Raw genomic sequence first — 105,426 nt, forward strand, 5'->3', positions numbered from 1 at the left:
TCAACATTGGGCAACCTATCATGATACAATAGAGCAAGCCATAGCACTGCCTCGAGATATGCCACTCCTCTGCTTGTAATCTTTTTCCAACAGAGTGTGAAATAACAACCAGCTTCAAGCTACAAGACTGTAAATTAATTTAGATACAAGATACGTGAGAAGATAACAAGCAAGTTCCACACTGAAGATACCAACCTCCTAGCCATCATTTGTCAGGCAGTGTTTCCAGAATCAGCCTTGCATCTCCTGATGAGAGTTTTAATAATTTTTTTCTGTAAATCTGTAAAACATTACAGGAACTAGATAGCATCACAGAAAAAGAGCAGGAGCATGAGGAATAGAACAGTCTTCAGATTTTAACAAAGTCTTATCTAAACACAAAATATTTTGATTTTTTGTTTAAATCAAAGATGAATTCTCTGAATTTTGGAATGATTTTTCTCTTTCTGAAAGAACCTTACAGAAGAGGGTTCATCTTCCAGCTATTTGTTTAACTCTCTGGCCTTTTTTCAGTTTTTAATAACAACGGATTTTCCTTTGTTCTTATAGCACATAATGCCAGCTATATATAATATAGTAAAATTAGTGCATTAGACACAATGAAAAAGTGTGCAAGTCTGAAAGAAAATGTTTTAAATTAACATGTCTTGTGTCTTTGTAGACCTAAAAATAGGAAAAGTGAACTGGCAATCCAAACTAAATAAAGCTGCACACCACACCTCTGATTACAGCAGCACAGAACTCATCTTGAGGAGAGGACAGCCCTTCAACATCTCTCTGAACCTCAAAAGAACAGCACAATCTTGGGACAACCTCACCTTTATTGCAAGCACAGGTAATCTCCCCATGGCAGTCATCTCATATCCAGGCTATTCCAGCTCCAAAATAGTTGTGCCTTACAGGTCTACATGGCCCATTCTTGAAACATTAAGGTTTGTCCTGTTTCACTCAGGATTCCTTGTCCTTTTAGGCTCAGGAGTTCCAATTTTAAAGTTTAATCTACACCTTAAGGCAAGAGACAGTAAATAATTCAAAGGAAGGCAGGATCTATCCTCATTTCAAAACCAAGGCTCCATCTCTGCTCCTAAGGCCATCCCTGCAACAATACATTTTATCCTCATAACATAATTCACTCCTGCCTCTCACAAACCACTTTCCCTCTGGCAGGACCATCTCCAGCAGAATCCCAGCAGACCAAGGCCATATTTTCCCTTTCTGAGGAGGGTTCCAGTGGCTGGAGTGCAACCCAGGAGCCCAGTGAGCCTCGCTGCCTGAACTTCACCATCCTCAGCCCAGCCGATGCCGTCATCGGCCGATACAAACTGCAGCTCCAGGTCCTTGCTGGGAACAAGGTCTCTTCCAAAGTCCTGGGCCAGTTTGTGCTACTCTTCAATCCCTGGTGTCCAGGTATGCTCTGATGTGTCACCTCCTTCAAATAGCTCATTGTCTCAGCCAGGAAACCTGGGTGTCACAGGAAAGTCGGTACCTGACAGTCACAGCTACAGAAAGTTGTTTTTTTTTGCTTGACATCAAGGATCAGGCTTTTGTCACTTCTTCAGTGTTGCAAGGCATCAGAGACTAGACTCTTGCTTGTAGGATAAGAAATCAAAGGCAGTAAATATCCCAAATATTAATTCTAGAATTTTTTTCCTCTGTTATTTCCTGTGATTCTTGCATTCAGTTGTAAAACAAGTAACAAGTCCCAGTAAGATACATACTGTGCTTACTGAAGGGACAGGAACACAGTCAGTTCTGAAAGGAATTTTATGCTTATTTTACTCACTCTCTAAATGGCTACAGAGGTGTACCAGGCAGTCCTAAGCCTGGATGCATGGGCAGTCTCACCTGATCCCTAGGACTGCCCTCTATTTGAGATTTTCAGTTAGAGCAGAGCAATTTCCTTCCAGCCATCATGTCTCATTCTGCTTGTAGATGATGATGTCTACATGGCTAATGAAAAGGAGCGCCAGGAGTACGTCCTGAATGACAGTGGAATCATATTTCAGGGATTGGAGAAAGATATTCAAGAAGAAGCTTGGAACTATGGACAGGTAAACAGCATCACCTCTTCCAGAACTTTCCAAATAAGAGTAGTGGGTAAATAGGGTCTTGAGGAGAAAAAGATCATTCTCTCATAGTATAAGAGTTCAATATTCCTCACTTCAGATTTTCTTACAAATATGTATCTCATTTATCATTACATTACATAGAGCAGCTCAGGATCATTTCCCCTGTATGGCATGTACTCATACATAAATAAAAGAAACAAAGCAAAATTTTAGTCAAATTTTTGACCCTTGTAGAGAGCAAAGAAAGCCACTGGATATTGCAAAGCCAGTGCATGTAAATATTTATGCAACCTGTTCAGTAATGGGGCAGAAGACCCTAAAAGGATTCCCCAAATGTACTCAAGTGAAACAACTCGTGCTGGAATTTTGAAGAGCAGTTTAGCCCTCCAAGTGTAACCACCGCAAACACAGTCAGAACTACAGCCCTATTTTTGTGGGTTTCCTTCAGTTCAGATCACCTGATAGAGGTGGAGGCAACCCATGAGAGTAAAGCTTTCATAACAGACAGGTGCCTGAAGGGGCACAGCAGGATGTGGGAGGGTGTGAACCCTGCTGAGCCCAACCCACAGTGCTCTTGTCTTTGCCACCAGGTCACGTAATGTCCTCGTGAATGCCAGTGGCCACAGCCCCACATTGTGCTCACAGACATCCTTAAAATACTATGGAGAGTTGGAAGATTAATGGTTTTCTTCTTGGCCCAATTTTCTCTAACAGTACAGAAAACTCATCTATTCCCAACATCTTCCTCCCATGCTCGGAGAAGGAAACTAGGTGGGGAATTTATCCTTAAGTTTATTTATGAAATCAGCCTTAATATATTGCTTGTTTTGATTCCAGTTTGAAGAGGACATCCTTGATATCTCTCTGGCTGTTCTGGACCGGAGCCTGAACCACCGTGAGGACCCAGCTGTGGATGTCTCCAAGAGGAACAGCCCTGTCTATGTGAGCAGGGTTATCAGTGCCATGGTAAAGTGATCCAGCACTTACAGCTGGAAATGCACCTACCAACAAAACCCCAACCCACACTCATGCTTCAGCGTGAATTCCTCAATGTTTTGTAGATGTGGCCAAGCAAAAAATAGCAAAAAAGAGGTAAAATGGAGATTTAGTCTTCTTCCCAAAAGTTTGCTCATGACTGAAGGAATGTTTCCAAGAACTTCTGAGGAACATTGAACCTCACATGTATTTTCCTGACAGATTTTTAGTCCATTAGATCTTTTCACTAATTTGGAAACCTTTGTCTATTCTGAAATCACTTGCTAAGTTTTTCAAACATCAAGAGAAACACAAAATATTTTGGAAAACGAGTGCTGGTTCACCTGCAGTAGATGACTGAATTTAGCATTCTTTACTTAAGGGATATTTGTTTGGTGAGGTTTTTAGCATTTCCTGCAACAGATAGTTACAACTCCTCAGCACACACCTATCCTCACAAACACATAAACGCACAACTAGACAGATGAAAAGTTTTCTGGTTTATAAATAATATATGCCTCACCACATTTCTTAGCAGATTCCTCCTTTAGAACTGATATTTTTCAGCCTTTTGGACAGCACTCACTTTAGGCATTCTCAGCTTCAACATAAATAACTCTACTCAGATGTACAAAACTACTATAACTAAAAATAATTAAGAAAAAAATACTAAAAATAACTTACTGCATCCTGTACCACTACACTTGATACTTGAACAGGGCTCTACAATGGATGTTTACAAATACATGCAACCACATCTAACAAGTCTGGGCAAGCAGTAAGTACTGTCTGCACACTTGCAACAAATGCAAAGAAGAGAAAAGAAGGATTTCTCAAGGCTTCCATAAATCACTTGAGAATGTGAAGCATCATGAATGCACAGTCTAGCAGAGTAATGACATACAAGGAGGTGAGATCAACGCATGAAACAGAGAAAACATAAACAGGTGTCAGTCAGTACATTTGGGACCACTTGTACTGAAAACAAGGCAGTTTTGAATCACCAGATTCTACAGTCTGGTCTGGGTTTGGTTCAATTGTGGCCTTTGAGCAGACAAAATTTTTTCTAAAATTCAAATATTCTGTCCCACCACCCCATCGACGAGAGCAGTGCTACCCACACAGCATCACTTCTAACTATTTCCCTCTCTCTTTTCCTGTAAATACTTCCATTCTCTCATGAGAAGGACTCTTTCAGGTTAACAGCAACGATGAGAAGGGGGTAGTGGAAGGGAAGTGGAGCGGGAAGTTCCGCTCGGGAACAAACCCCCTGCGCTGGAGCGGGAGCGTGGCCATCCTGCGGAGGTGGTACCGGGCCAGGTACAGACCCGTCCGCTACGGCCAGTGCTGGGTCTTTGCAGGAGTCTCATGCACAGGTACCCTGGGAGAGGTGGGACTGAACCACAGAGGCAGCTCGCTGCGAGTTCTGCAGCCTGAGCTTTGTGACAATTCTGCTCGAGCTCTTTCAGCTTCGACAGGCAGAGTGAGGAACCTCTGCTCTCCGTGTGTGAAGGGTTAATCCTTCACGTTGTATAATAACTCATGTCAGCTTTGTGGGTAAACGCAAAGCTTTGTGAGTAAACAAAAACCAAAGGGGTTTTCCAGGCTGGGTTTCCTGTTTCAAAGCTAGGATTCAAAGAAAACCAGTATTCTTTTAAGTCCATCTTCTCACACTGCCAGTTTTCTACTGATGTATCTTACCTGCTGGTGAGACAAGAGTAAGTCACAATTCTGAGGACCTGTAAAGGGAGCTGCAAGTCAGGAAAATTATTTCATCCTAGCAGTATCCAGTCAAAGATGTTCTGAGACACCAGAATATCTTTGGGGAAAATACAAAGGAAAATTGCGATTTTAAATTCCTCTTATCTCTGTAAGTGGAAAAAGAAACAAAGAACAGAGGGAAAATGAGAAAGAGAAAAGGATGAAAATCAAAGATTAAAATAAATGGGTGAACCAAACTATTATTAAAAAGGACATGACAGCTAAGAATGTCATGTCAGTGGAAGTGTCTTTTAAGCAATCTTGCACAATGACTGTGACTTGCATCATAGCTGAAGGGAAATTTCTGAGGGCTTGTTTCACCACTGAAAACATACACTAAACTGTGTGATCAACAAAAAAACTTTCTATATGTCTGCAAAATAGGTTTACAGAGCTTTTATGGCATTCTATATTGCAGTTCTGAGATGCTTGGGAATACCTACTCGTGTTATTACAAACTTCAACTCTGCCCATGACAAGAACCTAAATCTGAGTGTTGATAAGTACATTGATGTGTCTGGAAACAACTTGCACTTGAGTGAAGACAGTGTGTGGTAAATATACATATTTCTTTAATATTTCTTCCACTAGATTCCCCCCTAATTAAAAGATCTGGAATCATGCTCCTGAAAAACCACCCCGACCTCATGCTCCCAGATATAAAACTCCACTCCAGACCTTTGGCTTTTTGTTCAGGAATGTCCAATATTGAATTAGTGACACTGAAAATAAGTATTTTTCTTTTACTATTTCTTTTGCATAATATCCCAACATTTCTCAGAGGTATAATACAAAAAGCTGACAAAAAAGGGAAAGGAGGTACTCATGTAAGGAGTACAGCAGCTGCTCTCTCCACAGAGTTTTCATTCACTCAATTAGGATTATTTCTTGCATTGTACAAATCTGATATTCTGCATACTGCCTCCTTTGCAGGAATTTCCATGTCTGGAATGAAAGCTGGTTCATTAGAAGAGACCTTGGCTCTTTTTATGATGGATGGCAGGTTTTGGATGCAACACCCCAGGAAAAAAGCAAAGGTAACACAGTTGTGTTAGTTGTAAATATTAAAACCTGTAGATAGTGTTACTCCTAAAGATTACCAGGACTAAAAAATTGAAATTACCAAAAACCTCAGGACAATTCTCTTCTATATATTTCCTGTAGATGTAGCATTAATTTGGGTGCACAAGAAAAGCAACACCCACATCAATCTCCAGTAAGGAGCTTTACTGTCAGCCTCTGGATTGCTGACCAGCATAACAATTCTTTCTTTTTAAATTTCAATTTTCTGCCTCCACAAAAGCGAGTACATCTTATGTTCACTCATCTCACCCTTACTTGTCTTAGCTCCTCACATAACACAATCCCATTCTTCACTACCAGGTTTAACAAATTCAGTTTTCTGGCTCTTCTCAATGCACACCCAGCACTGTTGATTCCCATCTCTTAGGTCTGACTGTACTTCTGACTCCTCTCCTTTCCCCTGACAGCTTTGCATGCAGCCTTGCAGCCTTTGGTGGGTGAGAACATCTCATGGCACACATCACCAGAAGCTTTAGCTCTCCCTGCCAGCCTCCTCTGCAGCCCCACCTTCTGATGCAAAGTGCATGTGGAATCTCTGAGCATGCTGTTACCACATTACACAGACATAAAAACAGTGTACTTGACCCAAATGTGTCTTTGGAGTGGCTGCCTCTCCCTCTTGCTGTCAGCATGGGGATTTATGTTGTTTTATTTCTCCCAAATGTGTCTTTAGAGTGGCTGCCTCTCCCTCTTGCTGTCAGCATGAGGATTTATGTTGTTCAACTTCTCCCTCTCTAATACAGGCATTTATCAGTGCGGTCCTGCCTCCACCAGAGCCATTAAGGAAGGGGATGTGAACCTGGATTACGACAGCCCATTTGTGTTTGCAGCAGTGAATGCTGACTGTGTTACTTGGATTCGCTATAGCAAGAAAAGAAAAGAGAGAATTTATTCTGATACCAGGAAGATTGGAAAATTTATCAGCACCAAAGCAGTGGGCACCAACTCCCGTGTGGATGTCACTGCTAATTACAAATATCCAGAAGGTAAATTCTTTATTACAATAGTTTTGCCACTGATGATCAGATGTGAAAAGAATTAAGGTCTTTGTTGGACTGAGTACTGACAATTTCTTTACTTCTAGAGCCAAGAAATAGAGAATTTTCAAAGTCTTAGGGCTCCTTATCTGTTGATATTGATTCAGTTCAATTCTCCAGCCATTCTGTAGAACTGTTTTGGGAGAATTTCTGCAAAAAGGTTTTTCATCCTTCTCAGTTTCAGAGGAGATGGCAATTGTCCCATCTTATGAACTGAACTCTCCCAGAATTATCCTTCTACTGCCCACAGCTTCTAAGAGGTACCCACAAACAGCCACCTGGAGCTGATGGGCACATTTTACTTTCCAGCCTTCGTGGCCATGTACATTCATTTGCTTTTGTGCCAAAATTCACATTAGGGTTAGACCTCATTTTCTCCTCTTGAGTATCTTTGCCGTTCTCAGCTTCCCGAAATGTCTGAGATCAGCCATGGCTCCACTGCACTATACCCAGTAGCTACATGAGATCTCTGAGCATGGTATTTCCAATGCAGGATCCGTGAAAGAAAGGCAGGTGTACAACAAGGCACTGAAGCTGCTTGGTGTGAGAAGGCCTGGGAAAAGAAGCAGAATTCCAAGATCCAGAAGAGGATTTTCAAGGGCACAGCCTGCAGAAACCCCCAGCGTCTCGGGGAAGCTGCTCCTTGATGCATCTCCTGTGGTTGGCCAGGACATCCCCCTCACTTTGACACTCAGAAACTTGACCTCGGATTTTAACACCGTCAAGGTTAAACTGAAGGCTTCAGCCATTCTCTACACCAGAAGGCCCAAGGCAGAGATTTTGCAGTTGCATAGGTCTGTTAAACTTGGATCTGAAGAAGGTAATTTTAATTACAGCTTTTATTACGGGACAAGACATAGTTTTGGGTTGTGGTCAGATCACATGAAAATAAAGAATGGCTGATGACGTGTACGACCTGCAAACAGTTGGAGGTCAAGGCTATTCAGGGGAAAAGAAACACACATATTTTCCCTGTCTTAAGAATTTGCTTTCAGGCACTGACAAAAAAGAGACTGAGCAGGGTGACCTTTTGTCTGACCCAGCATAGCCACCGTTGGTGCTACATTATGACCTTTTCTGCTAACAGAGAACAACTAAGAGACATAGACTGGGGATTAGTGAGCTGCTGGTTCCCCACAAGCAAAGCAAAAAGACAGATTAAAGGGGGAAAGACAAGCCTACAACTTTCACAGCAGCACAACAGCAACCACCAACTGCAGGAAGAGCTGCGCCACCTGCAGAGAGTGGTCTCTGCCCTGCTTTTAGAGGGACAGTGCTGAAAAATGAGGGGCAGCACAGATGAACAGAACTACCCTCTCAAGCTAATACATAGCACATTAGAACTCATTCCACAGTTCCAGCAGAACTCTTCTTCTCACTATACTGAGTTCCATTGCCTTCCTCACTGGCACAGAAACTCTGATTGTGCAAGGCAGAGGCTGAACAGCTGTATCTGCAAGAGCATTAAACCAACCCACCTTCTGACCTCTGCCCTCTTTGAAAAGGAAGGAGCAATAAATCCCAGCTTCAGATAAATGAAAAAAAACACCAGCAGGTATTGCCACATCCATCCATCCTCAGATCTGTCCAGGTACCAAACTGTACCTGATCATTTAGTGCTTTATGTAAATGTAAGCAGGAATCACCCATGAGCATCATTCCTGTCTGTTGGTGTCAACACTCACAAATGTGCAACCCCAGGGTAAAAAGAGTATCACTCCTTAAAACACAGGTATCTTACAGATAGCTGATACTCAGAAAAAAATAAGAGAGGGAAATTTTGTTTCTGTTTCCATTACAGTGAAAGAGATTTCTTTCAAGATCTCCTACTCCCAGTACAAAAACTCTCTGATGGATGACAGGAAGATCCTAGTGACTGCTGTGTGCCAGATCAAACGGGGAGCCTCACTTCTAGTTGAGAAGGATATTGTACTCCAGGATCCTTTTCTCACCATCAAGGTAAAAGCCAGCCACCTCTGTGACCCTTGAGAGATGTGCTGAGAAGCACCAACTGCAATTCCTACTCCATCTATTTCTCATGGGAAGGAGCATGGGAAGTGAAATCATGTCTGAGGGTGATCAGATCTCATTGCTGTAGTAATAGGCCATAGGATACAAATGAATTGAAATACACTAAAAAAAAGGAAAATCTTTCCATGGCATAGTTGTGCTGGAATATTCTTGCCAGTGCTTGGTAATGTGGCACTGATAAAGTTCTCAGTGTTACAGTTTACAGGGTAAGTTTACCTAAGGATGGACAGGCAGAATACAGACAAAGAAATCTCATCCATATTTAGACCTTTTGTTAGAAAAGTCTGATCAGTATCTTCCAGTTTATTTAGGAAGACTGGTTTTTACCAAAGCCACCTTCCTTGACCATCTGATAATGCCTGGGGCTGTGAGTCGCTTTATTACCAACATTCAGAGAAAGTTCTTTAACTGTATCATGCTAAGTGTCACTTTTCACCTTCTGCAACACCTCCCAAGTGATTAATTAGAACTGGAGGCTTTCTCTTTCTTCCACTTTTAACAGACTTTTGACAAATGTACAATGAATAAAAAGCAGTTCTTAGCCTACAGGAAAGATCCTGCACTATGTTTGCCCAGTCCTGGCTTTGCATGGCCCATCACATCCACATAAACGAGCTGAACTGGTTTTGGACAGCAGATTTAAATGCTGCATAACTCATGGGATCAAATGCTATCTGCTCATCTTACTGTAAATAACATAGAGGGAATATGGTAATGTGCGGAGCCTTTCAAGGCCTCCAGACTAGATTAGCTGTCCCAACCCACTCGTCAGTAGCATACAAGAAAAGCAAGGTCACACACAGGAGTAAAAAAGTGTGGTTTTTTGCAGGTTTGGCGATTTCTGAATACCAAGTTCTAGTGAGACTTTGTAAAAAGTCTCTGTGCTGTGCCATTCAAATAACAGAGCTAGTTTATGTAGGGCAGGCACCTGGATAAAATTACTTAAATTCAGTGATTAAGTTTTAAGAAGCATTTATGTTTCTGTTGACTGAGTCTTCCGTATAAACATGGAGACAGTAATAGAGAAATGCAATTGGGCTGATGGACCTCTCAATCATGTTACCTAATATTAAATTATTTACAAATATATACCAGATATACCAATTCTACACTATCTCAGCCAAAATAAGGCAATGAATATGTTTATTTGCTAATTTGCATTCTTTTCCCTGAGACACCAAAATTTACCTCTGTCTCACACCTCCCATGTTCTCCAATCCCAAACCTTTCATTTAGCCTAGTTAAAGCTAATTTAAGGTGCCTCCAGTCGTTAATCATATATGCCAATACTTGTATGCTCATTCTGTTCTCACTCTGATGAGTATCATGTTATACATGAAACCTTGCACTGACCTAGTTATAAAAGGGACTAAATGGTAGATTCTACAGCAGTTTGCTGATTCTTAGCCACACTGGATGGCTCATTCAAGGCTGAACTCTGTTGCCCAAAACTATTCCTGGCTCCTTTCTGCCCAGGTGACCCTAAGAGGGTAAGTGGTTTGCAACGGGAATGAAAGGAGAGAAGCATTATGGACTGGTGCTGTGGCTGAGCAGAACGTTTTCTCTCTGCAGGTCCTTGGTCCAGCTGTGGTACACAAGCCTGTCAGTGTGGAGGTGACATTCACCAACCCTCTGTGTGATGAGGTGACAGACTGTGTCCTGAGAGCTGAAGGCAGTGGCCTGCTCAAAGAGCAACTCCGGATCCGGTACGTGAATGCTTCTGGCTGGGCACTGTTCACTCTGCTGGGAAATCTGGAGTACCAGTGGGTATTTTAAAATGATTCTGTCAACCTCATGACTTTCATCTGCACCAGCCTTGAACAAAATGCCACCATGTCAGTACTCTCCATACAGCAGATGGAGTTTTTTGCATCACTTTTGCCAAGATTTGAATTACGGGATGCTCAGGGAGTAGAGAGGATACAGCCTTAAACTTGGGTACTCAGAAGAATACATAGCAAGAAATTTTCAGCTGCTTTAATTTACAAATGCATTCTCTCTTTTAGTGTGGAAAGAATGGCCCCCATGGAGACTTCAACAGTGAAATTTGAAATCATTCCCTACAGGAGTGGCACCAGGCAGCTTCAGGTGGACTTGGTTTGTACCCACTTTTCAGACATTAAGGGATTTGTGATGCTTCAGGTGGCTCCTGCTCAGTGATATAACCTGCACAACAGTTCAGCTTTGCCTGTTTATGAGGCTGGTGCAGTGTTCATGCATTCTTATGTCTGGAAGTACAGAAATGCAGATTACTCAGCGAAAATAAAGTGATGTAATATGAACGGAAACTAATAAAAACGTACCAGAGATTATACTGTAAAGACAGTGTCACCTTTTTCATTCTCTAGCCTGTTTTATGGGCCTTCACACATACAATTACTAGTGGGAATCATTATATAATTAAACCTGAAGGAGAGGATCAAGTGTGATGGTTTCCAGCACTAGAGCCTGTAGCAATAATAGCAGCTGGATTTCCAAGGAATCTAATTTAAAATCACAAGTTTTATAAGCTTCATGGAATGAAATTTAATTATCACAGAATAATAAAATGGTTTGAGTTAGAAGGAGTCTTAGAGCTTATCTTGTTTCAGCTGCCTGCCATGGGCGACACCTTCCACTATCCCAGGCTGCTCAGAGCCCCATCCAACCTGGCCTTGGACACTTCCAGGGCTGGGGCAGCCCCAGCTTCTCAGGGCACCCTCTGCCAGGGCCTCACCCTCTCAGGGAAGAATTTCTTCCTAATATCCAGTCTAAACCTACCTTCCTCCAGCTTAAGGCCAGTCCCTCATGTCCAATCTCCCTACATCCTTGTGAGAAGTCCCCCTCCAGCCTCCTTGTGCTTTTAAGCACTGGAAGGAACTATGAGGTGTCCTTTAAACCTTCACTTCTCCAGGCTAACATCCACGAAATACATTTTATTCAGTACTAGCCAAAGTACTATCCAGGTAGCTGACATAATTAAATTCTAGAATTAAATTTATAATTTAATCTTATTGTTAGAAGGAAAACACAGCAATAAGATATGGCAATGATACAACAGAACTCTCTTCTTATGACTGGAAAAATGAGAAGCCACAAAAAGTAGAGAAGTAGAAAAAGAATGACATCAGAAAGATGTACAAAAACTCACAATTAACAGTCACTCTTCCTCATGCCACAAAGCTGTTTATAGCAGATCATCATTCACAAGGGAGCCATTGTGCCACCCATATCTAAATCCCTAATGTGTCCAATCACTCCTTGCAAAGTTAACAAGCCAATAAACCAAAGATCTGAATGCTCCTAAGAGACAATTTGACTTTTTCTCCTGACAGTCAGTATTGTCCAGCAATGCATTCCCCCAGAATCTCCCATGCACACAAACTGACCCTGTGACACAAATTAAACTGAGGACTCATTTAAATATTTCTTTGATTTAAAGCTAATGAAATCTTCAAAACATGTAAAGTCCTATTTTATTACATCAATTACAATATTTTGTCACCCACACATATACTTAGAATGGATGTAGAAGCTTGGTAAAACTAGTCAGCCCAGAGTGACTGGAATGAAGGTTGAAAAGGACACACACACACACACACACACATACACACAGGAATTCAGATTTCTCCAGGCAAAGGAGAGGAGAATAGGTAGCTTTGCACCTATCAATTAAGTCTTGCAGGATCTTGGAGAGTCAGGGTATACCAATCCACCACTAGCTTCAGAAAAGGCCTTGAGGTAGTCATGGTATTTCAGAAAATCTCATTAAATTTTCCAAGAATGCAGACTGACATTACATTTAACACACAGTACAGCCAAAACATTCAAATTCCTTCAGTATTCCTTCTTAAACACAATCCAGGCAATTATTTCAGACAGTATTTGTCACACGAGCTTGGAATGACCTCATCCTAATTAAGTACCTGTAGAGGAAGGCTGCAGTTCAAAGGGAAACCAGCGCTGCAGAGCCTGTGCCAAGTGCCAAGCTTTGCAACACTGGCTGGGTTTTCACAGCCTCAGCATTTCCCTCTGCCCTCAGCAACCACACCCAGCTCACTTTGAGTGTGAAAATGCAGATCTGGCCAGTGCCACGCAGGAGAAACACGTTCTTCCTACATGAGCCATGAGACAACTGTTCAATTAGGCTAATGATTATTACAGAGAAAAACATGTAAGGGCCCGAGGAAGGATTTAAATTGCTTTTCTCAAACCTGCAATCTTTACACAGCCCTTGGTCAGAAGTCAGTGGGAGTCAGTGGAGTAAAATATGGCTAATTGTCAGTATTTTTCTTTATAAATATGCAGTTTAAATAAGATCATGCCCACGAGGCTGACCCAGCCAGCCCTCATTCCAGTCTAATAACTCAAAAAAAAAAAAAAATCCAGTGAGCACTCACTGATATGGCACGTTCATAGCCATGAATTGGTCTTGAAACACTGAAATCAGCCTCCAGGGTAGTGAATGCTTCTCCTTATCATTCTGTTCTTCTAAGTTTCTAGATCCACATTAAAAAAGAAAAAAAAATCAATAGTCAAAGCTGCTGGTTTCAAATCACATTGATCTGCCACCAAAGCCTCACTGCTTTACCTCTTGGTCTGTCGCTCTCCTGTGCTGAATGTGGAGGGCACTGGTCACTGTAAAAGACAAAACCAAAGGCACACCATAAGTATTTCTGGTTGCTCTAAAGCAACAAGAAATTCCCCTCAAAATAAAAATTCATATCTAATTCATGCTTATCCCACATCAAAGCTGGAAATGTAGACACAATAAAAGGGTGTATATAATTTTTGGTCACTACATTCAGAGAGAGACACAGATATTAAAGATGCTCACAAAACTCTTTAAGCTTCTATTTTTAAAGGAAATAAAGTTTTTATGGATTTATGCTTGCACCTGTGAAACAAGTATCAGGGATGCAGTGGATAGAGAAGTGACAAAACCAAGTTTAACAAAGGCAAGTGCTGGATTCTGCACCTGGGATGGGGCAGCTCTGGATGTAGGGGCAGCCTGGGGACAGGGGGCCCATTCTCACCAGATGGAATGCCAGTACAAACACTTGACTACTACATGCAGAAGTCTCTTTTGGGTGTTAACCTTCTCCGTGGGCTTTTTTAGCCCATTTTAGTGTCAAGAAAGACACAAAGGGACGATAAGGTCTCTTTTCAGAGTTGAAGTGCAGGAAATCCTATGCAGGAAATCCTACTTGCAGTTGCCAATTTGACCAAGAGATGGTACTGTGTGTACACACAGCCATTACAAGGCAGTGATGGTGGGATAAATATTTCCTTGTAACTAAACCACTCTGATTTAGAGGTTCAAAATTCATACATATACTGCAAAGGTGCATTAAACAATATTGATCATGCAAAGAAAGTCAGAAGTTTGAGCACAATCACTTGGTTTAAAATTTGCTTAGACTGAAAGAGCACGAATCAGCCATCACATACTGTGCTTAGCTCCTTATATAAAAAACAAGTTCAAGACATATACAAAATTCACATATAATTGACATTGAGCAATGTATGTTGACAAAAAATACAGAATTTTCTTGAAGATTTTCGCAATGTTTTGCTTAATGTTGCCGATTTCTGCAAATCTGGTGACCACCAGGCTTTGTAATAAAGCCAGAGCAGTCAAAGCTCACACAAGGCAGGAGTGTGTCCATGTCACGAAAAAGGAAATAACATCCTGGGCTGCCTCAGGTAAAGAACTGCCAGCAGGTCAGGGCAGGTGGTTCCTGCCTTTATGCAGCACTGGTGAGGCCACACCTGCAGTGCTGTGCCAGAGTTGGGCTCGTCACTGCAAGAGGTGAGCAGCAGCTCTTGGTGACCGTGCTCGAGCAGGGATGGGACAAGATGAACCTCTGAGGTCCCTTCCGACCTCAACCACTCTGCAATTATTCTGTGAAAGTGAATCTATCAATTAAGGCTATGCTGTAAAAGCCTAAAACCCAAAAGAGTTTGTTTCTAGCTTAAATTACACATATAAAACATTTGTATATAAAACAATTGTAAAGTTTAATACAGAAATACTAAGAAGACCACCAAACTCACTGGACTATATTATGTAATCCACTTCTCAAATTATTTTTGAGTTTTTTGGAGATCATAGGTTTCTGCAAAACTATTGATAACTCACTCCAGAGTGAAAGCTGTTAATTTCTGATATCTTATTTCTTGTCTTTTGACCAAGTATTATCAATCCAGTGACATTCCTTTTATATTACAGCAACTGTAGGAATGTACTTAGTCCAAGTCTCCAGCACAGTATTTTTAAATAATCTGAATTAAGATACACAAATTTAGCTGTTCCTTTTAACAAATTTTCTCATTTTTAAGTGGTTTTACTTTTCTGAATTAGGCACAAGAGCAATAGATGCACTGACTATATTTTTAAACTCCTTGAAGGGTTTAGGATCTAAGCAGCTTGGGGTCAATGTTGGAGAGCAGCTCTCCAACACATACACTGGAAGTGCATCTGTGCATTGCTTAGAGCCATATGAAGATTTGCATTTCCTACTCTGGGGTCCTCAGTGCACAGCTCCTTGAAAGAATTGTCACTGGCTGTCTCTAAATGCTCCACATCCCACTGTGGAACTTCACCTCATCTGTAGCCTGTCTTCAGTGTGGTCTGAGAGATAAAAGGGTCCTCAACATCTGCACAGCAGATAAGCTGGAAAGGTGGCAACTCCACGTCCCACCCTGTACAAAGAAATCAAGCAAACAACTTTGCAAGAGGACAGTTTTTAAGACAGCTGCAAGAAGGAGCCACTGCCCACCAGAGCAAGCAGAAGCTGAATATTTTCATGGTACCCAGAACCAGCCATGGGCCAAGGTAAGCAAAAATCATTTTGGTTAGTTCCAAGCACTAGCCAGCTGTGTCAGGAAGAGACAACCGTTCTTGCTCCGAGACAGTGTTCATGAGGCTTGTGGAAGAGCTGAGCTTGCAGGGCAGGAGCCAAGTGCTCCAAAGGCTTAGGGAGCTCAGTTTGCATGGCAGACTGCACAAAAAGGCACAGCAATCAAAAGCTGGTATTGATGCCTGAGAGGAGTCTGAGAAGCAGCAAGAAGCAGCTAAGGCAGACAGGTGAGGGCCTGGAAGCAAAGGTAAGTGAATCCTCAGCATAGGGAATGAGGGGGTGGAAGGAATTAAGGAGACTACACAACTGAAACAGAGAGATGACAAAGTTTTTGAGCCCCTGGAGCAGGGACAGTCCAGGTTCCAGGCAAACTTGAAAAAAGTGACAATAAGATCCATGAAAAGTCATCTGATGGAGAGGGAGCCAGACTCCACATCACTCACTCTTCTACAAGACAGACAGAATAGACATCTTCATCACAGAGGAGAAAACAGATGAGGTCAGAGCTGGCTCCATAAGGCCTGAACTGGTGCAGGGCTTTGAACTGGGACAGCCATGATGGGATTTGAAAGCTGGACCAGAATCTTTCACTGAAAACATCACATGTAGAAAAATGGGGAAAAGAGAAACAAAGCACACAATCCAGCAAGAGTCCCCAATAGAGAAGGGACAACCACAATGGGAGAAGGTATCAATGCAGAGGACAAGACAGGACAAGACATCAGGAGAGAGCAGAACGGTGAAATCTGCAAAGAGAGAAGTTATGGCTTTAGCACAGGAGCAATCAATTTAGATAGCAGAGAAATGCCCTGTGGATTTCAATTTTTTTAGCTGTAAGAGAGGGAGGAGCATGGGTCAGCAAGGGGAGGTAGGTGACAGCATGTGTCACATAAAGGGAAACAGTTACAGCCACAGGGGCAAGGACCTTAGTGATGAGCTACCAGCCAATGGGGTAAATAAGGTCAGGATGATCCCTGAGATAAAGGCTGAGATAAAACAGGGAGTAACTGGGTGCTTGAAACTGTGACAATGTTTTTCTGTCTCCTGGTGCTGGACAGAAGCACATATGATGTGTATAAAGCCTGCGTAGGAGACAGGAGGAGGAGGAGAAGGAGGATCTTGCCTGTCACCTGCATGGCTTTGTCAACTAATGTGGTAAAAAGTAGGAAAACTGATGTTTGACCACCTGTGCATTTGAACCAGCAGCAAAGTTTGCACCAGTGCACTTAATGATGTCAGGTATAAGCAAAGGCAGCTCAACAGTCGCTCAACACCAGAACAACCAAGCTCAGAGTGAAGGTCCCTACCATTACTGGATAGAAAATCTCAAAGGCAGGGGGAAAATATCTGGGTGGAGAAACACCTCATCAGGTGTTTGTGTCCCAGAATGTGGCTCAGGGCCTGACTGCAGGCAGCTCACAGCCCCAAACTCATTCTCTATCTTCTCATACTACAGGTCTGAGCATCCAAAAATGTGATTTCATGATCCCAGAGAATAACAAAAGCCACCACACAGAAGAAATCAGCACTAAAAGGCTCATAGTGAGGCGGGGACAGCCATTCACCATCACTGTGAGCTTCTCAGTTCCAATACACAACTACCTGAAGCAGATGAAGAGAACCTTCCTCGTTGTACAGACAGGTAATGCCATTACAAACCTACCAGAGCTCTGCTCCTTCACCCACCTGAAGAACAGAGCTAGGGGCAAAAGCCATCTCCAGAGCTGGGCAGGGTTGCCAAATTTAGATGTGAGACCAGTGAACTGTTTATGGAAGGCAAAGAAGAGTCTCCAGCTGCTGCAGGGCCACAGCCAGATCCCTTCCAGAAGGGACACTGCACACAATAACCAATACAGCTTCACTATTCCATGATTGCAAAATACTCATGGGGTCTCTTCTGGCTTTTGGGGTTAGGAATGTTCAAACCTGGCTGGCTTGTCACAGGTTTTTCTGTTAGAGTGTTTTCTAGTGAGACCCCTGAGAAAGGCAGCAGCTTTCAGCCCCAGCTTGTTTTACCATATTGTGAGCACTGGGCTGTGACTTTGGTTACAAGTCAATAAATTCCACAGGAACAGCAGGGCTGCACCATTCTGGCCATTCTTGGTTTCTACAAATTTATGGAAAGCGCATCTCAATTTCAAGCATGGAGACCTGAGTGCATTACTGACCTTAGCAATGTTCAATGGGCATTAAGCTGCTAAAGGGTCAAGACCCTCTCACAGGAGAGCTATGGCTCCAGAGATAGACAAGGTCCCTGCAGTCTGCACAGGTGAGGAATTAACACAAGGTTTGGAATAAATACAACCAGATTTATTTGTCTGCAGGGTCACATTCTTCCAAAGCAGATGAAATCCAGGCTGAATTTCCCATCTCCAGCCTGGGAGACCAGAAGCAGTGGAGCGCAGCAGTGGAGGAACAGGACCCAAACTTCTGGACCCTGTGTGTGAACACACCTGCCAATGCCCCCATTGGCCAGTACACTCTGCTTTTTCGTGCCTCCAAATCCCCTCAGCTCCTGGGCAGCTTCATCCTCCTCTTTAATCCCTGGTGCCAAGGTAGGTGGTCAGAAACAGGAAGGCAGGCTGGGATCAGTCACTTCACACAAACAACCTTGGAGTTGTGGCACTGCTTCCATGGAGGAAGGCTGGGGCTGACTCACCCAGTGCTCCTTCCAGTAACTCAGGAGAGAGGTAGGGGCTCATAAATCTCAAAGTTTTCTGCCTCAGCACTTTTGTCTCTTCCCTGGAGTACTCCACTGCAAGAGCCCTGTCCTTCTGCTTAGGGAAAAAGACTGATTTAGTGTTTCCTATAATAGAGATATTAGGATAAGTCAAGATTGTAATTGGTGTGGTTAAGGCCACTGTATCTTTCTTAGTATTAGAACTTACCAGCCAGGAGAGTAGAAGAGCCAGCAATGCAACAGCCTGGGTCCAGAGGAACTTTTCAGACAAGGAAACAGAGATGAAAATAAAATTCTTCTTTCCTGTCTGATTCAAAATCTGTGGTATTTTTTCAGGGCAGAATGCCAGGGACTGCCAAAGCATAGTGGAATCTGCTGCTAATGCATGAGAGATGCAAGTGCATCTGAGACCAGTAATGCTTTCTTCCTGATGCTTTTTTTCTCTAATCCAGATGATGAGGTGTTCTTGGCTAATGAGGCACAGCGACAGGAGTACATTTTAAACCAAGAGGGCATCATCTACCAGGGGACTGAAAATGCAATCCTAGCCCAACCCTGGGACTTCAGTCAGGTAAGCAAGAGGTCCAATAGGTCTGTGCTCTCTTCCAGACACCAGCAGAGGAAAGGTGCATATATCTGGTGTGTCCAAGATGCTCTGATGAAAGAGTTCTATTCGTCTCCATGCTCTCTGCACCCACTACCTCCTGTGCAGGAGAACAGGCACCTGTGTATGACATTCTATAACCCAGCACATGTAATTGTAGCTTCCTTCTCAGACTGTCCTTATAAAGGAATGCATTGATCTGTATCTGAGTTTTATGTGCCTTCATTTCATCAACAGGTATAAAATCATTTAACAGAGCTCAGTAATACTGTCTCTATATAACAGGTAAAGTGAGGACAAGAAGATCTTTCTGCTTGTCTAAGGCCATCTGACATAGCCAGTGATTATTTCACTTTCATGCCAGCAGATCATTAAAGTATCTATGTGCCAACCTAGAAAGTGCTCCAGAAAAGCATCAACTTCCCTCAATCAGGGAACACAGTATCATGCTGATACATTTCCCACCTTCAAAAAAGTTGGAGGTCTACCCTCAGCCCCCCCTGCAAATCTCTGCCTGGAGTCCTCTTTCACAGCCACCTAAAGCTATCAGCAGAAAGGGAGAAACAATCTGCACAGTCACAAACTCTTGTAGAGAGTCAAGAGAACAAAAGTTCATGGAGAATTTCCTGAAGTGATGTCTTCTTGTTTCAGTTTGAAGAGGATATGCTTGACATCTGCTTCATGCTGCTGGCTCTAGGGGAGCACTTCCAAAGAGAAAAGGATCCTGCCCAGCGCAAAAACCCCGTCCATGTCTGCCGAGCAGTTGCTGCCATGGTAAGGAGGGCAGAGAGCAGCCCCTGACCCAAGCAGGGGGCACCTTCTCAACCCCAGGTCAGGCCAAACCACTGACCAAAGAGGAAGCCTGCTCCAAACAACACACCTCCTGCCCATCTCCAGCCTGTCCTGATACTCCCTCAGCAGACAAGTAGGGCTGCAGGAGGCTCTCCGCAGTGAAATTGCACTTACTGAATAAATCTCAGAGGACACTGCTGCCCCTGCTCAGCTGTGACCTTCATGCTTTGCACAAAAAAAAATCCTTTCGGTTTCATCTGCTTTGGAGTAGCTTCCACAAACAGGATCAGGTGAACCTACCAAAGAGAGGCAATTCCTTAATACATCTTTCTCTCCTCCTTTTCTGCAGGTGAACTGCAATGAGTTTAGAAGCCTGACAGAATACGAGCCTGGGCAACACGATAATGGGACTCCCCCTTCCACATGGCTGGGAAGCAGCCCCATCCTCCAGCAGTGGATTGCATCAAAATTCCAGCCCGTCCGCTACGGGAGGTGCTGGGTGTTTGCTGCAGTCCTGTGTTCAGGTACAGTGCTGCTACAACCTTTAATCTTCAGGTGAGAGGCAGATCTTTAGTTTCATCAACACCCTGCATCACTGCCTTTGAGATAAGAGTATCAGTGCATCCATTCACTGAATGCACATGGGAAATCTTATTTCCTGAGGGAGGAATGCCTCTTGCAAAGTCCAAACAGCAAACCTGGTGCCATTGCTGACAGGCCTAGCACCAGAAGAGGCTCTACATCTATCAGCAGAGATACCCTTAGGGCAGGTGCACAAGTGATTCACAGCTCTCTCTTCTGCACAGTTCTGAGGTGCCTGGGAATTCCTACCAGGGTGGTCACTGGCTTTACATGGGCTCACAACACCAAGAGCAGCCTGAGTGTGGATGAGTATTATGATGAAGATGGGACACTGCTCACGCAGGACAACAGTGCTCGTGTCTGGTAAGAACATATGGCAGTGCCCAAGCAAGAATTTGAGGCAATACTTGGATGTGGGAAATGAAACATGGGGGAAAGAAGTAAAACAGCTGCAAGGAGGTGACAGGAGACAGCTCAGCTGAGATCCTGTCTACAAGACCTGTTCTTGATAAACTGCTGCAACCCAAACTCAAGAGTGCCCTATTTCTAGAGCCCACAAAGGAAGAATGACAACCCAGTCCAGCTGGAGAAGCTCCACTTGTTTCTCCACACACAACTCTGCTCTTCTCAATATGAACTGAACTCTTTCAAGGGAGCATAAACCAGCTTAGCAAAAGTTTTACTGTACCTCAGGGCTCAGTCCCTTGATAAAAGCTCATGACGCTGCCTCTTGCAGGACCTTCCATGTTTGGAATGAATGCTGGATGGCTCGGTCAGACTTGCTACCAAAGTACAGTGGGTGGCAGGCACTGGATGCCACCTGCCAGGAAAAAAGCACAGGTAAGATACCAGAGATGGGCTTGAGCAAGAGCAAGGGGGAAGTGAAGCAGGGGCAAATAAAACCATTCAATATTCCTCCTTTCCCATCTTCCAGTGGAAGGATGCAAAGAGACAGGCATTCACTCACCCTGTTGACTTTAGGTACAAAATTATAATTTATCTGCATGGTTTGTACAGCTTATGTAGCTCTATCACTGCTTCCTAATGGCCTCCTAAACAAGATACTTCACCAGTGTAGATCTAAACTAGGGATGGGTTTAGTTGGGAAAGCATCTGATTCTGAACTGGACCACATTTTCTCTTCAGGTCTGTCCTTCTGTGGGCCAGCCCCTGTTCATGCCATCAAGGAAGGTGACACACAAGTTGATTATGATGTCTGCTACTTCTTTGCTGCCATCAATGCCAAGTGTCATGTCTGGATACACAAGGCAGATGACACCCTCAAGCCAGCTTTTGGTGGCACAAAATACACTGGTAACAACATCAGCACCAAGAGCGTGGGCAGTGAGCGCTGTGAGGACATCACACAAAACTACAAGTACCCTGAAGGTATGGGGCAGACACAGGGCTGAGCACATTCCTTGTTACTATTGCAAGTCAGGAGTAAAAGATTAGAGCAGAGCCAAACCAGAGCATCAGGGTCATCCACTTCTCACTACTTCCCCTTCTTCAGTGGCACTAGAACACCTGATTCTCTCTGTCTACAGAGCCAAAGCAGAGGTCATCACCCAAACTTCACCCTGCTTAATGGCATTGAGGTGTCTGGAAGACCAGCTGTTTGTTCACCAAGCACTTCCATGTCTGGAATACCTTTTCTGTGCGTCCACTTCCCATTACCTCTGTAATATAAACATGGATAGATATATTTCAGACTCCAGCTTTCTCAAAAGGACTGTTGTATTTTCAGATACTGCCTAAATCACTCCCTCAACAAGTAGCTCCCCTTCAGATTCTGAGTGCTGTTTCCCTGGCTCAACCATACCACCCCATCTTAAGCTGTGGCTTGTTGTCTCCATGGCTGCAGGAGACAACTGCAACTTTTCTACACATGAGAACATGGAACTGTGTCTTAGCTACAGCAACAAAAAAGCAGTTGCCTCCTCTACTCAGAGAGATGCTAGCACCAAGGTGTTTTAAAAACTATGACAACTATTCCCAAGTAGACTCTGTCAGGCACATCCAGTGAATATCCTGACAGCTGAAGCTGTCAGACTGATCCAACCAGAAGCACAAAAGGATCTCTCTCTATGCTCTTAGAAACAGCTATCTACAGTACTACCAGGAAAAATCAATGCCATTCTCCTGCTGCTTCTCACTAGTAAACAGGAAAGAGTAGCAAAGTATGTGCTTCCTTTTTTTTTTTTTTTTTTTGTGACAGGTTCTCTCCAGGAAAAAAAAGTACTTGACAAAGCCTATAGAAATATGAAGGAACTTGAGACAACCAGCAGCAGCACACAGTTTATCTTCATTCCTACTGCTCTGGAAGAGCCACTCAACCTTTTCATCCACTTCCAGTCAAGTAGTTCTTTGCAACTGGGACAAGATATTACACTTTCCATTGAAGTGTTTAACAACAGTGATAGAGAAAAGGCTACTCACTTGGTAGCTGGGATCCAGACTCTGCATTACAATGGTGTGCCCATTGCCCAACTTTGGAAGGAAGAGTTTCATTTTAACCTCCACAGCAATTCAGGTAAGGTCTCTCCGGGGTACAGGGCTAGAAAAGTCCTCTAGTGCTCTCATTTCAGAGAAATTCTCCTAGCCCTAGGTTTACAAAAGGTTGTAAACCTAGTTGATTCTAGGTGATTTCCCAGAGAGATTGTGGAGTCTCCCTAATGGGAGATATTCCAGAACCAACTGGACACAATCCTATGCCATGTACCCTGTCATGACCCTGCTTGGGCAGGGAGGTTGGACCAGATGATCCACTATTGTCCATTCCAACCTCACCCATTCTGTGAAATAAAACACTTTGGCAACATCACCTTAGAGATTTTCAATCTGCAAATCCACTTTGGGTCACTTAAGCATTTAAATGCTGCAGCTTTTAGTATAATGTTGGGCACTGAACACTCCTAGGTGTCATGCAGGAAAAGACCAGACTGCACTCATCACCTGTTATTTCACCACTCCGTTCCAGTCAATAACCTGCGGGTCTCTGTGCCTTACACATGGTTTGGAAAAGAGCTGGGAGAGAACCACCTGCTCAGGTTGACTGCTGTGCTGAGAGACGAGGACTCCTCCTACATGTACCTGGCACAGGAAGAAATCAGCCTTTGTGATTCCCCTCTCACCATTGAGGTAAGACTGGGCTGCCATTCTGCCACTGCAGTAGGGAGAAAACCACTTTCATAGTCATAAGCAGCAAAACAATTCTGCTGGGTTCAGGGGCTTTCTGAGAAACCAGAGCAGAAATTAAACTGGACTTTACCTCTTCTGGCAAATAGCAGCTCAGGCAAACGCAAAAATCACACATCTCCCTTTAATCAGAGAAGAATACATCTTCTCTCAGTTTCAGCTCATTTGCTTCTTTCAACAGTTCCCAGAAAACATGGTCCAGTATGAGCCAAGCACAGCAAAGATCAGCCTCCAGAACCCCCTTACAGAACCCCTGGAGCAGTGTGTGATAGCAGTCGCAGGGCGAGGGCTCATTTACAGACAAAGGAATTACAGGTAAGTGCAAACTGACTGATCCAAGAGCAGCACATGGAAAAAGAGACACAATACAAGCAAGAGAAACCCTTGAACAGGAAAGGTTGTTTCAAAAATAACCAGGCAAGAACATGGTAGGAAGGCATCACTATGGCATGAAAGCCCCAAGCATTCCATCCTTTATTTACACAAAATACAGATGATTTTCACACTGAAATGGAGAAAAGCCAGCTAAGAGAACTTTAAACAGATGTGTAATACCTAAGTTGAAGCCAATATGGCATCTATGAAAGCTTCAACATCAAAGGCATAGACAGCAAAATGAAAACCTCCTCCCAACAAAAAGGACAACCAGAGAAACGTCCCAAGACTTAGCCAGAAACACACATAAAACAAGACAAAGTTAGAAGTCACTGAAATGAGCTATGAAATTTAGAAATTATTTTCTCTTGAGAAATCAATTACTTTCTAGTGAGCAACCTGAACATTCTTAGGTGGAGTAAAACTGTACTGTTTATGACATCTTTCCATCATTACTCACTGTAAACAATAGACAGTGGTGTCTTCCCCTTCTCTACTGAAGAACCAGGCAAATGTGACTTAGCCAAGAGCCACCAAAGGGGCATGCTCACCCTCACATGACAAAGAAGCTGCAGTAGGACAAAGTCCCCTTAGATGTCTCCATGGAGACTTTCAACTCTACTGTTAGATGAATTTTACTGTGATAATTCAAGTAACTACCAGCTTTCTTCTATTTCTTTTTTCCTTTCCTTTTTGGCACCACATTCCTGTCTAGCTAATGCATGTCCCAGACACAGGAAACTAAAAACAAAGAGGGGTGACTCCTGTATAATCCTTTCTCTCCTTTCAGGCTGGGCTCTGTGCAAGCTAAAAGCACTCAAGAGCTGCAAATCCCATTCACCCCCACTCGAGCAGGGCCCAGAAGACTCACTGCACGTCTTACCTGCCTCCAGCTCCAGAACCTGAAGAGCTACAGAACCACCAACATTGCAGCTGCCTGAGGCCCAGCTCAGAACAGGTCCTTACAAAAGAGTGGCCATGATCTGTGCCCTGATCATTGGCAAGCATAGATGTTAACAGCTTAATAAAAGTCATATTTAAAAACATGTCAGATTTTGATTATTTGCACAAACCCAACTCTCTCCCATCTGCCACCACATCCACTCCCCAGTTTTAAAAGTTCAACCTCAATGTGACAAAGATGGGTTGAATGCTGAAGCAGACATTGCAGTTCTCACCACACCTTGTGCTGAGCCCACCAGTGCTTAAGTCTTTTGCCCTACCTGTGACAGAGTAAAAGGTATCCTGGAACCTTAAAGTGATGATAGATGTAGCATGTCTCTAGGGATATATATATAGGGGGATATCTCCCCCTGTAGATCCTTGACATTGGTAAGGGAGTAAACAGTGTTTTCTGCTGCTTTCTGAGAAAATAAAGAGAAAGCTCATTCACTGCTCTCTAAGGTTAGACAGGAAATAGCAGCAGTGCAGCACATTTTATAATTATTCATTGAGCTGCTTGCAAAAGAGCATGACCCTTTCATTCTGTATATATCCTTTGCCCTCTGAAGACAGATAAAAGTAACTAATGTAAATCTAGCAATATTTTATTTTTCTCTGAACCCTGCAGTAGTTGTCTGAAGAATGGGGCATGTTAAGAAGCAGCACTGCATCATCCCAAGAATCCAAGCAAAATGACACCTTCTGCCATGGCAAAGGGCAACTTCTGGAGAAGTTCTTCCAAGTAGCAGTGAAGTTCTCTCCTACATTGTTCTCATAATTTTCCAAACAGCTGAAGCACAGCAAAGTCACTGGAAATGTAAATGCCAGGGCCAGTGGCAGCAACACTTGTAGGCACAGAAGAGTTAAAGTTGACCCTGTGTGAAGTTCTTGACTTTGTTCATGTTGTGATCCACAGCACCACTTAGAAACTGCACCCAGCCTTCCTCTGATGGTGGACATACATGGCTTGTCCTGCAAAAGTGGAGGAAATTCATTAGGGAAGCCTCCTGGTGTGTCATGCATCCAAGCAACATAGGGGTATTGTGAACCACAGCAGTAAAACAGGGCTGCTCTAGCCCCAGAGCGCTCTGAGCAAGGAAGAGCTCACACTCATGTCTGCAGTCCCACACGCAAAACAAGGGAACCACTATCATCCCTAGCATCTTTTTCTTACTCCCATCCCTTTTTAACTAGGTAACATCATCATTGTTCCAAAATGCCAGCATCTACTGTCTAGGAATGAGTCATCTTTGACATGAGGCAGAAAGGTATCAACCTTCATAGCAGGGAACACACACTTACAAAACTAGCTCATACTCACTTTGCAATCTCTAAGACTTTCTTTAATACTGAGGCCAGCTTAGCAGCCTAGAAAGAAACAAAAGGGAAATAAGGTAAGCCAAATGTGAGGAAAAGTAGGGTCTGAACAGTACTGGAAAATAAAGAGGACTATAGGGATGCACAGAAGTCAAGAATGAATAAAACTGCCATAGATCCTGATGCAGAATGAAGTTATCCATCACTGCCATGCTGAAAGTGTCTCCCAACCTACTCCTGGCTTTGACACGTAAAAAAAACTGGCTATTTTTTTAAGCATACATTAAATACCTTTAAAAAATCAGCCTATTAGAAATTAGTAATTGATATTAAAGTACAAAGTTGCAAGTGATGGATTTTAATGCAATTTGATATTAAGTAATTATTTTTTTATTCCAAAAAAATCAAGCCAGTGGCCAAAGGCATGAAACTAGGATTAAGAATAAAAGAAATCCCATATAGGAGGATATTTGTACTTGATTTATGATGCAAGGAATGTTTCAAAGTTCAGTCAGGTTGCCAGAGCATTGCCCAGTCAAGTTTTGAGTGTTGCCAAAGATGCAGACTCCAATGCTTCTCCAAGCAGCTTGTTTCAGTGTTTAAATACACTCACTGTAAGAGTTATTCACTTCATAGATAACTTTATTTGAGCAAGACTGCACTACCCAAGGAAAGAAGTACATCTGCAGTACCTAGGCAGCCTTAGACTCACTTTGCTGAGGTTGTATCACTGGAAATCCCTATGGGTTATAGTTCAGAGCTGAAGTTTTAAGTGGCCATGCTCTTCCCTGAAGAGGTACAGATGAAGAATTTGTTTCCACTTGAAGGAAGTTAAATGTACAAGAACAAAGGGCACTCTTCATCCTTTAGAAATTATTTCTGAGGCAGTTACTAGCACCCATCTCTCTGTGAAGCCATATAACCCCTCCAATCTGTTTTCTTCCCATTCCCCACAGCCAGGCCACTGTCCCACAGGCAGATACTCAGATACTGAGGTATCAGTACTGCAGATACTCACGTTAAGTCGCACAGCCAACGGGTTCACAGGTGGGTACATGCTCAGTGCCAGCTCATCAACACTACAACAGAAAAGAGGGGAGCAAGGAAGAAATGTTCTGATAGCACAACTCACAGATCCTGGTCAAAGCCTGCACCCATCTTGAATGCAGCTCAGGAACAACAGTGAGATGTCAACTGTACCTACAGGATGCTTCCCACTGCCTTCTCTGTCACCTGTGTGTCCCCCTCACTGTGGAATGAGATGTGGTCACAGCTCCATCCCCTATGCTTCTCTCCTGACCTACTCAACCCTCAACAGCTTAACAGCCTTCCCACCACATCTGTGTCCCCAACCTGCTCACAGCTCCAGTATCACAGAGGATCTTCCTACTCCTCATCAAGACCTCAAAGAAAGACCAAGACTGCTCTAGAGGGACAAACAGCATGGGGAGAACCCTGCTTACCTTGGGCTGATCTCATTAGCAATGTCTGCCAGGTCATCCAGCTGTGCAATGTGCTCTGGAGAATCAGCTTTGCCATGGGCTTTCACTGCAGCCAAGACCTTCTTCAGGCAAGCTTTAGAAGCCTTCATCAATCCCATGCAGGAGCTGAGCAGCTGTCGGTCAGCCTCTGACCAATATGTGTCTCTGTTTCCCCGAAAGCCCAGCTCTTCATCTTCCATGATGTCCCCATAGGGATCCTGCCCTTCCACCAGTGCCTGAGAACACAGAGGCACTGAAAACCCAGAGCCTAACATCAATTCCAGCAATACCCAGGAGGAAAGGGAAAACATAATCTAGATATCATATAAATAATTAAAGGAGAAATCTCAGTTGTTTAATCCTAAAATGACTGAATTAAGAAAAACCACCACTCTAACAGTGCAAACAGCAATAATCTGGTGAATTTTTACATGATCCTAAATTGCCTCCCTTGTCGCCAGTTCAGGACATGGCTTTACAAAAATCTTATACAAAGTAAACCAGACTTGAGACTAAGAAGTCATTAAAATCCATGCATAAAACAATAATCTATGTCATGTCAGAACAAATTTATATTAAAGCCTGTATGTAAAATAATTCCTGTGTTCCATCACTGAATCACCATAGAAAGTGGCTGGGTACAGGAACAGGCTCCCCAGAGAAGTGGTCACAGCCTCAAACCTGCCAGAGTTCAAGAAGCATTTGGACAACTCTCGGGCATATGTGGGATTGTTTGGGTTGTCCTGTGCAGAGCTAGGAGCTGTACTTGATGATCTTTGTGTATCCCTTCCAATTCAGAATATTCTGAGTCTATGAATCCACCACTGCAGGTTCCTCTAAGGCTTAGGGGCCTCCTTACTTGTTCCATCTCCTCCACAGCATCCTTGACCACACCTAGACATGAAGTCAGAGCTGACACAACTGCTGCCTGGTTATCTGCAAAAGCAAAAGGACAAAAACTGTGGCACCTCACTGTTTCCAGTCAGTGTGCAACAACCTCCATCTAGGCTTGCAATCACTGTAGGATCAAACTTCTTGCAGAGCTCAGAGCTGCACTGTTGTCAGGCAAATAATCTGACCTGGTTTCCAAGCTTATACATTTCAAAACCAGTCAGGTTTTTGAGTTATTCTGCATTCAGCCTTCATTGTACCAGCTGGAATGTCCTTGCAAAAGCTACTGATGTTCCAAGACAATACGTCCTAGTGCTATTGCTCTGCATTTACAACACTCACCTCGTGGCAGGTTAGACACTTGCTCACAGGCCTCCCACACACCTCCAGTTGATATTAGCTGTTCCTGAGACAAGCTGAAATGAAACAAAACAAAACCCTCAAGGTTAGAGTCAATAACAGCATTGTGCTAGACTGTGGTTAAATTTTCTGATGATAAACACCAGCAAAAGTTCTGCTGCAAAGACGTCACCAACCAGCTTATCACTAGTATGGCATGTCCGTGTAAAGGTCTTGCTGCTTCCTAACAAGCATATTTGCAACTTTTTCTTGCCCTTTTTCCCAAAAATTTAAAAAAAAATCACAGAACCATGCAATTGAAAATTACAACCTCTCCACTGGAGCATTGAGAATTGTGTCTGTGAGTTGGATCATCCCTTCCACTACTTCAGTGGTAGCATCTCGAACCATCTTCCGAAGAGTAGTACCTGGTTGAGATTGAGAAAGAGCAAGAAAGTTGGCACAAAGTCAGCACTGGCAGGAAGCAAGTGCTGAGGATGAACACACAGACTGCTCTGTTTGTGTGGATACACTGTATAAATGAAGTCATTTGAAGAAAGGAAAATGCTTCCCAGTTCCAAAAAAAACTCTGGACAAGGATTTCGACACTGCATGAACTTCAATGCTCAGTCAACTACACAACTTCCTACATTATCACTCTCCCACAGATGGAAAACTGCAGCAGCAGACAGACAAGTACCTCACTCATAAACACGTTCAAAGTCTACAGAACAGCTGATAATGGGATACCATGCTAACGAAAACTTGCTGATTCCAGAACTCGTTAGCTCTGAAACACTCAGTTTTTCTACATAGTGGTGGTCAAAGAACCACCATCCTATACAGCAGTGACTGCCTTGCTGTCATTATCTCACCTTGGCCCTTGGGTAGCCAGTAATACACCGTGGCTACTGCAAGGATGGCATTTTGGACATCCTCACTCAGCTTCCGGCAGTTCTGAAAATGGAGAGGCAAAAGGATCACCCATGAGTAACACACATCTGCACCACATTTAGAAATCCTCACAAACAATCACTGGCTTTCAGACTGCTCCGAGAAAAGGGAAAATAACAACGGCCAGTCTGCTTGAGAAACAAACACAGCACGAAAAAAAGACACCATAAGCAAGCTGTATGCATCTCAACCTGCCTCATGATTTAGTAACAAAACACTCCTGCTGTGGTGGTTATTCATCAGAGAAGAAAAAGTAACTTAGATCATTACTCTGAATGAAGGTATTTTCTTCTCTCTCCTCCAAACACCTGTATGATAAACTTCTCTCCACTGATAGCAAAAATATTGCATATTCTTTGTTAAACCTAAGGTCTGTATTCTCCAATAATCTATCTCCATCAACAATGAGCTGTAGCTGTGAAAGAATACAAGAACATTTTTATTTAGTATATTTCCCTACCTTAGAGAAATTTGTTCTCTGGGCAGTTATTGGATTCTATCAATACCCTCTACAGTACACAACCCATTTAGTCAAATGAATCAAGAAATACCTGAAGCTTGCAAACACACTGCAATTTCACAGTCTGTCGAGGCTTTCTCTCACCTCTGCAGAAGGTAGTGGAGGCCTTGAGAATGCCAGACTCAGCTTTGTAGCTTCCTGTGATGTTACTTGGAATGTCTGACCTAAAAAAATCCAATGGGAGCAAAAGAAGAGAAAGAAACTCAGGTAAAAGATAAAAGAACAGAGCAGCTTGATGAGCAGCACCTCTGATCCTACTACTTGCTTACCATTACACCTAAGCCATACAAAAACATAAACCACAAAGAAAAATTCCCTGGTGCATTTGTGCCATGCATGTTGCTTGTGTCCTGTGTCTGCTTTTTCTCACTTGGCTGGTAGTGATAGCCAGAAGCCCAATCTGCATCCTGGTTCATGACCTCTTCACCAGGATGTGCCAGGAGGCTATAACAGAGACCTTTATAAATCTTGTATGAAAAGTTCAATACCGGCCTTTGCTTTGCCACACCTTGGAGCGCTTGGTGAGCAGAGTTAGTGGTCAGGCACTGGAATAGGCTGGCCTCGGAGGTGATGGAGTCACTAACCCTGGGGATATTTAGGAGGCTGACGTGGTTTAGGGCTTACAGACATAGCGCTGGGTTAACGGTTGGACTTGATCTTAAAGCTCTGTCTCTTCCAGCCTTGCCCATTCCGTGACTCCGCGAGCGGAGGGCACGCCCCACAGCTGCAGACCCGCCGGGGACAGCGGCCCTACCGCGGAGCGGCGCCGCGGGTACCCGGCCCCGGCCCCCACCGAGTCCCGGCCCGGCCCGGCCGCCCCCGCCCGTACCTAGCGCGTCCCAGAAGCGCGGCAGCTCGAACGGCTCTCGGCCCTCGCCCGGCTCTCCCTCTGCAACGGCACAGACACAGCTCAGCCCGCGGGGAGCCGGCCCGGCTCGGCCCGACCCCCGCCCGGCCCCGGCCCCGGCCCCGGCCCCGGCCCGCACCTCGCAGCCGCGCCAGCACCGCCCGCAGCGCCCCGCGCACGTCCCGCAGCGGCTCCCGCGCTTCCATCGCTGCGGGCCGGCCCCGGAGCGGCCCCGGAGCGGGCAGCGCGTCACGTCCGCTCCGGGAGCGGCTGGAGCGGCCCCACGGAGAGACAGCCCCGCCCCACAGAGAGACCTGCCCCACAGAGCCCCGCCCCACAGAGACAGTCCCGCCCCACAGAGACAGTCCCGCCCCACAGAGAGCCTGCCCCACAGAGCCCCGCCCCACAGAGACAGTCCCGCCCCACAGGGACAGCCCTGCCCCACAGAGAGCCTGCCCCACAGAGCCCCGCCCCACAGAGACAGTCCCGCCCCACAGAGAGACCTGCCCCACAGAGCCCCGCCCCACAGAGACAGCCCCGCCCCACAGAGAGCCCTGCCCCACAGAGACAGTCCCGCCCCACAGGGACAGTCCCGCCCCACAGAGACAGCCTCGCCCCACAGAGAGCCGAGCCCCACCCCACAGATTCAGCCCCAAAGAGACAGCCCCACCCCACAGAGAGCCCCACCCCACAGATTCAGCCCCACCCCACCCCATAGAGACAGCCCCGCCCCACAGAGAAAGCCCCATAGTGACAGTCCCACCCCAGAGAGACAGCCCCATAGAGACAGACCCACCCCACAGAGACAGCGCAGACCAGTTCGTTTCGATACACACTTTATTACTTGGCAAGCAAACAGGGAAAGCAGCGGGGCTGTGCCCCTGTGTGCGTGTTTGCGGTAAGCAGCGGGGCTGTGCCCCTGTGTGCGTGTTTGCGGTAAGCAGCGGGGCTCACACCGCTCTACATCAGCCGGCGGAGGTCCTCGAAGTTGAGCATGTTGTTGGCCACATCGGACCAGGCTGCATGGGTTGCCCCGTCCATCTCCGGGGCCAGGCTGTTGCTGCTCTCCAGAGTGTGGTTCGCACCACCGATGACTTCATGGCACTCAGGGCATGTACTCCTCTGCATTGCCCCCCCACACTCCCCAATTACATAGATATGGCCATTCTTGCACTTGAACCAGTGGCCACGGGGACAGCCAATAGCACTGACAATCTGCACCCTCTCAGCCTCAGAAATCCCCAGCCCTGACACAGGCAAGCTAGCATTGATCTTCTTCAGGTGAGCCTTCACTGCAGCCTCATCCTCCTCTGTGAATTTCTTTGTCCCTTCCAGGATCTCACGTGCACTGTTAATCTCTGCTGCAATGTCTGTGGACATCATCCTACTTGCTTTGCACCTTTCCAAGAGGCCCAGCAAATAAGTCAGTCTCTGGATCTCAGACTGCAGGTCAGTGAGCTCCTGTTCTGTAAAACTGAAGCGCTGCCTATCCAACCACTTCATCACTTCTTTCAGCCTTTCTATCACCTCACCCTGTTCATTCTCATCAATTTTTTTAATAGAATTAATTAGTTCTGCTACACGTTTGTAGAAATTAAGCAGATTCTCAATTAGTCCAATACTCTTTGCTGAGAGAGCAGAAGATTTTAGCTGGTTTTCCAGCATGACATACTTAGAGAATAGATTACGTTTCAGAAAAACTTCCCGCGCCAGTGCAGCCTGCAGTCTCCGTCTGTTAGACTCAATTTCCTCTGCCGGGCCTTGGATTTTCTGTTTCACCCGTTCTATCTCCTCCACCTGCCTTTTCACACTGCTGCCGTATCTCAGATTCTTTCTGATGGGTGTCTGACACAAAGGGCATACCTTCAGCTTGACGACATCATCATCTTCATCCATATAGTGGTCAAGGCCCAGCGACTCAAAGACATGGCCACAGTCTTCAAGCTGCACAAATCGAGCATTTGGGTCATCCTCAAAGCCAAAAAAGATCTGAGTGAGTTCCTCGTGGTCACAAACAAGGCACTTCTTTGGGCAGGGCTCTCCACACAATCCAACACAGGGATGACCACAGGGCAGCATCTTAGCACAGGGAACATTGCAGCGAGGCCTGTTGCACGGCTCAGAGCAAAGATTGGTACACTGGTAGTGCTGGCACTGCCACTCGCATGGCTCAGCACAAGGAACACAGCTTTCCCAACATTTCTTTTTGCACTTACTGTGGATACAGTAGTTCTGACATTCCTTCTGACAAGGAGGACATTCTGTAGTACAAGGCTCATGACACTTGTGGGAACAGATCAAGACACGCGTGCATGGCCTGACACATGCCATATGAAATCTTCCTCCAAAGCAAGAACCACAGGAACCTGAACACACATGACCACATGCCAGTGTGACAGAACACTTAACGTCACATGTCACACCACCTCTCATCCTCGTCATGCCAGCCATCCAGCAAGAAACTTCCTGCTCATGGCCACATTTCAATGTGATAGTAACCTGTTCAGAACACCACATTTTGCATTGCTTCCCACAGGAACTCTTGCATGTGTGTCCACAGTTTAACTTCTTCTGGCAAGGTTCTAGGCACTCAATTTCCCATGCTGGAATATGGCATGGCACCATCTGTATGTGGCCACACTTAGAAATCGTTTTCTCTACCTTCACCATACATTTTCCACAGGGCTCATAACATGACTTTGGGCAGCGGTGCCCATCTGCACAAAGTACCTTTTGACAAGGCTTCAGGCACTGGTACTTTTTGTGCTCTGGGTCATATGGATGACATACCCTTGTGCAAGCATGCCCACAACTCAACCTAAACTCACAGGGAAGAGTACAGCCTCCTTCCGGGACACTGTTGAAGTCTTCACCTGTAGATACCTTTGTCTTGGTTCCAGGGTGGTTTTGACAGCAAAGCTCCAATGACTGGCCAATGTGACCATTCTTCCCAAGGGTTTCAATGATCTTGTTCCAGAGAGGAACCTTGCCAAGCATTCTCATGTTTCCAATACAATAGAGGCCTTTCTTAGCTCTGGATAATGCCACACATATCCGATTAGGGATCTGCAAGAACCCAGGTCTCCCCTCATTGTTGCTCCGCACCAATGACAGCAGAATAATATCATTCTCCTCTCCCTGGTATTTATCTACCACATGAACCTTCACACCTTGAAAGATCTTTGCTGGCATGAGCTTGCGCAGACAGAAGAGCTGTCCAGTGTAAGTAGTGAGAATGGTGATCTGAGAAGGTTCATAGCCCTGACACAAGAAGTATTTGCAAAGTTCCACTACAAAGTGGGCCTCATGTGGGTTCTGGTGGCTTTTCCCTTCCTGGATTTCTTGTTCAGGAACCTCATGTTCCACAAAGAAGACATTAGTTGAGACACCCTGAAACAAGAGGAAGGATGTCAGAGAGAGAGAATTCTAGTTTCTGTCACCACAACCTGTTTCCATGCTCCTGATTATCCACTGACAAGAGGACTTTTGAGGAGCTGACTACAGTATGCAGTTACTGTGTACTTAGGTAATTTCCTCTCAGATTTCCATAGGTTATTAATCAAATTCCCATTTCAGCTTATTGGTAATATTTTAGTATCCTAATATGAAATCAGTTTCGGATTTTATTCCCTATCTTTCCAGAGATGTTTTTACTGTACATTTCCAGGTTATAGCAAAGAAAACATGAAGTGTTAGTAACTTCTCAAACCATACTCAAGGTGCGAACAGTGTCTTGTTTTGGCCCTGTGAGAAAAAGATACTAAGTTACCAGTACACAGGGCTGAGCACTTGCCTAAAACATGCCTCCTCTGTTGCTGCAATAAAAAGAAGCAGCAAGGAAGATTTCTCCTTCAACAGAATAAACTAGGAATGCTAGGACTCCGGTAGTCACTTACCAGCTCATGATGTGTAGAGTAGACTGCTCACCTGTTTAAAAACTCTATTTGCCCCGAGTTAGTAGGAGCTTTTAATGTTTTACCTATTAACTGGAATTATTTTACCTGTAAGAAATTATTTTTCTGCCTGCCAAAACCCAGAGACTGATTTTAACAGGCAAGAACAGCTTTTGTAGATCAAACACAGATCTCTTGCTTTTCCAAGGTATCCATAAGGGCAAAGTGTCCAGAGGAGCAGAATTTAATTCAGTCATCACTTACATTGGTTATTGTACTAGCTGGAAAAATACAAAGATTCAATTTTGATGCCTTTTGGTATCTGAAGTTTGTTTTAAGGCCAGATAGAACCACAAGATTCTCTAGAATAGATTCTTGTAGCAGAAATGGGGTAAAATTTTGTAGTCTCCCAAGTTGTTATGTCTTTTAGGTGGTATTTTTCTTATTTGTTGGGGTTTTGGTTAGCTGGATTTTGGAAGGGGTTTATTTGGGTTTCTAATTTAGTTAACTAAATTGTCTTCTTCAAAGACTTGATCTGAATTTCAAGATCTACCACTTTTCCAGATAGCTTATTCTGATAATTAAATCTTCACTATTAATTTTCTCTTGTGTGACTTCAGCATTCTGCTATAGTTTGCAGAATGCTTCCTTCATCCAGTTAAAGAACTTATAACTAATTAGTACTGGGTTTTTTTACGAAGACAGACTTACATAGTCTAAGGTTCTGTAATGCTACTGCTGCAACTGCCTCCAGTCTTTCTCCCAGAGTATGGCTTGTGTTTCAGAGATCCAAGGCCATCAGTGTAAAAGTCTAAGCTTGGTTCAGACTTCTGGGAAGTAAGCTGCATAGATTTTCTTTGCAAATGCCCAAATGGAGAAACCAAGGAAAAAGAGTTCCAGCAATCCTGTCACCTATTTTATGTTGGAGTTTCAATATTATCCATTAAGCCTTTCATTTAAGATTTCTTCTTAGCTTTCATGCTCCTACAATTCGTTTGTTCCCCCTTTCATTTTTTACTGTTATTTTAAAGTCATTGGTATTGGATCTATTTCCACTGTCCACCATCACTAATGCCAGAAGAACTACAAATTACTTACATAATTATATATTGCACAATTCCTTGATTCAGGTATAAATTTCAATAACTGAACTTGACCTAAGAATTTGAAATCCTTTAACACTGTATTTTACAGAAACTCATTCAGCCAGTAACAGGGGGCCAAAAGCAACCACTTGGATTGCTGAAAACTCACTTTTATATTCTCATATTCCAGGACAGAGGGATGGTTCTCCAGTTTCTGGTATATATGAGGACTGATAAGTTGGGCAATTTCAGGGCGCATGCGGTGCTGAAACACAAAACAGTTTTATCAGTCTTGAGAAAGGAGCATCATATTTCCCTGTCAATAGTCTTTTGCTCCACTGTACAGACAGTGGCTGAATACAAGACAAGGATGACTTTTCAATAAGACACAAGAAGAGAGCACTTCCCAATCCCTGCTTCCCCTCACGCTGTTGCTGACACCACTGACTACTGCAGGAGTGATAGTAGCAGAGCATCTTCAAGAAAAACTCTTGATAAGGTTTTTGCACAATAATTCTGGCTTCAGTGCAAATCTAAGCACACTTACAGATAACAAAAGCCAGCATTTCACTCTAACTACTAAATGAGCTCTTTCAGGTGCCTTTAATATATGACTCCTGGTGGCAGAATTAACTTCCACAGGCACCAAGATAGATGACTATAGCAATTTAGCAGGAAGTATCCTGAGAAGAATTTTGCTGTCTCATTCTGCAAAGTTGTGGAAGTTTCAGTTGGCACAATAAACCGTGTTCTTCACACAAAAACATGAGAAACACAGTGCTGTGGACAATATCACTAAATAACTGAAAATATGCTGGAACTCTGTATCAGTTTGACAGATCCTACCACTCTTTTCAGAAGTTAGATAGTACATTCTCTTATTTTAGGCTGCTCTTACTGTAGAAATATAAACTTAAGTGTATTACAAACTTAAAACAAGCTAAATACAAATGCCATTATGTTTTTTATAGCTCCTTCTTACTTGGTACTTCAGACAGACAAAGGGGAAATCCACTTTGATCAGACGTTCAAAGAGAGAGACTTCAAGGTTGAAGTTCTTGGCCAGGTCATATACATTTGCACTAGGCTGCAACTGAAAGAAAAGGGATAGGAGGTTTTGGCACTTTTCCTATGTGAAAGTAGGATTTTTCACTCTCACTTTCTGTGACTGGTCACCCACTGAAAGATCAGAGACTGGATTCTTGCAGAAGTGCTAAACATCAAAGATACAGCCACAATCAAATCATATGTAAAATTGTATCAGTTAACTAAAACACCAGCCCCACAGGAGCTCCACTCTAAAACTACAGGAGACAGGACTGGTGGTATCTGTGGAAGCTGGGGAGCAACAAGCCTTGGCAATTTTCCCACACAGCGTTTGGTTAGACGGTTCTTGTTAATTAACCCAGCAGATAGAGAAGTTAGTCATGAAAGTTACCTGCTGGTGATCTCCAATAAGGATGAGGTGCTGGCATTCTTTACTCAGAGTAGTAATGGTGTGAGCCTCAAGCACCTCTGCTGCCTCTTCTACAATGACAACTCGCGGCTCTATGCACTGCAAGATCTTTCGGTATTTTGCAGCACCTGAGCAAGGACAGAAGATAAACCTTAGGATATAACTGCATTCAAGCAAGGCAAGACTTTTCACAGAGGGGAGTAGGCTCTGCCCCATTTCAACACTCGGCCTTTTGAATTTTAAAACAGCACCATACCAGGGATGGCTTCTATATGAAGAATTATTAAGGAAGGCAGCTGGGGATTAGTCCTATGTCTGCCTACGTCCTTTTTTCAATGCTCTCTTCAGACAGAAGATACACTCAATACATTGTTCTACATACATAAATAAGCCTCAGTTGTCTCTCCAAAGGAACATACTACAATGACTTTGAGACTACCATCTCCAGAAGGTGCTGTGGGAATAGTAATACAGGTATTAGCTATGCCTTACTAAGGCATAAGTGGTGCAGTTCCATTAGAAGAATGCTACTTGAGAAAGGGGGAGTGCAAAACAGCACAGAAGCTGCTCATGCCACTAATTAACAACTCTCACAATAGCCCCATTTGCAAAGGGATTCACAGATTAAAAAGGCTCCAGACTAATGCAGAGCCTGACCCAGGCTGTGAAGCAACACATGATACTAATCTTTCAGCAAAAAGGTTCTTTGAAGATGATTGGAAGCAATACATTACTGATTTGCTTCCCAACTGCTCTTCACCTGTAGTAGTCATCCCCACAATTCTGGCGTTACTGAGAATTATGAGATCTTGCTCCAGCTTCAGTTTTTCCAGTCTTTGTGCTGCTGCCTGATACTGCTCTTCATGCTCCCGAATGCTGTCTTTAATAAAATCCTGGTAATTCTGCAGCCAAAGCCTGGGGAAAAAGCACCATTATGACACACTGCAAGGAAAACAGGATGGTGATCCACAGTTCCTGAGTGGCTTCAGTTCATGCCTTTTGGGAAACAGATAATTACCATCTGTACTTAGTCCTGAACAAGTACAAATGCAGAGCATGGCATTGCTTCCTATACAGTACAAGGAAGGTAAGAACAAGCATGTTCAAACAAGGAGCTGAACAGGTACACACAGAAACATCATGGATTGACACAGTTTGCATACTGGAATGATCCTAGGAAACACCTGCCTGACAAGCCCTGCAAAATAGCTTTGTCACCTGTAAAGCCTCCAGCGGGAGTTCAGGTCAAGTTGCCACACATCCTGAATAGCATCAGCCTCTTCCTCTGTCATTGTGTTCAGTTTACGGAGCTCAACCTTCATCTTCTGCAAAATTTTTCTCCTTTGGCCACGAGTTACCTGCAAAAAAAAAAAAACAAAACAGTGCCCCAATAAGCAGTTACAGCACAAAGATTCTTTTGTATTAGCATCCCCATGTTATTATTTACACAGTCATGCTAATGCATGCAGTTACCTCCCAGGGCATGGTCTCCTGCCATGGTTGAGCTGCTCCTTCTTCCTGGTCCAGCTTCATAGCCAACATGGCAAGGGCTAGTTTATTAACAGCACTGTCATCTTCCTTCTCCCTCTTCCAAGGGTATGCTATCTTTTCATCCTCAATCACTCTCTCAGCTTCAATCAGGTCAGCCATCTCTGGGATCGCCAAAAGCTCCTCTTCTGCTTCATCTTCCCTCTCCTCCTCTCCTTCCTGCTGACCACCTGAGAGTCACCAGTCACATGAAGTAAGCCACAGCCACTCTATCAGTCCAGCAGTCAGATCACTTCACTGAAATTAGGATTAATCTTCTTTCCATTCCCTTAGAGTATCACACATCATTCAGTGCCTGTTAAGTAGCAGTGTCTCTTTTCTGGCATACATACACTGCTTATGTAAACAAAATTGTAGAAAATGTGTGTGTGTCTTTCTGGTGTTTGGTTTTTTGTTTTGTTTGTTTTACCTGGATTTTCAGCCCATATATTCTCTGCAGCATTCTGGTTGAAGGCAGATACACCAAGTCCCAGCCACTCCAGGATCAGTGAGTGTCGTGAACCAATGGAGTACAACTTAGGGTCCTCCTTATACAGGGAAAGTCAAATCAGCCAGGCCTATTGCACTTCAGAGTCTTAGGATGATGCCAAAGCAGCACCATACAGCAGTGGAAACTAGGACAAGTCCCCCCCAAGACACTCTCCAGAACAAATCCAAGAAGCCACAGAATTTCAGAAAGGGTACCCCTCCTCTCTTCAGTTTAAGAGGCTGTCCTTTCGGTACTTGCATTTATATGCTGCTAAAGATCTTAGAATCTCTGCAGTCTAAAGGAGCAAAATTCAAAGCCCCGGCTTGCCCTGCCTGTCTAGACTACTGTCATTTGGCACAGCTTGCTGTTCATTCCCTTACTTTCCCAGTAACCAAATGATGCTAAAAAGATGTATGCTGGGGGAACCTCAGGACCATTAGCAGAAAGGATGGTAAGCATGCACTGGGATTGCTTGACTCAGAAGAAAGGGACCTCTCTTACCAGAGCCTTTGTCAGGCTGGCCCAGTGCCAGGGTGCCATGTGCGGTTTCAAGTAGCGCTCATGCATAACTCCAAAGGTCGTGCACTCCAACCGATGCGCTCCTTCACGGAGACGCTCCTCAGCCCATTTCATCTCCCTCATTATCTACTCATAACAAAGAGAAGGGAGGCAGTGTCACATTCAGAGAAACAAAGCTCACTAACAGCACAACAATAAATTGACAGAAGAATTAAGAGGCCAAATTCAGTGTAAAACAAGGTGAAAGGCCAGGTGTGGGGGAAGTTTATCATCTCCTCCAATGCACAGGCAACCCAATCCCAGCATCTCCCAGGAGGTCTGCACATACGTATTCATAGTCTCTGAAGTGGTAAGATGGGAAGTTATATCTGTTGGTTTGCTTCCTCAGGTCCTTCAAAGTGAATCTGTGCAGGGCTGCGCTGGTACTCCTGCCCCCAATACGCACTATCCCATTTAATGCAAATGAGTATATTCCTGTGAATAAAAAAGAAATATTAGAACTAAAGGGCCAAGCTCAGTTTTCAGCAGTAGGACAAGAGGTAGGAAAAATACCCTTTGCAAATCCTACAGTGGTTTGCTCTGAGTAAATTTTTTTTAATCTATATCAATGGGGCTAGAGTCACTAAAAAGAAAAAAACCAAAATGTAGGTTATCGTGCCATACAACAAGCAGAGTAAGAGTTATAGTATAGTTTCTACTTATAGGTTCTACCAACAGGTTGACCAGAGAATTTGTGGATGCACTATCACTTGAAGTGTTCAATGCCAGGCTAGACAAACCTTGGAGCAACCTGATCTAGCGGAAGGTCCATGGCAGGTGGGTTGGAACTAGATGACCTCTAAGGTCTTTCCAACCTAAATCATTCTATGATTCTATGATTATACCACCATCCTGCTTGCAGGTACTCTTACCTTCTAAGAACTGATCCAGTGCATGGTTAGTGTAGCAGACTATAAGGATGGGACGCTTCCGGTAAGCGTCCCATACATGATCATTAGTCAAGAGAGCCTGAACAATCTTCAAACCCACGTAAGTCTTCCCTGCAAGACAAGCTCAGAATCAGAAAAGGGTAATCCACCTTCTATGAGTGCCTTGAAACACAGAAATCATCAAAAACAGACACAAAATTTCTTTCTAGGCTGCCAATCTGATCTGTACAGAAAGAACTGATCCCAGTTCAGAGGTAAATAGCTTACAAAATGTAGACAAAGTAGCATGACACTGACATTCCGGCCTGTAGCTGAGCAAGCCCACAGTCTGCAAGAATGTTATTTTTTGGATAATACAGCAGACCTGGACACAGGATTTTCTCTCCCACTGCATCCCCCAGCCCACGCTGATACTGCCATCATAGATGACATCTAGCTGCCCATTAAATATCCACATACTATTGGAATACAAGGACTGGTGCTTGTTAAATTCAGGTATCATTTAAAACAATTACAGTTCATCTTGTAATACTTTATTCACACAATGGTACATGGCTGAATGCTCCCAAAGTCCTAGCATGCCGTGAAGATAAGTAGGAGAGTGCTGCACAGCAAGAAGGACAAAATTCTCAAAGGTCATTGTAAACTTCTTCATCCCAATATACAAGCACAGCCAACAGTGCAGTTGGTGTCTACTTGCATCTAGGTGGGCAAAGATCAGATGTGGCTATTTGAGGATATTTAACTACCTCCACAGCTCACACTTAACTGGGTGTCTCAAGCATCATTATCCACAGGACTAAAGCTTTGGAGACAGTACAGCTGGCTTGCTCTGAAGTTAATCTCCCTAGATGGGGAAATCAACTTCTTAAATTACAGAGCCATACTAGCAAATATGTCTCACCAGTGCCAGGAGGTCCTTGAATGATAGCCAGTTCCTTGGTGAGTGCAAGATTCAATGCCTGCATCTGAGACTCATCTAATTTCAAAGCTTCCATTGAAAGCCATTGATTGGGATCTAGAATGCAGACACTTTTCAAGCTATCAGGGCACTTCTCTTCACCTGAAGTCTTCACCAAAGGTGCAAGGTTGTAGGCAGTATCCCGTGTCAGATATGCCGGCTCCTTCACCTGTGCATCACATTCCACAATGTACTTCTGGAATGGGACGTCTTCTTCCTGCATTTTCTGCAACCCTTCTAACACATGCCGATAGGCCTCAAAATAGGCAGTTGTCTCTACCATGAGGAAACAATCTGAGGGTTGAAATTCTCCCAGCAGTGGCTGGTTATCTGCATCGAAACACAGCTCCACAATCCCGTTGGCAAGATCTGCAGCATTACGATTAGAAACAGTGGCAAAAAGGAATGTTTCAAAATGATCTTGGGACATGCAAACAAGGGATCCATATAGCAATCGTTTAGAATCCTGCCAGTGTACAAACCTCAGTGGTTTTGTATCAAACTGGACCTTGTAAGCAATACCAGTTGGGGTACAACATGGGGCAATAATCCGCGCATCAAAGTAGATCCTGATATCATCAAATTTTTTCTTTCTCAAATTTCTGTCCTGGAGGTTCTGCAAAACCTCTATGATACCTTCCCTTAAAGGTCTTACAAAGTCTTCTCTCAGAAGTCGGAAGTGGGTGTCAAGATAAATACTCGTGCTTTCATATTTTCCAGAAACAAAATTGGGACGTAGAAAAGGTTTCTCATTACCATGTATCTCATTATATGTTGGATAAATGCTCATGGATCGATAGCTTTCTTCTTGCCCATCTTGAGGCTGCATAAATGTACACTTATCAGCCCTCAGTGTGCCTTCACGTCTCTTCTCCTGCAGATGCTGCATGAGCATCTGGACTTTATTGAAATTCTTCTCTGTCTCTTCTGTGATTTCCACACCAAAAGTTCTCAGGGAATCTATGGATGCTGTCAAGACTGTCAAAAGTATGGAGACTTTCTGCACGGCACTGGCTGGGAAAGTACTTATCAGGTGCTGAAGAAGTAAAATGATGTTGCTGATATGCTCAGGGTACTCATGGCGTACAGAAGGAACTACTTCTGTTACCATGTCAGACACATACTGTGGCAGACAGATCTTGAGAAAGTTGGACTCCTTCACAACTCCAAGAATGTGTTGGACATTCTGTCGGTCCATTTGGGAACTGCACACTTTCTGAAGCACCTGGCAAATCAGCTGAACTAAATTGTGGTTCATGGTTGTCTGGGAAAGAAGTTCCTTCAAGCCCGAACTGGAAGCAAGTGTGATGACAACTTCTGAAGGGTCTTTCTTGAGGAGACTTTCAAGGAATTTATAGCCAATCCTTCTGGCTTGCTGAGGCTGCTCACTGTGGTGGGCACCACCTGGTGTAGCATTCTGGTAGAAATGTGGATTCTCCCGAGGTTGTATCCTCCATGTGCTACCTTCCTTTTCCCACCCACTCCTCAGCCCTCTTCCTCTAGCTCCTCCCTGAACTTGTCCACCTTGATACTTCCTTCCCCTGCCTCCATTTTCTTGCTCATTCCAGGGTCCTCTGGTCCTCTCATGGGCTTGTCCAAGCTGACACCTTCTTCCTCTAAATGCATTTTCTTGCTCATTCCAGGGTCCTCTGCCCCTCTCATGTGTTTGCCCACCTTGATACCTCATTCTCCTTCCCTCCTCCTGTTTAGTCCAGAATCCTGTGGCTTCACTGTTGGCCTGTTCACCTTGGATTCTTAATTTAATCCCACTTGACTGAGGAACCTTTTGAAATCCAAACCCCTCTTCTCTTTGCCCTTGTAGAGGGGTATAATTACTGTCTTGGAGGTTTCCCCCTAACTTAGGTGCCTGGCCTGGTGTGTTATTTGTTCTGTTTCTGCCTCTTCCTATAAAGCCAGTGTCCAAATGAAGTGCATGCCCTTTAAAAAAGCAGAAAAAAATACACTCCTTAATAATAAATCAACCAAATTAACATGCCTCCCAACAAAAATGAATGAGCATATTGACCTGATAATCAGCATATTTTGAACATTTGACATCAAGTTAAAAATTATTACATTTGCACACAGATTTTCAAATTGGTGTCTCATTTGTACCCTTCTATTCAACTGCTAAAGAGACTGCCATGCTTAGAGTTCACTTGAGGTACAAAGACACTAAAAAACAAAACCCCTTCCCACAGAACTGAAAGCAGAAGAAGGTGAAAGATTAAGTTTTCTGCACAGGACAGCATTTCCTCGGGAGTTAATCATCAATGAAATGACAGAGGACGCCACAGCTGACTTGAACTGTACCTAGCACACACAAAACATGGAGCCTCTGTGGAAGTAGCACAGAGCTACTTCCAGCCTCTCGGAGTAGCAGGAAGAACACCCCATAGGACCTTTGTCAGACTCTCCACAGGATGCTTAGGGAAAAACTGATTGCTAGCAGGAACAAATAGCAAGAGGCTGCTGCAACACATCGCCGCATCACGGCCCCAAAGAGACTCCAAGGGCAAATAAAGAAGTGTTGAAACTCAGCCTTGAGAGAAAATTTCGCTGTACACAGGCAGGGGAATAGCGGAGCCCTCTGTACCAGCACCACACCAGCACCACACCCAGCCCTTCTGCCCTGCATTCCCCGGGGGACCCTCACCTCTCGCTCCACCTCGGGGTTGTCGGGCGTGGGGCTCCTGCCCAGGACCCTCCATCGCCCGGCCGGGCACTGCTCCGGGTCTGTTCCAGCTCTCCGGGGCGAGGGCAGCGCTGGGCGCTGGGGACCGCGGCGCTCCTGCGGCCGGACACGGGCGATGCTGCGCTGCGCTGCCCGCACAGCCCGGGAGCGGCCGCGTCTGCCGCGACACCCACCAGCGCTCCCCGTTCCAATTCCCCGCAAAGTTTCACTTTCCAGTTCCCCGCAAGTCCCGCCCGCTGGGCAGAGCTCCCGCCCCTCGCCAGCGGCGGCCAGCGCCGCCGAAACGGAGCTTCTCCTCTCTCCGGCTCCCGCGGCTAGGGGAAGCCTAGAGAAAGGGAAGCGAATAGAAGTAGAGTGCAAGCAAAGGATGGAAAACACCGCACCGCCACCTGTGCGGCCACGGCACGGCCGCTTTCGGTTTCCTTTCCCGGCACTGCGGGGCGGAGCAGCCGCGGCCGTGCCCGCCCGGGCCCGGCCCCCGGCCCGGCCCCCGGCCCGGCCCCCGGCCCGGCCCCCGGCCCGGCCCCCGGCCCGGCCCGGCGCACGCGTGTCCCGCGGGGTTCCGGCGCGCAGCCATGGCCACGCTGGAGAGCCTGGGCCTGGTGGGCACCATCGCCGAGGGGGACGTGGTGCCCGTGGACTCGGAGTCTGGCGACTCCGAGGACGAGGAGGTGGGGCCGGGCAGGCGGGAGGCGCGGGGCGGTGCGGCGGGGCCGGGCCGCGCTCCGTGCTCACCGGTGTTCCCGCAGGAGCTGCCCCGGGCGCCGGGCCCCGGGCGGCGGAGACCCTCCCGCGGGGACTTCAGCGCCGAGTTCGTGTTCGGGGAGGCGGAGGCCGGCGGGGAGGATGCCTGGACGGCGGCGCTGCGGCAGCTCCGCGGCAAGGTGAGGCCTGAGGCCGGGTGGAGCTGCGGTGCCAGAGGCCACAGCGCCCGCTGCTCTCCCGGGCTCCTCTTACAGCTCTCCTGTTGTGGTTTTCTGCCTAGAAAGCAGCTACGACGCTGGATGAGAAGATTGAGAAAGTGAGACAGAAAAGGAAGCTCCAGGTCAGGGTCTTTCTCATTGCTGAAAAGACTGGTATGTGCTTGGCCATTCCCTCAGCCACCGTGCTCTGGCTGCAGCTCATCACTTTGGCTCGGCTTGCTGCCACATGGGATGAGTTCCTGAATGGATGAGGTTGCAGAGTTATTAGTGATCAAAGTTATGCAAAACCATGGATTTGTGAATGGGCTCATAATAACAAACACAGATTCACAAAGGATTGGAGATTCTTTTTCATACTTTTTAAAACATTTTCATAGAATTTTATTTTCCTTTTTTAGGAAAGGGAAGCTAAACAAGTAAAAGTGAAAGCTGAGGATGCAGAGGCTGAAGATGATCAAACCAAAAATGAGCCTGAGGATTGCAGTAGGGATGAAGAAGATGTGGAGTCTGAGTATTCACTGGATGATGAAAGTATCTTCACAAAAGCAGGTATCAGCACTACACACAGAAATGACCATGAATCTCATGCAGAGTTGGCTCACTGGAGAAAAATCTGAAGTGAAGCCTTGCTGGGAGCGGGCAAGGAGCACCATTTATATTTTGTTTGCCTTCTGCAACATTCCTTCTGATTTTAATCAAGTTTATTTTGAATGATAACCACTATTAAACCCATCCTTGAACAAGGATATTTACTCAGCAATTTTATTCCATTACATGTCTCTACTTGTTTCTAAGGCTTCTCCCTCAATATCTGAATTGAAAGCAAAGAGTATGAGATTATAAGGTGAAAATATTTCATCTTGTTATGGGTTTAGCTGTGCTTCCTAATTCCTGTCACATTTCTCTTTCTTTGCAGATAAGGTCAAAGTGAAGGAAAAGAAGAGATCAAAAAAGGGAGAAGTGGTAAGTGTTTAAAAATAGTCAAATTCATCCAGGATTTCTTATTGAGGAATTTGCTTTTGTTAGCAAATCGTAGCTCAAAAACCAGCCCAGAGCCCTTTGATAATATGTTGTGTTGCTGTATGTGTTGTTACAGTTTTGTTGTTGTTCCTGTTTCTAGGGAGCAGAAAACTTTTTTGAAGATGCCTCTCAGTATGATGACAACTTGTCATTCCAGGACATGAATCTTTCACGACCTTTGCTGAAGGTATCTACCTTGCTGATTTATTACATGTCACTCTGAAGAATGTTGTACAGCCTCCCTGCCACCAATTAGAACTGTCAGATTTCTCATTGCTTTGCAGCCTCTCTGACAAATCATTTGGGAGATAGTGTGATAGTCATTTAGAAGCTGTTATTATAGATTAATGGAAAGTGTTCTTTGATTCTGTCAATCAAAGATCGAATGTGTTAACACTATCTCGAGCAAGACTTGTCGCAGTGTGGTTGGAAGGGACTTTGGGGGTCATATTGTCAAACTCCTGCTCAAGGAGGGCCACCTAGAGTTGCTGCCCAGGAATGTGTCCAGATGGCTTTGGATATCTCCAGGGCTGGAGACTGCAACCTCTGTGGGCCCCTTGTGCTGGTGCTTGGTCACCCTTGAGGTGAAAACGTGGTTTTTGGTGTTTAGCGTGAGCTAAACACATACATCACCATGTTCTAGTTTGTGCCCATTGCATCTGTCTCTGGGCACCACTGAACAGAACCTGGCTTCATCCTCTTTCCACCCTCCCCTCAGGTATTTGTTGACATTGACAACTTTCCCCGTGAGCCTTCGCCAGGCTAAGCAGTCCCAGCTCTGCCAGCCATTCCCCAGATGTGAGGTGCCCTTCATAATCTTTGTAGCCTATTGCTTGTCTCTCTGCAATATATCTGTGTGTCTTGTAATGATGCCCAGCTCTGGGCACAGCACTCCAGGTGTGGCTATACCAGAGACAGATTTTAATTGCTCTCCTTCCTTTGTAGGCAATCACAGCTCTTGGCTTCAAGCAACCAACCCCGATTCAGAAGGCTTGTATCCCAGTGGGTCTTCTGGGAAAGGATATTTGTGCTTGTGCTGCCACTGGGACAGGTAGGGGTTGAGCAGAGCACTAGCTCTGAGAATTAGCTATTCACAATAATTGGTAACCTTTCTTAATTTTTTGTTTTTCAGGTAAAACAGCTGCCTTCATCTTGCCTGTCCTTGAGCGCCTGATTTACAAACCTCGTCAGGCTCCAATAACACGTGTACTGGTTCTGGTGCCAACACGAGAACTGGGTATTCAGGTGCACTCTGTCACAAAACAGCTGGCACAGTTCAGCAGTGTCACAACTTGCCTGGCAGTAGGTGAGTGTTAAGTCATTTATGTGAACTGTACAGCTCATTGTAAACCACTATACAGAACTGAGAATTCTGTGTTGTAAAACTGGAGGCTGTATGGTTATTATGCTTCTAGTAGATACATTGCAGTTCAAAATATTGCTTTCCAAGGTTGTGCTGTACTTGTTTACCTGTTTCTGAGAAAGAAAATATGGGCTCATTTCTGTTTTTGAATGTGGTTTTATCTGAGGTATTCCTCAGGCAGTTTGCATCCCTGTGCTGTGCTGCAGTGTGCCCGGGGGGTCAGCAGTCTGTATTCCCTCTCTTTAGGTGGCCTGGATGTGAAGACTCAGGAAGCTGCTCTGCGCTCAGGGCCAGACATTCTTATTGCCACTCCTGGGCGACTGATTGATCATCTCCACAACTGTCCTTCTTTCCACCTGAGCAGTGTTGAGGTGTTGATTTTGGATGAAGCAGACAGGTAGAGTAAGCAGGACAGCAAAGAAAAACCTGGCACTTTTCTGCTTTCCTTTCTCCAGGCTGTCAGGCTGTAGTTGTTGTACTGCCTTATGTGATATTTCTTGGCCAGGCCTAAATGAAGCTGCCTTACTTTGCTCTTTTTCTCCTGTGTAGGATGCTGGATGAATACTTTGAGGAGCAGATGAAGGAAATAATCAGGTTGTGTTCCCACCACCGTCAGACAATGCTTTTCTCTGCCACAATGACTGAGGAGGTAAGACAAGCTGCTGAGAAACATACCAAGGCAGGAAATTGAATGGGAATTTGTCAGGTCTTTTACCAGAAATCATGTGGACGTTTTTTCTTAACCTGTTTTTTGTAGGTTAAAGATTTGGCTTCTGTTTCCCTGAAAAATCCCGTCCGAATTTTCGTGAACAGCAACACGGATGTTGCTCCTTTCCTGCGGCAGGAATTTATCCGGATCAGACCCAACCGGGAGGGGGACCGGGAGGCCATTGTAACAGGTTAGCGATGAGCCAAGGCAAGCTGGAATCAGTGAGTGACTGTGGAGCAGGCTCCTGAGAGGACTTTCTTTCAGCTCTGCTGACACGAACCTTCCAAGATCATGTGATGCTTTTCACCCAGACCAAGAAGCAAGCTCACCGCATGCACATCCTGCTGGGACTGATGGGCCTGCGGGTTGGGGAGCTTCATGGCAACCTCTCGCAGACACAGCGGCTGGAATCACTCAGGTATTAGCAGGCTTAGTTAGCAAGCCTAGGCTAAAAAGAAGTTCCAAGTTGGAAGTTTTAGGTTGGAAGCAGATGGCTACATTCATTGCTAATGCATTTGTTCTCTCTGCTCAGGCGCTTTAAGGATGAGCAGATTGATATCCTGGTAGCTACAGATGTGGCTGCACGTGGACTTGATATTGAAGGTGTTAAAACAGTGAGTATTTGAAATGCTGGGTTTTTTAATGAGGCCTTTCATGTTGATTCCCTACTAACACTGTTTCTGTTACAGGTAATCAATTTTACTATGCCAAACACCATCAAACACTATGTCCACCGTGTGGGTCGGACAGCCAGGGCTGGCAAGGCTGGTCGTTCAGTTTCACTTGTGGGTGAGGAAGAGCGCAAGATGCTGAAGGAGATTGTCAAGACTGCTAAAACACCAGTGAAAGCCAGAATCCTCCCCCAAGGTATGTGGTACCTTTACTGAGGTAAAGAGCTGGAGAAAGTACACAGGGAAGGAATATTGTGGTACAGAGGGACACTAAAGGAGGTGCTGAAAATCAAGATGGACTTCACATGAGCTGCCTCTGGGTGTTCATATGGTATTGTTTTCAGATGTCATATTGAAATTTCGGGAGAAGATTGAGAATCTAGAGAAAGATATCTATGCAGTTCTCTGCTTGGAGCGTGAGGAACGTGAGATGCAGCAGTCAGAGGCCCAGGTAAGCAATTCTTTTAGTATCTGGTGTGATATAGTCCATTATGAGGTTACCCTAAGTGTACTTAACCTGCCTATTTTAGAAAGGGGAGTAATTTTTAGCTACCATGAGCTTACATCTTACCTGAATTATCACAGATCAATAAGGCAAAGAAGCAGCTGGAGACAGGAAAAAAAGAGACTGGGAGTGAGAATGTGGAGCGGAGCTGGTTCCAGACCCGTGAGGAGAGGAAGAAAGAGAAATGTGAGTCATGACGCTGTTGCCATGGTCAATTCTATAGCCACAGCTGGCCTCTGCTCTGTGATTTAAGAGGTTCTTTATTCTGTTTATCTTTCTCTTTCCAGTGGCTAAAGCCCTGCAAGAATTTGACCTAGCATTACGAGGGAAAAAGAAAAGGAAGAAATTTGTACAGGACACACAGAAAAAAGGCCAAATGACAGTGAGTTCATTTGTGGACAAGTGGGACCTTGGGCAGACTATCATAGTTTTCCCTTAGCAAAGCTTCACATCACCAAAACTTGTATTTTAACACCTTTCAGCCAGAGGAGAGGTCACAGTTTGAGATCTTGAAATCTCAAATGTATGCTGAGCGGCTGGCAAAGAGGAATCGCCGAGCAAAGAGAGCCAGAGCCTTGCCAGAAGAGGAACCAGCAGCAGCACCAGCAGGTAGAGACTTTTGTTTTGCAGCTAACTTACTTTACGTCACTTACTGTGCTAGAAATAGGTAAATTATTCTAGTTTGTTTAGAGAGAGGCACCGATCTTTGAAGGAGTGGCCACAAGTGCTGCCCCAGGGTCCATGTTTGCAGTCATTTGCCTCATGCTTAGGCTAATTGTTGTGTTCAAGAGTACTGTGATAATGCTGTGGCCTCCAGTTTACAACCAGTGTAATTGTTTGTTAGGTCCCAAGAAGAAGAAAAAATTGTCTGTGTTTGACGAAGAGCTGACCAACACAAGCAGGAAGGCTCTGAAGCAGTATCGTGCTGGGTAAGGTCTTCGTGCAGACTGCAGTAATGAGAATTTGTTTGCACCTCTGTACTTCTTCAGGGATACTTCGATACTGAGGAAAGAGGTTCTGAAATAGGGGCAGAGTTCTTTTCAAAAGTGCCTGTCCTGCTGATATAATTCTGTGACATGTCTGACCTCTCCTCCCTCCCCTCTCTCTCAAAAGCCCATCATTTGAAGATCGAAAACGCTTGGGTATCGCCCAGCGCAGGAAAGGAGGAAACTTCAAATCCAAGTCCAGGTATAGTTTCCTTTACTTTCTTGTTCAAGTTTTGGGGCTTTCTCCTTGTTTTCTGCTTCCTCCTGTCATTGTTTAAATGCCCTTTCTAAAAGGTGTGTTGGTTCTGCAGTACCCTCTTATTGCAGGTCTGATGCTGGGGGTAATCAAGGATAGGGCCTTTGTTAACACATTTCCTCGGCTTCTACTTGGGAGACCATTTTGCCTAGAAAATGCTCAGTGCTGCTCCTCATCTGTCATGGAGTAATATCATTTCTACTATCTTCTCTTGCAGGTATAAGAGAAAGTAAATTAAGAACTGTTACCAAGTAGGTAATTTCAGACACACTGTACAGGCCCTCAATTTTGTCATACTGCAAGGAGACAACCTCAGTAAAATTGAAGTTTTTCTTCAAGCTGTGGAATAGCTCTGGAATGTTTGTCAATTATCTGGTTGAAGACTGTGAAATCATCTGTAGCAACCCATGAAATAAAGGATTATTTTTCTTGTAAGATGTCGACTCTGTTTTATGGATGGCTAGAACAACTGAGTTGGAATATCTTACATCTTTCTAGTTCATGTACATAATAACTTTAAGGCAAAAACTGAATGAAGTTTTGCTCATATACTTCTGTGATCTCAATTAAGAGCTGAAAAAATACTCTTGTGGTTTAGAACCTATTTTTATAATAGGAAAAAAGGTTTTCAAACTACCTGTCACAAAGATGCTTTCTTTAATATTTTTATCATCTCTACTCTCCCAATCTGTTCTTTTTCCATCAGCCATGTTAAATTTCATTGCTATGCTATAATTTCTGTAAGGAACACAAAACAACTGTTAATTTTTATCTATACAAATTAAGCTTTTTTTCTTCAAGCTTGCTCTTCTGGGATGACCAATGTGGAACAGTAAAAGTAATGGCTGCACCCTTGACACAAACAGTCCAGCACAACAGTGACTCCTACTAGTAGGCTTTATTAAAAAGGACAAACATTACCAGCAGTAGATAAAAATATACATAGCAAAGGTCTGACAGGTGGTACTGCTCAGTGTATCCCCTTCCTTGGTCTTCTCCCAGTTCAGAGGTACATTACAGAACTCTCATGGCCTTGGGGGGCGCATGCCAGGTGGAGGAGGTCCTGGGAATAAAGGAAACAGTTGAAAAGAAGCAGCAACACTAAACAGAAAAGACATTTCCCCTATAGGACCCCTTTTTGGCACCACAGAACTTATGACAACTAGCAGAGCTAGGGAGACACTGAAATGCATCACCCTTCAAACATTGTATTACAGCTTCTCAGAGCCCCATGGCAGATGGGATAGCCTCTGCTCACCTCTCATTCCTGGGGGTGGTGGTCTCATGCCTGGGGGGGGCATTCCCATTGGAGCCCCTCGGCCAGGTGGCATTCCCATGGGGGGGCCCATTGGTGGTCTCATGCCTGGAGGAGGTCCCATCATTCCTTCAGCCAGAGAAAAAACAAGCATGTAAGTCCAGCTGAATATTCAAGGCACTAGCTGGGTATCAGGATATCTCCCACAATACCAGATCTTCATCAGATTACCAGTTTTGCAACAAAACATGAGCTCTACAGAGTAATTCCTACCTGGAGGAGGGGCTCCTCTGCTCATGGGTGGGGGAGGACCCCCACGCCCTGGTGTGTACTGAGTTGGGGCTCCTGCTATGCTGGCGGTGGCTGCTGCAGCAGCAGCTGCAACTGTTCCACGACCCTGGGGTGTCATCACCTGTAGACAAAACAAACAGACTCAGGAAAAATAGCACCTGCTTTACCATAATAACTAAAACGTAACATTGAAATTCCCCTTCAGAAAATTACATCAGTCTTCTCTTAACTTACTAAATAACACTACAACCTGTAATACAATTCAATGGATACCACTTGAATTATGTGTGAAAAGCTGCACTTTTCAACCCGCTTCTTCTGTCATACAGGACAATACCTAAGGAGATCTGATACCAAAAAAAAAGCCTTGCTAGGCTCAAACTTTGTGGTAACAGAAACTAAGATTCCAGTTCTTCCACTACACCAATTTCTTCCATCACACTGGTACCAAAAAATAAAAAGCCACACGGGTCATAGTATCTCACCTGTTGCGATGGTCCTCCCACTCCTCTGACAGGGCCAGCTAATCCTGCAGGAGCTTGTGGCATGGGAGTGCCAGCTGGTACTCCCCTTCCTGCTGCTCTCCCAACACCAGGTCCTCCAGCAGCTCCAGCGAGGGGTACCCGGGCAATTCCAGTCTGAAAACACAGCCCCCAAAAAGAAAGATTTATCAGAAGTCCTCAGAGCCTACAGATGCCCACAGCCTTCCTCTGTCCTACGAAATGCCCAAGCCCACAAAGGAATTAGAGCTTCCTGCAGTGAAGTTTGTTGGACCTAGTCACAACAGTATCTGTAAGTCTACAACAATACAATAGTAGCGTTCCCCTGCAAAGAAGCAAATTCATCATATTTCCCTTCTTTTTTCTTTAGCTCTCTGCTCATTCTTACATCCTTTGGAGGTGGTCCTTCAACCGTCATGGACACCAGGTTTTCCCCTCGTAGCAACACAAGGCCAAGGACTCGTTTCTCTTCCCGCTCTGGCTGTTTTGAATTTTTAGGTCTGGGGAGAAAAATAAATTGCAAAACAAAAGGAAAAGCAGAATGAATGAATGCTGCTCTTTGAGCTTAGATGAGCACATTCTTATATGCCTCAAACTAAGTACATAGAGAAATCTAAACTGCTACAAATGTTATCAGATATGTTGGTTATTAGGAAAGAAGTGAAACAAAGGGTCCCATATGCTTTGGCAGTTTGGGGGTTTGACAAGAGACTAAACCCATGGCTATTTTTGCAGGAGCCGGCAGCACACGCTGTCCTGGCGCTGTCCCGGCTCTCGCCCCGAGCCCCCACGCTGGGGAGCCGGGCTGGGGGCACCCCCACCGCTCACTTGATCTTGCGGAACTCGTCGCAGTCGCAGAGGATGAGGTTCATGTGCTTATCGAAGGCCTTGAACGTGCCGATGAAGACGCGCCCGTCCTGCAGGATGCACCGCATGCGGTAGTCGATGTGCTGCAGCATCTTGCTGCTCTTCCCCACCGTCTGCAAGAGAGCGCCGCGTTACCCGCGAGCCGGCCCGGCCCGGCGCGGAGCGGAGCTCGCCGCCCCGCCGGCCCGCCCGGCTCACCATGGTTGCGGCTGTCGGTGTTCCCCCCGCCGCCGCCGCTGCCGCTCCCGCCTCGCTGCCCGCTGCGCGCCCGCCCCGGCGGAAGCTGCTACGCGCGGCCGCCGCGACTTCCGCCCGCGCTGCGCGGCCCCGCCCGTTCCGGCGCGCCGCGGCCGCGCTTCCCGGGGCGGGGCGCGCCCGGGGGCGGGGGCTGCGCAGAGCTCCGCGGCCCCGCAGAGCGCCGCGGGCCCGCGCTCGCCGCCGGCGCGGAGGGAGCCGCCGCAGAGCCCCGCGCCAGCCCGAGCGGCCGCCCTGCATGAGCTCCTGCGCAGCGGGCCCCTGGCGCTCGCAGCCGCTGCCGGAGGCGGGGCACCGTGGGCACGGGGAACTGACGTGAGCCCCGCCGCGGCGGCCCCGGAGGCGAGGAGGGGCGCAGGGACGAGGGACGCTCGGTTAGCGGCGTTGGCTCGGCTGCCGAGGGGGCGCGCTGGGGCGGCGGGGCCGGGTCTCCATGCTCCCCGCGGTCTCCATGGCAGCGCGGCGGGCGAGTGACGCGCCCAGGGGCGGCGCCGGCGCCGCGGCGGGGCCGGGGCGGCGCGGGGCGGCGGGGCCGGGGCCGGGTAGGGATGAGGAGAGGGATGCGGAGCGCAGCCGTCGGCGGAGCCGGAGCGCCGCGGGGCTGCTGCCTCCCGGGGCGGCGCCGCGCCCACCGCCCTCCCTGCCGGCCGGCCCGGCTCCCGGGGCCGCCCGCTGCCCCGGGCCGGTGCTCCCTCGGGAGCCGAGGCACAGCGCGGACAGTGCTTAGCAGAAAATATCGTTCAATGCCTTTAAGTGTTAAGCCAAGCTTCAGGGGTTGTCGCCTGGCTGGCGGCTTTGAAGTCACTTGATTCAGAGTAATAAAGCGGTTCTCTTTTTGCTCGTTGCTATCAGTTTCTGTCTTGGCCAAGAGATGGTCTCTGCCGTACTGTGTTGAAATGTGCCCATAGGCGTAGTGCTTTACAGCCAAAGCGCAGCCACGGAAGGCCTTTGGAGGAATGCAGGATGCCAGAGGCAGGGAATCTGAGCCATTTGCTTCTCTGGTTATCTGGAGAGGGATGTTTCTCATTGCTTGGTGTGTGAGGTAACAAAGCTGCATAGCCTTCGGGTTGGACTCTACTGTCTCCTGTCCTTTCATGCTGCTTGGCCAAGGAACGGCTTCTCTGCCCACCTGTCCCATTAGTCCCTTTGCCAACTTCACTTCCAACTTTAGCTTGGCCAGTTGGTACCATCTGGGGACTTGCTGAGCACTGCTGAGGGTATTTTGTTGCATCTACAGGTTTCAGAAGCTGCAGCTATTTGCTTGTTGACTGGGGGATTCTACCAGGCAGCTTTTCTTTTTGAGGGAATGTTCTTTCATCCTCCTCATTTTCATTCTGTGTGCAGCACACTTTGTTCTCTATTTGTAATGAAAAGAAGATTGAGTTTGTGAATAGGGAAATTCTGCTTAAAATACTGTAGTTGTTTTAGCTTGCAGCTTCTCAGAAGTCTTTTGAATAGTGTGGTTTTAGTGGCTCTGCTGATTTTTCCTTGCCCTGCAGCTACCCCTGCACCACTGCTTTATGTGACAGATCTCACTCTGCAGAAGCAGACTGAATTAATTTTTGATGGATTTTAGCTTGGCTTCTGTTTCTCTGTACAAACTGAGAAATTGTTTACATGTGATTTGAGAAGAATGTGCTGTAAAAGCATGCATATAAGTGACTGATAAACACAATTATGCAACATCATGGTCTGTGTTTCTTCACAAGAGCTTCTCAACACTTTTATCAGCTATATCACTGTTGCACTGCAAAATATCTATTGTACAATTAAACGTCTTGACAACCCTCTTGTCTGCAGATGCACAGTGAAATCTTTTCAAAGCATCCTTTGGCAGACAACCTCATGTTAAGAGGCTGACCTGAAGTACCCTTTGTATTCATAGTCCAGTCATCCTCTTCTGGAAAGCTGCTTCTGCTGAACTATCGATCTGTTGGTCCTTCAAAGCATTGTTTGACCAAGACTGTTCTAAAAAGTTTCCTACCTTTTTAAATTTTTAATTCCTGCTTCTCTGGGTTCTCTTTAGCCAAGTCACTTTGGTGTTCAGATCTCTGCCTCGCTAGAGATACCTGTGGTGTCTGTTCTGTGGTGCTGCTGTGCAAAAACAACAAAAAAAATACCTTGAAGATATTTTTCAGAGTCTTGAAGCTCTGTTTCTTTCACTGTGTATTTGCTGTGCCTTGAATACTGATTGGAATAGGGAGCATGGTTGCCAGTCATGAGTGGGTGCTCATTTATGGAAGAAATTTGGGGCAGAAATAACTGTTAAATATCATGGTGAGCTACTTCGAATTTGTATGCGGCTGAGAGCTTTTTTTTTTTTTTGGAGATACCAAGGTAGTGCAATACAACTTGGTTGGTCCCTGTTTTAGGTGGTGAGGATATTAGAGGAGCTGCAGGTAGAGTGGATGACCTGTAGGTGCTGTGTGCCTCTGCAGTACCTTTTTGGGGATAAAACAGGGCATTTATATGGTTATTAAGGACATGATTTAATGGTGGATTTTGCAGTGTTATGTTTTATGGTTGAACTTCATGACCTAAAGAGTATTTTCCAACCCAAATGCTCTATGATTTCTGCAGGATTCCCCCTCATATCAGCATTTCTGTTTTAATGGGCACTTCCCCTCTCTGAATGAGGCGTGTTCTTTGGGTGGGAAAATACAAGTTAGAGATTTGTAAAGGCTTCTACCTCTAGTCATCTGGACATCTTTGTTTTGGCATATAAAGTGGTGTATTTCCTTGTACTTTTCAATAGCAACTTGCCACTTGCAATACAAATAAAAGACTATGACTGTACTGCAAGAGGCTGAAGGGAAAAGTGGTAATTAGATGCTAACTACTCATCCAAAATTACTCATGGGTAAATTAGTTTAAAAAGTTGCAAATTCAGTTCTTAATACTTGGGGACTAATCTTTGAGCCTTGTCTCTTCACTGTGTATTTGTTGTGTCTTGAACATTGAGTAGATTTAGATGTTTTCTGGTTTTGACTTGGCTTGCTCATGGGAGAGGTAATTACCTGTTCAGTTATTACAGGCTGGGTACTGGGGATGTTGAGTGTGTGATTCTGCACAGCACTGATGTTTCTCAGGCTTTCAGTTTAGGCCATCATAGCCTTTAATTGCTGGAGAGCAGTGAGTGGAAATCACACACCATTTGGGAACTGCCTGTCTGTTTCTAGATTTAATACATGGAAACACTGCAGGTCTGGGGGTGTCATACAGATTGGGCTCTCTGGATACTGGTAATTGCCCTGCTTTGGTGCCCTGAGTCTGCTGCTTTTCCAAGATCAGCTAATGTCTGCTGCTTATATGAAAGGTTGGAGATGTTATTTTGAACCTAACTTGATTGGCACTTTTCTACATGAGATGTGTTTAGTCTTACAGTCATTTTAATGAGTTATAAGAAATTACAAGCGAGTTTTGGAACTGGTGCTCAAACAGAAAGAGAAGGTACTGACTTGTAGCCATCTCTGTGGATTGGGGTAGGCTTTCCAGAATATAATGAAATTCTGAATCTGGCTTGCCAGATACTTCCCAGGTGGTGGGTGGTAGAGTGGACCAAGTCTGGCTGTCATAGGAGTGCAGGAGGTCATGTAGTCAAATTTTTGGGCACAAAGCACCGTGTCTGACAGCTGACTGGGACAAAACCCTGAGCACAAGTTTATGCTCTGAAAGGCAGATAAAGGAGTGAAAGGTAGACTTCCACAGCAAATGCTGTTACCTTATTTTCTGTGATGGATGCTCGTGTTTTGGATTTGTGATGTTACAGGAAGGGAATAGGATAAAGCTAACTTTGTCTAAGAGCCTGTTTGGGTACCCTCAGTGGATGAGGTTATCCAAGAAATTTGGAAGGGGATGAGTAAACACCAGCCTGTGGGAGGGAGGCTACCTGGACAGTCTGTTCCTGCTCTCACCTACAGACAGCAGCTGAGCCTAGGGAGCTGCTGCTGTGGTAGTCCTGCAGCCTGAGCTGCCAGTACAGGCAGTGGGTGGCAGATGGGGCTTTGCTGGTCAGTGACCCTCCTTCTCGTGAGTGCCCCAACAAGCTCTCAGAAGTATTTCTCAGGTGATGAAGCTGGGCATGCAATTTCACAACATGCTGTTTGTGTGAGGCCTTGATCTCTGCAAATACTGGGTGTTTCGCCCCTGTCAGGCCCAGAACCATAAGGCTGAGCTTAGGTGTTTCAAAGCTTGGTGTTAGATCCAGTGTAGCAAGTGAAATAGTTTTCAGAGAGGATGCTCACTATCCTTTTTCTTTACAGGTGTGGAGGTGTATGCTGTTGTAAGGGCACCTGGAGGAGTCTGGAGCAATGCCACCACCTTCAGACATTGTGAAAGTGGCTGTTGAGTGGCCAGGTGCCAATGCCCAGCTGCTGGAAATAGATCAGGTGAGCCCTGGTAACCAGATGGGGGAGGAAAGGCACCCCAGCATTGATACTGGAATGTGGGAAGCATAGAAATGGGCAGTATTCCTTTCTGGTTGAGAGGAACACGGCTACTGAGGACTCTCTTTCTGTTCTAGAAAAGGCCTCTTGCATCCATCATCAAGGAGGTCTGTGATGGGTGAGTAGTTCTCTGGGAATCCTTGTGGAGGAAGTCTGTCCTGCTGACAAATCTTGCTGGGTTACTGTGGAAGTCTGCTGCTTGTTAATGTGCTGCTAGCACAATTCATGCTGCCTGCTGCTGGTTTTGGCCATGGAATGGGCTGGGGTTTAAATTATGAAGAAAATGAGCTCCTAGAAAATGGGGGCCTTACATTTTTATTCCAATTCTCAGTGTGTGCATTTGTATGCCTTAGGGTCAGTTTCTCTGAGGATTGGCCCATCCTGCTGTTCTTGAAGTGCAGGCCTGTTCAGGTGTTCCACAGAGTTTATTTAGAGTAGGCTAAAGTCCCACACTGTCCTCAAAAGGAGTTTTCTCTCCTCTTTGGGAGATCTAATTTCCCCTGCTAAAGCTTTGCTTGAAAGTTCTTTTGCAACTTCCTGGGATCAGGCTCCATTTCCTAATGAGCAGCCAGAAGAAAGAGGACAAAGATGCTTAATGTATCCTTCTTCTTCCTCTGCCAGGTGGTCTTTGCCAAACCCAGAGTACTACACGCTGCGTTATGCTGATGGTCCTCAGCTGTACATCACAGAGCAGGTGAGTGGGAGAGGCATCAGTTTGCTGATACCCTGGATGAGAGTCCAAAATGTCTTGGACTGCAGTCATCGAACAATACTGGGCACTAATCCTTGAGGAGCAGCATCTCTGCTCTCAGAGAGATTCAGACTCAAATGGTGCCATTCAACAGAGGAGCTTTGCTCTGCTCCCTTTGCATGCCTGTAGGTGTTGGGACTCAGGCACTCAAATTCAGTACCCTCAGTAGGGTTGTGTGACATAGGATCCCCTTTACTGTGCATACAGAGGTGCACTGGAGATCCAGCTGGGTTATTCTCCCCGCACTTGTCCTCAGTTTAAGTTTGGGTTTTCTTTCCAGACTCGCTGTGACATCAAGAATGGAACTATCCTACAGCTGGCGGTCTCCCCGGTAAATGCTTCCTCACCTCCCTGATTCTCAGTAGCTCTCCATGGTGCCAGGCTGTTTCTTATCTCTTGGCTTTTCTTGCTCCTTCTCCCCCGGTTCAAGGGGGGTACCTTTGTTCTGGGCCCTTCCAGGCAGTGAGGCACACACTCTTTGTTTTCCATCCTGCCTGTGTTGTGTGTATTTCCTTTGGATGCTCTGCCCTTTTATAGGACTTTGTCAATAAATCCAGTCTACAGTTTTAATGCATCTCCTAGATGAGGATGCAGTGAGACACCTGACAAATGCATTCTCAATATGAGTCCACTTAGCATGGCCAGTTAGAAAGCAACAGTTCCAGCGACTGAATGCAAAAAATTTAAATGCAGACAAATTTGATGAAGAGGAGGTTGTTCTTGCTGAATTACTGCTATTGTGCCCTCAAAAGTCATGTTTTGCAGCTTTTTTTTTATTTAAATTCTTAAACCTTTTTTTGTCCAATGTCTTGGCATAGAGCTGAGAGTGAGTAGGACTGGGAGAAGATACTTGGGCAAAAGGGAATTAAGAGGATATCAGTGATCTGTGTCTGAGAAATCTTACAGAATGTCTTGTGAATACACAAAATGAGATCATGCTTCTCTTTGAATCCATGAGACTTTTTATCCATATTGTATTTCTTTAATGGTGTTGCTCCATATTTCTATACCCACCTCCACTCACCTCAGCGAGGAGAAAAACAGGCATTTGCTCTAAATGCAAAGCAGCATTTTACTCACCTCCTGCTTGGCTGTAACTGTTGCTGAGAGAAGCCTTTTTTTAGTCTGTCTTAGACTTGCTGACTGCAGCTACTGAATGTGACTTTGCTGCTATCTCTACCCTGGCTCTGCTCTCCCTGCCCACCCATGGGCTTCTGACAGAATGCTGATGCTGGCAGGACTCAGCCTGCAGGTGCCTGCTCTGTAACTGGCACCATCCCTCTTTCTGCCAGTCCAGGGCAGCTCGCCAGCTGATGGAGAGGATCCAGTCACACAGCATGGAGGCCCGGCTGGATGCCATGAAGGAGCTGGCAAAACTTTCAGCAGACGTCACCTTTGCCACAGAGTTCATCAACATGGAAGGGATTACAGTGCTGACACGGCTTGTGGAGAGTGGGACCAAGCTTCTGTCCCAGTAAGTTTCTTTTATTCCAGGACTCTGGGAGAAGGCCTCAAATAAAGGACTAATTTTGCTTGCTGAAGTGGCATAAAGCAGCTAATCTTATAGCAAATACAGGTCTGTGGAGACAAAGTCTTTCTAGTCATTTGCTAAACCTCACAAGGCAGAAGAGGAGACAGTCATGATTGGCTCTGGAGGTTTTCTCAAACACAGGCACAGTGAACTATGGTACGAATAATTCAGTTGGATTTTCTGTTGCAGTTTTTATATTTCATTGAAAGTAGTTTTAAAGTCTTGATAACTTACTGTAATAACATTTATAGTTCTTATATATTAGCAACTAATACATTTGCAGTCTTTCCTTCAGTCACTTTTATCTTTCTGTCTTGTGGTTATGTATTAAATTTTCCACAATTCATGCTGTGCCTTCATTTTATTTCAAGTCAGGTCCCAATATTTAGAGGACGATTAACTTCCCTTAGTTTTTTTTTTTTTTTCTGATGTGAAAATGTGTTTGTTCCTTTGAGTAGCCAAGTACTGATCCTGGTGATTGTGAGTCTCTGGTGGCAGGACTAGGGACTTACTGCTGCTAATTTTAATTTGTGCTCATAACCAGAAAAAATAAAATACCTTTCTACAAAACAGTAAAATTATCTGCATGAATGCATGCACTTCATTGCTCCCCCAGGTGCCAAACTGTCTTATTAGGAGAACATGGTGACATTTTTCTCTCATCCAGCTTGAGCAGGCTTTTTTTCTTGCCAGCAGATCTTTTGTAACTGAATTCTTCAATTTCTCAGTTATAGTGAGATGTTGGCTTTCACCCTGACTGCCTTCTTGGAGCTCATGGACCACGGTATTGTCTCCTGGGACATGGTCTCCATAACCTTCATCAAACAGGTGAGTTTGGGTGGAGGGGGTGACTGGATATTATTTCTTTCCATGATTTAATGCATCTTCCAGGAGGAGCAAAAGACTCTGAGAAGCTGAGTACTGTCTGAGAGCACAGTGCACCCCCTTTCTGAGCCCTGGCTCGCTCACCACAGGGTCTCCTGGCTGGCAGCAGCTGAGCTGCTGGTTGATGTGTTTGCAGATTGCAGGGTACGTGAGTCAGCCCATGGTGGACGTGTCCATCCTGCAGCGCTCCCTGGCCATCCTGGAGAGCATGGTGCTCAACAGCCAGACTCTGTACCAGAAGATTGCAGAGGAGATCACTGTGGGGCAGCTCATTTCCCACCTGCAAGTGTGAGTGTCCACCCAGCAATGGTGGGATTTATGCCAATTTTATGACTATGTGTTTATTTAAAAATACATCCTCTTACCTCTGGAACACTTAAAGATTACATTTTTTTAAGCATTATCAATATGACAACGTACTTGAACCTTAAGATTTCTAATAGATTTTTTAAAAAGTGATATTCTAGAAAAATATGTTCTGTGTTCTGGAAGAACTTGGGTGTACATGAGTGTTGGACAAAGATATTTAGCTTTAACTAACTGCCCAAGTATGTTCAGTGTTAGGACCAAAACTGCATTTACTAGATCAACTTCCCAAAGGTTCTGCATGCAGCTGTCTGTCACTTTTACCCCTCTTTAAATTGTCTCCATTAGAATCTAAGAACTCATCATCTTCTGGGTTTTGTCCTGCATACCAAGGAAGAAAGCAATTGCTTTTGTTGCTTGAAGGGATTAAAAATTCCCTTCATTTCCTTCCTCTCTTTCCAAACAAACTGGCAAATTAATATCTGTCTCTTAGGGCTGTTTGTCTAAGTCAGTTCTACTCTTCATTATAAAAAGCTGCATGTAGTTGTTAGAGCTTTGAACAGGTTGGGTTTTTTCTCAAGCTTCTTAATTCTGAACGTATGGAAAAAAAAACGTGATTGATGCTCTTTAATCAGTGAACAGTAGTTTAACCAAATTATAGTGCAAACAAAGTAGTGCATCAATGTCACTGTGTGCTTGGAATGTTTATACATTTGAATTTGGTTAACAGAAAAGCTAAACAAGTTCTCCTGAACACTCCAGCAGCTTTGTTCTGCAAAGAGTATATGTTCTTTCAGCTTTATGATTTCTGGTTTAGTCAAACACAGATTTCTCCTAGCATTGAACACACTTGTGCAGATTTTTAAGCAAATTACCTTTGTTCAAGACATAAACTTGTGTGCTTAAGCACTTCCAGAACACAAATGGTCACTTAAGAAAGCGTTCATGCAGGGAGTATTTTGGAAAGGGAGGTGGAGGGTGAGTCAGGATTTGCTGGTGGTTTTCTTGGCAAGGCCATCAGGAGGGAACAGTTCATAACAGAGGATATGTTCTGGAAGAACATGACCGTAGAAACAAGTCCAAAGGAGATGAGTTAGAAGAGGAGAAACTAACCTAAAAATTGTTCTGCTTTGTCAAAAAGCAAGCAGTGTGGTGAAAAAAGCAACAAACCCTGAAAAGGAGAGCAAAAGTGAATGACAGACTTCAGAGACCTGTGCAGCTCGGAGGCCCAAGGAGAACCTAGGATGGTGCATGGAGATTTGCATGTTTGAAGTACAGCAGACTGACCAAAATGAAAAAGATTTGGAAGGGAGCAATAGAAGAAAGAATATGGTTGTTATCCAGAGATATGTCAAAGTGAGGAAAATAGGTATTTAAGCTAAAAGAAGTATTGGCTTTAGATCTTTTATAAAAATATCTTTTATTTCTACATGTATAGTTAAATTAATATTTTTTTAAACATTAAAATATTTTTTTAAAGTATATTCATGCACACATACTCATTTAGGTGTTACACTGGACTTCTGTTCATGAGAAGAGCTTGATACAGGAGTGCTCTGGGTCAGGCTGAGATGGAGTTCACTTCCCCAGGGCAGCCCTCACAGAGCTGTGCTGTGCTCTGAGAGCTGAAAAGGTGTTGATAAAGAACCCAGTGTTTTGGCTGCTGCTGAGCAGTGCTCCAGCATCAGAACTCTCTCTGCAATGTTTCCTCCCCTCATCCACTTCCGTTGGGGCTGGGCAAGGTCTTGGGAGGGGACATAGCCAGGGCAGCTGACCCAAACTGACCAAATGACATTGCTCAGGAGTAAAAGCTAAGGGAAAGGAGGGATGAGGGTTGCTATGACATTTGTCTTCCAAAGCAAATGAGGTCTGTGCTGAAGCCCTGCTTCCCAGAAAGTGGGTGGACATCACCTGCTAATGGGAAGTAGAGAATAAATCTTGTGTTCTCATTTGCTTCCATGCACAGCCTTTGCTTATGCTGTATTAAGCTGCCTTTATATTAAGTTTTTCCCATCCTGTTTTCTCCCCTGCCTTGTCCTGGTCCTGCTGAGGAAGGGAGGGATAGAGAAGGTCTAACCCCCAGGAAGAGTCAGAGTATTGCAGGAAACAAACCTGCATTTGACAGAGTATCAGGAGGAGGACAGAAGAATATAATTGGCATTTAGAAGCTTCATTTTGTGCTGTTTTTAGCATGACAAGTATAACCACATGCTCTGTGTGACCTAGGAAGGGGCTAAGCACCTGAAGAAGTTCTGCAGAGAAGCATTCTTTGCCCTTAGTTCCATTTGCTTTTTGTGGCTTCCATTGGCATAGGGGAGAAAAAGAACTTGCTCCCTACCAGTTTCAGGCTGTATTCACGTAGCAGACTGTACCATAACCAGGCTTTACAGAGTTAGTTTCAGCATTGGAAACAAACTGTGCTGGGCTGCAGTCTGCTCTGTCTACTGGATAATGGACCTATCAGTCAGAAATCTGTCAGGTTTTTGCAAGCCTTTTGAAGAGCTGGACATCATAAGCATAGGTTGCATGAGCTCTGCTTGTCTGTTGAAAATGCAAGACAGCTGTAGTCAGCGTTCTCATGGTGCAGGTAAAGGAACAAGCTGTAATGTTCTGTACTGCCTGTTGCCTTAGAAGCCTCCCTTTTTTGTTTCTGCAGCTCAAACCAAGAGATTCAGACATATGCCATTGCCTTGATCAATGCCCTCTTCCTGAAGGCACCTGAGGACAAGAGACAGGTTTGTTCTTGCCTTTTGGTTTTAAACCTGAGTGATGGTTGCTGCCTGGCTGTTTATGCCTCAGAAATTTTATTGTCTGGGCAAGGCAGACCTCAGACCTTGCCAAGAACTTAAGTGGCTGTTTCAATATGGCAACAGAGGAGAAGTACCATCCCATTAATAATGTGTCCTGGAGCACACATCTATATTTAGGACATGCTCAGAAAGGATTCTGAAAGACCTTCAGAGACAGAAAGTAATCCTGCAGACAGCATGGGAAGTTTTTTAAAGTTAATTGTGTATGGGAAAGGTAGGCTGGCTAGACTCCTTGGGACTGTGTGTACTTAATAAAGAAACACCCACCTCCCTCTCCCCCAAAAAGTGACCTTTCTTAAGCCATAGAGGGCTATTCCAGCTGATAAACATGAGAAATGAAACACTGCCTTGCTCTGAGGAAACTCCCAAGATCTCAGCTACCTGCAAGACGTGCATATGTGTGTATTGTGAAGCTTTGCTGTGTTAAGCCTTTCTTCTCTAGTGCCCTGTTTGTGCCTTATTCCTGGACTCCAAGCTAAATCCTGTCTGCTTCTCTTTGTGCCTTTTTTTGCTTTCTGCCAGCAGGACAAGCTGCTTAACCCACTAGACCTGCCCATCACTGTAAGTAACTCAAGCCTGGGGGCTGGTCATGCAGGGGACTTGTAGGCATGTTAGCTTTCCTTTAGCTGTGCCTCCTTGTATGCCAGGGATGTGCCCACAGCCTCAGAGAGTGGATGAACCTAGGGAGAAGGGTGGGAGGACTCCTGGGGATGCACTCAGACTGTGGAGGGGAGAAGGATCAGTAGCAAGAGAAACCCTGAATGGCTTACTGTGCACACAAGGTCATACAGATGGTCATAAAAGGAAACTGATGCTGCAAGACTGACCAGGTGAACCAATTGTAAAACTGGAACAAGTCCTTCAGCAATCTGAATATCCTTAAACTTACTGCAGCATGAGTTTATAGCCCAAATCTCACTTGTCTTAATGACAGATTCATATGCAGCTGCATCCTTCTAAAGATAGAGCTGTTTGTCTGTGAAGAGCAGTCACGAAACTTGATGCTGACTGGGGGCTAGAGCATAAATTCTGCCTAATTTGTGACTTCTCCCTTATGGTAATTGTAGTGTAAGAATGTTCCTTGCCCTGTGGTAACTCCAGGGAAGTCACCATTCTTGCTAATAGGTTGATTTGGAACCTTCTGTATTGAGATACTGGCAGGTTTTTATGGTTTTCTACATGGCACAGAGAATGTTTCGCTTTTTTCAAGGATGCAGCACCCTCAGAGTGGAAACGGCCATCTCAGTAAATGTTACATAATTTCTAAAATTAATGCATATGCTTAATACATGAAAATAAGAAAAATCATACTCCTCTGTTGGTAATTCAGGAAAGATAGTAGACTTCATAGCAAACAAAATTGCGAGGGATTTTTCACTTCTTTTTCCCCTCCCTTGAATACAGTTCAAATGACCACAAACAGCCATGGAGTTGTCTAAGGGACTTAGAGTATCTTCCATATGAATAGAGCCTGAGAGATTTGGGATTGCTCAGTCTTAAGAAGAGAAGACTCAGGGAGGTTTTAAGTGTTTAAATATCTGATGGAAAGGAATAAAAATGAGGGAGCCTGGCTTTTCTCAGTTGTGCATACTGACAGCACAAGAGGTAGTGGGCCCTGCTTAAAACCCAGGAAATTTCACATGAAACGTGCACACCCACACAACATAAATGTGAGAGTGGTCAAACACTGGAGAGATTATGAGTCTCCATCAGTGGAGATATTAAAAACCTGACTAGACAGAGTCCTGGGCAACCAAATCAGTCTGATGTTGCTTGAACCAGTAGAGTTGGACTAGGTGATCTCAAGACATCTCTTTCAGCATAAATCATTCTGTGTTTCTATGACCATCAAGCAGCAAAGTGGACTTTACTGGACTCTCAGCAGAGCATAGATCCCTTAGCAGTGGTTTGACTGTATGTGTGCTCATGCTTCTTTCTATGCTGTTTAGAATTGTTTGATTGTCTTTGTCCTTCCCACTTTTTATCTGCTTCAGTCACCTGTTAACTCCATCCCACATAAAATCTAATTCCTTCAGAGAAAGGATTCTTTGTGTCACATGCATGAGCAAATCCTAACAGCAGAGCCTTGTCCTATTCTCAGTACTACAGCTCACAAATAGTAGTAGAAAATAATGACTCAGAGGGCAGCGTGTTCTCTCTGAAAGCACCTCCTACTTCATCTAGAGGCTCCTTAGATACCTTCCACTCAAGCACTGACTCACTTTGGTTGTAAGATGAGTGCTGCTGAACTTGCAGCCATTACGGCTTGGCTGTCAGTCACTGTCTTCGTTCAGGAGGTTTCTGTCTGGATCAAAAGTGATAACAGGAACTCTGAACAAGGTTAATGCACACATTTTAGCAGATTTCTTGCTCTGTCAAGAGTGATGTTGATATGAGCAGCTGGAAAGTCTTAGATTGCTCAGAATGTACAGCTGATTGAGTGCAATTGTCTGAGACTCCACATCTGCTCCCAATTCTCAATCTGCACTGCACAGGCATGTGAAGAGTCTCAGACTGTCAGTTCTTTTGGATTTCTTCCAGATGATAAAATGCCAAACACCTTTTTCTTACCCAAAAGATTTTGCTTATAGCAGCAAATTAATGATATTCACTTTGACATTAGCACTTGTGCCATTCTCCTAGCAGGGGTGATGAGGTCACTGGTATGTTAGAAAGTGCATCTTCACAATTTATAGAGAAAATACAGGTTAGGTTTTTGCAGATGTATGTGTAAACTGTTGCTGGAACTGAAGGCATCTTGCATCTGCTGTGACTGTCATCACGACTTGGTGTTTGAGAAGCCCTCCTCATCTAGAGAAGGAAGCCATGCAGTCAAGAGGGAAACTGGAAGCTTTCCTCTAAGCATGAAAATTATTACCCTGTATTTTTTTAAATTGAAATGCTTCTGCAAATTGTCCTCAAGCTGACTTCTGATCATCTCTTTAGAAACTGGACAAAGGAAATAAATTTCAGAGAGAGAGATTTTGAGAGGGAGGAGACCTGAAACCTGCATCCCATTGCTTGTGTTAGCTTGGGTGTTTGCCTTGGTATAAGAAGCTGTGAAATGCTAATTGGAGGATGCTCTTGTAGATGTCAGATTTTTCCTGGGCAATGCACAATATGCTCCCTGCTGCCATATCTCCTAATAATGAAGTACCATTTGACATCCAACATGAAGCTAAATTTGATTCTGTGCTTTGACTCTGCTGGTGGCTTTCTTTACACTAGTGATGTTCTGTAGGGAAGCCATCTATGAGTTGTGGTGAGATGCTATGCTAAACTGACAGTCTGTAGAAAAGCACTTTGTTGTGTGCTAGTGCTATCTCCAATTCATAGGCTTCTTCCATTTTCTCCGTTCTGCACAGTGTGGGTTTTTTGTTTATATTTCACTCATGTTATTTCATCTTTAAATTCCACAACAGGAAATGGCTAATGCATTTGCCCAGAAGCACCTGAGGTCTATAATCCTAAATGTAAGTATATCTGGAATGAAAAAGTGCTTCCTAATGTCCTCTCAATGGAGGTTTCACTTGTGCATAGTGTAAATTCTACTGCCCTCAGGGCACTTGCAGAAAAGTGACTCTTTCAAAGGTAGAACTTATTCAAAAGGGAGTTACCAGGATGCTGCTTTCTGCTCTTACAGAGCATTGTAATTAGGCTTCTGGTGGAATATGGAGGTTAAACAACTGAGTGTTCATATAGAGAGATGCACATGCAATCTGGCATATGCCTAGGGCTAACATCTCAGCTTTTTGTTTGCATTCTCTTAATTTCTGCCCTCTCCTTTATTTTGCAGCATGTGATCAGAGGAAACCGCCCCATTAAAACAGAAATGGCACATCAGCTCTACGTCCTGCAAGTCCTGACATTTAATCTCCTGGAAGAGAGAATGATGACCAAGATGGATCCCAATGATCAGGTCACTATTAGAGCTGAGTAAGATCTGATAGAATAGGATGTACAAGGGGCCTTATTCCTGAGCTCCCTAGTGCTATGGAATTTGCAGTGGATGGTACATAAATTTTCAGACTTGCCCTTCACATTGTCAGCCTTGAGATTAGAGTATGCTCGTGACCATCCTACTGCATTCTGTGGGACTTTGAGATGTAAGTGGGCACTGAAAGTTACATACTCCTTTCTTGACCAGTGTGATGCCAGCTGTCAAACTGGTTACTTTACCTCTATGTCAGGCACATAATTTTATCCATTTGCTTGCAGTATAGAGGAAAACTGGGCATTTTAAGGTGTCTGCATTACAGTTTTTAAGAAGTGCCACAGTATTACTTGAATGCCTAGAAATTGCCTGTAACTAAACTTGCAGTTTAAGAAAAATGCAAACAAATATTTTGCATTACCCACTGTACTGAAACTTGCCATTTTGAAATAGATTGCCTCTTTGTGCATAGTGTTAATGACCCTTGGCATCTGTGTTCATTGTGTGAGCTCTGAAGAGAGATGCAGGACTATGCAGTGTGTGAAAATACTGCTGTAGTGATTGATCACGTCACCATTTCCCTGCCTTCTGTCCTTCAGGCACAGAGAGACATCATATTTGAGTTGAGAAGAATTGCATTTGATGCAGAGTCTGACAGCAACACCATCCCTGGCAGCGGAACAGAGAAACGCAAAGCCATGTACACCAAGGACTACAAGATGCTGGGATTCACTGTATGCATCTAGACTGTAAATCTTGTCAAGGCAATCTAAGCAATCTCCATAGGAGTTGTGGGGAAATAAGGAGCAGAAATAGCTGTTTCCTTTACCTTACTTGGTACCTGAGTTTAAAGATTCAGTTGCACTCACACTCCTGGGGAAGATCATTATGACCTTGCTGATGGGTTAAATGCCAGGGTTCATTAGGCATTCTCTGGAGGTATTTCCTTACCCTGTGCACCTGTACTATGAAGAACTTGGAACCAGTCTCTCCTCTGGAAAGTTCAGATAGCATTGTCAGCAGGTGTTCATGTTTATCTCTTGGATAGATGTGAGGGAGTGCTTGATGGACAGGTCGTTTAAAATTCATTTAGAAAAGGTTCTCACACAATTCCTTTGAGTTAATTTGTTTGGAATCTTTCTACACACTCTTTTCACAGAATCACATCAATCCAGCCATGGATTTTACACAGACTCCTCCTGGGATGCTGGCGTTGGACAACATGCTTTACTTGGCCAAATTTCATCAGGACACCTATATCAGGGTATGTGAAGCTGCTGATTTTTACAGATGCCAACACCTCAGCAGCTCTTCTTAGTGTATGTGGCATCCTGCTCTTGTAGATTGTTCTGGAGAACAGCAGTCGAGAAGATAAACATGAGTGTCCCTTTGGGCGCAGTGCCATTGAGCTCACCAGGATGCTTTGTGAGATCCTGCAAGTTGGGGAACTCCGTAAGTACCATTTATTACCCAGCTTTACAGACTGCTAGGCTGATGCTTCTAGAAACTGATATTCACAAGCATTTGTACCTTGATCTCACTTCTGCCATGTAAGGAAAGGGCAAGCTTGGAGTTAGAAGTGTGCACTCTAGTTCTCCTGAAAAACTGATACAAACAGAAAGCTTCAACTTCCCAGAACTTCAGGAGGGTGCTGTATAAAAAAATAGTCTTGAAACTGTCATTAACTTGGGAAAAGTTTATTAGCTCTGACAGTTTCAAAACAGCATTGTGAGAAAATTAATTACTGTAAGAAATTCCACCAGAGCAAAGTGGGAAACATTGCAAGCAGTTATTTTGGGGGACCAGGATGAAAAGGGCATGAGTCACAGAGGTTTGCATGGCAAAGTGTGGGGAGAATTGCTGTTGTCAATAAACTGTCTATGGGGTGACAAAGTATTGAACTGTCTTGATCTCTTTGAGTAAGTACTGTTGGACACCATCAGTTGTCTGTCACTGTAGTGGACTTTAGATAATCCTAGTACATTTTGTCCAATATGCTCACATGGCTGTGGTTTGTTTCTTTCTAAAGCCAACGAAGGCCGGAATGACTATCATCCCATGTTTTTCACCCATGACCGTGCATTTGAGGAACTGTTTGCCATCTGTATCCAGCTGTTGAACAAGACCTGGAAAGAAATGAGGGCAACAGCAGAAGATTTTAATAAGGTCAGGGTGGAGAAGAGGTATTTTTATAAAATCTTTTGCAGATCAGCACATGTCCACTCAGCCTGTACGTTTGCTTGAGTAGGGCACAGAAGATGTGGCAGGGCATTGGTATGAGCTGTAAGGGAGGATGACAAGTTTTATTTGGAATGCCCTGAGGTCCTTCTTGGTTCTTTCAGATCTTGAAAGTCACTAGCATCCTGATACTCCTGGCCCTGGTTATCCCATGTCAGTTCTTTGCTGCCATTGAGCTGTGCCCTGATACCCTGCTGCCAACAAGAAAGTGACTTGTTTTTCTTCCTGTCCCACCTCTTTAGGTTATGCAGGTTGTTAGGGAACAGATCACAAGGGCTCTGCCCTCTAAACCAAACTCCTTGGACCAGTTCAAGAGCAAACTGCGCAGCCTGAGCTATTCGGAGATTCTGCGGCTACGCCAGTCTGAGAGAATGAGCCAAGATGACTTCCAGTCTCCACCTATTGTGTATGTGCCTAACAAAAACAGTTGCCTTCTATCCATGCCATTATCTCCATTTTCTGCTTACTCTTCCATATTTGATTGCCAGGGAGCTGAGAGAGAAAATCCAACCTGAGATCTTGGAACTGATAAAGCAGCAGCGCCTGAACAGGCTTTGTGAGGGAAGCAGCTTTAGGAAAATTGGAAATCGCAGAAGACAAGGTAAGGTGACAGTGTCTACTGTATTTTTTCATGTGAAGAACTGTAGCAAATAAGATCTAATTAATTAATCTGTCAGCAGGCGTGTTGCCAGAAAGAAAAGCTGATTCCTTGGCTGTCCAAATCAGCCAGTAGTTTGGAATGGCACAAATGTGCATTTCTAAGAATACAGCCATCCCATCATGAATAAGAAGCTGTGCTGAGGAACTGGGCGAGCAGATGGATTGGGTGGAGAGGCTGTAACATAGTGGCTGTGAGACCTTATGTGAATGATCTTGCTCAGCTTACTCTACTTGGCGTGTGTTCCAGAAAGATTCTGGTATTGTCGCCTGGCTCTGAATCACAAGGTGCTACACTATGGAGACCTGGAAGATAATGCCCAGGGGGAAGTGACCTTTGAGTCTTTACAAGAAAAAAGTAAGTCCTGATTACCGGTTGTGCACTCTTCTGTGCTCTGCAGTCTAGAGGCTGAATATAATCCTAGATAAAGATAAAAGACACAAGGCTGAAGCCCTGACTGAGGAGATACCAACTTTTGGTCCTTGCCCAAATTCTTCAAATCTTGGAATTACTTGATCTTTTTTAAAAGCCAGCTACAGGGATGCCTTACTGGTAATGTGTTTTGGAAAACTGCACTAATGAGCTAAAAAAACCAAACAGTGTTCAGTTTCAAAGACAAAACAAAGTTCTGTATTTCCCTGGTTAGGATTGCTTGTTTGGGAGTTTTACTTTTTCACTGTTAGTTCCAGTTGCAGACATCAAAGCCATTGTCACAGGGAAGGATTGTCCACACATGAAGGAGAAAAGTGCACTGAAACAGAATAAGGCAAGTGCTCCCTTTTCACTTTAATTAATATCTAATGCTGTAGTGTTTGAGATTGAAAGCAAACAACAGGAGTGAATGATCTCCCCCACTGCAGGTGTGTTGTGTACAACCCCATCTCCTGTCTGAGCCCTTTCCTTGTGTTCCTTTGTGACTGTTAGCTGTAAGCATGATCGTGCTGTAGTGTCTTCAGAATTGCTCACAATACCAGTAAGAGAAACTGTGCTGAGCTGCAGCAAGGCAGCTCTCTCAGGGTGCCAGGCAGAATGTTCTGTTCAGTTGGTGAGTGAAAGATTCTTTTCCCTTTAGGAAGTGTTAGAATTGGCCTTCTCCATATTGTACGATCCCGATGAGACCTTGAACTTCATTGCACCTAATAAATATGAGGTAAGAAACATAGTGATTAAGCAGTAGAATATATAGCAATTCACTTCAGAGATTAAGAAGGATCAGTTGCTTCTCATTAGAGATTCAAGCAGGCTGTCTCTCACCAGGTTCATTCCTAGAATATGTTGCTGATGCTTAGTATGAGCCATCTTTTTTTCCCCTTAGTTACCCTTTTCATTTAAAAAGAAAAAATAATCCCACACTAATTACCCCTAGTCTGGACTGCTACATTTTTTCCTCCTATGATGCCCAGAATAAGTTTAATTTTTTTATTTGTCGTGCCACAGTAGAAACTCTTGTCCTTCTTGTACAACTATGGGTTCACACTTTCCTCCAGGCTTTTAACATCTGTTGGACATGGAAGTGGGCACTGTTCTAGAGCTGGGGTGGGATTTTTTCCCTATATATTAGCTCACTGCAATGTTTCCTGTCTTGAAGTTATCTCATTTTTGCATGGACAGAAAGCTTCGACACAAGGTATCATTTATGCCTGGAGTCGTGAATGACCCCTTCTTTTCCACAGTACTGTATCTGGATTGATGGGCTCAATGCTCTCTTGGGGAAGGACATGTCCAGTGAGCTGACCAAGAGCGACCTGGACACGCTGCTGAGCATGGAAATGAAGCTGAGGCTCCTGGACTTGGAGAACATCCAGATCCCCGAAGCGCCGCCGCCGATCCCCAAGGAGCCGAGCAGCTACGACTTCGTGTACCACTACGGCTGAGAGCCCCGCGCTGCCACCGAGCCCGCTGGGCCGTGCGGCCGGGGCCGCCGCTTGCTGCCGTGCCGCGGGCTCGGGCCGGGGGCCCGCCCGCCTTTTGTATCGGTTCCAATAATAACCAGTAGCGCTCCTCGCCGCCGCCGCCTCCGCCTCTTTCCGCCCTGCGCGGAGCGTCACCGCTGCGCGCCCGCCCCGCTCCGCCGCCGTCGCTCGTTCCCCGCCCCGCCGGCAGCGTCACCGGCGGCCCCGCTTCCCCCGCCGCACGGCCCGCTCAGCATCGCGGCCCCGTGTCCCGTCCCGCCCCGCCCTGCCGCGGCCCCGTCCCCGGCATCCCCGTCCCCATCGCCGCTCCCTGCCGCTCCTCGCTCCCCGGCGCATGGCGGCGGGGCCGGGCGGCGCGGCCCTGGGGCGGGCGGCGCTGGCGGCGCCGCTGGTGCTGCTCTACTACGGCTTCTCCATCGGCATCACCTTCTACAACAAGTGGCTCATGAAGGTGCGGGGTGGCGGGGCGGTGCGGGGTGGCGGCGGCGGAGGGCGGCGGCGGTGACAGCGGCTGTCGGTCCCGCAGAGCTTCCCGTTCCCGCTGCTGGTCACGCTGCTGCACCTGCTGCTCATCTTCGCCCTGGCGGCGCTCGGCCGTGCCCTGGCGCGCTGCCGCTCCGGGCGGCCGCGGGCAGCGCTGTCCTGGGCCGACTGCCTCCGCCGGGCCGCCCCCGCAGGTACGGCGGCCACCGGAGGGGACGGGAGCGGGGCGGCGGAGCGGGAGCGGGCCACGAGTTTGGGGCACAACGATACGCGAAAGACATTGAGGTGTTGGAGAGCATCCAGAGGAGAGCCACGAGGATGGTGATGGGAGCCGAATGAGGAGCGGCTGAGGTCACTTGGTGTGTTCAGCCTGGAGAAGTGGAGGCTTGGGGGAGACCTTATTGTGGTCTTCAGCATCCTCACGAGAGGAAGCAGAGGGGCAGGCACTGATTTCGTCACTCTCATAACCAGTGACAGGATCCAAGAAAACATGAAGCTGAATCGGGAGGTTTAGGTTGGATATTAGGAAAAGGTTTTCACCCAGAGGGTGGTTGAGCACTAGAACAGGCTCCCCAGAGGGGTGGTCATGGCACCAAGACTGACTGAGTCCAAGAAGTATTTGGACAATGCTCTCAGGCACAGGGTGGGATTCTTTGGGTGTCCTGTGAAGGGCCAGGAGCTGGACTCGGTGAAGGGTGTGGTGAGGTCCCTTCCAACTCAGCATATTCTGTGAGGCAGCTCAGGGGTGCCCGTGGCTCTGGCCGCTTCCAGAGCCACTTGTCTGCCTGGTGTGGTCGGGGCCAATCCCCTGGGACAGGGTGAGCTGAGGGGTGCAGCCGTCACTCAGGCCCCCGTGTTTCCCTACCAGGTGTAGGGCAGGTGTAGATACTACTTAAAGCTTCAGCCTGAGACATGCCACCTTCTTTGCTCAGTACAAAGACAGGTAAGAACAGGGAGAGGCCACACAGAATGAATCTTTCTGAGGGGGTCACTGGCACAGAGAACCTTCTGCAATCCCTTGAATAAGTTGTGTCTGCACATAACATTTTCTCTTTAATGCTAGTACCAAGCCATGCGTTTCATCTTTTTCAAGGTGGAGCTTGGTAGAGGATTCATCATTTATGGCACACAGAACTACCTGAGACCAAGGAGTGAAGCTCCTAGTCAGAGCACAGAACTGTAACTACTCCTGCAGTTTTTTGGCTGTATGTTGTATTGGCTCCCACAGAACAGCATCTGGTCTATGATCTCTGGCAAGGTTTACAATACCTTACATAACATGCCCCATGGTTTCTTGAAAAAAGCTTTCTCCACATCTGCAGCAATTTTACCTTCCAGCATGGCCTGCCCTTGGACCAGTAACACTGTTTCCTGCGGTAGGAAACTTACATAGAAGGGAGAATAGACTGTACCAAAAGCTGCACCAGGGTTAAGGCTGTGTGCTGATAATTGTTGCTTCTTCAAGCTTCTTGCAGTGGCCCTCAGATTTTCAAGTTATCATGTTCTGATACATTCAAGAAAGACTATGCAAATCTGCAATCGCTTTCAGTCACAGGGAGGGCAAAGAGTTATTTCTGGCTTTTTTGTAATGCATGTTGAGTGAGTGCAATGCTGAGCCCAGCTTGAGACACAGAGAATAGGACAGAAACATGAAGAGCTCAGAATATCTGAGTTACGTTGGTTCTGAAGAACTACCTTGAGGAAAGCTTGTTTTTTTTCCCTGGGTCTGCTCTGTTATCCATGTTTGTGGCCATATAGCAGGGTTTTGTGGTGGGTTTAATGTCACAGAGGATGGTTAACTTCAGGACTTTTTCATTGATTCTTTAGCTCTGTCAACTTCCTTGGATATTGGGCTGAGTAACTGGAGCTTCCTGTATGTCACTGTCTCCCTGTGAGTACAAGCACCACGTTCCCTGGGAGCCTCTGGTGGGGTTTGGAGAGTCCTTTGCCAGAGTCTGTTTCTTGAACAGGTGTTTGGTTAGAGTGGTCAGCATGCAGGGTCTGTGATAGCTTACTGGTAGCAGTGTAGAAATGGGTGATGGTTCTTAATAGCACTTTGATGGGAAGAACTACATTGAAGGAGTCTGACACTGCATTTTGGTCCTTACAGCTACACGATGACCAAATCCTCTGCCATTCTCTTCATCCTGCTTTTTTCATTGCTCTTCAAGCTGGAGGAAATGGTAAGAGTCCCACACAATGCTTTAGGAAGGGAGGTCAGACCCAGGGAAATAGGCAGAGCATGTACAAGAAACAAGTAAGCAGAGGAATGATGCAGTTCTGTGGGTGAATCTGAAAGGAAGGAGGTGCCTGTCTCTGTTGTGTTTGCTCTCCTGCAGAGGGTGACGTTGCTGCTGGTGGTTCTGCTCATCGCTGGGGGACTCTTCATGTTCACCTACAAGTCCACACAGTTCAACACACAGGGGTTTGTGCTGGTGCTCTGTGCCTCTTTCCTGGGGGGCATTCGCTGGACTCTCACGCAGATACTGATGCAGAAGGCTGAACTGGGTATGTGGGGTGTTAGGAGGGGGTGGTGGTGTTGGTAACAGGGAGGGGAATAGGGAGAGGTGATAGCCCTTGCTGCAGAAACAAAACATGGAAGGTGTTTGAAACCTTGGGCACGGGATAGCTGTTGGTGGGTAATGAAGGTGGCTTGGTGTCTGCAGCAGCACAGGTGTGGGCATCACAAATAAGGTGTATGTCTAGGAATGGTGCTAATAAAAGTTCTGGGACCTGTGTTATTCCCTGGCTTGTTGCTGCCTGCTCTGTTATTGATTCTCCTCTTTCAGGGCTCCAGAATCCCATTGATATCATGTTTCACCTGCAGCCGCTCATGTTCCTGGGGCTCTTCCCACTCTTTGCTGTGTTTGAGGGTGCGTGAGTTAATCAGAGAAAACAGGGTTAGCTTTATATCGTGGCTGGGAGACTGCTTAGCAGTTTGTTGTTCGAGATAATTCACTTAGATAAGTGAACAACTATGAACTCTGCAAAGTAGTTCGAGACCTGGATTTGTCTTACACTGGCAGGACGTTAAAGAGTGCATAGAAGTAGTAGCCTGCCACACTTGTGGAAGTAAAGGCTGTGAAGAACTGGCTCCACATCCTCCTCATACTGGAATGTGAGCAGCCCACCACTCCATCTTATTAAGAGGAATCCTGGGAGCTGGGAATGGTATTCTGCTACTCACTGTCTTGTTCCTAGGCCTTCCTTTGTCCGTATCAGAGAAGCTCTTCCGTTTCCATGAAGCAGGAATGCTGTTCTCTCTGGTAGGGAAGCTGTTCTTGGGTGGAATTCTTGCCTTTGGTCTAGGCTTTTCTGAGTTCCTCTTGGTTTCCAGAACATCTAGCCTCACCCTTTCCATTGCTGGCATTTTTAAGGTAAGGCATGGTTCCTGTGCTAATACTAGAAGGCAAGTACTGAGTCATCCCTATTGGGCTTTATGTGGTGGGAGCTTGCTTAGATCCTTAGAAATTATTGCTTGTTATTTTTGTTCTCCTTGCACAGGAGCTTGATGCTTTGCCTCGCAGTCTCTGCAGTGAAGTCTCTTGTTCCCTGACAGCAAAGGGCCAGAGATTAGTGGCTGTTCTATAAAAAATACCATTAATGATCAAACTTTGTTGGAATGTGGGCTAGACTAAAACACATTGCTCTCATGAGCAGCAGATGGTGTGGAAGAGAGGAGGGGTAAGAAGGGCAAGCACTTGCATCAGACCTGCATATGACCAAACCACTGGTTTGAGCTATCTCTGTAGCTTAGTTTGGCACATCCTCCCCTTCCCAATGCAGTCCAGCATACATACTTTTGAGCTGGACTGTGATATATGAAATCTCTCTGATCCAGAAGTTGCAAGATCCCTGCGTAACTGAGCTATGCAGTCAGATGACATAAAATCCCACATCCCGGTTTGACAGGTTGTTTGTTTCTAGAAACTGTTTTTAGAACTCTGTGTGCATGAAAGAATGTGCTGATAGAAATTTAGCAGCCTGACATCTTGATCTAGGCTTCAGCTGTAATATGGCTCATGCATATCTCCTCAGGTTCTGCCCTGCCACTTGTCATGTTTATTTGTTTCCACAGGAAATCTGCATTTTATTCCTGGCCACACATTTACTGGGAGACCGCCTCAGTCTCTTGAACTGGCTGGGCTTTGCTGTCTGCCTGTTAGGGATCTCCCTCCACGTTGTTCTCAAAGCCATGAATTCCAAAGGTGATTGTTTTAAATCCCTTTCTCTTTCTTTGTAGGCTTTCTTATTGCTTCACTAGGAGCTGTGTCTGGTTCCAGCTCCTTGACAGCGCCAGGTTTGGTGGGAGCTCCGGCAAGTTTGTCACTAAAGGGGCTGTCTGCACACAGGTGACAAAGCACTGGAGCCACACAAAGAGGCCAGCTCTGACCCTGACCTGCAGCTGCTGCTGCGCCACCCCGAACGTGGTGAGGAAGAGGAAGAGGTTGTTGAAACCCCACAACAGCACTGACTGAACAAGAAGCACAAAGCCACCTGCTCTGTTCTTACCAAACCTGCCTGACAGCTATCCAGGAGGAAGGTCCAGAAGTCTCTGTGACCACCCAAAGCAGAGCCAGGGCCCAGTGAGAGAATTCTGCTGTTTTGCTACAGTGTGGATCTGTAGATGCTGCACAAGAAAAGGCAATATCCCTTTCACAGGAGCTTGGAAGACAAGCCCTGCTTCAGTGGGTGCAGAATGGCAAGGTGAGACAGGGAAAAGCTGTAAAAAGTCCATTAGGGGATCCTGAAGGCTGTCTACTGAGAAGCAGACCATGGACATGTCTGGACTGCAGGCTAAGTGGTTCAGGGATGATTTTACTGCTGTTTAGCTTTGAGTTAAAAGGAGAAGGTAGATACGCCTTCTCTTTTTTTTTTTTTAATGTTTCTGCAAATTAGGAACTCCCATCTTGTTGGGATCATATGACTGAATAAATCCCTAGAGTTATTCCAGCGAGGATCTTTTGTGCCTGGGGAACTCCATGTTCTGTGTGTATAGTAAGGAGAGAATTAAATGCTGGTATTTGGGACCAGTTGAAAATGATGAACATTTCCAGATGATGTAGGTTGGAGGGAAGACAGGGGTGCAAGAGTATTTCTGGTACTACAGGCCAAGGGGAGAATGAGCAGTGTCACAGGAGATCTAACTTGAGCAATAAGCTTATCAAAAAGTATGTGGGATTTTGAGGGGTGGATTTTTTTTTGTTTTTTAAATAAACTTTTTCTCATTTGCTTTTGTCTGTACATTCTGTACCTATGCTTCATCAAGCAGAGGTCATTTGTCTTCTCAACTCTTTCTTTAGTCCTCCACTGACCTTGCTACTGCATGCTCATAAGGCCTCTCACACAAAACACTTGCCCAGCTGTCACTGATCTCTAGAATTAGGGAGATGTTCTGCAGCCTCTCATATTTATTCCAGCCAAGAGAACTTACTGCTCTGCCTTAATGCACCATATCCTAAGAAGACTTTTAGTATTGTGGCTTTTGGTAAGACCCTTACGTCTTTGCCCCATTTGATTGGATCAGGTACTGCTGCAGTCCAGGAAGGGGGAATAGCAGGATTTAAGATGTCATTTTCATTGCTGCTAAGCCTCAAGTGGTGTTGGGCAGGTGGCTGGTTTTTTGCTCCGCAGAATTTCCACATCTTTCAAAGTTTTGTTCAGTGCTAGCTTTTGTAGTTTTTAGAGTAGAAATAACTTGACAGAGTTTCCCAAAGGGATAACAGTACAATCTTTCTCCTGGCAGGAGCTGGGTATTAAAGTGAACTTCTCATATTCTGTTTGAGAGCCTGAGCCATTTTGACTAAACGGTCTCTTTGTTGATCTTGCTTCTTAGTTTTCAGATATGAAGTATTTCTTGATGATTTTAATCAAGAGCATGTCCTGTAAAAAACTGGTTCTGAAGAAAACTTTAGTTATTAGTGATCATCTTTGATCATGTTCTGGTAACTGGCTTCATAGCAGACAGCAGGTGGTGCAGCTTCCTCATGTAAAGCTACTGAACCAGCACGTCCACACAAGGCTGGCAGACCAAGGGATTTTGTGCATCAAGTAGAATGTCTGGAGCTGAAAATTACTTGGTCTGACTCTAGCTGTACTTTCCAATAACTGGGACTTGTGATGCTTCCAGCAGGATTCACCCTGTTTACCCTGCCAATAGCTGTGAGCTCCAGGCCCCAAATACCCTGTACTTGATGTGGGGCAGTGGCACTTTCTGCCCAGGAGCTGTGTTCAACAGTATCACAGCTGCTGCTTCATTTCACTTTCCACTCACCTACAACTGAACCTTGGGAATCCTTCTGCTGTGTAACTCCCAGACTGAGATTTCCTGTCCCTGTAAATCCAAGGTAAAGGCAGTTTCATTTTCAGGCCAGAATTTGCACCAGATATGGTGCTTGAATATTAAATCCAATTGTGCTTGTGACCTGCAGAACCATAGTCTCTTGCTTCCAGCCTTGTTCCCTTTTTAAGAGAGAAGTGATGCCCAAGAACTCCAGCTCTGTCTTGGAGCTCCTGGAACATGGCAGAGATGTGGGCAAGCTTGGGAGGGGTGGGATGGGACTGTGCTGGTGTAGGGCAGTGCAGCAGAGTGTTAAAGCAGCACCACGCCTCTGCTGAACACTGTCTACCTTGCTTGAATGGGCACTAATATTTAAAAAAAGGAGAAAGAATCTTTGCCCACCCTCGTATAAGGAATAAATCCTACTGTGCATTGAAAATGCTGGAAATGGAAAAAGACACAAAGATGAAGGACTTGGAGGAGGGAGCCAGGAGTGCTGCAGCAATGGCACAAAATAAATGAGAATGCACAATCCTGTAGTGAGTGTTGAAGTACAGACTGTAGGCATAAAAGTAAAATTGGAGATTGGAGTCTACTGAGGAGGAAGGATGGACGTATGGACAGGATGGTAGTGGGAGCTGTTTGCCTCTGGAAATAGCCCTGGGTGGCTTTGCAGTGCCTTGGCCAGAGGTAGTCAAGGCCTCTTAGTGTTGCTGAAGCTGTTTGAGGCTTGGATTGATGCAGTGGGCTTGGGATGGAAGCCCTGGGAGCATCCAGCCTTGTCTCCTGCCTTTAGGAGGTCTCGGTGCCACAGTGTGGTCCCTGTGGCTGAGAGGAGTGGTGCAGCTCACTGTGCAGACCACTTTCTGACAAGCCTCAAGCCAGGGGCCACTTCAGGGGCCAGAGGAAGCAGTTTTCAGTACAGACAAACTCTGTGGCACAGTTTGGCTCTGCCCCCTTCTGCAAAAGAAGTGTGTGAAGGCTTGAATGTCCTGGAAGCACTCTGGAGCAGGGCAGTGCCAGGGACACATGTGCTGCAGCAGCCCAGGAGGATGAGCCCTTTTGTGGGGAGGGCTTGGGGGTGTGTTTGTGCTGCTCAGACCTCCCTGTCTCTGCCAGCCCCACACCAACACAGCTACCCTGGCAAGGGAGGCTGCCATTGAATATTGATGGTGTTTGAACTCATTAAGCAGCGGAAGCAAAGCTGAATGAGTCTCAGAAGTGCTGCACTCCTTCCTCAAACTCTGTTCCTGCCTGTAAGACCAGGTGTTTACATGTGTGATGATTCTGCTTCCCCACACATCCCCCGGGGAGACCTCTTTATTGAAGAACAGATGCTTGGCTTCCTGCTAAAATTTCAATACTGTAAACATCCTGAGGGCGAGGAGAAAGTGTCCCTGCAGACCCCCCTGCACTCCTCTGGTCCTCCGCCCAGCAAACAAGGTATGTAACACCAGTGGGCTTGCAGTGGGGAAGCAAGCCTGTCTCCAAAACACACAGGAGTAGCAAGGCAGAGCAGCAACATGGGCCTGGTGCCAGCAGTAGGGACGCCTCAGGATGTGCTTCATTTCTCATTTCAGCCGAACATCTCTGTAGTATTAATTACATGGTTTGTGGTTGGTGCCTTGTGAGGTGGGGAAGGGGGAGCTCAGGGTATAGATGGGAGGAATGCTGGTTACTGCCAGCCTGGGGCTTTAAAGGGCTCATATTCTCCTGCAGACTCTGCAGTGGTAAAAAACTGCCTCTGACTCTGATACCCCTGCTGCTGCACTGAGGCTCTCTTGGTGTTTCTCCTTGCTGGGGTATGCAGATTTTGATGTTCACAGACTTGGATCTCTGCAGGGTTTTTCTGGGAATTGCATTTTCCATTGTCCTCTTGCTGTCATTGGCAGAGTACACCTGCACCAGCCCCCTTCCTCACTGCCACATCACGCCCTGGAAGGCAAGGAATGGGGGAGGCTTTGAGCAGAGAGGTGGGTGAAGAGCAGCTGGGCAAGAGAAATTGTAGAAATGGCAGAAGACAAAGAATTTGAATGTGATGTGATCACCATCACAGCATGGTTCAGGTTGGAAGGGACATTGGAGGTCATCTTGCTCAAGCCCTCGCTCAAGCAGAGCCAGCAAGAGCTTCTGCCCTGGAATGTGTCCCAATGGCTTTGAATATCTCAAGGATGGAGACTCCACAACCTTTCTGAGCACCCTGTGCCAGTGTTCAGCCACCCCTGGGGGAAAAAGTGGCTCCTGGTGTTTGGAGGGAGCCTCCTGTTCCAGTTTGTGTCCATTGTGTCTGTCTCTGGGCACCACTGAACAGAGCCTGGCTCCATCCTCTTTTCACCCTCCCCTCAGGTATTTATTGACATTGACAACTTTCCCCTGAGCCTTCTCCAGCTGAGTAGTCCCAGCTCTGTCAGCCTTTCCCCAGATGTGAGGTGCTCCCAGGCCCTTCATTATCTTTGTGGCCCCTTGGTGGCCTCCAGCATGTCCATGTGCCTTGCAGTGACGAGCCCAGCTCTGGGCACAGCACTGCAGGTGTGGCCTCACCAGTGCTGCATAAAGGCAGGAACCACCTGCCCTGACCTGCTGGCAGTTCTTTACCTGAGGCAGCCCAGGATATTGTGCCCGTCTTGGTGACAAGGCTGTTCACTCAGGTGAAGGTGCAGGTGTGCAGCTAGAGGGCAAGAACCTGCCCAGCCTAACACTGCCAGAGGTTTGCTGGGACAGAGAGCTGTCCTACAACACCTACAGTGGCACAAGTAGCCCTTCCATCTCATTTTGTGCTCTCCAGCCTTGCAGAGCTGTGTAATTGCTGTATCTATCAGTGCTCCTTGCATTAACAGGCAGTAATTGACACCTGTGTTGAAGAGCCTGGTTTCAATTACTGCTGAATGCAGCCCAAACCCAGAGCTGGGAGATTACAGGGGGGAGGAGCTGGAGTGCTCACGTTTACGCTCTGTTTTTCCACCAGGTGCTCCTCTTTCCCCAGAGATGAATCTTTTTTCCGTTTCTTGCTTGTGCCTTGAATCTGCAAAGCTGCCAGCAAAGGCTGCCTGGGGAGCGTGGGGCTGTGCCTCAGGAGCAGAGCCCAGCTCTGTTCTTCTTCATCTGGATGTTTCTTACAGAAGCCTCTGCTACAAATCCTGCACTGAATGGCGGGGCTGCAAGGTGTGGGAGGAAATCAGTCTTTGTCGGTGGTGGTGTTCCCCCAGCCCATGCAGCAGCAGTCCTGGGGCTTTCCCATTCCCTGCCCTCAGCTGCACCTCCCTCTCTGCTTTCCAGTGCATCAGCTCTCCCCTGTGTGCTGCCCTGGCCCCTCCTGCTGCCATCCATCATTTCTGATCCAATAAATTACAGTGCCGTAAAAATGCAACAGGGAATTGTTCTCTGTGTTATAGAGCCATGAGCCCTTAAATTTCCATTTGTTCAGTGGTTGATGAATGGACAGTTGTGGCTGGTGCTGGAGCCATGTGGAGTGGTGGGAGAGCTCTGACAACAGTCAGGGCTCCCTCCTGCAGCCTCAGCAGCACAGACCTCATTGGTTATGAGGGAATACCTGTCTGGGGCTCCCCTTCCCAGCAAAACTGCTCAGTTCACAGCTGGGGTCAAGGGAGGGGTTTGGAGAGGGTAAATCAGAACATTCAGGCTTTGTTCCTACCCTGTGCTGGGTGTTTTATCATGTCTGGGAGGGAGCTGCTAGGGGGGATGCCAGGGTAAAAAGTTGTGCTGCAGAAGCAGGACTGGGAGTCCGGGGCCCATCACTCCCTGAAGGACTGGAGGAGTGGGAGCCTGATATCAGGAAACGGGGATAAATTGAGGAACTTGGCACAGTGTCAGGGCAGTGGGACGGGGAAGAGGACTGGGATAGCTGGTATAAATGCAGGTCTGGCTACAGGCATATGGGGGAAGGCTGTGCTGGCATCCAAGGAATGCTGTGGCTTAGTGGCTTCCCAGTGACAGAAGAAGTTCAGCTTGATGCTGGAGGTCAGCATCTGTGCTGCTGTTGTCTTTCTACTCTCCAGTAATCTGGAGGCTGCACCTGGACCACAATGCTTAAACTGTGAAAATGGCATGTGAGGGGCATGGCCACCACTGCATAGTTTGCTTCCCTTTTTTCCTAAGTGGCTATTCTCCTCCAAATGTGGTTTTAAGTCAGTCTTGCAGCACCTGGGACCTGTCTAATGGTTTTGACACTGGATGTAAACTTAGCTGCATGATTTGTGCTGCAGTTGAGTCTGAGTCCTGCCTTAAGCAATAATAAATTCCTGATCTAAGCTGCTCTGCCTGCACTGCTGATGCATGTCATGTTCTTCTCCTCTTCCCTGTCTCTTCAGACTGCAGGCCACTGGGAAGAGCCTGGGAGAGACCTCCAGCTCTGTGCTCCTGTTCCAGGGGTACAGCACAGCACTCATTCCACTGCCCCGTGATCCAGCACTTGCATAAGTGGCAGGAGAAGGCACAGAAGGAGTTAATCAGTGCTGGGAAAATTGGTATTTAATCCATTGCTGTCCCTTCTAGCTAACCTAGATGTGAAAATGCCTCCCTGTTGGAAACAGCACCTCTCAAAAATGGAAATGCAGGATGGCTGGGGATTAGGGTGCCTATCACTGGAAATGGGTTTCTTATCATCTCTCTGAGCTGAATTGGTGGGACAGCCTCTGAAAATTGAATTGCCTTCCCTGTTTTGGTTTCTGCCATTGCATCCCTCCTGTGCTCCAGCTTTGCACCCACCTTCCCAGCCTCTGGCTGCCTTGTCCCCATGCTCAGCAGAGCAGGGGCTACCTCTGAGGGGCTCTGTGGAGAGGGACTGTTCCAGCTGCAAGGTGGGCAGGACTGGCTACCTCTGGGAAGATTCACCATTTGGATTCTCAGGGCCAGGAGGATGGAGTCCCTCTTTCCAGGCTTCCCTCTGACCTCGCAAGGGCAGTGATGGCCTGGCAGAGCCTGGGTTAGGTCAGCCTGAGGAAAGGTGTGAAATGATCAGAGGACATCAAGCTCTGCTGGTGCTGAGCAGCTGAGTCCAGGATGGATGAGAGGCAGAGAAGATGAGGGAGCCATAAGAGATCCAAGAGGGACCACGTGGGAACATCAGAGCAGGAATGAGTGTGATTTTAAGACTGTGGGCAGCCTGAGCCCTGGTCTGTGCCATGCCAAGAGGAGGCATCTCTCCCACCAGCTGTTCTGGGATGGCCAAGGAGGCTTTTCCAGTTCCTCCTCACAGTCTCTGCACACCACAAGCAGCAGCCAGCCTGTCCCCACCATTGCCCCCACAAAACCTCAGGGGCTCAGTGCTCCTCTGGCCCATGATGGGTGAGGCTGAAAGCTGATCAAACCCTTTCTCATGGTGCAATCTGCAGGTCCCAGCCCAGGTGTGCCCAGGTGTGCCAGTGATCATGTCCAGGCACAGTGCAGGGACTCCTTAAAAAGTCTTTTTTCCAGTGTCTGGTTTGGGAATAATTATCTTTTACTGAGCTGTATTTTACCATAGGTTTCCAGTGCCTAATTTCATCCTTGTCTCTGTCATAGTAGGTTTGGATTTTTTTGAGGAATTTCCCATCCTCTGTTAGAATTAAATGTGAGCCATAGGCACAAGAGCTGCTGAGTGTCCACCTGTCTGTGGCTTTTCAATTCACCAACCTGCAATCATGCTGCTCCAACACACAGTTGGTGCCCTTGATTCTTTTTCTGCCAGAACACATTGAGTTTGAAAGTAAAAATTATTTAGAACTAATTGGGGATTTTTTTTTTTACTCTAACACTATTACTGTCCATAGTTAATGTAATCTGAAGCAGATCTCTGTCTCAGAACAGCCCCTCTGCACTGAGCTGGAACACATAAAGTAATGCTGCCTGTCAGGGCAAAGCACTAACCAAGGGCCTGGCTTCTTTTGGAAGAAAAGGCTGTGCTCAGGTTGCAGAGTCTTGCTGTGTGCCCTGAGAAAGAGAAGTCTTCTCTTCTTGCTAAGGTGTTGTTCTCACCCTCTGCTGAAGGTCTGACTCAAATTGCTGACAAATAATAGAGAAAAGGTTAATTTTAATCATACAAGTGCCTCCTTTTATGCTGAGGGAACTCTGTGGTCAGGTGTAGCATCACGAGAGGGGTGGGGAACCTTTATCTCTGCAGAAGAGGACATCATGGCCAAAGGCTTTAAGCTGTTTGAGGGCCCTGTTCCAGAGCCCATCCCTGGAGTGGGATGCAGGTTTGCTTGTTGGTCCTGGCTGCACCCACCCCTGTGTGGGAGAGCACATTGACACAGGCTCAGCCTGCAGTGTGGCCTGCAAAGGAGGGACAGGGATGGGGGCACAGCAGTGGCAGCCACAGGACAATCCTTAATGCAATTTTGCAGATTTTCCTTGTTGCCATCCCTGGAAGCATTCAGGAAGCAACTCAATGTGGCACTCAGGGTATGGGTTTGTTGATATGGTGGGTTTTGGTCAAAGGTTGGACTTGATGATGTTGGAGGTTTTTTCCAACATCTATCTATTTTTCTATGATTCTATACTTCTTCACAGCCTCTGCCCTGCCCCAGGACCTGTCCCTGGGGAATGGACCCATGGAGTTATCCCAGGTGGATTTTTCAAGGGGGATGTTTCCCCAGCTCTTGGTCCAGGTCCACCTCCACTCAGAGCTGTGTCACCTGTCAATGTGAATTGTCACCAGCTGGGCACAGGTGCCCTATGGGGCCATCACAGACTCCTGGTCATGAGTGGTCATATTTTTAACAGTTTATCCAAAGCAACTTACTATTTCATTTTGGGTTAAAACTGATAAATCAAGGTGACTTTGGGGAGAGAAATAATTCCTTTTGCAGGATTTGCATAATCCTGGCTGGTGATATGATAATGGTGTTTGTTAAAGACAGAACACAATGAATTAATACAGTTAAGTTGCTGCTGCAAAATGCAAAGCAGGTAATTTACAGTGGGTGCAAGCAGGAGAGTGACTCCAGCAGGCTTGGCAGTGGAAGCATCAAGCCCAGAAGGCTCCTTGCCTCAGCTCCAGCCAGGGACTGGCACAGAGTCAGCAACAGGTATCCCCTGCACTCTGTTTGGCCCTGGCTAAAGGCTGTGCTTGGCTTCCCCAGGGGAGGATTCCCTCTTTCAATCCCTTTTCCCACTGTCTCTGTGGGACTGGGACCTGCTTTGTCCCCCAGATCATTCTGGAGGGCCACCCATGCAGGGCCACTCGCTGCTGGAGGGACAAGGGAGGTGACAGATGTCATGCTGGCTCTGAAGAGCTCTCTGGGCACAGAGATGCCCTGGCAAGGAGATGGGCTCTGGCACTGGCCTTGATGCCATCCTGGGCACCCCCAGGAGGCTCTGGAGGCCTCTGGTTCCTCCCACAGCAAAGATGGAATCGTGGGGAGGGCACAGCAGCCTGGGGACCTGCCAGCTCTGGCCTCAGCCCCCAGCTCCCGCCCTGCTCAGCTGAAGGAATGGTGCTGCAGTGAGGAGGAAGAGCTGGCGTGAGGCAGAGGTGGAGGGAGGTGTTTGGGAAAGGTGCACGGGTGTCTCGCTCATTCCCTGCGCTTCCAAAGCCATCCTTCCTGCCAGACCCCGCTGGAATCCTAATGCACTGTTTATCTCTGCAGCTCCACAGCTCTGTGAGAGGGAGATGCTGTGCAGGAGCCAGGGCAGGATTTCAAGCTAATTGGATTCTGTGTCTCCGTGGCTTCCCGTGTAGGCAGGCGACTGGGATTAGTGCAGTGTTTCTGAGGAATGCAGGAGAGCAAGGATGGCCTGCATAGGGACTTCTTCCTGCACAGCTTCTGCTGCTACCTTCAGGAAAGGACTGAGCAGGAAGGATTTTGAACAGACCATCTAGGTGAAAGGGCCCAAAGCAGCATGTCCCCACCATCCAAATTGTTTCTGTTCTTCCTACATCTTTGAGCAAGGTGCAGTTCCCTTCCCAGAGAAGGAAACAGCTCAAATACCTCCTGAGCCAGCCTGACATGGGATTGGTCTCTCTTGCTGACTCCTTGTCAGGGAACCAGAAATGGAAATCAAAGAACCATGGCTCTGTGCTCCACCACCACCTGCCTGGCTTCGCTTCCCTTTCCCTCCCCACTTCCATCCCCAGGCCTGGCTGCTGCTGGGAGCAGAGCACATTTGAACCTTCTCCTCTGCTGCTTGCTGTGTTTCAGAGCCTGTCAGGGCAGGCACAGGATGCAGCTCATTAGCACAGATTTATTCCTGTTTAAACATTTCATTCCTTTAATTGCACGGCAGTCACGCCGCCGGCAGCAGCAGGAGCAGGTGGGACATGGGGCTGGGCACTGCCACCCTTGTGCCACACACCCAGGTGCCCATGGGCACAGATCTGAGCTGAGCAACGCAGGATCAGCCGGTCTGGATGAGTGTGTGGCCCCAAGCACTGTCTTAAGGGATGACAGCAGGTCTGTGGGGTCATAGAATCACAGAATCCTAAAATGGCTTGGGTTGGAAGGGATCTTAAAGATGGTCTCGTTCCAACAGCCTGTCATGGGCAGGGACACCTTCCACTGTCCCAGGCTGCTCCAAGCCCTGTGCACCCTGGCTTTGAGCACTCCCAGGGATGGGGCAGTCACAGCTTCTCTGGACAGCCTGTGCCAGGGCCTCCCCACCCTCACAGGGAACGATTTCTTCCTAATATCCCATCTAACCCTGCTCTCTGTCACTGGAAAGCCTTTCCCCTTTATTCTGTCACTTCATACCCTTGTACAAAGTTCTTTTCATCTCTCTTAGAGCCCCTTTAGCCACTGGAAGGACCTCTAAGGCTTCCTCAGAAACTTTTCTTTTCCAGGCTGAACAACATCAGCTCTCAGGCTGTTTCCAGAGCAGAGATGCTCCAGCATCTCCCTGGCCACAGGTCTGTGGTAGGACTGGAGTATTTGCCTTGCTGTGCAGAGGAAAGGGCAGATACCCAGAGGTACCCAGCCCCTGGCTTTATAGGCAGTGTAGCAGAACATTGAGTGAACCCCTGTGTCAGAAGCTGTGCACCCCAAAAGCTGCTGGGATTCTGGGTGTCTGTGTCTCTGCTGTGCCAGGCTGGGCACCTGGGCAGTGGGATGGAGCCTTGGCATGGTGCTCATCCCCACACTGAGCCATGCAGGAAGCTGAGGGTGGAGAGAGGGCCTGAGCCTCCGTGAGTGCCAGGGGGGGTTCCCCAAGGAGATCTAGGATGTGGCTGGTTCCTGCCCTTTGCCAGTTACTCCCTGTGGCAGTACCAAAATGCTGCCACCTCCCAAAAGCTTCCTGGCAATCCCTTTCTGGCAATGGAGCACCTCTGGGGCCCCACTGGGTCAGGCATTGGTGCAGGAGGGTGCACCCAGTCAGCAGTGCCTGCTGGGCTCTGAATGCAGGGGTGCAGGGACTTGGAGACCTGCTGCTGCAGCTCATGGTCTCTTCTCCCACATCTTCATTCAAATGTTAATTTTATGGATGCCTTTATAAATCTTGTGGCTTTCCCCTATCCACAGGCTACATAGATTTCATCTTGTTGAGAGGTGACACTTCTGGCCTTTGGTACCAGGCAATCAATTTAATATTCTGAGAGTAGTAAAAGACATGGGACCATATTAACTCACCATTACTCTGCTGCTCCTTCCTGTAACTCTTTCTGTGCCATCTGAAATGCCAGGATGATGAATAGGTGCCTCAGCTGCTGGCAGAGCCACAGGCATGGGACAGCACCAGCCAGAGCCAGCCTCCTAGCTGGAACAGCTGCATGGTGTCCAAATTGTGAGCTGCTATTCTTCTGCTTGCCAAGAAGACAGAGGCTTGTGCCCACCTCTTTGTTAGACCTGGCAGTCTGGAGAATTGCTTGTACCTTACCTTTGAGGCCCTTCCATGTTCTGAGCAGGGGACACCTGCAAGTCTGCCAGCCACCCAGCACATTGATTCACCAGGCTGAAAGGAAAAGGCACCCCTCTGCTCACTGTGAGGCAGCCTTGCTGCTGACCAGCCTGGAAAAACATGTTTGGGTCATTCCATCAATGTAAAGGTTAAATGTTTAACTGCAGCTATTGAAAACAAAGCAACAGCAGCAACAACAGCAGCAGCAGAATAGCTGGATGCCTTATCAATGTCTGGAATTAAGATCTGCATCTCAGCACCTACCAGGTACAGTGCACTGAGCTCCTGTCTGGGCCCTGCCCTGTTGAGTGTTGCCTCTCAGCACTTTGCAGAGCTGCCCGTAGGTGACAACAGCTCAGTCTCCATTCACCCCAGCTGAGAGCTTTGCAAAATGGATTTTTAGACTCTTATTTTTGCCTGGGAATTTTGAAGAAGCACCTGATATGCTCTCTGTGCTGATAAAGAGGGCTTCTTTATGTTGTATCCTTATTTTCAGCCACTGAGCCTCTGTGAGTATGCCAGTGAGAGTTACTTGAATACAGGTCCTTTGTTAAGTAAATATGGACCTGGAGGTGTCATTGTTTTCCTACCCTTCACATCTCCTGTTTCAGTAAATCAGTAGATTTCTCATATATTTAACTCTTGTTGTTTTAGAAAAAAGCAGTTTCTATTTTAGCATCACAGAACAGGTTGTCATTTGGAAAACGTGGCTCACAGCTTTCATGGCTCCATTACAAGTTGCAATATGCATATTAGTGAAAGAAAACTAAAACCTCATCATGACACAATATATCCAAGAGTCCCATAATCCCGAATTCCCTCTTCCTGTCACATTTGTGGGCATGTCACAGAATTGTCCTGCTGCCAGGCTGTTGTCTCTGGAGTCTGGGCTCACCCCTTGCAGTCAAATGCCTGGCAAGCCTGCAGAGTCCGAGGCAGACACCAGGAGACATGGGCAGAGGTCCTGCTCCATGTTTACTCCTCCCTGTGCTCTCTCTCTCTCTCTGTGCCTATTCTTGTCACTCTGTCTCCCAGGATTGATGTTCTTCCAAGCTCTTGCTGGCACAGTCACCCTGCGATGGGCCCCTCTGGGCTTGAGCTGTGATCCACTGCAATCCACAACCAGCTGGCCCTGCTGACCAGCAGTCTGATCCTCTGGGGGACTTGATCCAAAGGCTTGGTGGGAGCAGCTCTGTGACTCTGCTGGCTCCTGACTGGAGCCCTGGTGGGATGCCCTGGCTCCACGAGCTGCTGGGCATCAGCCCAGCCACAGCCTGCAGCCAAATGAGGCTGCTCTGGGATGCAAGGGCCCAGTGAGCACCAAGATCTTTGCTGGGCTGTCACCTGAGGAACAGCAGCAGATGGATGTGGAAAGCCTTTAAATTCAGCACATGATCAATACTAAACTGATCTTCTGGAGTCTCTTATAAGATTACCCCAGTCTCATGCATCCAATTGCAAAAAAATCACTCAGCACACTAGGGAGATGTGAGAAACGCTGCAGCCCCCATTTAGAATGCATAGAGCTAGAGTAAGTGACTTCACAATTGTTTATTGCAGTAAATAATTCATCCACTTTACATTTGGTTTTGTTGCTACCCCCATGCCCCTGCCTCAGCTCCTTTCTCTTAATCCTAAAATTCCCATGCTGGGTTGTTTCTGTGGTCGTGATTCCCAAACGCACACAAACACAACCCTGTCTCAGTGCAACCCTTCCTGGCTGTCATACCAGGGAGAGCAGTGCTGAGGGAGGGACAATCCTGGTTCACTGCTCAGCTCAGCCCATGCCCAAGTCTGGCTTTGCTGCCTTGGTCTCTGCCCCAGTTCTGCTTTCACACAGTGGCAATGCACAGAACTGTTTGGAATACATTAACATTGCTAATAGTGCTTTTATACTAATTAATAATGACATTTGAACAAACTAACACAAATTATCAGCTGGCTGGGTGTGGAGTGAGGATTGCAGCTGAGACAGAGTGATGGTGAAGGGGTGGATGCTGCTCTGGAGTGAGACCTGGCTGGGACAGGTGCACCCCACCCTGGGCTTGGGTCCCTGGAGGCCTCTGGGCTGGGGTGCCTGCAGGGCTCTGCCCATCCTCATCACACACACTTGCCTGGGTGGATTCTGGTGGGCTTGCTGAGCCTGACAGCTCCTATCTCACTGCAGGTTGTTTCACCTGCTAAAAACAGATTAATGAGAGTCCCTGCCATGGGATGAAGCTTTTTGAGTCCTGTCAGCTGAGACAAGATTGTTATATGCATCTCTGAAGCCCTTGGCAGCATGCTAGCTCCTGCTCCTGGATAGTTTTGTCAAAAAGACCAAGTACAAATTGGCACGTGTCTCTTTGAATTGAAAATTGTCTAGAAGAGTGTTAGGAAGAGCATCACACCAGAGTGCTCCAGGCAGCTGTTCTTGGCTACTCTGGAGACATAACACAGGCTAGGAAAACTCTTGGGACAGATTTTGCTCCTTCCTCTGGAAACCATCTTGACTGTCTGTGCCTTGGAGCCCTGCAGACACTGTGCTGGGAGTGCTCTCATTTGCACAGGTGGGTGCTGAAGCTCTGATCCCACCTCTGGTTCTGTCCACTCCTTATCACTGTGGAGGGCTGGAGAGTTGAGATCATGGTGGCAGTGGTCTGACCTGAACTGCATCTTCAGGGATGGATCCTCCTTTACAAGCATTGCCCAGGCATCTCCACTGGCTCTTTCAACACTTCATCCAGCCAGGCAGCAGGTGACCTTTTGCAGTAAAATGATCCCAGCATCCATACGGTATTTTGCATGCTGTCCTCTTGGGATCTGTAAGTAGAGGCCAAACCAATGTTATTTTCATCCACTGCTTTCAGAGGTGCCAGTGAGATTTCACCATCTGGGATACAGTCACTGCTCTGGGTGATTTTTTTTCTCCAGGATAGAATCCCTGAAATACTTCAGGGTCATTTCTTGATGTGGCTCCTTGGAGCCCTTCCTGGGGCCTGGTTTTTGGGGGCTGGAGCACCCTCAGGCATGAGCTGCTTTTCCAGTTTGTGATTCCTGCTGCTCCTTGCCCCAGACTCTGACTGCAAAGAGGTTGTTACCCCTCCTCAAGGTGTCAGTCCAAGGCCCCCAGTGCCTTGGACACACAGAGGACTGCATTCCCAGCAGCTCAGGTAGGCAGCTGCACAGGGTGGGTGATGTCCCCAGGAGTGACCTCTGAGCTGTGGAAAGGGTTCTCCACCTGACCTTGGCCTGAGTTTGTCTATTATGTCCCATCAGGAAAGCCTGATTCCTAACCTGGGATTGTAACCAGGGTGGGTGGTAAGGAGGTGTGTGCACAGCCCTGCCAGATCCTCAGCTCCCTGCAGGCTGCCAGCGAGTGAAGGGGGCTGGAGGAGCACAAGGTGGGTGCCCAGCATCTCTGCTGTCCCTGGGCCAGTCCCTGGAGCAGAGCACTCTGGATACCTCTGCAGGTGGCAGCTGGTGGCACTCAGCACCTCTGGAGCCATTCTTAAGGCTCTGAGCTTGTTTCCATCAAAGGTGTGTGCCTTGGCTCCAGCCCATGTGCTTCCCATGGGTTTTGGCAGGCTGTTCCCATGGGGCTGGCTGCTGACAGTCCTCCCGTGCCAGCAGATAGCAGCTGGGCCTGGGGCTGCACTGAGCGTCAGGCTGAGCTGACAGGCCTGGTGTGAAACAAGATGAATGGGCTGAAGTTGGTGAAAATTATTCTAATTTATAATCTGCTGCTTTGTGGAGCTCCCCAATTAATTCTTTCTAGATACATAAGTAGGCCACATGTTTGCTTTGCTTCAAATGTAATAAACATTACACTCTGTCCCCTGCTTTTGGTGCTGGTTCCTGTCAGGGCATTAGTCCCTGTAGCTAATTCCTCACACCTGTCTCTGGGGCTCCTGGGACCTAGGCTGAGCACAGGGCGGAAACGCCAGGCTCCAGGAAACTTGTGGCATGGAGAGATAAATTGCTGATCAAAGGGCTAATGCACAGTGCCTCTAAATATTTCGTTGTAGGCACGGCAGCCCAGCCAGCTCAGGGCTTTGTTCCTGGCAGCACAGCGAGCACCAGGGATGGGGTGCTGGGAGCTGTGCAGCCCCAAGCACAAAGAACTGGGGAAGAGTGGGGCCCGTGGGGTGCAGTGTCTGTGGGGAGCTGCCCTTCACAGCTCTGGTGTCAGCACCAGCCCTGGGCAGGAGCATCAGCCTCTCTGGCTGGTGCAGAAGTGACCCCTGCACCCACCCTGGGGCAGGGGACTGATGTTCTGCCCTCCACAATGCTGCAGAGCAGGAGCTGAGCACAGCCATGGCTGTGGAGTCAGACCAGGAGCTGCAGCCTCATTGCTCAGAAATCCTGGAAAAGCCAGGAAGAGGTGGGGAGGTTCCAGCAAGTAGGAAGCAGTGGTTCCAGAATGTCCCTGGGATATTCACAGCCCTCAAGTGCCAGGATGTCCAAGGAAAGGCCCGTACTGCCTCTGCAGCCAAGGACAGTATAAACCAAGGGTTTGGGCACTGCTGGCCCAGGCAGTGCTAGTCCTGCTGTCAGGGGGAAACAGAGGTGATGGGCAGCTCCTTGTTCCTTCTGTGCATGTAAAAATAGAACCAATTTTACAATGCCTTGCTGATCCCTCTCACCTCCTTCCCTACGTGCAGGGGATGGAGGCTGATTCTGGATTTGCTGATAACAAGGGGGCAGACAGATTTGCAGGAGCAAAAGGCAAGTGCTGGATGTTGGGCTTTATTTTCTGTTATGATTGTCTTGTGACTGATCACAGACATCACTCTCTGCCTTGATTTCTACCTCCTCTCCTGGTACCATCATTGTGATCTCATCACCTGTCTAACAAGTCAAGCCCACCTCACAGTCCTCGAGGGTGAAAATGAGTTGAAAAGCCCAGGTTTTACCATTTCCACCACATCCATCCTCCACGTAAATTCCAAGAATTTCCATCACTGAGGCAGCAAGCTGTGATGCAGAAGCATACATGACATTTTACTGAACTAGAAGTGACCCTGCTGTTTGTCCTATTGCCAGTGGTTTCCAAGGTCCCAGGGAATCTGGAGACTTTCCCCAGGCCTTTTTCTCCCTTCCACACACAGAAAGCATCCTCCATCCTTGCCTACTTTCCCCCAGCCTGCTCATCACCCTGGCCTTGCTCTGGTGCTGTGTTCTATCCACAGGTGAAGCAGGGTAGAGCTGCTTGGCTTGCTGAGATGCCTTTGGTGGAGGATGAATGAATGGGGGCTGGTGCCTGCTGCTGAAGGTGCCCACTTCCACCTGGTTTGATACAGTGATGTCTTCTAGCTTGCTGTGCAGAAGAGTGGGAGCAGATTACTTGGCACTTTGTTTGCACCATCTGCAGAGGAAAGAGAATTTTAAAAATAAGTTTAGAGTGTAGTTTAATAGTGGATTGCAGCATTCCTGCCACGAGCACTGCCTTGCTCTTTCCTGTCACCTGGCCTTACCCCTCACCTGCACAGCTTCTCTGCTGGCATCCAAGTGCAAGGAAGCAGCTGCCTGGCCTTTAGCTCCTGTCCTGCCCTGGGTGGTCCAGAGCCAGCAGCTCCATGTCCTTCAGTGAGTTTTGGGACAGGGATGAATTCCTTGAGCACTGCTAGGGAAGAGGTGCTGGCTTTGCACTCTGAGCCCCAGCACCTTGTTCTGTGAGTGCCACAGGCATGAGGAGCCTGGCTCAGCATGTGCCAAGGGTCTGAGCACACCGAGGGCTGCATCTCCCACCTACCCTTCACCGTGGGGGTGAGCATTCGCTCTACACTCCCTGGGGGTGTTCCAGCAGGAGAAGCTGTGCTGGGGGCTCTCAAGGGCAGAGATGCCAGCCTGGCCTCAGGGCACATGGTCCCCCCTGAGTCCTGCAGTGCCAGACACGGGCACCTGTGTGCCCTGTGCAGGCCTGCCAGGGAGGGAAGCCAAGCAGCCGCCGTTATCAGACTCACACAGACCTTTCCCATCTGGCTGCTCTTCTGAGGAGTGATCCAGACTCCCTGCAGGTGCCAGCAGCCAAGGCAGGAGGTGCAGCTGGTCTGCTTGCAGGGTCTCAGGCTGCCTCCTCCAGTCCAGGCTGGTGCAGCCCCTGCAGCCCCTTTTCTCACCTCAGGTGGAGCTGACAGGGAGTCCTGAGATTTGAGTTGGCTCAGACAGCTTGAGATGTGTTGCAAAAGGCTGGAGACACAAAGCTCAGCCTTGGTCTGGGTCCTGGTCTGAGTCCAGAGCACAGAGGAGGGAGAGCTAGTGTGCAGTGAGTGACAAGAGGATGCACAAGATCTTTGAGATGCTAAAACCACCAGTTCTCTCAACTGCTGTAAGGGCCAGTCCTCCCTGAATCCTCCCCCCAGCCCTGCTGAGGTCTGCCAGGGCCAGGGGTCTCCTGGCAGGCATGGTCTGTGTCAGCACTGGTGCTCTTTGTCCTCCTCACAGCCATTTGCAGTGTGCCACTGGCAGCAGAGGGGGTTGAAGGGAGAGCTGCCCACCAGCCTGGGTGGAGCTCAGAGTGAACACCTTCCCCGTGGTGCTGTCAAGCTCTGTGTCTGCAGAGCCACTGAGGCTGAGCCAGGATGTTGTCATCTCCCCTGTGTCTCCAAAGCTATCCCCCCAACTTCTACAAAGGTCTGATCTAGGTGGGTGTCCACCACCCCGTTTCCAGACTCTCTTGCAGAGCTGTGGGGCTTGGGCTGGCCGTGCTGGGGAGGTTGAGCTGGGCTGCAGCCGTGCCTCTGCCTGCGGACACTTCTGCAGGGCACAGGAAAGCAGCAATCTTGGTGCCTGCAGCTGGCTCAGCCCCTGGCAGATGGGGAGGGGTGCTGGCTCCTGGGGGGCTGTTCCAGGACACGTCTGCAGGCCTGAGGTGGGAGTGTTTCTCCCTGATGCATGCAGTTTGTTTCAGAGGTGATGGAGCACTTGCTGCAGGAGCTGGTGGACCAAAGCTGGTGGGCAAAGGGGCAGCCCGGCTGCTGAAGCAAAACATTTCAAATGTTTTTCATTCCAGCTCTCTGCAGCCCATGCCTTGCCAGGGGCTGCTCTCTGTTTCCAGTTAACATGGTAACTGCAGCAGGACCAAGTAAACAAGCTTTCCAAGTATGCTGCAGGAGCCAAGGCAGCTCTGGGCATCTTGGTCGTGTCCCTGGGGGCTCAGTGCTGCTGGGTGTTGCTCCTGCTGTGACACAGCTGCTCCCATACCTTGACTTTGGGGATCTCAGCACCTTCACTCGGGAGACTGAGCCGGGGGTCTGGAGAGGGAGAGGGCATCCCCCAAATGCATCCTTGGAGAGCAGGACTCTGCTCTCAGTCTGGGCTGGACACTCCAGCAGGGTTCTGCATGTGTTTCCTGCTCTTTTCTCCTTCCATCTTCACCACAGACACAGGACAAAGCATCATGAGGAGTTAGAAGAGGTAACAGAGCAGAGCACTCAGAACCACCAAGCCCTGTCTTTCATGGCACCCCACTACTCAGAGAGCTGTAAGTGCCAGACCCTCAGCTTCCCTGTCCTGGCTTGGCTCCTGTTCTGAATATATTTTTACATTTTGTGACTCTCAGAGGTTTTTAAATTTAATGGGTTCCTCTTTTTTCCTTCCTCCTTCTTATCACCTGAGCCGGATCCTCTCTGAGCTGCTGCCAGCTCCAGGGATTACAAGTGAATAATTTACATCTGATGGCACATTTGAAATTTAAGAAAAGGAAATGGCAAGTGTAGCCTGCTCCTTATCCCTGCCCTAGAGCCACGGTGCAGGCTCCTGCTGTCTCTCCAAAGGCAATTCCAAGGATTCCCTAAGGAGCCATACTCTGCACATGGCATGGCCCTGCTTGGGCACGGCCACCCAGATCCTGGCAGCCTGGAGCTGAGGGATGCCAGGGCACCACAGGAGCAAAGGACCCATTTTCACCCAGCTGCCTTCCAGGCTTCTGCTGTGCCAGGAGGCAGCACGAGGATCCACCCCGTGTGTGCCATGGGCTGACCTCCCTTCCCCAGCCCGCTGCCAGGAGGGTTTCCCTGCCAAACCTGGATGTGTCCTGGCAGCCCTGCAGACCAGACAGGCAAGGGGCAATGTCTCCTGCTGCTGGGCTGGCTGCTGGGGCTGCCTCGAGGGCCACCAGCCTGCTGTGTCCAGCTGCAGGGGGAGGAAGGAGGGACCGGCTCCCTCAGCTGTGCTGAGCACAGCACACGCCTCTGCTCGACCTGCACAGGGTCTGGGGCAGAGAATCCCAGAATCCACACCCAGGGGCTGTGCTGCCGCTGATGGGCTCTGGGCTGGGCTTTCAGAGCCCAAACTCGTTGCTAATTCTCAGTGCTGGGGCCACAGGAAGATACTCCAGGAAATTATTTTTAATTCCCTGCAATTCACTCTTCAGAGCTAAGTCACTTTTATCAGTGCTGGTTCAGCCCCAGTGAAGGCAATCTTTCCTCATACATACACTTCTCTCTGCAAGGTGGCTCTGACAAAATTTAAATATGAACTTTAGTGGTTTCCAGGAGCTCTTGGAAGAACTAACAAGCATATCACAGGGTCCAGCATTAAATCCTTCCCTGCTGGGATGCAGCAGAGAACGGAAACTGTCAGGCAGTTTGAGATCCACTTAGCAATTAGTGCAGATGAAAGAAGCACTAACGTGAAAGCCCTGGTCTCTGTGCTGCTGGTGGGAGGAGGAAAGGAACGTGTAAGAGAAACATAACAAAATGCGACTGTGTATCCCATAAAACAATGAATCATTTTAACATTTCCAATCCTTTTCAAGCAAGCAGAAACAGTCGATCAATATGTGACAGAATTAAAGACCTGCAGTAAAACCTTGGAGCTGAGGATCTGTGAGAATTCTGAACACAAACTAATCTGTGAAATTCTGCATATGGCAATAGCACACCAGGAAAGACCAGCATATGTACAAGAGCCAGAAGCTGCAACAGAACAAGTCTGCTGGGCAAGAAGGCTTCTCTGCCCACCCAGAGGAACACCCACTGCAGAGGAGAAATCATCACTGGCAAAGGATATGCAGCAGCTACAGAAAGCAGGAGTATTTCCCAGAAAACTCAAAGTTACAACAAACGTGGCCCTAAGCCATATCCTTGTAAAAGCCTGTGAAAATGTATTTCCAAATGTGTATTCATAAAAGCTGCAGCCATAGCCATGGCTCTGGAGGATTTTGGGTCAGTAAGAGCATCTCATAAGCATTTACAGTCTGAAGTGGTGGAAACAGCCAAGAGGTGCCATTCCATGAGTGTGCCACAGCTAACTTCAGGAAAATGACAATTCCAAGGCAGGTTAGTAGGACAGTATGCCTGGAAAAAGGAAATGCAGGCATACAACAGCTAAACAGGTGACTACTTAATTATGTGCTCAAGGGAGGTGATGGACTGTGTTTGAATCTATTCTAAAAATATCTATACTGGACTGTGTGAAATGTAGTAGGAAAGACACAAGTATGCAGTTTGGAAATGCTAGTATTTTTTAAAAGTTAGGATCATTCTTTGGATCCTGGCAATTGAGTGAGCATAGGAGCCCCACTGATGCACTTACAGCATGTCTTTGGCAGGTTCAGGTTCCTGCAGCTGCACTTTGGAAAAGCTGTAAAACCCTGTCAGATACTCACAGAAGCCTGCTAGTCACAACAGCAGGACAATAAATGGCACAAGGAAAGTGTAACTTTAAAATCATTTGCAGTGGGACTGCCACAGGATGAAAGAAGCCAGGGAACTGACTGCATGTGCACATATATTGCCAGTTAATTTAACAGTGGTGGTGGCTGAGCAGGATTTGAGTCAGAGGGAACAGGGCATAATGAAAGATAGGCAGAGCTGGGGCTGATGCTGCACCTCCAAGACACTAAACCAATGCCCTTGGGCACAGGAGGGCTCTGCAAGTCCTTCCCAGCCACATTATGGGGACCTTCCCAGCCGGAACTGCAAATCCTTCCCAGTGCTGGACTCAGCACTGGTGTACTCCAGCAGTGCTCACATCACTCTTCCTTTCTGGGATGTGAGTCCAAAGACCATCCTAGTTACAGAAATAAACAACTGTTTTCCAGCTTACAGCCTCTCCCCTGCTTTTTGCAGTTACTCTGTGATGTTCACTGCACCACAGTTCTCCTGTAATTATCACAGGAAGATTGCAATTGCTCTGAACCTCATTTTTCTCTGCCTTTGGCTGACCTCAGGGCTACAGAAGAGTGTGTGTGAGAGAGAGTGTGTGCCTGCATGTGTGTGGACTAGGGAGAGAAGGACAAAGGGAGGCTGTATCGTGGTCCTCCTGCCAATTAGCTCTGGTCCTAAGCTTTCCATCTAGCTGGGATCCTTGGATACAACCCAGACTTGATCACCCCAACCTCTTCCTTTCCTTATTTTCTTTGCCCTGTCTTTTTTATATTGCATATCTAGAGCATAGCTTCAATTATCCACTCTCCTGCAATGCCTAGGTGGTGAGCTGTGCATCTAGGTGTAAGTCTTGGGAGCAAACAACTTGGAATAAGCTCCTGTGCCACTGAAGGGAGGGCACTTTGTGAACACATCCCACAGCAGGGGCAATTCATCTGCCTGCCCATTAGCAGAGCCAAGTACTTGTCATTGGTCTTTCTTTGGTCTGGGCCTGGACCAGTAAAGCAAATGTTGAATGACTGCTACAAATAACTGCCCCAGCCACCAATTTTTATAGACAGAATGGCAGCATTTCACGCTGGGCACAACAAGCAGTGGAGATGACAGCTCAAAGCCAAATAGACATCACAGAGCCAGTACAGATGTGATTTATTAAAGAAATGTCTGGATTGCAGAGGAAGCAGAAAGGTGTATCTTGAAAGGAACCTTTAACGCCTATGAGTGAAAAGGAACAAGGGCTGGGAAGCAAGGGAAGCTGCCAGGGGCAAAAGCTAATGGGGCTGGTCCTGGGGTGTGCTGTCAGCAGGGGACGTGTGGCTGCAAGCCAAAGGGTGAGCTGTGCTGCTTCATCTGTAGGCATAAAAGCAAGAGCTGAGTAAAAGGGCTGCCCAAGCTGAGATGAGAGGCAAGAGAGTGCTGCTGGGGAAGGGAATAACCCCAGGCTCCCACATGGGACTGACATTTTTCACTGGTTTGTGCAGAGAAACCAATAACCACACACCTGTGTCAGCAGGGCACATTGCATTCTGCACTTTCCCAGGGACTCCAGCTCTCACCTGGTTCTCCAGACCCTGTTCCAAGTTCTGACCAGCACCCCCCATCCATCCCTCCTTTCCCAGTGTGCCAGCACAGCTACTCCAGGCTGGTTCCAAGCCTTGGGCCTGCCCTGTGCCAGGACAAGTGTCCAGCTTCCAGCAGCTGCCCAGGCCCTTCCAGCTGCACACGCTCAGGCCAGGCTGAGGTTCTTGTGGGGGGAGTTTTGAGCCTTCCCTTCCCATGCTGCAGCCCCCCACTGCCCAGCCTTGTGGCAGCCCTCTGCAGGGACAGTGCCAGCACATGCTGTGCCAGCCCTGGAGCCACTCTGAGCAGCAGAATCTGCTGCATTAGGTCGATTACAAGAGCCCCTCCAGGTCAGTTAGCAATTACCTGCACCAGATACACGCTTGGAAAGGAGCTTCTGATCTCTTCAATGCACTCGTTTTCCTCTTTCAATTTCAAATTCGCCTCACTGGAAATAGGCACTTCAGCCTCTTTTACAGACCATGGTAAATTAGGATTTTGTCCAGTTCTGTTGGTTGTGCTGATACAGATATTTTCCTGTGCAGAGGCAATGCCATGGCCAATCTGAGGTGTGTCCAGACCCTTCCTGTTCAGCCACTTCCAGCTGAGCCTGTGGGTGATGTCTGGTACTGAGTGTTCCTGCACACACCACTGGCCCTTCATGTGCTGAGCAGCTGCTCCTGGGGTGGGCACCCTGGTTCCAAAGCTCCTGTTACCAATTCAGACCGGTGTCCCATGCTGTTGAGACATGGCCAATGAGGAATATCCTCCTTTGAGGAGCCAGCTGAAGTGCAGGTTTCCCCCTGCATACTCCAGTCTTGTCCTGGAAGGGGAAGGACTGGAAAGAAGAAAATCCAGTGTGTTTGCATGCGTCCTTATATTTGTGCTGAAACCTGAGTGCCATCCACTTGTCACAAAGACATTTTTCACAGTGACATCCTTCATGCTGAGCTTTTCCAGCACTGCCCTGGTCACACTGTGGGAATGCTCCAGCTGGCTCATTCTGCTGCTCAGCTGAGGGAGACACCTCTCCTGCCTGTGCCCGAGGACAAGCTCCCAAGGGAAGGGAGGCTCACTGCAGTCCTGCAGCTGCTGCATCTGCAGCAGCCTCTGGGGCCAGCATGCAGCCATCCCCTCGTGGTCCCTCCACAGGCTCAGCAGAGGCACCAGGGCCAGCAGGCACAGGCTGCTGGGAGGGGGTCTGGCAGTTTTCTTCTTGCCTCATCACAGGGCACCCAGAGCCCGATAGGGTCATGCAGAGCCCTCTCCCAAAACTGGGATTCAGTGCTCAGAGGCAGAAGCAATTTTACATAAAGTTCAATTAAATATTTGCTTTATAATTGCGCAACAAATTATTCATAAAGGCATTGGAATCTAATCACAAGCCTGACACCGTGGAGTCTGCAAATGACACAGTACTCGGAGAGAATAAAGATGGGGGGGAGCTGCCAGGCTGTGGTGACAGGCAATGCCTGAATCTGTGGGGCAGTGGGAATGTTCCAGAAAATGATCCACAGCAGCACAGAAGAACCTCAGCAAGGCAGGGTCACTTGGCTGATGAGTAAGTAGGGTGGCATGTGAGAAATGCCTCTGGATGAGAGTTTGGGGCATTTGGCTCAGATGTGCCCAGCAAACAGGGCAGTGCTGGGGCTGTGTCCCTCCCAATCATGTTTTGTCACCCCCATCTTTGTGTGGACACACTCTGTGTTGTGTTACAGTGTCCCCAGTTCTGCAGGACTTGTGTGAGCACAGGACTGCTCCCTTCAGCTCATGTCCCTATGTCCAGCAGGAATCATGGGGCTGGACCTTTTAAGGGGTGCAGAACCTCTCCCACAGCCATGGGTTATGAAGAAAGCCATGTGGTACAACCTGCCTGTGGGGTCCATCCTAAACCATCCTAAACCATCCTAAAGCAGAGCAGCACCCAGGTAAAGGCAGGAGGCAATCTGGGCATGTAGCAGGGCATCCCACATTGCAGCCCTCCAGAGACGGGCAGTGTCTCTGAGACAAGGATGAGCAGCTGGCAAGAGGGAGCTGAAAAGCACAAGGGGAGCAAATGTGACCTCCCAGGGACCCTTTGCAGGGAGTGTGCCAGGGGGACTTGTCCCCATGCATCTTCATGGCATCCTGAGCTGCAGCTCTGTGAGCAAAGCCTCTCTGCCAGTCCTGACACCCAGCACTCAGCTCCTTTGAGGGTGAATTTTGGAGGGCAGCAGACTGAATCTTCCCCCCAGAAGAGTGAGGCTGTTGGGACTGAGCTGTGTGCGTCTCTGTTGCTCTGCTGAGACAAGGTGGGGAGTGAACACAGCTCTGCAGGACAGGTGCTGAGCCCAGCAGCCACTGCAGCCAGGATCTCTTTGCCTAACGAGTGCACATCCTTCCCAGATTCTGTCCCCCACTGTCACTCTGGGCTCTGGGCTGCAGGCTGCCCTTGTGCTGCCAGGGAGAAGCCCTGCAGGGCACCCAGTGTTAGGAAAGCTCTGACTGACAGGGGAGCTGGATCCTGGACAGAGCTCGACTGGAGATGGATTGCCTGCCTGCCAAATGTGGACATTAGACAGGGAGTTAGATTAATGGGAGATGGCTCTGCCAACAGAGAGGTGAGTCACAAAGCTTGTCCTGTGCTGAATCTGTTTCTCCAATAGGGAAGGAGTAGGAGGATTTAGCAAGATTAATCTCTCACAGAGTTGTGAGAATAGCCAAGATTCATGGGCTTCTCAGCAACAAATTTCCAAGTAAGCAGACAGCACTTGGGCTTGCTCCATGTGACACAGCACAGCTCTGTGCTGGTAACTCTGGAGTTCCCTGCCACTGGTCACAGGTAAGACTGACCATACTCCTGTGCTCACACACAAGCCCTGCAAAGCACAGGCTGCACAGGAGCACCAAGAAAAGTGGCTTGAAAGCATCAGTTCCCTGAATTTCCCTGAAGTGGTCTGCAGCTGCTATACCCCAAACAAACAATGCTGGACCTTGCACAGAACACGAGAAGGAGCTAAGAAAGAACTCCTTTTGGCAGCTGAGAGGAGCTGGTGACACATCACCTGGGAGAGTTTGCCAAGTCTCTGCCTTCTTTGCATGAAGGAAGAGTAGGAGCAGGGTTGGAAAAGAGCCAGAGCACCTTTCCTGGTGTGACCAGCACTTCCCTCTGGATTGCAGTTTGTGATCCAGCACTGACACACCTGGCAGGATCTGTTAGAGATGGGGAAGGGAGAGCAGGTTGCTCACAGCTACTTTTTTGGCAGATGATGGGGAGCTCTCAGGCACCCCTGTGTCCACCCCCTACAGAACTGAAGTCTCCAGGAAGGAAGATGAGGCCAGGAAAATGAAATCTTGGTAAATGGGGTTTATATTGTGGTAAATGGGGTTTATGTTGTGTTTTAAGGAGCTGTGGAGAGAAAAATCTCAGTGCTAGTGAAACAGAGAAGGTTATTTTGGAAAAGGAAGATTTCCATTCCATGTTGGGAGTCCTGTTTCTTTCTGATATTTCTTCAGTTGTTCATGTCATGGCTCTTCAGTCTGAGCAGTTTTACAAATGTGTTGTGGAGATGAAAGCACCAGGGAAAGCTGCTCAGGATCAAGTTGGAAAAGCTTTTAACTTTCAACTCCTTACAGACAAAGGCACAGAGAGGAAGGGGGGAAGTGCAAAGACTGGGAAAAGGAAGAGGAAGAAGCAAAAAGAGATAAGGAGAATAGAAGAGTGAAAGGGACAGAGCAGAGAAGACAAATCACAAC

At 46.8% G+C, this 105,426-nt stretch overlaps 8 protein-coding genes across 19 annotated transcripts; 5 read left to right on the top strand and 3 right to left on the bottom strand.

Annotated features, from left to right (window-relative positions):
• The first annotated feature begins 627 nt into the window (after positions 1 to 627).
• LOC110476173 (protein-glutamine gamma-glutamyltransferase 6-like) lies at positions 628 to 11,273 on the top strand. The gene is made up of 12 exons (XM_021540923.4): positions 628 to 835; positions 1,168 to 1,407; positions 1,933 to 2,051; positions 2,907 to 3,035; positions 4,243 to 4,420; positions 5,224 to 5,359; positions 5,739 to 5,842; positions 6,632 to 6,874; positions 7,419 to 7,745; positions 8,727 to 8,884; positions 10,529 to 10,662; positions 10,963 to 11,273. Exons 1-12 carry the CDS (start codon positions 643 to 645, stop codon positions 11,114 to 11,116), a joined length of 2,115 nt encoding a protein of 704 aa, XP_021396598.3. The 5' UTR covers positions 628 to 642; the 3' UTR covers positions 11,117 to 11,273.
• Positions 11,274 to 15,629: 4,356 nt separating this feature from the next.
• EPB42 (erythrocyte membrane protein band 4.2) lies at positions 15,630 to 25,075 on the top strand. Its single transcript, XM_021540898.3, has 13 exons — positions 15,630 to 15,773; positions 17,255 to 17,440; positions 18,123 to 18,353; positions 18,931 to 19,049; positions 19,734 to 19,856; positions 20,224 to 20,398; positions 20,681 to 20,819; positions 21,193 to 21,296; positions 21,603 to 21,845; positions 22,675 to 22,989; positions 23,437 to 23,597; positions 23,836 to 23,969; positions 24,820 to 25,075. Exons 1-13 carry the CDS (start codon positions 15,764 to 15,766, stop codon positions 24,968 to 24,970), a joined length of 2,091 nt encoding a protein of 696 aa, XP_021396573.2. The 5' UTR covers positions 15,630 to 15,763; the 3' UTR covers positions 24,971 to 25,075.
• CCNDBP1 (cyclin D1 binding protein 1) lies at positions 24,081 to 31,579 on the bottom strand. Its single transcript, XM_021540899.4, has 11 exons — positions 31,460 to 31,579; positions 31,303 to 31,362; positions 30,558 to 30,637; positions 29,875 to 29,956; positions 29,331 to 29,427; positions 29,003 to 29,076; positions 28,629 to 28,705; positions 27,752 to 28,005; positions 27,307 to 27,367; positions 26,293 to 26,339; positions 24,081 to 25,943 (listed from the first exon to the last, which is right to left on the bottom strand). Exons 1-11 carry the CDS (start codon positions 31,524 to 31,526, stop codon positions 25,835 to 25,837), a joined length of 1,008 nt encoding a protein of 335 aa, XP_021396574.1. The 5' UTR covers positions 31,527 to 31,579; the 3' UTR covers positions 24,081 to 25,834.
• Positions 31,580 to 32,139: 560 nt separating this feature from the next.
• Positions 32,140 to 45,269, bottom strand: ZNFX1 (zinc finger NFX1-type containing 1). Of its 2 annotated transcripts, none has more exons than XM_021540894.3 (13): positions 44,837 to 45,269; positions 42,124 to 44,118; positions 41,202 to 41,330; positions 40,619 to 40,764; positions 40,273 to 40,416; positions 39,712 to 39,829; positions 39,228 to 39,472; positions 38,973 to 39,112; positions 38,515 to 38,669; positions 37,737 to 37,882; positions 37,281 to 37,391; positions 36,468 to 36,563; positions 32,140 to 34,710 (listed from the first exon to the last, which is right to left on the bottom strand). In XM_021540894.3, the coding sequence occupies exons 1-13, from the start codon at positions 44,889 to 44,891 to the stop codon at positions 32,281 to 32,283; spliced, it is 5,910 nt and encodes a 1,969-aa protein (XP_021396569.2). In that variant the 5' UTR covers positions 44,892 to 45,269; the 3' UTR covers positions 32,140 to 32,280. The 2 variants fall into 2 exon arrangements, with proteins under 2 accessions (XP_021396569.2, XP_021396572.2); XM_021540897.3 differs by having other exon boundaries at positions 39,712 to 39,826; positions 44,837 to 45,025.
• Positions 45,270 to 45,429: 160 nt separating this feature from the next.
• On the top strand, positions 45,430 to 51,743 carry DDX27 (DEAD-box helicase 27). Its single transcript, XM_021540892.4, has 21 exons — positions 45,430 to 45,546; positions 45,625 to 45,759; positions 45,861 to 45,920; positions 46,197 to 46,347; positions 46,715 to 46,761; positions 46,919 to 47,005; positions 47,764 to 47,869; positions 47,951 to 48,124; positions 48,428 to 48,578; positions 48,731 to 48,830; positions 48,939 to 49,080; positions 49,155 to 49,308; positions 49,423 to 49,504; positions 49,580 to 49,757; positions 49,906 to 50,012; positions 50,147 to 50,252; positions 50,354 to 50,448; positions 50,549 to 50,675; positions 50,911 to 50,995; positions 51,180 to 51,254; positions 51,526 to 51,743. The coding sequence occupies exons 1-21, from the start codon at positions 45,451 to 45,453 to the stop codon at positions 51,539 to 51,541; spliced, it is 2,274 nt and encodes a 757-aa protein (XP_021396567.1). The 5' UTR covers positions 45,430 to 45,450; the 3' UTR covers positions 51,542 to 51,743.
• A 448-nt stretch (positions 51,744 to 52,191) lies between these two features.
• SNRPB (small nuclear ribonucleoprotein polypeptides B and B1) lies at positions 52,192 to 54,524 on the bottom strand. The gene is made up of 7 exons (XM_021540893.4): positions 54,420 to 54,524; positions 54,183 to 54,334; positions 53,743 to 53,854; positions 53,340 to 53,492; positions 52,837 to 52,975; positions 52,567 to 52,692; positions 52,192 to 52,371 (listed from the first exon to the last, which is right to left on the bottom strand). Exons 1-7 carry the CDS (start codon positions 54,420 to 54,422, stop codon positions 52,334 to 52,336), a joined length of 723 nt encoding a protein of 240 aa, XP_021396568.1. The 5' UTR covers positions 54,423 to 54,524; the 3' UTR covers positions 52,192 to 52,333.
• Positions 54,525 to 54,599: 75 nt separating this feature from the next.
• On the top strand, positions 54,600 to 74,041 carry ELMO2 (engulfment and cell motility 2). 10 transcript variants are annotated; one of them, XM_085558085.1, is made up of 22 exons: positions 54,607 to 54,791; positions 58,739 to 58,864; positions 58,999 to 59,039; positions 59,543 to 59,615; positions 59,953 to 60,003; positions 60,965 to 61,146; positions 61,932 to 62,031; positions 62,225 to 62,376; positions 65,051 to 65,129; positions 65,730 to 65,765; positions 68,627 to 68,677; positions 69,001 to 69,123; positions 69,738 to 69,872; positions 70,298 to 70,402; positions 70,482 to 70,590; positions 71,168 to 71,304; positions 71,619 to 71,782; positions 71,865 to 71,977; positions 72,284 to 72,391; positions 72,718 to 72,804; positions 73,111 to 73,184; positions 73,708 to 74,041. In XM_085558085.1, exons 2-22 carry the CDS (start codon positions 58,787 to 58,789, stop codon positions 73,906 to 73,908), a joined length of 2,199 nt encoding a protein of 732 aa, XP_085414211.1. In that variant the 5' UTR covers positions 54,607 to 54,791; positions 58,739 to 58,786; the 3' UTR covers positions 73,909 to 74,041. The 10 variants fall into 10 exon arrangements, with proteins under 10 accessions (XP_085414215.1, XP_021396566.1, XP_085414211.1 ...); XM_021540888.4 differs by having other exon boundaries at positions 54,610 to 54,818; positions 72,718 to 72,800; positions 73,107 to 73,184; XM_021540886.3 differs by having other exon boundaries at positions 54,616 to 54,850; positions 72,718 to 72,800; positions 73,107 to 73,184.
• A 94-nt stretch (positions 74,042 to 74,135) lies between these two features.
• SLC35H1 (solute carrier family 35 member H1) lies at positions 74,136 to 79,674 on the top strand. 2 transcript variants are annotated; one of them, XM_021540885.4, is made up of 9 exons: positions 74,136 to 74,398; positions 74,474 to 74,624; positions 76,258 to 76,321; positions 76,541 to 76,613; positions 76,770 to 76,938; positions 77,220 to 77,303; positions 77,632 to 77,807; positions 78,509 to 78,638; positions 78,783 to 79,674. In XM_021540885.4, exons 1-9 carry the CDS (start codon positions 74,282 to 74,284, stop codon positions 78,902 to 78,904), a joined length of 1,086 nt encoding a protein of 361 aa, XP_021396560.3. In that variant the 5' UTR covers positions 74,136 to 74,281; the 3' UTR covers positions 78,905 to 79,674. The 2 variants fall into 2 exon arrangements, with proteins under 2 accessions (XP_021396560.3, XP_085414216.1); XM_085558090.1 differs by having other exon boundaries at positions 77,632 to 77,696.
• The last annotated feature ends 25,752 nt before the right edge of the window (positions 79,675 to 105,426 follow it).

The sequence above is a fragment of the Lonchura striata genome, chromosome 20, assembly GCF_050655825.1.
Source record: "Lonchura striata isolate lonStrDom1 chromosome 20, ASM5065582v1, whole genome shotgun sequence".
Classification (NCBI taxonomy): Eukaryota; Metazoa; Chordata; class Aves; order Passeriformes; family Estrildidae; genus Lonchura; species Lonchura striata.

Excerpts from the sequence above, each read along its gene's own strand:
- CCNDBP1 (XM_021540899.4), bottom strand. The coding sequence starts at position 31,526 with ATGGAAGCGCGGGAGCCGCTGCGGGACGTGCGCGGGGCGCTGCGGGCG. Across the intron at positions 27,368-27,751 it reads GCTAATGAGATCAGCCCAAG|TGTTGATGAGCTGGCACTGA; the intron begins GTAAGCAGGGTT and ends TTTCTGTTGTAG. Across the intron at positions 26,340-27,306 it reads CGTTGGCTGTGCGACTTAAC|GCTGCTAAGCTGGCCTCAGT; the intron begins GTGAGTATCTGC and ends GTTTCTTTCTAG.
- ZNFX1 (XM_021540894.3), bottom strand. The coding sequence starts at position 44,891 with ATGGAGGGTCCTGGGCAGGAGCCCCACGCCCGACAACCCCGAGGTGGA. Across the intron at positions 37,883-38,514 it reads TGTGGGGATGACTACTACAG|GTGCTGCAAAATACCGAAAG; the intron begins GTGAAGAGCAGT and ends GTCCTTGCTCAG. Across the intron at positions 34,711-36,467 it reads TGGAATATGAGAATATAAAA|GGTGTCTCAACTAATGTCTT; the intron begins GTGAGTTTTCAG and ends CTCTTGTTTCAG.
- ELMO2 (XM_085558085.1), top strand. The coding sequence starts at position 58,787 with ATGCCACCACCTTCAGACATTGTGAAAGTGGCTGTTGAGTGGCCAGGT. Across the intron at positions 62,377-65,050 it reads CTCATTTCCCACCTGCAAGT|CTCAAACCAAGAGATTCAGA; the intron begins GTGAGTGTCCAC and ends TTGTTTCTGCAG. Across the intron at positions 70,403-70,481 it reads ATCAGGACACCTATATCAGG|ATTGTTCTGGAGAACAGCAG; the intron begins GTATGTGAAGCT and ends CTGCTCTTGTAG.
- SNRPB (XM_021540893.4), bottom strand. Across the intron at positions 53,855-54,182 it reads GACGAGTTCCGCAAGATCAA|ACCTAAAAATTCAAAACAGC; the intron begins GTGAGCGGTGGG and ends TTTTCTCCCCAG. Across the intron at positions 52,693-52,836 it reads CAGAGGAGCCCCTCCTCCAG|GAATGATGGGACCTCCTCCA; the intron begins GTAGGAATTACT and ends CTCTGGCTGAAG.
- LOC110476173 (XM_021540923.4), top strand. The coding sequence starts at position 643 with ATGTCTTGTGTCTTTGTAGACCTAAAAATAGGAAAAGTGAACTGGCAA. Across the intron at positions 3,036-4,242 it reads GCAGGGTTATCAGTGCCATG|GTTAACAGCAACGATGAGAA; the intron begins GTAAAGTGATCC and ends GGACTCTTTCAG. Across the intron at positions 6,875-7,418 it reads TAATTACAAATATCCAGAAG|GATCCGTGAAAGAAAGGCAG; the intron begins GTAAATTCTTTA and ends TTTCCAATGCAG.
- SLC35H1 (XM_021540885.4), top strand. The coding sequence starts at position 74,282 with ATGGCGGCGGGGCCGGGCGGCGCGGCCCTGGGGCGGGCGGCGCTGGCG. Across the intron at positions 76,614-76,769 it reads TCTTCAAGCTGGAGGAAATG|AGGGTGACGTTGCTGCTGGT; the intron begins GTAAGAGTCCCA and ends GCTCTCCTGCAG. Across the intron at positions 78,639-78,782 it reads CAAAGCCATGAATTCCAAAG|GTGACAAAGCACTGGAGCCA; the intron begins GTGATTGTTTTA and ends GTCTGCACACAG.
- EPB42 (XM_021540898.3), top strand. Across the intron at positions 18,354-18,930 it reads CTTTAATCCCTGGTGCCAAG|ATGATGAGGTGTTCTTGGCT; the intron begins GTAGGTGGTCAG and ends TCTCTAATCCAG. Across the intron at positions 21,297-21,602 it reads CTGCCAGGAAAAAAGCACAG|GTCTGTCCTTCTGTGGGCCA; the intron begins GTAAGATACCAG and ends TTTTCTCTTCAG.
- DDX27 (XM_021540892.4), top strand. The coding sequence starts at position 45,451 with ATGGCCACGCTGGAGAGCCTGGGCCTGGTGGGCACCATCGCCGAGGGG. Across the intron at positions 45,760-45,860 it reads TGCGGCAGCTCCGCGGCAAG|AAAGCAGCTACGACGCTGGA; the intron begins GTGAGGCCTGAG and ends TTTTCTGCCTAG. Across the intron at positions 45,921-46,196 it reads GACAGAAAAGGAAGCTCCAG|GAAAGGGAAGCTAAACAAGT; the intron begins GTCAGGGTCTTT and ends TTCCTTTTTTAG.